Source organism: Pseudorca crassidens, chromosome 15 (assembly GCF_039906515.1).
Source record: "Pseudorca crassidens isolate mPseCra1 chromosome 15, mPseCra1.hap1, whole genome shotgun sequence".
NCBI lineage: Eukaryota > Metazoa > Chordata > Mammalia > Artiodactyla > Delphinidae > Pseudorca > Pseudorca crassidens.
In genome coordinates, this window is record NC_090310.1 from 73764025 (window position 1) to 73873349 (window position 109325).

General features: G+C 48.7%; 2 protein-coding genes, 1 long non-coding RNA gene and 1 pseudogene across 4 annotated transcripts; 3 read left to right on the forward strand and 1 right to left on the reverse strand.

The window, feature by feature from the left end:
- The first annotated feature begins 1013 nt into the window (after positions 1-1013).
- KCNK15 (potassium two pore domain channel subfamily K member 15) lies at positions 1014-10016 on the forward strand. Its single transcript, XM_067708222.1, has 2 exons — positions 1014-1388; positions 5896-10016. Exons 1-2 carry the CDS (start codon positions 1106-1108, stop codon positions 6603-6605), a joined length of 993 nt encoding a protein of 330 aa, XP_067564323.1. The 5' UTR covers positions 1014-1105; the 3' UTR covers positions 6606-10016.
- A 628-nt stretch (positions 10017-10644) lies between these two features.
- Positions 10645-73845, reverse strand: RIMS4 (regulating synaptic membrane exocytosis 4). 2 transcript variants are annotated; one of them, XM_067708235.1, is made up of 6 exons: positions 73678-73845; positions 32739-32880; positions 17827-17939; positions 17429-17530; positions 16685-16824; positions 10645-12394 (listed from the first exon to the last, which is right to left on the reverse strand). In XM_067708235.1, the coding sequence occupies exons 1-6, from the start codon at positions 73772-73774 to the stop codon at positions 12176-12178; spliced, it is 813 nt and encodes a 270-aa protein (XP_067564336.1). In that variant the 5' UTR covers positions 73775-73845; the 3' UTR covers positions 10645-12175. The 2 variants fall into 2 exon arrangements, with proteins under 2 accessions (XP_067564336.1, XP_067564337.1); XM_067708236.1 differs by having other exon boundaries at positions 32739-32877; positions 73678-73844.
- A 389-nt stretch (positions 73846-74234) lies between these two features.
- LOC137206456 (uncharacterized) lies at positions 74235-106788 on the forward strand. Its single transcript, XR_010934658.1, has 4 exons — positions 74235-74417; positions 103916-103984; positions 106216-106296; positions 106675-106788. It is a non-coding gene; the product is annotated as an uncharacterized lncRNA (long non-coding RNA).
- Positions 106789-107198: 410 nt separating this feature from the next.
- On the forward strand, positions 107199-108631 carry LOC137206458 (SWI/SNF-related matrix-associated actin-dependent regulator of chromatin subfamily D member 1 pseudogene; annotated as a pseudogene).
- The last annotated feature ends 694 nt before the right edge of the window (positions 108632-109325 follow it).

The following is a 109325-nucleotide window of genomic DNA, read 5'->3' on the forward strand; positions in this document are numbered from 1 at the left end:
GTTAAGACTCCGCGCTTCCACTGCAGGGGGCCCTAGTTCAGATCTCTGGCTCAGGAACTGAGGTCCCGTATGCCTGGCAGCGTGGCCAAAAAAAAAAAGTCTCCTAACTGACCTTCACTCTGGGCCACCATCCCTTTCCCACATGACAGCCAGAATGCTTTTGTTTCTAAATGTCAATCAGATTGTTGGTGTTTGTTTTCCTGCTTACAACCTTTCTAGGGTTTTCTTTTTCTTTTTTTTCTCCGCTGCGCCCCGTGGCACGCGGGATCTTAGTTCCCTGGCAGTGGAAGCGTGGAGTCTTAACCACTGGACCTCCAGGGAAGTCCCTCTAGGGTTTTCCATTGTACTGAAGAATAAACCTTCGGGAGGGCCTGTAAAACCCTGTGCGAAGTGGACTCTCTGTCTTCCTTCCAATCCCCACTCCCACCCTGACTCCCCCAGCACCCCAATTATTGTGGCTCCAGACACACTGGCTTCTCTGCTTAAAGGACCCGCACTTGCTGCCTGGACGCTTCCGCCCCAGTCCGTCCCCAGGGAGGCTTTCTCCCCTCAACCTTAGCTGGCGATCCCCCCCACCCCCGCAAGAAAAGAAGTTTTCCTTCTTTCTCACACTTTTCTTAAATTATCTCTTTGTGTGTTTGCTTTTTAGCCAACCCTCCATCCTAGGATATCAGGTCTATTTACACCAGGAATCTTGTTTGCACCAGTAGGTGCTTTGGTAAATATTTGTTGGATGACTGACCAAACGGAGAAATGAATGACTTGCCCAAGGTTACAGGACGAGATAGTGGTGGAGACAGGGCTCCTGCAGACCTGGGCTTTGGGCGCTTTGCTCCCACTGTCGCTATCTGCAGACACCTTAGCCCCGGGGCCCCACCGGGTAAACAAAGGCAGGTGTGCGGGAGGCGGCAGGGAAGGGGCAGCTGCAGGAGCCCTCTCGGCCCTCCTCGCCCCGCCCCGCCGAGGCCCCGCCCCTGGGTACCGCACCCCAGCCGCAAGCAGCCCTAGCTCCTGCCGCGTGGGGCGCGGGCCGGCCGTCGGGGCGAATGGACGGGGCGGCGGCGGGCAGGGTGCCGGGCCGGCGAGCGGGGCCCAGGGCTCAGCGATGAGGAAGCAGAGCGTGCGCACCGCCGCGCTCATCCTGTGCATCCTGTCCTACCTGCTGGTGGGCGCCGCCGTCTTCGACGCGCTCGAGTCCGAGGCGGAGAGCGGCCGCAAGCAGCTGCTGGCCCAGAAGCGGAGCGAGTTGCGGAGGAAGTACGGCTTCTCGACCGAGGATTACCGCGAGCTGGAGCGCCTGGCGCGGCAAGCCGAGCCGCACCGCGCCGGCCGCCAGTGGAAGTTCGCCGGCTCCTTCTACTTCGCCATCACCGTCATCACCACCATCGGTGAGCGGCCCCGGCGCCTCCCCTCAGCGCTCGCTCCATCCCCAGCTGCCCGCGGCGTCCCTGGGTTTGAATCCCACTTCTGCCCCTGTCCAGCTGGGTGACTTTGGACCAGTCATTTCAGCTCGCCGAGCCTCACTCGCCTCCCTCTGTCGAATGGGCTGTCTGTCGTTCCACGCAGGCAAGGCTGGGAGGAGCCAGTAGGTCCCGTTTGCCAAGAGGCTTGGCCCGCAGGAGTGTCAGAAAACGCCCCAGGGGCTGGCAGACGGATGGAATGGGGCCGGAAGCCCAAATGGCTGGAGTTGCTTCCTTGCCTGGCTGCATCACGCTGGCTGTGTGACCTCATACCACTTGCTTAACCTCTCTGAGCCTCAGTTTTCTCCTCTATAAAATAGGGGTGCTAATAGGCCCTATCTCAAGGCTGTAGTGAGACAGTTATCATTAAGGAGATACTATATGCAGAAAGTTTTAGCACAGAACCTGACACATAGAAAGCACTAAAAAAAAGATTGCTTTTTGTATTATGACACAAAAGAGAATGGGCATCTACTCTGTCTTAGTCCCTGCAGTATGGCCAGTGCCTAGCCGGTAGTAGACACTCAATAAATATTTGTTGAAGGAATGACTGATTACCACCAGCTTTGGACCTCACCCTCGGGGATCCAGAGCACTTTCTCTGCAGTATCTGGACAGCCAGCCGTTGCCATGGCTACTGTCTGGCTGGTACCTGCTGAGCCTAAGCCTGGGGAAGCAGAAAAGGAGAGCAGCAGGTTCTGCAGGGCTCCACGCTGGGTGCCAGCCGCTCCCCAGGCCCCAGCTATGGATGTCCAGGTGTCCCTTTGGGCTTAGACCACCACCCTGCAGTGCCGTGGAGAAAGTCCCTCCATAATGCTCTTGCAGGCCAATGTGAGTTTGTGGGTTTAGCAGTGGAGTTAGAAGCCTGAGTTCTGCAATTACATCGACCAGAGTTCTGTTCTCATCTCTGTTGCCTCCTGCCTTCTCTGACAATTGATTGTACCTTTCTGAGCCCTGGTTTCCTCAACTACAAAGTGCAATTGTTGCTACCTCACTGAGTGATTACCAGGTTTAAGTGAGATCAAGTGTGTAAAATGCATAGCACAGGCCTGAGGCTAGATAGCGACTATTAATCAGCAATAATAACAATTCATTATTTGCCAACTGTGGGCCCAGCTCCCGTTCAAAGTGGGCACCCCTGCTTGCCTATCTTGGCCTAGCCTAAGACCCTCCCTGTTACTCTGCCCAGTGGTGTGGGACCCTATCCACCTCCTCTGCCTTCCCCCACATTTTCTGGAGTCCTCCCAGCTGGATATGGCCTCTTCTTCTGACTGCTCCCCTCTGACCTGCATCTGGGAGGGTGGGGGGAAGGGACTGTGAAAACAGCAGTTTTGCCTCTTTTGGCCACCTGGGGGCGCCAGCACTGGCTGTGTGGTCCAGGTTGCATAAGCCAGCCTTGCAGAGAGAGCCAGGCGCCAGAATCTAGGAGCTGAACTCTGTAAGGACAGAAGAGAGGCACCGAGAAGCTATGGAGGATAGTGGTTAATAGCTCAGCCCTGTGACCTTTGGGCAGCTTCCTCCTTCTGAGCCTAGTTTCCTTATCTGTAAAATGGGGATAATATCATCTCATACAGTCACTGGACAATTAAATAAAATAATCCATGTAGAGTACCTAGCATGTTTAGTTACTACCATTATTCATTTTTCTTTCTGTCAAAACCTGACATACCCCCAAACAGCTCGAAACAGTACCGTCCGGCCTCTTATTCCTAAAGCGGCTCCTCTGTCTCACACTTAGCACCTCCTTCAATCTGGTCTGACTATTATTATTATCATTGATTATTTCTTTCATTTCTTTTTTTAAATAATTTTATTCATTTTTGTTTGCATTGGGTCTTCGTTGCTGCGGGCGGGCTTTCTCTAGTTGCGGCGAGCGGGGGCTACTCTTTGTTGCGGTGAGTGGGCTTCTCATTGCAGTGGCTTCTCTTGTTGCAGAGCACGGGCTCTAGGCGCGTGGGCTTCAGTAGTTGCCGCACGCAGGCTCTGTTGTTGCGGCATGCGGGCCCCAGAGTGCGTGGGCTTCAGTAGTTGTGGCGTGCAGGCTCAGTAGTTGTGGCTCGCGGGCTCTAGAGCTCAGGCTCAGTAGTTGTGGCGCACGGGCTTAGTTGCTCTGCGCCATGTGGGATCTTCCCGGACCAGGGCTCGAACTCGTGTCCCCTGCATTGGCAGGCAGATTCTTAACCATTGCACCACCAGGGAAGTCCCTATCATTGATGATTAAACTTTCATTGAGCCCTTAGTCTGTGTCAGGCTCTGTGCAGGGCATTCACTGGTGACCAGGGACACAGAGAAATGACCAGCATGGTCTCTCGCCTCACGGACCTCACTGTTGTCTAGTGGCAGCAGAGTCCCCCCCCACCCCCCCGCCGCCAAATAGATAGAGGCAGACTGATAGGGCCATAAAGTAAAAACATGGCAGTGGAGCCATAGATCTTTAAATATATATATATATATATATATATACACACACACACATATATATATGGTTGACATTTCCAATGTTATATATGCACACAGGGTACAAAAGGTATAGGATGAAAAGGAAGTCTCCCTCTCTCCCTGTCCCTCAACCCTTGGATCCCTTCCCTGGATCAAATGCAGTTATCAGTTTTTTGAGGATCCTTCCTAATATCTTCTCCATATATTCCTTTGACACACACACAAACATGTTATATTATATTATACATGCGGTTTTGCCTCTTGCTTTTCTCACTTCATATATTTTGGTGATGTTTTTATATCAGTCCCTGAAGAATTGTGTCCTCTTTTCCATGGCGGACTAGCAGGGACCCCCAGCCTCAGCACCGGCGACATTTTGGGCTGGCTATTCTTGTTGTGGGGACTGTCCTGTGCACCAAAGGATGCTAAGCGGGACCCTGGCCTGTACCCACTAGATGCCGGTAGCACACAGCCACCACCTCCCAGCTGTGACAACCAAAAATGTCTCCAGACATTGCCAGTTGTGCCCTCGGGGGGCAAAATTGCCCCCCGTGGGAACCACAGCCATCGTCTGAATGGCGCTGTGGCTTATTTAACCAGGCTGCTTTTGATGGGACACTTAGGCTGTTTCTCAGTTTTCACTGTGACCAACAGTGCTGCAACGACAACTCACATGCATACATCACTTTGCATGTGCATGTATTTTGGAGGATTACCTTCCTCAGTGTGGAACTGCACAGGCCAGAGGTGTATTTACATTTTGGCAGATAGAGCTAATTTGCTACAGGAGGCATATTCTGTTGGGGAAGGGCCACCTGACTTTTCCTGGGTTATGGGACCCTTTGAAAATACCATGAAAGCTTTCGCTTCTCAATCCTGGAAGACACACATATCCACTATTTCCATGGTGATAGCACGGTGTGCCAAGACTCAGGGAAGCCCACTCATGTTTACGTCCCCTACAACGGCTGAGGGGACTCAATGAGGAGCTCCACCCGACTGAAGAGGTGTTTTGTGAGAGCTGGCTTGGAGCAGGATCTGGGAGGGGAAACGTGGACTGGGACAGGGGGAGAAGATCGTGGTGGGGAGGGGACCCATAAGAAAAGGACATACTGGTTGGGGAAACAAAATGGGGCGAGGCTGGAGAGGTGAGGGGGGTCCTGATCATGAAGGAGCTTGGACATCACCTGAGAACTGGGACTTTACCCTGTGGGGACTGGGGAGACACAAAAGATTTTGCTTTTTTTTCTTTCAAGGCACAACTTACAGACATTAAAATTCACTATTTTTCAGCGTACACTTCTGCGGATTTTGCCAAATGAAAACCTGTCTTGTAACTGCAGCCACGATTAAGACATAGAACATTTCCATCATTCCCCAAAATTCTGTCATGCCTTTTTTTTTTTTTTTTTTGTCTGCACAGCATGTGGATCTTAGTCCCCTGACCAGGGATCAAACTTGCGCTGCCTGCATTGGAAGGGCAGAGTGTTAACCACTGGACCGCCAGGGAAGTCCCCTGTCATGCCCTTTTTTAGTTAGTTAACCCCACCTCCAACTCCGAGGACTGGCAACCACAGATCTGTTCTCTGTCCCTATAGTTTTACCACAATGTTTCCAGAATGTCATTTAAATGGAACCATGCAATAGGTAGCCTTCTGAGCTTGGCTCCTTTGATTCAGCAGAATACATTTGAAACCCATCCTTTGTTGCTGAGGAAACAGTAGTTCATTCCTTCGTATTGCTGAAAAGAATTCCACTGTATGGATGTACCACAGTTGTTTATGCATTCCCCAGCTGAGGGACGTTTGGATTGTTTACAATTTGGGTCGCTTATGAGTAACCATGCAAGGTTTTAAAGCCGGGGAACGACCTAGTTCGAACTAGCATTTCAAGATGCTCTGCCGGCTATGGGGGATGGGGAGAGAGACCCGGCAGCGGGCGAGAGTGTGAGATGGAGCTGGACCCTCATCAACCCTCCCCTCCTCTCTACCTTCAGGGTACGGTCACGCCGCGCCGGGCACGGACTCGGGCAAGGTCTTCTGCATGTTCTATGCGCTCCTGGGCATCCCCCTGACGCTGGTCACCTTCCAGAGCCTGGGTGAGCGGCTGAACGCGCTGATGCGGCGCCTCCTGCTGGCGGCCAAGCGCTGCCTGGGCCTGCGGCGGCCGCACGTGTCCACCGAGAATATGGTGGTGGCCGGGCTGCTGGTGTGCGCGGCCACCCTGGCCCTCGGGGCCGCCGCCTTCGCGCATTTCGAGGGCTGGACCTTCTTCCACGCCTACTACTACTGCTTCATCACCCTCACCACCATCGGCTTTGGCGACTTCGTCGCGCTGCAGAACGACGAGGCGCTACAGAGGAAGCCGCCCTACGTGGTCTTCAGCTTCCTCTACATCCTCCTGGGGCTCACGGTCATCGGCGCTTTCCTCAACCTGGTGGTCCTGCGCTTCCTGGCGGCCAGCGCGGACGCGCCCGAGCGTGCTGCCCGCCCGCTCCGCCGGGGGGCGCCCGAGAGCCGAGGCCCCGCCCTGCTCCGCCGCCCCGCCCACCCCGCCGGCTCCACCTCCATCTCCTACCGCATCCACCAGCTGGAGTTGCGGGCCCGCGACAATCTGGGCTTCTCGCCCCCCGCGAGCCCTGGGGCTGGAGGCGGCGGCGGCGGCTGCAGGGCAGGCAGGCCCCTGGCCCGGCGTAAGTCCATCTGACAGCCCTATCCTGGCTGGGGGTCGATCCTAGAGCCGGAGGGTCTGGATTCACCTGTCAGTAGACCCTCCCCAGACCTCGGAGAGGGGTGAGGGGCCGTAGCCTCAATGCCGTCCTCTGCCACGAGTAGCTTCTCATTTCCTTCTGTGGCAAGCCCCTCCCTCCTCTCCAAAAATGTATTAAAGTCGCATCATAAGCACAAGCATGACTCTAAACTCGCCCTGTAGGTGCAAACCACTTGTGATCCAAATTGTTTTAGAAGGCGTGGCCACACCCGCCACTGAGGAGAGGCTCGCCACAGGCCCATGTCCCTAGCTGGCCCTGCGGAACGGAAGCAGGTGCCCATTTTTCTGTTGTGTGCAGAGGTGGGCTTTCCGTGTTGTGGGGAAATGCATGACTTCCAACACTGGAATCCTACCAGTGCGGCCAGCTGCTCCCACTACGAGCAGCACAGGGATCGGACGGACTGAAGGGCAACACTTACGGTCCAGCGTGCACCAGTGCGCAAATCTCTGCACTATTTAAATGACTACCCATTCTCTTACTCGGCGCGCAGAGTGGAATTGGCCCCACCCCCAAATCTGATGCTCTTTGTCCTTGGCCAGCCCCACTTTGGGATAAGGGGGGGCCTTGCTGACACCCGTGTCACGGGGACACCTGGACCACAGCCTCTTCTGGGAACTGTGAGACCTGGGTACTGCCAATCACCCACAGTGTGACCTCGGGGAGTCTCATCCCCTCCCTGGGCCTCAGTTTCCACATCTGTAAAATGACTGGGTTCACCCAGTACCCTGTTCCCTCCTATGCATCTCTGGGAGGGTTCCTGGGCCAGGCCCCAGCCCCATAAGGAGACGTTAACAAAGCTGACATCCCGGAGCACTCAGATCCTTAAAACTAAGGGCCTTTAGTGTCCCAGAGAGAAGGGCGTCGACACACAGCAGAGCAAGCCACGTTAGAAAAGCCAAAAACTTTAATTTTCAACATGAGCTACATGGTCATGAACACAATGCAACGTGACCCGCTCCAACCCAGGGGCCCAGGAAACCCTCCCTCCCCAAAAGCCTGAGGGGCTCCTGCTGCCAAAGAGGGAAGGGGGGAAAGGTGAGTGAGTGGAGAGTGGGCCTGAGGACCAGGGGTCCTGCTTTCCTGCCACCCCTCAGGAGGCAGTGGTAGAGTGAAAGGGCTCCAGAGGTGATGCCTGAGGCCCCGTGTTCAAGTCTCCACTTTGCCCTCACAGAAGCTATGCGTCAAACGGGCACAGTCAGTGCCTCCCTGTCAGGGTTTGTGAGTCAGATGAGCTCATGGACATGAACGTTTCCCGTCCACTCAAGAGATGCTGCTATGCAGACAGAGCCTCCCCGAGCCCACAGGAGTCATTACAGGGCAACGAGGGATGGAGGTGGGGCACCCCAGTCCCCTGGGCCTGGCACAGGGCTGCTGCTCAATAAATAAATGCAGGTGGCCTTGCCTGACGCAACAGCCGTGCTCCAAGGGCAGCGGGGCTCAGAGGTGCCTCTGAACGCTGAGCTGTGCCCGTGAGCTCCTGATATAAGGAGCCGGATGGCGGATCAGCTTGTAAAGTGCATGACCTCAACTCTGCTTCACCCCACGTTGAAGAAAGAGCTCTGAACTGTTGGAGAACTGAGTTCTCATCCAGGCTCAGCCACCAGCTCACAGTGGGACCTTAGCAGGTGCCTCCCCCTCCCAGGGCCTCAGCTTCCTCGTCTGTAAAATGGGGCTGATAACACAGGTGCCCACCGACTGCCCAGGGGCTCTTGTGAGGTTACACGCAAGGTAAAAGCACTTTGAAAACAAAAAAAGTTTGAAAAGCACTACAGGAAGATCAGCTGTTATTATATCTGAAGGTCTGGTGAGGATTTCCCTAAGATGAGGTGTACCACAGCCAGCTCACTCCCGCACAGCCCCAGGGAGGAACCAGTGTCTTGCCTCCCTCAGGTTGGTCTCGGAGGGGTTGTGGCCCCTTGGCGGGAGTCCCCACTTAGACATCAAGGCCTGGACCAAATCCTGCACAGCCTCAGTTAGTCAGGCCAGAACCCCAGGAGAGCGAGGTCTCTATGGCAACCCTTTCCTCCAAACCCGGGTCCAGAAAAGTTATTGGCCCATCAAGATGGAACCAAGCAGGGCTGGGTGGCCCAGGGCTTCAAGGTCAAATATTTATCATGGCAGATGTGCCCTGGAGCGACGGTCTTCTGTCCCACAAAGGAGGGACAGTAGAGCCCTGGTTTTGGCTCACTTGCTGAGGGGTCTCATCTTGGGCAAGTCACTTACTGATTCTGAGCCTCAGTTTCCTCCCCTCTCAGATGGGCTACAGTTGGCCCTGCCCATCTCTCCAAGGCCCCTGGGAGAAGGACACAGAGAGAGCGGAGGAAATATTGTGGGAAATGGTGGCTCCAGCTCAGCCTCTGGTGGGAAGAGGAGGCCCCGGCTGGGGGTGTCATAAACTCACGGGTGACCCCAGAGGCCTGGGATCTCTTTGTAAAATGGAAATGATTTCACCAATGGTCCCAAAGCCCCTTTCGCTTTAGTGCGACAGGCAGATTCTGGAGAAGGAAAGTGGAGATGACTCCTTCCCACCATACCCCTGCATGTGACCTTTGGCCCAAGGATTGAAAAAAGAATTGTCCCCTGGAGACCCCAGCCCCCCGACTCCTAATCCCCCCAACTCCACCCTCTCTGCTCTTCTCCAAATGGGGGAGTTTGAGCTGGCAAAGGATCAGACAGGAGCAGGCTTGAAGGTTCCCCAAAGCTAATGATGAGAATAGTCACCCCTCCCCAAACCCCCATCCCCTGGTGAGGACAGACGGTGGTTCCCACGCCAAATGGTCGGGGCCCCTTGGAAGGTGGCCATGTGCTCACAACGATGATACAAAGAAAGAGGGCTCCAGCCCTCACCCCAGCCCACCCCTCCAGGAGGTGAGCTGAGAATTCACAGAACAAACAAGAAAGTCATTGAGGGGGGCCCTCGGTGACCACCCTCTGGATGTTATTGCTTTGGAGCACGCTCTCTCTCTTTATAAAGGCTGTGCAGACACCCGAGGGCAGGATCACGCTGGGGCGCACAGACCACACCCCCTCCCCTCTGGTTGAAACAGCCAGGCTCCGCCCCGTCTTTGAAAAGCTACCCCTGAACTACCAGAGCAGTGACAGCTGGAGAGAGAAGGCGCTCTCCTGGCTCAAAATATTACGAATGGTGAGTAATAAACGAACGGCAGAAAAATCACACTGGTTTAAAAAAAACACACGGGGGAGGCGCTGATTCTGGGCCTCCAGAGCCGGCTGCCTCCTGCCCCAGCCTTGGGATTCCAGCCACCACAATCCCAGGAAGGTCTGAAGGCCTCCTGGATCAAAGGGGACCTCCATCTCCCCTTCCCAGAGCATGGGGGCGCTATACCTCCTCCAGAATTTTAAAGGGTGCCCAGGGCTCAAACAGGCTGAGGGGAGGGGGGGCTCCAGGTGGAAGGAATCACCTGGTCAACAGCCTAGAGGGGGACTGGGAGGAAGGTGGGTCTCAACACAGCCGGGCAACCCCAGTGGGAAACGACCTCCTCTGATGGAGCCCAGGCCCCCTCTGCCAAGGCTCACAGCCTCAGGAGTGCTTCCTAAATAAAATCAGTACCAAGGGTAATAAATCAGAACGTCTGAGTATCATGGGCAGCTCTGGCTACAACCCTACATGGGGAGGGGGAGGAAGGAGGGGGAGAAGGGAGAGGGGAGGGGGAGAAGAGGGAGGGGGGAGAAGGGGGAGGGGAGGGGAGGGGGAGGGGAGGGGAGGGGGAGAAGGGGGAGGGGGAGAAGGGGGAGGGGGAGAAGGGGAGGGGGAGAAGGGGAGGGGAGGGGGAGAAGGGGGAGGGGAAGGGAGGGGAGGGGAGGGGAGGGGAGGGGAGGGGGAGAAGGGGGAGGGGAGGGGGAGAAGGGGGAGGGGAGGGGGGAGGGGAGGGGAGGGGAGGGGGAGGGGAGGGGAGGGGAGGGGAAGGGGAGGGGAGGGGAGGGGGAGGGGAGGGGAGGGGAGGGGAGGGGGAGGGGAGGGGAGGGGAGGGGGAAGGGGGGCAGCGGGGGCTGGGGGGCAGCCTCCCGTGTGAACCAGGCTCCAGATCGAGGCCCAGGCCAGGCCATCGAGGAGGGAAAGGCCGTCTCCTGGAATGCACTCCATCTCCTCTCGCCCCGTCTGGGGACTCTGTAAGGACTCTATGTGAGCTAAGAGCAGGCACAGGGCCTGGCACACTAACCCTACCCGGCTAACCAGGACTATGCCCTACACAGCAGGACTGGGTAATGAGGGGGGTATGGGGAGTGGGCGGCTGGGCAAAGGTGGCAGAAATGTGCTTCTAGAGAGGGGGGCCAGCCTGCGTCCTCCCCAGCATGCAAAAGGGCTTGTGAGGCCCCGGGGAGGGCCCCAGGCCTGCTCGAGAAGGAACCTCCCAATTCTCACACTCATGCCTCTCCTCACTCTCTTTCTCTCCTTGAGCCAAGGTCACTGAGGCCGGGGCAGTGGGTTCTGCCCTCAGTACAGGATGGTTTGTTTAAAAAGACTAAAATTGGGGAGCTCTGTTGCCTCCCCAGACCCTTAGCCTGGAGGCAGAGGGCCAGACAAGATAACCTTTGACCTCATCCAGCAAGGAGGGATTCTCCTACTTGGGAAGCCCTCGCCTGGGCACCACCAGTCCCAAGCCCAGCTTTCCTCAGACTCCCTCTCCAATCCCACATCCCCAAAATTCAGAGACGGTGAGCTCTCTGGAGCTGGGGTTCTCAAAAATCGGGGTCCCACAGCTCCTCTGCTAAAACACAGGCGACAAGAGTTCTGTCCAGTCCACTAACGGTTTGCAAACTAGGTTGTTGCAATCCCACAGAGGCAGGTACCCTGGGGGTCTGTGCCAGGCCCAGGGCACCCCTCCTATCCTCTGGTCCCTGAAGGACCCCAAGTCCTAGAGCCACCATAAGAGGGGCAGGCAGGGGACAGACAGATAGACTCGAACAGGCTGCGGCAAAGCTCCTTCCACGGGCAGGTGGAGGGAGGCCTGAGCTCCTCTTCAAGTCAGCGGCTTGGGGCCCCCCGGAGCTGGCTCCGGATCCTTGCAAAGCTGCCCCATAGGCTCTGGGGCAGGAGTAGCTGCCTGAACCCGGTGCCGCAGGAAAGACACTTGCTGGTAATTGGCACCATGGAGATGGCCGCTGGGTTCTGGACTTGGCTCCGGGCAGCGAGCTTCCAAGGAGGCAAAAAGGGGGAGCGGTCGGACAGTGTCTGGGGCAGGAGGATGGTTTGCTCTGCCACCTCGGTCTTTCCTTTCTCCGGATTGCAGCCACATCCACCAGGTCAAGAACCAGCCAAGTCAAAAGTGCAGCCAATCCCATCGGGAGAGGGAAGGTCTCAGGGGATAGGAGGAAAAGAAGGGGTGAGGAGGGGCCCTGAGGGGGCAGGTCTCCCCGTTCTGCTTCCCCGCTGTGGGGGGAGAACCCCATCCTCCTCTGTTCAATGTGCCCCTGGGCCTGGGGTCCCAGGTCGGGGCTGGGCGGTCTCCAGACCATCTTGGGGAGCCCCTCCCCCTCCCTGGCACTAAGATCGCTCGCCGCAGGGCCCCACGGTGCTCTCAAGGGACAGCTGGGATGCCTGCCGGAGCAGGGGGCCCGTAGCTGGGTCCACCATGGAGGAGGTGGGGAAGAGCTTGTACCAGCCCACGGCCAGGGTGGTCAAGTCCAGCTCCTCCAGCAGTACGCGGGCCACACCCATGAACTGCTTCCGCTCCATCCGCCCGTAGTTCCCCCACACGATCACCTGCGGGGCAAGAGACACAGTGGTTCAAATCCTGTCAGTGCTACTCACGGGCCCAGAAGCAGAACCTGGGGTCACCCCACGCCCCATTCGTCTCTGAGTCCAGGGAATTCTACTGCCTAAAATGGCTCGAGTCCCACCATATTCTCCTGGCTCCAGTGCCACCATTATTGGTCCCTGGATGACTGGCGTCCGGCCTCTGGTCTTGCCATTTCTTTCCATCCTCCACCCGCCCCGTCTCCGAGCCCAAGCCTTGAGGGCTGACCCTACATTATGAGTGTCCTACCTGCCACCCCACCCCCCAAAAGGCCCTCTGCTTCCAGATCCTCGGAAACAAAGTTTTAAAAAGTGGCTAGTAGGACAGCTGCATGTAAATCAATGAAATTAGAACGCTCTCTCACACCACAAACAAAAATAAACTCAAAATGGTTTAAAGACCTAAGTGTAAGACATGACACCACAAAACCCCTAGAAAAGAACTTAGGTAAAACGTTCTCTGACATAAATCGTAGCGATATTTTCTTAGATCAGTCTCTCAAGGTAAGAGAAATAAAAGAAAAAATAAACAAATGGGACCTAATCAAACTTAAAAGCTTTTGTACAGCAAAGGAAACCATCAAAAAAACAAAAAGGCAATCTACAGAAATCTAGAAAATACTTGCAAATGACATGACCGACAAGGAGTTAATATCCAAAATACATAAACAGCTCATACAACTCAATATTGAAAAAAACAACCCAATCAAAAAATGGGCAGAAGACCCAAATACACTTTTTTTTCTAAAGAAGACATACAGATGGCCAATAGGCACATGAAAAGATGCTCATCCCTAATTATTAGAAAAATTCAAAATTACAATTACCTACACTGGTCAGAGCTATTACCTTACACTGGTCAGAATGGCTATCATCAAAAAGTCTACAAATAATAAATGCGGGCTTCCCTGGTGGCACAATGGTTAAGAATCCGCCTGCCAATGCCGGGGACACGGGTTCGAGCCCTGGTCCGGGAAGATCCCACATGCCGCGGAGCAACTAAGCCTGTGCGCCACAACTACTAAGCCTGCGCTCTACAGCCTGTGAGCCACAACTACTGAAGCCCGCGCGCCTAGAGCCCGTGCTCTGCAACAAGAGAAGCCACCGCAATGAGGAGCCCATGCACCGCAACGAAGAGCAGCCTCCACTCGCCGCAACCAGAGAGAAGCCCACGTGCAGCAACGAAGACCCAATGCAGCCAAAAATAAATAAAATAAATTATATATATATAAAATAATAATAATAATAAATGCTGGAGAGGGTGTGGAGAAAAGGGAACCCTTCTACACTGTTGGTGGGAATGTAAATTGTTGCAGCCACTATGGAGAACAGTACCGAGGTTCCTTAAAAAACTAAAAATAGAGCTACCATATGATCTAGCAATCCCACTCTTGGGTGTATATATCCAGAAAAGATGAAAACTCTAATTTGAAAAGACACATGCACCCCCAATGTTCATAGAAGCTTTATTTACGATGGTCAAGACGTGGAAACAACCCAAGTGCCCATCAACAGACAATTGGCTTAAGAAGATGTGGTGCGCGCGCGCGCGCGCACACACACACACACACACACACACACACAATGGAATGTTACTCAGCCATAAAAAAGAATGAAATATTGCCATTTGCAGCAACATGGATGAACCTAGAGAATATTATACTTAGTGAAGTGAATCAAAGACAAATACTATATGATATCACTTATATGGGGAATCTAAAATATGACACAAATGAACTTATCTACAAAACAGAAATAGACTCACAGACATAGAAAACAAATTTATGGTTACCAAAGGGGAGAGGGAGGGAGGGAGGGAGGGATAAATTAGGAGTATGGGATTAACAGATACAAACTACTATATATAAAATAGATAAGCAACAAGAATACTCAATATCATATAATAACCTATAGTAGAATATAATCTGAAAAAAATAACTGAATCACTTTGCTATACACTTGAAATTGACACAATATTGTAAGTCAACTCTACTTCAATTTTAAAAAAAGTGGCTGCTACGTGTATCGTGTACATGGTAGCCTCCTTCCTTTTTTCCAACAGACTCTTTTCTGCACCGCCTTCCTCATTTCTTGGTCAACCTCCTCTCTTAGAGTGGCCAGGTGGATGGTCTGTGGCTACAGGACCCTCATTTGCTCTCCGGCACCTCAGGTTCTAACTCTGCCCCGCTCCAAAGGTGGGCTGGCTTATCACACATAGAGCCTGTTGTCTTAATGCACATGCTTTAGGGTCAGACACGCGCAGGTTCTAATCCCAGTGCTGGCTGGGTGGTTTGGGGCAAAGTCGTTTGTTTAACCTCACAGAGTCTCAGAGTTCTTGTTTGTAAATGGAATCACCCGCACTCAGCTCACCTGGCAAGCGAGGATCACAGGAGATAACGGATGTGAAAGCTCGCTGTAAGCTGTAAGACGTTCTTCAAGCATGCAGGGTAATATGCAAACAACATGGGCCACTGCTATTGGTTACCGCATGTCAGGAACCGTTCTAAGGCTAAACCAGCCTTAGAGTCAACCTTCCCAACAACCCTACAAAAAAGGATTCCGATTTCACAGCTGTTTAAACTGGGGCTCAGGGAGGTTGAATCATTTGTCCGAGGTCACTCAACTAAGTCTTCAACACCCCTTAGGCAGCTGATCAGAAGCTCATGTCTGGTGTGTGGATGGGTCTGTTTCCACTGGTGTTATGGGCTGAACTGTGTTCGCTCAAATTCATGTTGAAGCCCTAACCCCATAATGTGACTGTATTTGGAGACTGGTCCTTTAAGAAGGTGATTACATTAAAATGAGGCCGTTAGGGTGGTTGTGGTTTTAACTGGTGTTGTTATAAGAACAGGAGATTAGGACACACAGCTAGACACCAGGAATGTCCGCATGTAGAAAAAAGACCATGTGAGCACACAGCAAGAAGGTGGCCGTCTGCAGCCCAAGGAGGCCTCAGGAAACATAACCTGTGACACCTTGACCTTGGACTTCTGGCCTCCAGAGCTGTAAGAAATACATTTCTGTTGCTTAAGCCCCCCAGTCTATGGTACTTTGTTATGGCAGCCTTAGCAGACTAATACAACTGGCATTCCTCAATTGCAGTGGGCCTGTCCTGCTCTGACATTAGTCAGAAGGCTCAGTAGCAAGGATCCCATGTCAGATTTCTGTTTCCCCACTCCCTCCGCATCCCAGATAGGGATGTGCTCTGGAGCTTCTCCAAAGATGCTCAGGCCAAAATGCACAAACCTTTGTCCAGTGGACCAGATGTGGGCCCCAGATGGTCTTCTGGTTGTTTCAAATTGTCTCTGAATGTCTTTAGACCAGAAGGGTTTTTCCAAACTTTTTTGACCAGTATATACAGCAAGACAGACATTTATATCATCACCCAGTAAACACATGGGATTCATAACTGAAGCAAGGGCTCCACCAAATAAGACTTATCTTACTAAGACTTACCTTTCCTAGTCCTATTTCCTATTTCTTTCCTATTTCCTATTCCATTCCGTTAAAAAAAAGTACTTGTTGAGACCCACTAAATTGATTTCACAACTCACTGATGGGTCTCAACCCACAGGTTGAAAGACTAGGTCCTAGACAGGACCTGGGCTTCCCAGTTTGGCAAAAGTCCCACTGTCTTGGCGACTTGTAACACCTTGGCCCTACCCTTGTTTGCTCTGCCTGCCCAGGTTAGGAGCAAGAAATTGAGGTATAAGCTAGAGGCGTCCAAACAGCGGCCCTGAGAGAGCAGGCGTATGGCTCCTGCAGGCATCCAACCCGGGCCTTGCCGGCCCCGTGATGGGCAGCTTTTTCTAGCTCCCAGATTCTCCTAAAAGCCACGGAGCCGAAGACCTCTCTGGATCCTCCAAAGGCTCTCAGTCTATTGCCACTGTGCTCCATGCCAAGCCCCTGGCCTCCAGAGGTTGGTGGTGGTGGTGGTGGTGGTGATGGTGATGATGATGATGATGTTAATGGCAGCCACTTGTAGAGCCAAACTTGCAAATACTCTTCTTGCACAAAGCACACATTCCACTCTCACAGTAACATTATCAGTGGGTACTGTTAGTATCCGCATTTTACAGATGAAGAAGCTGAGGTTCAGAAAGGAACTTGTTCAAAGTCGCACACCAAGTTGCGGCACTCAGATTAGCCACAGTGCTCTACTTCCTCCAGATGAAGCCCTGCAGGGAGCCCCCACCCCCAAGAAGGGCCTCCTTCTCCCTCTGATACTGCACCCCGACCCACCCCCGAGCCCCTCACCTGCAAGACTTTGCCCTGGGGACTCTCTGGAAACAGCAGCACCTGGTTATACAGCGGGTCCAGTGACTTGCGAGCGACTTTGGTCTTCTTCTTGGCAATGCAGACGCCGTTCTCTAGCAGGTAGGCTTTGATGTAGGCCGCTGGGGACAGAGGCCAGCAGGATGAGTTCTAGCCTGAACCCCACATGGTGGGTGAAGGGCGCAGCAGAGGGACCCGCTGCTGGGGATCAGAGTCCCCCCAGGGGGTCTGCAGAAGAGGCAACAGGGGCAGGTGGGGGTAGGTGGTGGGGTGCAGCCAGGGTTAGCTGGGGCCTACTCGGCCCCCTCGGGTGGTCCTACCTGCCTCCCCTTTCCTTTGCTCACCCTTTCCCTCTCTCAGTCCCTGGCTTGCCCACCCTTCCCGGGCTTATATATTCATGGTTGACCCATTCACGCAGATGTTTGCTGAGCACCCACAGTATTCCATGAGCCCTACCAGGCGCTAGGGTAGAACCATAAACAGGAAAGACAGTCCCTGGCCCCCAGGAGCTCAGCCCAGTCGGGGAGGCTGACAAGGTCAATGGACAATTTCAACTGGGTCTCCAGAAAAATCCTAAATCTCCAGTTACACAAGAGTCACTCGCTTTGGGACTGAGGGACCCCTCAGAGCTGGACCCAGTTTTCTCTCTTCTAGACCCAGACAGCCCTCAGGACATCCCCCCGACCTCCACCCCCCACCCTGCAGACGAGAGGGCAGCCTCCACACCTGGCAGTGTCTTGGAGCCGGGCTTGGCCGTCAGTCCCCGAGCCTGGATGATGTCCACTTCAAGCTGACCGTTCCGCTCCTGCAAGCCGATCTCCACATCCCCTGCAACAGGCCCCAAGAGCTGAGACTGGGAAGTGGCTTGGGAGCTCCATCAAGGACTCAGCTCCTCCTCTCCGCTGAGGGATGAGATCCCTTCCCCCTGCTCCCAGCCCCAAACAAGACCAGAACAACTCCCACACCAAGCGCCCGGGCTCTGCGGAGCGCCTGGCAGGTGTGAACTGGGCTCCAGGCTGGGTGCTCATTAGATGGAGGCAAGGCAGAGGGGAAGGAGGGAGGGACACGGGGCTTCTGGTGGGGACCCCCCCCCCAACATTTGGAACAGGTCTTGGGACACTCACCCATCGGCGTGGTGGCCAGGGTCTGGCGGCCCACAAACTGTGCTGGCCCCATGCTGCCCAGGAAGTCACTGAACTGGGCGTCCGATGCCAGGCAAACTCCCCCATAGTTAAGGCTGCAAGAAGAAAGAATGAGACAAAAGCAGACGTTCCCAGGGGCCGACTGAGGACTCTGATGACTCAGGCAATCAGCTCCAGAATGGCCCTCATTCCACAGTGATTCTGTCCACATCCATCACCCAGCCTCAGGCAGACCGCTGTCCTATCTCTGCCTCCTTTCTACTTTAATAGCCCTGAAATCTCAGCTCTGACTCCAAAATTCCAGGGCTTAGCTTCTGTGTCCTGTACCTTTCCCTGTCCTACCTCTCCTGGCCGAGCCTCAGGTTCCCCCTCCATGAAATGGGTATGGTGACACCCGCCTCTCGGGGTGGCTGTAGGACTCACGGGAGATGATGTCTGTTGATGCCTGGCTCTATGGGTGAGAGCTGCGATACTCAAGGTGTGGTCCAGACACCAGCAGCGTCACCCGGGAGCTAATTAGAAAGGGAATTGAGGCCCACTCCACTCCCCTGCTGCTGAATCAGCGACTGGCTTTTAACACAAGCCCCAGAAGACTCGTTTGCACTGGACAGTTTGAGATGCACGGCGCCAGTGGCTCAGCCTCCAAGGTTCGCACTTGCTCTTGCCACAGAGCTGCCCAATGTCCCCTCGCCTTCCTTTGGGAAAAAGACCTCAAATCTCCTCTGGGGAGCCCCTTCCCCCAAGGCATTGATTCACATGGAGCAGAGCAGACCTGGTTCCAGAGGCTGGCGTAGGCTCAGCCTAGCCAATCAAGCCGTTCCTTCCTTAGCCAGTGACTGGCTCAGGGTTGGGCGTGTGGCCCAATGCAGCTCCCAAGAATCTGCCCAGGAAGATTTCTTCGAACTGTAGGAAGTGAGAAGCTCTCTCTTCCCATCAGATTTGAGCCCGAGACGGAAAACTGGAGCCTCTGGCAGCTCTCTTGCTGCCGTCTGGAGCCCATGAAGGAAGACATCACACAGGTGGCACTGCGTGACCTCCTGGATCAAACTCTGCCTGAAGCAAGAGATATTTTGTTGTTGTTGTTGTTGTTACATAAGTCAACAACAACAATTATTATTATATTATTTTGCTGAAACCAATTTTAGTTTTTTCTTTCCCATCTCCTAGGTCTGTTGTATGTAATGAGATCAGGCACTAAGTACCATGCCTGATGTGCCCCTATTACCTCTAGGAGCAAAGCATTCTCATAGGAACCTTGCCACAAACAAAGGAGGATGGTTTTGTTTTGTTTTGTTTTGATTTTATCAGCATTATTCAGATGAGGAAGCAGGTTCAGGCCAACCTAAAGCCAGAACTCACAGGGCAGACTCAACACTTGGATACAACACTTCTAAGGCCAACCGCAGGTGACTTTCCACCTGGGCATGTTCCAAGAGTAACAGCTAACTTTTAATAAGCACGTACCGCGAGCTGGGTTTCACAGCAGCAGCCAGGGGCTTTTTGAACAGGAAGGGGAGACTGCCTTGGGCCTCAAGGGCACTGTACACTTTGTTCCCCAGCCTGAGAGCAGCTGCCACCCTGCCCCCAGCTCCCTTCTCAGGGAACCTGCTGAGCTCTCGGCCTCTGGGGTCTCTGGTTCTACTCCGAGGGTGCCCCCTTCTGCTTCCAAACCACTCTGCTAGTCTACCTTTGCCCCAGTTCTTCAGAGAGAACAATTCACTCATGGTCTCCTCTGCCTGTACCCAGCTCTTCACACCCTAGACATGCTTGTTGGTGCCTGAACCACAGCTGCCCGCCTTTACACCTCCTTGCTAATTCACAAAACCTCACAGTTGGCAAAGGATATACCTGCTGGCTCTGCAAACAGTTACAGGAAGGTGTCCTCCAAGCCAGCAGACTCCCTATTTCATAGATTGGAAGACTGAGGCCAGGAGTGAGAAAGACACCTGTCCGAGGGCTATATGATGGCAGTGCCTGCTACCATACGAGGCCACTGCCCAACTCATGTCACCCAAGACTATTTGGCCTTTATGTATAAAATTCCAAGCAAGCTGGGGAAAGAAACAAGAGAAGACTCCGTGCACAAACAACTTACCATTCTGCTGAGCAAACAAACATATTGCCCCCCAAAGAAACAACTAAAAAAGACTACTGTCTTCTTATGAGGCACAACCGGTCCTCTACCCGCCCACCTCGGGTTGTGGGAGCCCAGGGGTCATCAGAAGAGAGGAAGCACTGCTGGCTGCAGTGGCCCAGAATGGACCAGGAGAGGAGAATTTGAACTGGGGGCCAAAGGATACACAGGGTCCAGCAACAAGGGGAGAGGAAGGAAGGCCACCTCCCACATACTATCTTCCCTCTATCCTGACCAGAGTCACCAGCACAGGGTCCTGAGGTCCTCAGGATGGTGAAACCACAAGAGTAAAGGAGCCTAGTGAAGAGCAGGAGAGAGTAAGTACTTTTCTCTCGCCCAGGAGGGTGACTGAGACAAGGCAGGGGCAAGAGAGTCTAGTTCTGGAACTTGGAGAAGGTCTATGTTGCAGGTGTATACAATGTCACAGAAGACGGGAAAGGACAGAGATCCGGGAAGAAAAGAGGGAAATCAACTGTTTTAAGCTTTTGGACATTGAGGAGAAAAGGACTGTATTTAGCCACGGATGACTTATAATAGTAAAAATGGAAACAATCTAAATATCTGACAGTAGAGGAATTATAAACACGTATTGGATTTAAAAAAAAAAAAAAAAAGACGAGAATAAAGGAGCTGGCTGGGAGCAATGACCAGAAACACCTGCACTGAAGTCTGCATGAGCAAAATACAAATGTCTGTATTAAGTCATTGTCATTAAGCCATAAGTCATTGATTGAAGAGGCTTGTTACAGCAACTGGTTTGACTAATGAATGCAGTGACCCTGTCCCCTGGCCAGAGCTGATGGACACAGGGTCAGACAGCTGACCCAAGCTCAGTCAAGCAAAGACTCTCTCTGGGAAATGAAAGAGAAGCCTGGAGACCAACAGTCATGAGAACTGAGCCGTGTGAATGGCCTGTCCTTGAAAAGAGCCCCAACTACTAGCCACCCAGTCCTGTCCACCCAGTTCTTTCCTCAAGCACGTGAGATGTCCCACAATCATTCCAACAAATTCTGTTTTGATTTAAGTTATTGGCAGAGTCAATGGAAGGATAATAATTTGAGATTTTAGCCTGAGTACTTTTTCATTTTCATGATTTCCTACTACCTGCTGCCACCCTTTCCCCATTCAGGCAGGAGCCACGGTATCCTAGGTCTACTGCCTCAGGGAAGGGATGACCCTGTAGGATGCAGAGAACAAGACAGTCAGATTCTTAGCTTTTGAGTTTCAAATCTAAGAAGCAGCAGTCTTGGAAGGAGAGGTGCAAAACCCAGCCGTCCTGCCCGTGAGTAAACAAACCAACCCCAAATCCCCAGCCAGGGAGAGCAGAGGGAGTCAGGCAGGGAGGGAAGAGAACTGAGGAAGGTCTGGGTCCCCAGGCTGGGCTGGCAGTGCTAAGGGATGATGGGAAACTCCACAGAGGTTTGGGGACTCTGAAAGCAGAGGGGACTCGTGCCCATGCTTCTTATTGGGTGGAGCTGAGAAAAGGGCGTGATGCTTTGCAGAAATGTTGTCTAGTGTCTTGTCAAATGACTCTGGAGCATCTCTGAGGCTCTGTGTGTCCCTCCACACCCTGGAGAGGAGCACATGTTCCCACTGCACCTTTGAGAGGGCCGAACTAAGAAATGGCAGAGTAGTATTGGAACCCAGGCAGCCAAGCTTCCGAATCTATTATCTCTACAATCATGCAACGGTGTTAAAGAGAAAGTATGGGAAAAATAACTTAATTACCTGGGGACAGAAATGGATACCCGCTCTGCTTGCAAACCCAAAGAACCTGAATTAACAGCATGAAAGCTAAGACCTAGACCTGCTCACAGCTGGTGACCTGGCCTTTCCTCCACACCCGTTTCTTTTCCACCCCAGCCTCCTGAGGGTCTGGAATCCATTCTCTTAGGAGGGTCTGGGCTCTAAAAGCTCGAGAAATAGCGGTACCTCGTGGGATCTAAGGCACTGAAGGGGCCCAGCCCCCCAAGGCAGAGCAAGGCCTTCTGCAGCCTGAAACTGAAAGTTTCCTCCAACATCGTCACTGTCTGCCCCTCAGTTCCTGGTGGGATTCTGAGCAGACAATGGGGAACTGGTAGGCCCGGTGCCCAGCGGTGACTGTTTATAATATCTGGGTGGCGGCCTGATTTCCCATCCCAGGGTGCCTCGCCAGCTGCCAAGGAACCAGGCTGACTCCCCAGAAACCCTGAACAGGTTGCCCCATCCTCCATGGGGCTGGAGGGAGGAAGAATAAAATGGAGGTAGGTCCCTGCTGGCCAGGGGACCAACTGCATCAGAGACCCCGCTCCACCTCGGGGACTCCCCTGGAGGACGGAAGGCAGAGGATACAAAGTCAGAGCTGATCTACTCCTTGCTGGTCAAGTGCCTGCTGTGTGACCTCTGGCCAGCGGCTGGTGGCTCTGCACTTGAATCTTCTTACCTGCAAATGAGCCCACACCTACCCTAGAGACAGAAGTGCAGCCCTCCCACTGCTGGGTGCCTGTGCTGTACCAGTTTTAAATGTTTTGAAAATCTCTGCTTATAGGATCCATTCCCAAAGGGGTAGGAAAGAGTGTGCTGAATTAGTAAATGCCACAAACTTGCTGCTACTTAGACCATGCCTTATTCAGTAGGAACTCAATAGATTTTTACTGCCAGACCCTTGGGCTGTCCCCAAACTGGGAAAATATACTGGTTGAGACTGAACTCGGCATAATACAGACCTTGGGTTCCAGGGCTGTGCAACCTGAGGTAAGTTTGGTAATCTCTCTGAGCTGCATGTATAAAATGGAAATAAATTATAGTCACCTGGCTGAGCTGTTGGGGAGAGTCAACAGGATGACGCAGGCAAGGTGCTTAGCAAAGGGCCTAGCACACAGCATCTGCTGAATGAGTAAAGGATTGAGATGCCGTGGCTAGCGGGTCCCTGCTGCCTGGCCTGGGAGAGCCTCTTCTCCCTCTCTGTGGTGTTTTCTTTTTTTTTTTTTTTTTTTTGCGGTACGCGGGCCTCTCACTGCTGCGGCACCTCCCGTTGCGGAGCACAGGCTCCGGACGTGCAGGCTCAGCGGCCATGGCTCACAGGACCAGCTGCTCTGTGGCATGTGGGATCCCCCCGGACCGGGGCACGAACCTGTGTCCCCTGCATCGGCAGGCGGACTCTCAACCAGTGTGCCACCAGGGAAGCCCTCTGTGGTGCTTTCAGAGCACTTCCAATTCCTGACCTATTAGGAAGTGCAGCACCTGGATGCCTGAGACAAAGAGGCCAGGTCATCTGCGGCGGGGTGGGAGGGGGAGCAGGGTGGCTACAGCAGCTGATTCTTCCAAGGGACACATGCCACCAGGCGGAGGCAGACCTGAAACAGGATTAAAACCTCTGTTCTGCTGGCCTTTTATTTTGTGTTACTGGTGAAATGAGATTTCCTGCCTTTCAAATCCTGTTAGTTTTGTTTGTGGCGCTGAAACCCATTTGTCTTTTATTATTAACCTTTGAGCTCAGTTTGGCCTCTGGTTTTCCCGTGTTCTCAATGGTTAAAGAAATAATTGGGTTATTCGGGGGTTTTGACTTCTACTCTTTTCCAGATGGATCGCCTGTCTCAACTCATCAGAAATTAAAAGGCGGCCCAGCCCTCGTGGTGAGTATGGGTTATGTGGTTCTGAAAGGTTCACGGGCTCTCTGTCCATCCATTCACCACCTGCCCCTACATGTCCATCGTCCATCCATCCACCCTCCCACAGCCTCGCTGAGCCTGCAATACAGTCGGTTCTGCTGTAACGCAAAACATACATTCCTAAAACCACAGTGCAGTGAAAAGTCCTGCAGTCAAACACAGAGCTTATGGGGAAAACACGGTTAGGGGCACAACACCCAAAAAGTGTATCAAAAAAAAAAAAAAAGGACAGGGATATAATAAAAACGGTAGCACAGTCTTATACGTGTAAAATGGTTAAGAAACGCACAGATACTACAATAAATATGGTGCTTTACCGTGAAGACAGCCTGATGCTTGCTTTTGGAAATGAGTGTCAGCAGGTCTGCAGTGTGAGTTGCTGCAATGTGGTGACGGAGGGCTGTCTGAAACGGACGGGTGGGAAGCTGTAACACCAGGTGTGGGGGGAGGGGGGTCAGGAGGAAGCGAGGAGTATGTTTTGTGCATTCCTACATGGGTGCAGTTTCCCGAGTTCACCTCGTGTTTCTCGTGGATGAAATCACACCTGAGCAAAGGCGAAGTTTATATTGTGCTCGAATTATTCCAGAATACTTCAATCGCGTTGGAACAAATGTGCGTTTGCAAAACAAGCACTGCAGCAGCACTGACTGTATGCCAGGAGACACAGCATCACACAGTCCTGACTCCAGCTTCTCAAGTATTCGAGACATTCCCAAACCTACCCCTCCCCCCACCCCGGCCACGAGAGCGTAGCTCCTAGGCGTGAAGCCAGGGATTTGATTTATTTTTTATTGATCAAAAGCTTGCCATGAGTCAAGCACTGATAGTACTAAGTTATCTGTATTAACTCATTTAAACCTCATTTAACAATGCTGTGCAAGCTAGGTACTTATTATTAATACCCACTTTCCAGAAGGGGAAACCAAGGCACAGAAAAGTTAAGTAACCCGACCAAGATCATGTTGCTGCTAAGTGGCAGACCTGGGATTTGAACCTGGGAGTCTGGTTCCTGGGTTCATCTACTCTATCTCTCTGCTACACTGTCTCTGTGTCCCGAGGGGACCTTAGCCTTGCCCAGGGCAGAGCACAGGGATCTGCAGTCCACGCTTTGGGGTCAGGCAGGCCTGGATTTGAATCCTGATTCCCCCCACTCACTGGTTGTACAGACACGTCCTTCACCACTCAGAGCCTGGGTTTCCTTTTCGGGGAAGTAGGAATGAACAGTGGTAGGCCACCCTTGGTGCTGCTGTAAGTATTAAATGAGATGAACGCCTTAGAACAGGCTTTGGTGCAGTCAAGTGCTCAACAAATCCTGATGCTTATAAAACAGAAGCAACCAAACCCCCATCTCCTAGCCCACGCCCACACCTGTCCTGCCTGTCCTTCAGGCACGATGACTGCTAAGTAGCCGAGGTGGGAAAAGGAAAGGGGGTTCTGACCACCCACCCATCCTCCTGGGCCTTCGGTGATGACTGAAACAGCCTTGACAGGAAGCCACCCTGAGGCTGGGTGCAGTGGCCCTGCCATCGGCTCACACTCTGCTCTCCAGAGCTGTGGGCACCGTGACCCAGACACCCGGGGAGCAGGATGCTGATGACCCAGACACCACAGGACAACAAGGGGCAGAGGGAAGGAGGAGGAGGGGCGCCAGCAGCCAGCCTGGACAGCTTCGGGTTTATGGGGAGGATGCTGAGACCCTGGGTCTGTGGTGAAGGAGGCTGGGGAGGGGCGGGAAGGAGAGGCAAATGTGTGTATGTACTTCTGTACGTAGTCTCCACCTATTACTCATCCAAATTTGTGGGGCATCTCCTGTGGGCCAGGCCCTGTGCTGAGCAGGCACCACACTCAGTGTCTAGTAGGACAGACGAGACACACACGTGAGAAGTAAGACAGACTGCTGGGTGCTATGGTGGGGGAAGAATAGGCTGTGGAAGCTGCCGATGCAGCCAGAGGAATGGCAGACCTGTGCCGTTCCACTTCCCCTGCCCACTCCCAGGACAGACATTGCCAATCAACCTCAACACTCCTGCCAAGCCCGGACCGCACTTCAGAATCCTCCTCAACACAGCGCTCCAGGGAGCCACTATCGATTAGCTGAAGTTGGCACACGAAATATAGCTTATGTTCTTAGCTGAGATCTGGAGGAAGAATGAGTCAGAGGGCAAAGAGGGAGCAGGGATAGGAAAGGGAGTGCCAGGTAGAGGGAGCAATGTATGCAAAGATCTGGAGGTGAGACGGAGGGAAGTGTAAGAGGTTCAGTGGTGGAGCAGGGGGCACACAGCTGCGGACTGGGGGAAGCTGGCAGAATCCAGAGGAAGTAAGTGCTGAGTGACAAACTGTGCAGTTTAGACCAAAAAGGAGACTTGCAGGTAACCAGGCAAGAGTGATGAGTGGCCTCCCGGCTGGGGGAGGGGAGGGGAGGGGAGTGGATGGAGTCAAAGACGATTAGGAGTGAAATAGTACAGCCCAATCATGGACTGGATACGGAGTGCGAAAGAGCAGGAGGTGTCTGCGAGAGTCGTCTGGTTCGGGCAGCTGGGAGATGGTGGCGCTGTGCACTCAGAAAGCACAGCAGACGCTGCTGCTGTCCCCCACGTGCCCTGACCCTCACCATGTCAGTGTTCAGCGACTTCTAACTGCTGGCACCCTCATTCCTCTGGCTATGTTTCTCTGGCCCCTAAGAAATTTCTCTGGTCTCCAGAGCCCTCACTGCCACAGGAAGGGCAGGAGAGTTAAACGTGAACATCCATCAACCAGTAACCAATGAGAGTGGGAGTATAAATACTCCAGCTCCCTGGCCTCCCAGGAAATGACTCTCAGGCACCTGTTCCACACAGACTCCTAGAGTCCCCATCAGGATTAAGCTCCGGATGCCCACAGTGGCAGCTGGCTTCTCAACACACGTTACTGGATGCCTCCCCTGCCCTCTCTCTCTCATGGGCCCCCCCCACCATGGTTTTCCAGAATCACCTTCCAAGTAAACTGCTTGCACTCAAATCCATGTCTTGGGTCTGGTTCTGGGGAACCCAAACTGAAACAGATGGTCACCAGGGAGTATCTCAGGATTGATGAGGGGTCTGGGGAGGTACTGTTCTCATCGTCCGTTCTCAGGGGGCTTGAATCCTTGCCCTTTATCTAGGGGAGATGCGCCTGCTTGGGGCAGGGGTGGGAGTGGGAGCTTGGATGGTTGCCCAAACCATAACTGTTCCCTTCCATCCTTAACATACAGAACCAAATTTTCAATCAGGCAGAAAGGGGCACTGGAAGAGAAAACCCTTCCCCAGTGCCAGGGGATAAACCAGGATCGGTCCACCATGCTGAGGCCTGCGGAGGGGAAAGACAGACTCGTTGAGCCACCAAACCATCCTGGAAGCATCCACCTCCAGAAATCTTGACAGACGCAGCCATGAAAGGAGGGAAAGAGTCGAGTAGAATGGGTAAGGGCAGACTTCAAATGCTAGATTTGAATCCCCAAAATTGAAGTCACTTACTGGCTGTGTGACCTTGGGCAAATTAATTAACCTCTTTTGGCTTTCATTTCCTCATCTGTAACATGAGGATATTAACAGTTCCAGGGTTATCAGGTTATTGGGAGAATTAAATGAGTCAATACGTGTAAAACGCTTAGCGCAGTGCCCACACGTAGCAAGTGCTCTGTATAGTGTTAGCGCTAGAACATTACTACCATTAAGCCAGAGCTTCTCAACCTTAACCCACAAACCACCTGGGGATCTTGTTAGAAGCCTGAGATGAAGCCAAAGCAATCTTGGAAAAAAAGAAAACAGAGTTGGAGGAATCAGGCTCCCTGACCTCAGACTATACTACAAAGCTACAATAATCAAGGCTACATGGTACTGGCACAAAAACAGAAATATAGATCAATGGAACAGGATAGAATGCCCAGAGGTAAACCCACGCACCTGTGGTCAACTAATCTAGGACAAAGGAGGCACGGATATACAATGGAGAAAAGACAGTCTCTTCAATAAGTGATGGTGGGAAAACTGGACAGCTACATGTAAAAGAATGAAATTAGAACACTCCCTAACACCATACACAAAAATAAACTCAAAATGGATTAGAGACCTAAATGTAAGACTGGACACTATAAAACTCTTAGAGGAAAACATAGGAAAAACACTCTTCGACATAAATCACAGCAAAATCTTTTATGACCCACCTCCTAGAGTAATGGAAATAAAAACAAAAATATACAAATGGGACCTAATGAAACTTAAAAGCTTTTGCACAGCAAAGGAAACCATAAACAAGACAAAAAGACAACCCTCAGAATGGGAGAAAACATTTGCAAACGAATCAATGGACAAAGGATTAATCTCCAAAATATATAAACAGCTCATGCAGCTCAATATCAAAAAAACAAACAACCCAATCAAAAAATGGGTGGAAGACCTAAATAGACATTTCTCAAAAAAAGAAACACAGATGGCCAAGAGGCACATGAAAAGCTGCTCAACATCACTAATTATTAGAGAAATGCAAATCAAAACTTCAATGAGGTATCACATCACACCGGTTAGCATGGGCATCATCAGAAAATCTACAAACCATAAATGCTGGAGAGGGTGTGGAGAAAAGGGAACCCTCTTGCACTGTTGGTGGGAATGTAAATTGATATAGCCACTATGGAGAACAGTATGGAGGTTCCTTAAAAAACTAAAAATAGAACTACCATACCACCCAGCCATCCCACTACTGGGCATATACCCTGAGAAAACCATAATTCAAAAAGACACATGCACCCCCATGTTCACTGCAGCACTATTTACAATAGCAAGGTCATGGAAGCAACCTAAATGCCCATTGAAAGACAACTGGATAAAGAAGATGTGGTACATGTATACAATGCAATATTACTCAGCCATAAAAAGGAACAAAATTGGGTCATTTGTAGTGACATGGATGGACCTAGAGACTGTCATAAGGAGTGAAGTCAGTCAGAAAGAGAAAAATAAATATCGTATATTAAGGCATATATGAGGAATCTAGAAAAATAGTACAGATGAACCTGTTTTCAAGGTAGAAATAGAGACACAGATGTAGGGAACAAACATATGGACACCAAGAGGGGAAAGTGGGGCGGGGGATGAACTGGGAGATTGGGATTGATATATATATATATATATATATATATATATATATATATATATATATATATACACACTAATGTGTATAAAATAGATAACTAGTAAGAACCTGCTGTACAGCACAGGGAACTCCGCTTCGCTGTACAGTAGAAACTAACACAACACTGTAAAACAACTATATCCCAATTGAAAAAAAAAATCTTTTGAAACTTGTTTAAAAATAAATAAATAAAAATACTACCTTGCTAAATAGCAGAAGAAAAAAAAAAGAAACCTGAGATGATGCATTTCTTTTTATTCTTTTTATTGGCCATGCCACGTGGCATGCAGGATCTTAGCTCCCCGACCAGGGATCGAACCTGTACCCCCTGCAGTGGAAGGGTGGATTCTTAACCACTGGACTGTCAGGGAAGTCCCAAGAGATGCTGCATTTCTAACAAGCTCCCGGGGGATGCTGCTGGGCCGTGGACCACACTTTGAATAGCAAGGGCTAAAGCCACTGTAACTGGTATCGTGTAGCCTGGAGCCCAAGCACTGTCAATGGCAGAATGGCCCAACCCTTGCAGGGAGCCCTTGTTCCCCAGCCCTGAGACCTGGCTGCATGCAGCATTTCCAAAGTTCTCTGTGCCTGCCCTTTGCATCTCTCACCACACTGCTAGTTGCGTGGTCAGTGGAAGGCAGGGTCTCCGAGATGCCCGGCCCAATTGTCTGGCACATTGTAGGTACTAAATGAAAGCCCCTGTGCCCACTTGCAGGAGTAAACACACCCGGCAGCACCAGGGGCTGCAGGCTGGCAGGGGCTCCTCAAACATGCCGGCTCCCTATAAGCCTCAGCTGGGCTGGCAGGAGCCCAGGGGGAGGATAGTCACACCCCCTCCTGTTTCAGAGCCTGGCATCTGGGTCCTGCCAGTGCCCAAAATACCTCCAGAACAAAGAGGAGGCTGACCACAGCTCAATGTCCCCACCTGTCCCTTCGACTTCCTTTCCTCACCCAGGTGTTGGAGGAAGGGGGTAGCACCTGGTTGGGCTCCACCAAGACGCAGCCCCTCTTGCGAGGGCAAGACTCTCCCGTCTCCTGGACAAATCACCCTCCAAACCACCTGATCCTTCCTCAACTGTCTCAAGACACCCACCGCAAACCTTTTAATAACCATAATCATCACAGCCAAAATTTATCCCGTGCTTATCCTGTGCTAAGCACATTCTAGACACAATTATAATGGGGGTGGCTCACTCTGTCTACTAGGATGCAACTGGCCACAAGGAGCAAAATACTCAACTTACAGTGGCTGAATCAACAAACAACAATAACAACAGCTAATAATAATAATGCTTGCTATGTAACAGCCACTGTTCTAAGTGTTTTACATATATTAACTCATTGAATCCTCACAACAACTCTATTAGTGGTCTGTACTATTATGGACCCCTTTCTATAGATGAAGAAACTGGGACCAGAGAGGTAAAGTAACTTCCGTAAAGCTACACAGCTCTTAAGAAGCAGAAATGAGGCTAAAACCAGGGTTGTCCGACTCCAGAGTCCTGGCTTTGAACACATCTGTAACATAGCATACTCTCTGGTCCCTTAAATCACATGACAGCAAATGACAACAGGAGGCACCTCCCAAGCACCTGTCATGTGCAGGCATCATCTCATTTCTTCTCCACGACACCCTCCTATGCTGCTCCCCTCGGACAGGTCATGTGGTCTCTCCGAGCCTTCAGCTCCTCTTCTGTAAAATGGGAATATGGGTTTGACCCCCTGCTCTTTTTCATTGCACCATGTTGCCGCCCCCGTGACCCGGTCTTCTGACCTGTCTGCGAGGCCAACAAATGAGATGTTTATCCGCCTCCCTAAAGCTTAGAGGACTACAGACATGCCCAAGGCCATTCAGGGGGTCAGTGGCCAACCCAGGACTGGTACCCAGATCTCCTGACCCCCTGAAACTCAGCAGGGACCTACTGCTACCCAGATTCCTAGAATATCCTCCTCCAAGTTTTGCTGCCTTGCCAAGTTTCTTAGGTTAAAGAAAACATTTGTTCCCTTCTTCTTCGTCCTCCTTCTCTCCCTCTCCCTCCCGCCTGTCCTCCTTCTCTTCTCGCCCTCTGGAAAGTCTCCCTAGGAGGTGGGTGGACCGGCAGAATCTGCCAAGGCAAGGCCATTCAGAGACCGGAGACGCCCCGTTTAGGAGGGGCTGAGGGGGAGAAGGCTTTCAGGCGGCAGAGCCCCTAGCTGCGAGGCAGGGCCAGAAGCAGGACGGGAGCAGAAGGTGGCAGCTGAGCCCCAGTCCCACCTCCCAGCGGCCTGGCTGGGTGTCTGGCCTTGGACAAGCCACTCAGCCAGGACTGTCCAATGGAACTTCCTATGATGACGGAAATGGTCGACGTCTGCACAGTCCCATACAGTTGGTGCTGGACACATGCTGCTACTGAGCACTTGAAATGTGGCGAATGCAACGGAGGAAAAGAATATTTAATCTTAATTCATTTACATTTAAATAGCCATATTCGTCCAGGGTCTATCATACTGGACAGCAGGGCACTTAACTTTTCCAAGCCCCAGTCTCCTCTTGTGCTTGACAAGGATGGTGATACCCCTGTCCTCCTTGGCCAAGGATGGCTGAGACAATGAAGCGATGGGGTGCTGTGGTACAAGCCCCGGCTGAGAGTCGGGACTCCTGGGTTCCAGACCTATTGACGTGCTGTGTGATCCAGGCCAAGCCCCACAACCTCTCTGAGTGCCCTGGTCATCTGTACAATTAAGAAGTCACTTTGGATCAAAGTTTCCTTGCCAGGGATGGGGTTTGGGAGAATGTAGGAACCCACTCCAGTTACACCAAGTGTGTCTGTACGACTGTGCGTGTGAGAATGCGTGTCTGTGGGCGCTTCCCTGGTGGCCCAGTGGTTGAGAATCCGCCTTCCTATGCGGGAGATGCAGGTTTGATCACTGGTCAGGGAACTAAGATCCCACATGCCTCAGGGGAACTAAACCCGCGCACCACAACTACTGAGCCCGAGCACCTCAACTAGAGAGCCCACGTGCCGCAAACTACAGAGTTCACGTGCAGCAGCAAAAGGCCCCGCACGCCGCGACGAAGATCCGCGTGCCACAACTAAGACCTGATGCAGCCAAAAAAATAAGTAAACGAAATTTTAAAAATTTTTTTAAAAAATGAGTGTTTGTTTGTGTTCGGGTGCGTATGTGTATATTTACCAGGGGAAAGCAGGCTCAAAGCTTTCCCAAAATTCTCAGAGGGGTCCATGACTGTTCCAACAATGAGAACCCCAGTCTAGACTGGTGTTCTCCCAGGGAGCCTTTAAAAATGGAATTCCCAGGCTCCACTGTCAAGGAGTGTGATTCAGCAGCTTGGACTTGGGGCCCTGAGATCTGTATTTGTAGCAAGTTCCCAGCGATTCTGATGTACAGCTGGGGGAGAGAAACACAGGCAAGGAGCCAGTTGGACCTAATGTTTTATGACTTGATGTGTGTGAAACTCCTCATCAAGCAGTAGTACACATTTTTAAAAACCAATTGGGATTTCAGGAACTAAGAGAGTAAAGAGGAAATAACAACGATCCTAACAAGACCCCTTCCAACCCCCTTCTTCATTTACTGACACTGCTTTGCCAGCCACGGTGCCGTGTGCTTTATAAATATTAACCCATCTAATCCTCATAACACCCACTATGAGGCTGGTAGTACTGTCCCCGTTTTACAGACGAGGAAACTGAGGCACAGAGAGGTGACCTGCCCAGGATCACACAGCCAGTAAGCGGTGGAGCCAGGACTGAGATCTAGACAGTTGGGTACCAGACTCCATGCTCCATCGCACTCCCTCAGAGCATCCTTGCTTCACCACCTCCTTCTGAGGATGAGGATGACCCAGGAGCCCTGAGTGAGCACCCCTCCCAGCCTGAGGCTGACCCAGGGATCCTGGAGGATGCTGCTCTGTCCCTCCCGCCCCACCCCACGCCCAAGACAACCGCGGGCCCCACACTCACTTGCCCTCAGAGCCGTAGCTGTTCATGCTGTCCTCGATGGACTCGTGGCTGGCCTGGCGCAGCGTCCTGCTGGGCATCTCCACCGCCAGGCCCGTCTCCGTGCTCCTCTGGATGGCCCCCTTCAACCTCCGGCTGTCCCCTTCTGGGCAGAGTGGCCAAGAGAGATGGGGGGAGAGACATGGGGTGGCAGGGGACAGAGAGACCAGTCCTCTGGTTAGTGTTTCAAAGGCTGGTGGCGGCCCAGCTTCGGCCTCTACCATCCCCATCCCCAGTCCCTCAACCTCCTCCCACCACCGGCCTCACCTGCACCCACCCTCCCTGCCCTTTACACCCACCCAACAAACAGAAATCACATGAGTTCTCTTAGCTGGCAGATTCATTTACATGTACTTTTTTTTTAAATTGAAGTATAATTGATTTAAAATACTGTGTTAGTTTCAGGTGTACAGCAAAGTGATTCAGTTTTTTTTTTTCAGATTATATTCCACTATAGATTGTTACAAGACACTGAATATAATTCCCTGTGCTCTACAGTAAATCTTTGTTGCTTATCTATTTTATGTACTGTAGCTTGTATCTATCTGTTAGTCCTATCCTCCTGATTTGTCTCTCCCTCCCTCCCTCTCCAATTTGGTAACCATAAGTCTATGTCTGTGAATCTGTTTCTGTTTTGTATGTAGATTCATTTATATTATTTCTAGATTCCACGTATAAGTGATACCATATAGTATTTGTCTTTCTGTCTGACTTACTTAAGTATAACATTCTCTAGGTCCATCCAACATGTACTGTTTCTTGAATTCATTTCTTCCCTGCAACCTTCTCCAGATCATTTCCCTCCTCCTCTTCAGCTCCTAGTTACCGAGCACCTACTATGTGGCATATTCTCTGCCAAGTGCTTTTCATGGATTTAGACCAGGGTTTCTCCACCTCAGCACAACTGGCCATGTGGATGCATTGTTGCTTAGCTGTCAGGCACTGTCCTGTGCACTGTAGAAGGTCCAACAGTATCCCTGGCCTCTACCCACTAGATGCTAGTAGCACCCTCCCTCCAGTTCAGTCATGGCAGTCAAAAATGTCTCCAGGCTTCGCTGGTGGCGCAGTGGTTGAGAGTCCGCCTGCCAATGCAGGGGACACGGGTTCGTGCCCCGGTGCGGGAAGATCCCACATGCCGCGGAGCGGCTGGGCCCGTGAGCCATGGCCGCTGAGCCTGTGCGTCCGGTGCCTGTGCTCCGCACGGGAGAGGCCACAACAGTGAGAGGCCCACGTACTGAAATTTAAAAAAAAAAAAAAAGTCTCCAGACACTGCCAAATATCCTCTGGATGGGAGGGGGGGCAAAAATCACCCCTGACTGAGGACCACCGATTTAGACCACTGGCACCCTGCCCAGGTTTAAACCCCGGATCTCTTTCTACTGGCTGTAAGACCTTGGGCAAATTACTAGTCTCCCTGTGCCTCCACTTCCTCGACTGTAAAATGGGAGAGCAGGGTTATTATGAGGACGGCCCTCTGCCCTTCTATTCCCTCTCCCGTCAGCAGCTCACACCTTCGCTTCCACTTCCACTCTGTGATCAGACGTTATCTTATCCAAGCTCTCCTTTATCATCTCCGGGCCCCTCCCACCCCAGGCCCTTCTCCACCCAGCGCCCTGCTTTGGCTTTCTTCCTGACACTTACCACCCCTGACATGTTCTGCACTACTGGTCTATTGACTAGCTTCCTCCACGCAGAAGGTAAACTCCGTGAGGACAATGCATTTCATTGTGTGGCGTGTTGAAGCCCCAGGGCTGAGAACACAGTCCAGCCATTGTAGGTGCTTAATTACTAACTGCTGGATGAATGGGTGTCTGCCCTGAGACTGGTCTTAATCCACAGCCCCCCAGGAAGCCGCGGCTCCTGCTCACGTGGGATTAAGGCACGAGGGCAAGGGACTGGCCTGCGCATAGAGCCGGAAGGCGGGGCTGGGGACGCTGGCACCGTTTGACCCTGGGGCGGCCTCTTGGCTCTGTGCTCCACATCCTTGAGATCACAGCAAGCTCTCCGTCTCCCACCGCCCTGGAGGGGCTGTGGGTTTGCTAGAGGTGGAGGCAGATCCTTAGTGGGACCTTCCCCATCTCCCCACAGAGTCCAGGATGAGCTGACAGACCCCAGGGCCTTCACCAGAGCTCACTGACTGACCCATCAGGGGACAGCAGTGCCACCCAAACCCCGCGATCCTACTCAGCAAGAAGATGGGGGCGGGGCCTGTGTGCCAGGAAACAGGGCGAGGCCAGGACACCTCCTACTGGTCTTCTCCTGGCTTCCCTCCTCCCAACTCAACGACGGTGTCCTCTTCCTCCCTGACTTGCCGGCAGACAGACAGACACGTGCACACACATGCAGAGGTACAGGTGCTCTGTGTGTGCTTCTCAGAGTGTGTGCCCACATGTTTCTCTCCTACATATATCTGCGTAATTCAGACACAGATGTCCACATACTCAGAAAATCACACACACACACACACACACACAGGAAAATGTGAAGACACAGTATGTTAATGTATGTCTAAGTGTCTATATTTGTGTGTTGCCATGGGTCTCCACACAGCTGTCATTCTGTGCTTCTGAGGCTAAATGGGCATGTGTGTCTGGGCATGTGCCAGCCACATGCAGACACGTGGCCGTAAGAAGTGTACACCAACCCACTCAAGAACGCACACAGAGAAACCGACACAGCGCGCGTGTATGTGTGTGTATATGTGTGTGTCACCCTGGGTTATTTGTGAACACGTGGGGGAATGTGTGTGTCCCTGTGTCTGTTTCCCGTCATTCCACACTTCGTTCTTACCCTACTTTGTATCTGAAGTCCCCCTCCCAACATTACTGTTTCTCTGTGTACAGCAGGGTCAGAGGCACAGAAAGACTCAGAGACACACACATGCTCACTCAGAAACACAGACTCACAGGCACAGAGAGACATCCCTCCAACACACACACACACACACACACAAGCACAGTCACCTCCAAGGACAACCCCCTCCTTACAGTGGGGATACAGACCCACAACCCGGTTACCCCGTAGGCAGGCTGCAGATACCTGGCCTGGGGTCTTCACTTCCCCACTGAGCCCTGTTCTGGAGCCCCACACTGGCTCATCCTCACTCAGCAAGGTCTGACACATTTCTCCAGGAAGAGGGCGGACCAAAGCATGACAAACAACTCAGTCCCTAAGGGGCCTGGGCTGGGGGAGGTTTGGAGAAGTATGGTTCACGTCTGTGTAGCACTCGACAGCCCCAAAGCATTTCACATCCAGTACCCGCCGTGGGCCTCAGAACAGCCCTAGCTCAGCACACAGGTAAGCCTGGCTTTGCAATCAGGTGGCCCAGGCAGAGTCCCAGCTCTGCAGCCGTAGCTGTGGGACCTCGGGCAAGTCAGGTGGCACCGTGACATGCCACCTTCCCCGCCTCGGGAGTCCCCAATCTGGAGACCACTGTTGTACCCAACCATACCACACAGTGCCACCACCTAACCTTGTCCATCCAACCCTTCCTTTTGTCATCTCTTGCTGACTCGGTCATGGTCCAATTCTTCACTTTGTCATCTCTTGCTGACTCAGTGATGTCCCCAGAGTGACTGTCCCAATGCTTTCCCACTCCCCATCTCATAATCCCATCCATCCTAACAAGTGACCTTTCTCCCACTTGGCTGAAAAGATGTCTCTTGGACTTACTCTTTCTTGCTTCCATCTTTCACCATCCTGAGACCTTTCCACCTGCCCCTTGACCCTCCCTCCCTCTCTGAGAGGAAGGAGCGATCCTTGACCTGGCCCACCCTGATCTGCCCTCTGTCCTCCCCATCCCACCTTCTCCCACCGTCACTGGGACCTCCTCCCACCATTTGTCCTCCCTGGGCCTTGAATCTACCACCTCTCCATCTTCTGGCTCCTTCCACCCCTCCTGCAAGCCTGCGCAAGGCTTCACTTCCTTCCCCACTCCCTTCAATAAACACACTCCTTCAGAGAACAGCCTCTGGCCACCATATGCCCAACCGCAGGACTGACTACACCAGTCTCCAATAGTGGCTCGTGACCACGCAAAAGGGCCTTATCTCGGCTTCCAACCCCAGAGTATGGCCCTTCTGCTTACTCAACAAGCATCTACTGAGTGCCTTCATGTCTGGTGGGGAGCTCTCCTGAAGATGTTAAACACACTCCCAAGTGCTGGTCTCCACTGACCATACACACATGGATGGGAGACCCTGCTTCGGTCCATAGGAGCCCAGAAATAGGTCCTGGTGGGACCCACTGCACTGGACAAAGTTGATGCTCCGCCCACATCCCCACACATCTCCCTTCTTCCCACTTTCATGAGGTCCCACCACACTGGCTTCTGAAAGCCACAACAAGCCAACTTTTTTAGGGTCTGTTTTTAGATCTTCCTTTGGGCTACTGAGCCCACTTTGTCCCCACACAGGCAGAGGCAGAAGTGCCTGGGAATTTGTGGCCCCCAAGCCCCTTAATCAAAGCCTAAATAGAACAAGAGAATGAACGCTCGGGTCCTTTGCCTCAGGTCAGACCAACTCTGGGGCATAACCCAGGCTCACGAGGAAGCCTGCAGGAGGGGCTGAAGCCGCCCTCTGTGGGATCTGCCCAACAGCACATCCCTGCTTGTTTCCTGGGTGCCCAGCCTCCTTGGGAAGCACTTCCTTTGTACGTCACCTGCACACGAATCTCATCTCTGGGCCCTTTTGGGGAAACTTGACCTAAGACACCTGGCTTAGCTGGCATCCTAAGGAAGTCAAGGTTCAAAAAAAGCTGCACAGGTGGGTTCCAGCATCACAGTGAAAATACCATTCCCTCCAGGAAGTGTGGTGATAACAAGATCAGCTGCACAACAGTGCAGGCATGGAAGGGGCCCCCTTTCTGAAGGGATAGTTAAGGATCAAGCAAGAGGCTCCTTTGTCCGTGGTTATCCTAAGGCTCCATTGGGGAGGCCTGGAGTTTGAGTCCTGTAAACTTTGGGTACCAATTGTGAGACTGCCCTCAAGGCTGGCCACTGTGATGTACAAGTAAATGGAGTGTGGATGACCTACTTTTGGCTACCCACTCCCACTTGCTGTACCCTGTGGGTTCTAAGTCCCTCCTCTCAACCTGTGCTGACAGAGAGAGAGAGAGAGAGAGAGAGAGAGAGAGAGAGAGAGAGAGAGAGGGAGAGTGTGTGTGTGGCAGGGGGTGGGTAGGCATCAGGCAAAAGGTGTGTGGACAACTGGAGTCCCACCAAAACACAGCAACAACTTGGGGTACCAACACCTGTGTGTGCCAAGCACACACCTGATGCGGAGTACAGCAGAGGGAGGAAGAGTGGGGTGATCCCTCCTCCATGGAGCTCACAGTTCAGAGGCGGAGGCAGACATTAAACAGATGATCACACTGATTAATCACACGTGTGTTAAGGGCTTTGAGGAGTAAGTAAAAGATGTGATGACAGCACCCACTGGCGGCCCAGTGGGAGGGACACTAATGTAGGCTACTGACTACTTCGTCCTTTGAATGACAGTCACTTCAGATCCCTCCCTTGGCCTCTGTGATAGTGAATTCTGGTAGATCCCCTCCCATCTACTGACCACAGCCGCCATCCCTACACATGGAGCCCTCGCTCTCCAGTCCTTCGGTTCTTCCTCTCTAGAGCCTTCCCATCGCTGATTTCATTCCCCTCCCACAACATGAGGACCACCCTAAGCAAAGGAATCCTATACCTCAATCTATAGCCCTTAACTCTGTCAAGACCCAATACTTCCTACTGCACTCTGGACGTTGCTACCTGGATGAGGAGCTGGCCAAAACTAAATCCGTCCCACTTTCCCCAGTCAAATCCTCTTGACTTACGTTCCCACTTTTCCCAGTCACAGACTCAGAACCCCCGAGGACCTCTCTGACCTTTCCCCCTTTCTCATTAGATGCCAGGTCGTATAAAGTCTTTGCCCTTAACATCTCTTATCTCTCTCCCTTTCTGTCCATTTTCACAGCCAACTACCCCAAGTCTAAACTATTTTAATAGCCTCCTAACTGGTCTCCCTGCTTCCAACCCACCCACTCAGCAAGTCATTAACAGATTAACTATCTTAAAATACCACTTCAGACCAAGATATTCCCTTCCTAGTAATTTATAAATTCACAAATAGTCAGAAAAGCACACCAAGCTATGCACGGAGAGGTTCCCCACAGCACCATTTACACCAATGAAATGCTGACATTAACTGTCTGTCAACAGGAGATGGGCTTACTAAGTGACACATCCCCAGAATAAGATACTGTGCAAGTGTTAAAACGAATCATCTAGACCTACAACTACAGTGATATAAAAGATGGCTTCAACATACTGTGAAGTTAAAAAAGCATGTTGCAGGACACCATGTAAAGCACAAGACCATTTTTGTAAAGCTATAGATAACGTAGCTTTCTCTTTCTCTTCATGCATAGACATAGAAAAATCTGGGAGGATATTACCGAAACCATTAATGGGGAATAACTGTAGGGGGAAAGACTGCTAGAGGGTGTGTGTGGAAGATTATTTTTGTAACTTTAAGTATAAGATATATACAGAAATGTGCACAACCTTTAGTGTACAGCTTGACGGATTTTCACAAGGTAAACACACCCATGTAACCAGCAGCCAGATGAAGAAACGGCATTACCAGGGTCCCCAAAGCCCACTCGTGCCCAGTCTTCCAGGCTCTATCTTGCTCCACAAGGGTAGCCACTATCCTGATCTCAAACATCAAATATTTTGCCTGTTTTTAAACTTTATATACAGAGCGTGGCCTTTGGCGGTGGCGGGGTGCTGGCTTCTTCTGCTCAGTGTCATGTTGACTGTATGAGATGCGTCCATATTGCTGTGTGTAGCTGCAGACTGCCTATTATCACTGCTATAAAGTATTCCACTGTAGGAATAGGCTGTTCCACAATCTACTTACCCACTGTACTGTTGACGGGCATTTCATTTTTTTTCCAGGTTGGGGCTATTAGGAATAATGCTGCTTTAGTGCATGGGCTTTGGTGAACATTTGTGCCTGTGTCTCTCGGAGGTATACCTAAGGGCGGAAATATACCTAACGGCTGGGTCATAGGGCAGGCATCTGTTCAGCTTTAGCAGATGCTACCAAATGATTTTCCGGAGTAGTTGTACCAATTTACACTCCAATCAGCCCATTGGGGAGATTTTATTTCTCTTTTGTAGGCTGCTGTGTCTTCTGAGTATTTTATAGCTAAATGTATTAATTCTAGAACGTAAATGAAGGTAAAATATAAATTTATAAATAAATCATGACTTCATGCCATGATCCTACTTAAAACCTTAGAATAGCTCTCCACTGCCCATCCAATGAGCTACCCGCTTCACGCTCAGGCATTCACGACTCTCCATTATCTGATTCCCTCCCCATCTGCTCCTGATTCCCCTCTCAGTCTCCGCACTCCAGCCCAGCCAGGCACCTCTTTGCTCCATGTACATCCTCAGTAACTGCCTCATCCCCATTTTCTCTCCTTTACTTTCCTGCCTTCCTAACCTTCCCTATCAAAATTCTGAGCATACTCCAGAGTTAAGTTTTAAATAACAGTTTATCAGAAACTCGCCAAACTCTTAGGGCTGTTATGAGGATTAAATATAATAAGGTAATGGAATAATATAATGACATTTAATCCTCAGGACATCCTAGGTGGGCTGTGGCACACAGTAAGCGCTCAATAAGGTGGCTATTATTAACAATATTACCACTGTGCCAGATGCTATGCCAAGTGTTTTACATAGGCATCTTCTCATTTTAATTCTCACAATAAGTTGTGAGACAGTTACTACCCCATTTTATAAGGTAAGAAAATGAGGATAAAGAAGGTTTAAGTAACTTTCCCAAGGACACACAAAACTACTAATGGCAGAACTAGAATTCAGGCCTATGTCTTTCTGACTCCAATAACCATGTTTTTAATGAACCACTAAACTAAACTCACTGCACTCTGTCACAGAATATAAATGCCATCTCTTCCACAAACCCTTCTCTGATCAGACTCCTTGAGTCCCAGGGGCACTTTACCTTCACCTTTATTAGGGTATCTATTCCACTGCACCTTGAAACACAGTCCTTGATCAACCTACTGATTTCCCTGTCTACTGTGTAAGCTCATTCAGCCGTCATTTCCCTTCCGCACCATGGACAGCACCCAGCATTGCCCATCCCACTAACAGTGTTTAATTGAATTGCTTTTATTTTTAGGATGTGTCTTCAAGAAAAGTGCGAATTCTCCAGTGAAGAAAACAAGTAAGTCTCATTCAGTTGTCCATAACTGAATACGAATGTGTTTAATGTACCTTCTCCCAAAAGCAAGTATTCATAAAGGAACAGGAATAAAATGCTAATAAATTATTAATGACATTACTTTTAGCACTTACCCTTTACCAGACACTATCATATACATATAATATTTTATATATAGTATTTCATATACATGATATATTAAATTAATATAAATTACATGTAAATTATAACTTTATAAATGTATATTTGTTTACATGTTTTATGTACGTTTATATAAAATTTAGCCATAACTCTGAGAGTCAAGTATCATTACCCTAATTTTACTAAAAGGAACCAGACTCAACGCAGTTCAGCAGCTTGCCCAAGGTTACACCAGACAAGAGAGTGCTACGTTTTAAATCCAGACCTTTGTAAAAACAGATCTTACACTCTTAACCACTAGAGATCTCAGTAATGTGGTGGTGGAAGGGAGAGGAGGGAAAGAACATTACCACTCTCCACTTCGACATTTCATCCAAAATGGGTCTTTACAGCTTTGTTTTCTAGATGAGGAGCCCAAAGCTGAGAGAGGTTATATGACTTGCTGCAGGTCCCCAGGCTCTAAAATCCCTAACCACGTCACCGGCCGGAGTATAATCTCGTTTCTGTGAGCGGCCTCCTCCAGGTCCATCTCACAGCCTGTGAAGCCCTCCAGACACAAGAGCTCTGGGTCAGTGGGCTACTTCAAACCAGGGTGATCCCCTGGGGCTCACTGCTTTCCCTTCCCACGGCCACTGCCCTTCTTGTCCCTCCAAGATAAATACCCTGGAGGCTACTGCCTCTTCTTCCTCCATGGTCAGCCTCTTCCTGGCCTAGCTATTCCCAATGACTTCAAGCGCCACATGTCTCCCCTGCCCAGGTCTTAAAACTCATCTGAAAACCAAGGGCTGAGTTGACATGCAGGCACTCAGGCCTCCATAGCCCTGATGATGCCTTTGGCTGTATCTCCAAGGACAGGCCAAGGAAGCACAAACCCTGAGTGAGAACCCTTTACCTTCCCCCTCTTTTCTCCAGAGCTGTCGATATCTGCCTTCCCTTAAAATCAGAGAAAATTCCTTTTGGAGGGAACTCAGGGGTCATCTAAACCAAGGCCTTCCTTGTATAGAATGGCAACTGAGACCCAAGAGGGACATGAGGTAATGACCATGTTGGCATTAGGATTCAGGTCTCCTCACTGCCAACCTCTCAGCTCCATTTCACAGTAAAGAGCCACTCATGACGATTTCTGAAGCATATGCAGGAAGCAGCAAGGCCTAGTGGTTACAAGCATGGATGATGGAGTCTGATGGCCTGGGTTGTAAAGCTGGCCCCAGTCACGTTATTAGTAGTGCTGTCTTGGGCAAGTTACTTAACCTCTCTGTGTCTCACTTTCCTCTTCTTCTTCTTCAAAAAAAAATGGAGAATGTAATTTATGTGCCTCATAGGATGTCTGTGAGGATTAAATTAGTTAATACTTTTTAAAAAAGTACTTAGAATAGGGCCTGGCACATAGTAAGCACTATTTAGTACATGACATATAAATATTTGTTAATTAAGTAAACTGTCTCCATGCCTCCTTTGGGGACACAAATTTGAGCCTGCTCTGCATCACCAAGTTCACAGCTCACATCCCCACATACTCTTGCCTGGATGACTGTAAGAGTCAATTAACTCAGAGGCTCCCAAGCACCTGCTCAGAGGCCAGTGCGAGTGTGACAGTTAGGAATATGCTGGGAACTCAGTTAAAATACAGATTCCTTGGTCTTCTCTCCTGGGGAGTCTAGTTCAGCAGGTCTAGGGCAGGGCTCATGAATCTGTAGTTTTAGAAAATCCCCTGGTAACTCAAGTACTCGGTCAGGTGGTCAGTCTCTACTCTAACTGGTATCCTCTTCTATGAGTTCTCCACTCTGTGGCCTGCATAAAACCTCCACTGTGGTACCCCATTACTCGCAGAATAAATTCCAATGGCCTTAACACACACTGCCTTTCTGACCTGGTCCCCAGTTACATTTCCAGTCTTGTTTTTTTTCCCCTATCCCCAATGTGCTCTACATTCCGTTCACACCGAATAATTCAGGTAATTCCAAATATTCCATGTGACTGGCTACTCCAAATGTCTTACCGATCATCCTGCATAGGAAATTCTCAGCATCCTCTTCTCTGGAGAAAGATGCTTTTAAAAACAACTGTTTGTTGAAGCATAATATACAAAGTGTACAATTACATAGTATACAACTCTTAAGTATATAGCTTGATGAATATTACAAACTGCACTCATTTACAGAACCGGCGCCCAGATCAAGAAACGGAGCGTTACCAACGTCCCCAGAAGTCAGCCCCTCATGAGTAGCAGTTACTTCCCCTCCAAGAGTAGCATTATCCTGGCTTCTAACAGCCCAGATTGGTTTTGCCTATTTCGTACTTCTATATACATAGAATCATCTAGCATTTACTCTTTAGTGTCTGACTTCTTTCACTCAACATTATGTTTGTGAGATTCACCCATGTTGATTGTTTCATTGCAGTTCATTCATTCTTGTGGCTTTATTGTCTTACATTGTGTGAATATATCAAAATTATTTTTATTCTTTCTACTGTTGATGAGCATTTGGGTAGTTTCCAGTTTGGAGACATTACACACAGCTCTGCCAGATACAATCTTGTGCACGTCTTTTGGTGACCACCTGTGTACATCTCTTCTGGGCACACACCTAGGAATGAAATTACTGGGCCACAGGACATGCATTTGACATGCTCTTTAAATGGGTTAAGCAAGATGTGGACTGGAAAGTAAGACTTAGATTATCCTTCGGCAGGAAGCAATACTCTGAAACAATGAGGCTCAGGACTGAGAAAACTGTTGTTTAACTGTCTATTTGGCTTACATTTATATTCCCCAAATGTAGTATTTGTTAAGTCAATGTATAGAGGGCAGACAGCACCCAGGACAGGAGAGAGAGGAGTGAAAAAGGCCTGGAGCACAGTAGGCATTCAGAAAGTGCTGGCGATTATAATTAACCTCTTCAAGGGTCAGGGGTCAACAGCTCACTGATACCATCTCTCACAAAATTGTCATTATTTCATGGATTCTAAGACACACTTTTCAACACCTCTGAAATCAAGATATGAATGACAGCTGATTAGCATGTCATAGTTAAATCCTGACATGTTTTTCTCTCTCTTGGTGGCATATAAAATAACGTTGCGACTTGCAATTAGCTGGACCTCCAGATGCAGCAGGAACTGTCCGTAGTGCTGAAACAGAGGTAGCACCTCACAGGGAGCAGAGATCTCAGAACAAAGCAACCCTATCCCGTTTGTTTTAAGACCACAGTTCTTTCCCATGGGCTTGCTGATGTCTCAAATTCCACCCTTCCATGTAAAAACAGGAACTCCCACTTACTGGGCTCAGCCAGAACCTATGATAGGTGCTCAGCAGACATTACTTCATCCAAGTCTCACAACCACGAGTGTCTCCATTTTCAGAAGAGAAAGCTGACTCATGGAGGTTAGTGAACCTGGCCAAGTTGGTAAAGCCTTAAATGGAAGCATGATCTTGGTTCAGTGCAGACCAGAGAGTAATTTTTACCCTTTAGGCCGCTGTTCACTGGGGGTGGCGGGGGGCAGGGTCCCGAGGACCTTTATCCAAGAGGATCTGAAGGGGGAAGAGGGAGAAATCGTGAAGACACCCAGATGAAACAGGTAGGCGCAAGGGAGGCAAAGAGCACATGATAGGGGTTTGAGAACACTAGACAGGGAGAATTTGAAGATTTGAGAGGATCAGCTGGGTGAGGTATATAAACGTGCTTTGCGACTCTAAAGGGTTCTGTTCCGGAAGGAAATGTTATTCTCACTTATTCAGTGAAGAATATATTTATTGAGCTCATTTCCTATACCATGCTTTTCTTGATCTTGCGGATTCTAATAAGACACAGTCCTTGTCCTTAAGGAACTTACAGTTAATAGATGGGGAGAGGAGATGAAACAGATAAATAATTATCATTTATTCAAAAAACTCTTACTAAGTGCCTGTTCAGAGCCAGGGCCTGTGCTGGAGACTCCTAACACAGATGAATTAAACCCAGACCTGGCTGAAACTCCCAATCTACCGGGAGTCAGCCAAGTAAAGGGACAATATTAACACAAGGTGTTATAATTACAAGATAGTATAGTTCAAGGGCAAAGATATACACAATATTATGAGAGCCGAAGAGAAGGTAATTAATACAGCACTGGAAGTAGAGGCAGGGTCTGGGTTGTAGGGAGAATTATTTCAATGCTGAGTTATACTTGACTACAAATAAAATCGTAAGATTTTATTGTAGATGGAAGTGCTACATTTTGGGTGACCACAACCAAAGGCTATACTGACAAATGGAAAACATGTAGAGAGAGGGCAAAAATGTGGAACCAAAATATAAACTGAGGACAAAGAGTTCTGAATGCAGAGTAAATGCACTTGGGGCAGGGGGAGGTCCTACACTTAGCAGGGATGGCCAGGGGAACGTCATTCACTCTATTCCAGCTCCCAGTCTACCTAGAGCATGGGAACACTCCAGAGTGGTAAGACTTTCTGGAGAAGGGGGCATCTCAGCAATCACTGGAAGGAAGACAATTTACAATTCCCACCAGTTTCCCCAGGAAGCCATTCCCACCAGCTCTTGGGACAAGCTGAGCAAGCGCTGGGAGAAGTTGGGTTGTGAGCAAAAGGTACAGTCTGTGGTCCCATCTGGCACCAGGAAGCTTCATAATCCACATAGCTTTCAAGGCTTCCAGGATCTGCCCCAAATCTACACTACAAGTCTGACATCATGCACATACCAGGTGTTCCATCCACACTGGATTACTCATCATTCACCAAACAGCCCATGTACTTCCATCTTCTTAAGAGCACAGGCTCTGGAGTCTGAATAACTGGGTTTGGGACTAGAAGCAGCCCTCTGAGACTATCTGAGCAAACTAAAGAAAGTTACTGAACTTCTCTGAGCCTCGGTTCCCTCAAAAAACAGAAATAGTAATAAAACCCACCTTACTTTGTTATAAGGATTAAATGTATTGGTTAGCTCTCGCTAGGTTGTGCTGCACTAACAAGTGACCCTCAAATCTCAGTGGCTTATAGAACCATGGTTTAGTTCTTGCTCATATTAAATGTCCCTTGTGAGTTAGCTATAGCTCTACTCCATGGATTCTTCTGGAATCCAGGATGAGGAGCAAGCCCTATCTAGGACGTGCTAGTCTCATGGCAGAGAGAAAATAGAAATGACAGAACCATGAGATAGCCTTCTAATTACTGCACTTTTCTCTATGTATATTTAAAAAAAAAAAAATTTTTTTAATATACAAAAGTAAAGATAAAAATATGCCCCTGGGCTTCCCTGGTGGGACAGTGGTTGAGAGTCCGCCTGCTGATGCAGGGGACACGGGTTCGTGCCCCAGTCCGGGAGGATCCCACATGCTGCGGAGCGGCTGGGCCCGTGAGCCATGGCCGCTGAGCCTGTGCGTCCAGAGCCTGTGCTCCACAACGGGAGAGGCCACAGCAGTGAGAGGCCCGCGTACCGCAAAAAAAAAAAAAAAATGCCCCTAATAATGTAAAAAGGCCAAAGGTGTAGGGGAGGTAAGGAAGTTCTCTCCCTAGGCACATACATTGGAAAGAGAATTCATCAAGCTACCAAAATGATTTGCTGGATCAAGGCAGCATGTCAGCCTATTATAGCACAAGTCCACATTAATGTGAAATAAATCTTCTCATGACCCTTGTGGGGCTGAACTCAAGAACACAGCATATGGACAGTGACTGTCATGATAAGATAAAGGCACTCAGGGTGCTTTTATCTTAACATGATAAAGGCGGTCCAGTGGTTAGGACTTGGCACTCTCACTGCCAGGAGCCCAGGTTTGATCCCTGGTCGGGGAACTATGATCCCGCAAGCCATGTGGCATGGCCAAAAAAAGAAAAAAAATTTTTAAAAAGATAAAGGCACTCAGTAAATTATAGCCACTATTATCAATAATACTCTGAGATAGACAGCAGCATCCCTAACTCCCAGAAATTCTCAGAAAACTGAGCCTCTGAGAACTGAAGCAGTTTGCCCAAGGTCCCACAGCAAGTGAGTGGTAGAGAGACAATGCAAAACAAACCCATCCTATCCACACAAAGAGGTGAACACATATGTTCACAGCAGCATTATTCATAACAGTCAAAAACTGGAAACAACCCAAATGTCCATCAACTGATGACTCCATAAGCAAAATGTAGTAGTATACCCATCTACTGGAATATTATTCAGCCATAAAAAAGGATGAACTACTGATAAACACTTCAACAGAGATGAACCTTGAAAATAAGCAAAATGAAAGAAACCAGTCATGAAATACCGCATATTCTATCTACGTGACTATTTATATGAAATACCCAGAAGAGGCAAATCCACAGAGGTAGAAAAAAACAGAGTAGTAGTTGCTAGGGGCTGGGGTGAGAGGGGACTGGAGTGTGACGACTAATGGGTACAGGTTTCTTTTGGCGGGTCTGGAGGGAGGAATGTTCTACAATTGATTGTGGTGATGACTGCATAACTCTGAGAATATAGTAAAACCCGCTGAACTGTACACTTTAAATAGGTGAATTGTATGGTGTGTGAATTATCTCAGTAAAGCTCTGCGTGTGCGCGCGCGCGTGTGCGTGTGTGTGTGTGTGCGCGCGTGTGTGTGTGTATCATTTCCCAGGCCCTGCTGTTAACCCTTATTCTACACTGACCCTCACAGAATCAAGGACCCAGTAGTGTCGGGTGAGTAGGCTTTTCAGGTCAGCACTGGCCTCTGCCAGGGGCCCCAAAGGGCTCCAGCTGAGCAAGGGGCCAGCGCACAAAGCCTGTTGCGAGGGCCAGATGAGGCCTGGGCTCGGCGGTTTGGATCCCAGGTGTGCTATCTTCAAAGCACCCACATGCACTCGGATCCCCACAATGGCACATGGATGAAATATGCGGTGGTTACACGGAGCACAGGGGTCGAATTCCTTAATGACAGTCCCACCAGGGCAAACTTTCCTCTGTGCCCCGGGGCACGCCCCCTACACCGCCCCACCCCCCCACCCCCGCTCCGGCAATACCACCTTCCCCGGTCGACAGGTGGTCAGCTTCCTTCAGAGCCTATCAGACCCAGAAGAACTAGCCAGGATCACCTGAGACCCACTGATTGGTACCAGCTGGAACCACCTGGGACCATTCCTCATGAGAGCAAGCCTACCTTAGATGAGTGGCTCTCGGCACCAGAGGCTGCTGGTGAAGCCGGCCTCAAGCAGCATACCTTCTCAGTTGCCACTCAACTCATCCAAATCCCATGACTGCTCAAAAACCAGTCCCTCTCAGCACCACTGCACAGGAGACCAGCTAGCCCAGCACCCACCTAACGCTTTCCAGGCGAGAACTTCCCCACACACTCGCTTAATGCACGCTGGGGTCTCATATTCGCTGGATGGAAGTTCCATCCTTTACCTTCGAACAGTTTAAACAAATCCCTCCTTTGATCTGGCCTTAGCTGAGCTGCAGAGCAGCTGGGCCCCATCTTGGCTAAGAAGCCTAGGTTTCTTTCTGCTCCCTCAAATGACAGCAAGGACCATGGTCCTCTTGTAGACTGGCAAGGGTGTCTGGCTCTCAGCAAGTACTCCATACATTTGCAGAAAACCAAACGCTACGCTTCCCAATTCCAGCCCTGTGCGCCTCAAACTTTAATATGCAAATGAATCACCTGGGGATCTGGTTAAAATGCAGATTCTGATTCAGTAGGTCTGGGTGGGGCCTGAGAGTCTGTATTTCTAACAACTCCTAGGTGAGGTTGATGCTGCTGGTCTGCAGCCCACACTCTGAGTAGCAAGACGCTAACCCACTCCACTCACCCTCTTTTCTGATTTCTTTGCCTTTCTTGGTTGTGCAAGGATACTCTTGGGAAGATGATGGAAGCTGTTCTCACTTTCCTTAGAAAAGTACCTGTCAGCACATACACACAGTACGTTGTATAAAAATTTGAGGCTTGCAGTCCATGGGTTAAAAAACCCTTCCTTTGGACAAACCTTAGTTCTCATGGAAAAGAGGATGCAGTAGGGGACAGCGGGAAAAAAGTCCCAGCAGAGTTAGGACTCCTGGGTCTGGTCCTAGCTCCACTATGGACCTGCAGTGCACCTCTCTGAGCTTCCGTTTCCCCACCATGAGGGGACTGGACTAGATTACGATGATAAACAGGTTTTCTCTTTTTATGCCAACTCTGGTAGCTGTTGCCTAAAATATCCCGTGTTAAGAATTCTTAGACTATGTCTGGATTTGGCAGAAAAGGATGCTGTGATTGACTGGTGATGCCTGCCATGGTCCCAGGAAAGGGGGGGGGGGGCTTAATTGATTGGTAATGTCTGCCAAGGTCCCAGGCCTGGAGGGCTATGGGCTTCCTGCCAGGTAACCAGCCTACCTGGAGGCTGGAGAGCCCTTCTAGCTGTGACATTCCATAACTCATTTAGAGTCATCCCAGATTGGGGAAAGTGAGGTCTGTGCTTGTCCTCAAGGGAGCAGGAAGGGATAATTCTTTAAGCTGCTGGCTTCTCAAACCGGCCACCCTGCAGCCCCCTTGGAGACGAGGTACAGAATCCCTGCTACACAGCAAAGCAGGACAGTGTGTCCTTGCGCTCTCATCTTTGGTTATTTTTAACTCCAAGGACAGAGGCGCAGGCAGAAGCTGAAATATAGAAGGGCTGCGGCAGGCCACCCAGCCTCCTGAGGGAGGGGAAGCCGCCACCCTCCCATCCCCCCAAGATGCTCCATCGTTGGCCAAGTGAAGGTCAAGGCAAACTGCCAAGGGACCGGGGAAAGTTCCTCACCTCCCATGTGAATCCTTCCACAGCTCCGCCCTTCCTTGGTACAACCACAGACCCTCTGCCTGTTCCTATCCCACCACACCCTATATCCTGTTCAGTCATGCATCCAGTCCACATACACGTGCCGGGCCTTGTACTAGTGCTGAGGACACGGCACTGAGCAAGGCAGATGGGGGTCCTTGTCCACTGAGCCTTTCCAGTCTAGGGTGGAAGACAGACCACACACAGGATGGCAAGACAATTTGGTAGTTACAACTGCAGTAAGCACTTGGAAGAGGACATGGCTGTGGTCACCCCCCCCCCCACCCCCAGGCCTACGAGTTCTTCTTCAAGACCTGGAGTGTTCTTCATCCTTCTATCCCTGACACAGAGATTAAGCTGGCACGGAGGAGGGTTCACACAGGGAATACTTATTGATTGGACATATTACACAGGAGACATCGCCTGGGGTTTGAGGATCCCACAGGAGCCTATCTCAGGCAGAATGAGATTCATTTGCTCATTCACTCATTCGCCAAGCATTTTTCTGAGCACCTTCTATATGTCAAGTACTGCTCTAGGCACTGGAGCGAAAGCAGGGAACAAAAATAAGGGAAACCATCTGTCCTCCTGAAGCTCCGATCCAGGGGAGGCAGGCAAACACCAAAGTGCACAAATACGTGAACACACAGCGGGTGTTAGAAGGTGATGGGTGCAGGGGTGGGTGTTTTGGTTTTAGACAGAGGTCAGGGAGGTGTCACCATGCTACGTGAAGGAGGTAAAGAAATGAGCCACCTGGATATCTGGGGGGAAAGTGCTCCCAGCACAGAGGACACAAACATACAGACCCCAAGTGGATTTACGTCTGTTATGTCTGACAAACAAGGAGGCCAGAGCCGCTGGAGCAGAATGAGAAAGGGGCGGTCTGAGATGACGCGGCAGGTAAGAAAGCACAGACCTGGGGAGACAAACACACTTTGCATCAAGCCTGGCACACAGTGGATGGAAATGATGGTGATGACGACGCTGCTGCTGCTGAAGCAGCTAGCGTGCACCGGGCACCGGCTGGGTGCTGCGCCACACAATTAACATGGACTCATTTATCTGATCCCCACAACAACCCATGAAATAGCTCCTATATTACCCCCATTTTACAGATGGAGAAGCTGAAGTTCAACAAGGTTTGTGCATCTTGGAGGTGGCAGGGCTCGAACCGGAATGCTTGGCAGTCTGGGGCCAGAGTCTGATGTCTTCTGACCTTACCAGCCCTGTTGCCCAGGCCCTGCGAGTGAGTGAGTACCAGTTTCCTTCCTTCCCTGAGTTTTTAAACCTTTTGGACCCTTTTATGAATCTTCTGAAAGCTGTTTATCTCTCTTTTTAAAAAATTCTGGTTTTCTCCAGAAAAAAAAAAAACACAGATGCACAATGACACAACTTGTACATAATTTCAAGAGGTCAAGGTGATGACTTCTGGTCCCAAAAGGAAGCACGTTATATACATTTGTAGCTAAAGCAAGAATTGTCAGAGTTGTCCAAAGAGGCAGGAGAGAGCATGTGTTCCTACTTCTACAATTTGTCAAGAGCCTACTGGGAGTGAGGCACTTAAGAGATTCATGGTATTTCATTTAACACTGTGAGGTGATTGTTACTATGCCCCATTTACAAATGGGGACGCTGAAGCACAGAGAGGTTAAGTGACTTGCCCAAGATCACATGTTGGTATCTGGCAGAACTGGAACCTACTCCAGTTGTAGCTGACCCCTGACCTCAGTCTTTATTCCAGACAGCCTCCTTCTGAATTCCCAAATTGCACCCCTCATCTTCCCAGAGGGGGGCAAGAAACGTGCTCAAGGTCTCAGAGCTCAATATATTTAGAGCAGGGTCTAGAGCTGTATTGCCCAATATAGTAGCCACGAGCCACATGTGACCACTTAAATTAATTACAATTTTTAAGAATTTGGTTCCACTGCTGCACTAACCACAGTTAATGTGCTGAACAGCCACATGTGGCTAGTGCCTGCCATTTTGGACAGCGCAGAAACAGAACATTCCATCGCAGAAATTGCTATCGGACAGCACTGCTCTTGAATTTGGTCTCTTGACCCTCAACCTAGCGTTTTCCTACCGTCAGAGGCTATTAGAAATTAGATTTGCCTGATTACTGAAGTGAATGGAAAGGGAGACGGAAATAGGGCAGCTGAAGTTGTGCAAGGGAGAGAGCAAGCTCAGAAAGGCTTGTGAGAGGGAAGCTTCAGTCGACATCTTGTACAGAATAAAAGACACGAGAGCCATTGGCTTGGGACCCACCTTGCCGGCAAGGAACCCGCCCATATGTCTGGTTACAGGGACCCTCTGCTAGCTACAATTCCCATTGCCTTGTTGAAGTCTGCAGTTTCTCTAACGGGGACGGGGCCTTCTATCCAGTGGGGAGAGATCCAGCTGAACGGCCAGCTCCCTGGGAGAGAGAACTCAGTGGCTGAAGCACCTGCTCACTTTCCTGGGGCAGGAAGGAGACTGAAAGCAGGGGGCATTCTGCAGCCAGCCAGGGCAAGCCCTGGACCCAACAAATCTGTCGGTGTGGGTACCGGGCAGTGACTCAGGGTGGAGTGGGGGCTGCAGACAGTGGACAAGGTGTCAAAGGCACCCGCAGCTGCCAGAGCAGATGAGAAGACCTAAACCGCACTCCGGCTGCAAAACCAGCCTGGGGTAAGCGTGCTGAGCTGCCTGGCCACACAGTGCTCCCCGAGGACTACTTTATGCCTGCAAGATGCTCAAACGCAACAAAGCTGGATCTCCCTGGTGGAACACTGTGGAGGGAGAGAAGAGAAAGGACCTTGCGGACCTGCCTGCCGTGGAGAAAACCACGGGGGCTAAGGCTGGAGCCCTTATATAACCCTGTAATATAATGGTCTCCCTCCTTCCCTTCCTTCCTTCCTTCCTTCACAACTGACTGTTCCAAAAGCCTACTGAAGGTGGGAGAAAAGAAGAGGATTAGACGGAAGACATGGATTAAATTCCCATCCCATCTCTTATCAGCTGAGGAGGTTTTCGAAACCCCTTAACCCTCTGAGCTTCATCTTCCTACCCGTAAAAGGTGGGTGATCTTACCACCTACTCCAACTCTGGAAGGCTCAAATCATCCTAATAATACTGACAATGATGACTGTCATTTAGTGAGAACTTTTTGACGATGTAGCTCACCACCTATAGTAGGGTACACATTCAGCGCTCGATAAAAACCTCTTGGATGTTGAATTTACCATGTAAATATTTTACGTAACAGTAGTAGCAGTAATCATGATAATAATAAACTATTATGGAGTAAGTGCTTTACTACTGTACTGAGCATGCACGTTACTCGATTCTCCCAGTGACCTGAGAGGTAAGTACTATTATTATTTCCACTTAAGACATAAGCACTGAGACACGGGGAAGTCATTTGTTTAAGGACACAGCCAACAGGGTAGGACCAAAAAAGGGGGGGCGGGCAGGGTTTAAATCCAGGTCTGGCTGAATTTAAAATCTATCGCCTCTCGAATCATATAAGTACTCTGTAGACGACAAAGGACTGTACACATTAGATCTTCCATATCATTGCTGTGTTAGGGTCAATGGTGATGGTGACTCGGCACAAGGGGAGAAGGCCTTTCTGCAGTCGAGCTCTCTGTCAATGGAAGGAACTGCCCTGAGAGGGCGTGAGCTCCCTTCACTGTCACCCGAGGGTGGACCCCCACTGGACTGGGGGTCTGAGGCATGGTCCCCAGATGGGAGCCTGGGTCCGCACCGCGAATCCCAAATGAGGTAGAACATCAGAATCAACTGGGGAGCTAGTGAAGAAGTAGATTTCCAGGTTCCAGCTGAGGTTTTCAGTTGAGTCGCTCAGGATCCTGGCTGCAGATGGAAGAGCATGGGCAGAGCAGGTGAAGAATCACTGGGCTACTGAAATGCTGAGTAGCCTCTGTCCTCAGCACTGCTGGATCCTAGAAGCCATGGGAGCCACCAAAGGACCCCAGGATGCGCCCTCAAGAAGCGTGTGATCGCTTACTAACCACAAAAACTTGCTCTGTGCCAAGCGTTACACCCACGGCCCCACAGACTCCTTCTCCCAGGCCACCCCTTCCCCGGGTTCCCTGTGTCCTCTTTCCCTTTTCCAGCTTCAGCATCCCCTCCTCTAGGAAGCCCCTCCTGACTCCCAGAACTAGGGACCCCTCTTTGGGCTTCTCCAATGACGAGATTTTCACTTGTGGACATGTGTGCCCATGTCCACCCCTGCTACCCCAGGCTGTGAGGGGGCTGGTGGTGGCTCGCTCGGGACCTAGGCCCAGTGTAGACGGTCACCAAGCATTTGCAGAGAGGGACTTGCTCTGCTCCACAAAGGATGGGCAGAGGAGACAGAGAGGAAAGCAACCGCTGCAGGAAGGAGGTAATCCAGGTCACCAGGTTCGGAGGAAACAGGACCTACAAATTCTCCCTGCCACTGTTCAGAAGCAGCCGGGTCTATTTATAGTTTGCAAGCCTTCTGCTTCTTGCATTTAAATGCCGGGCCAGGCATGGAATAAAATCCTGGGTAGGTCTGTCAGTTTTTAAATTTATTTTATTATTTTTTTTTACAAGAACAGGAGCGGAAAGCAGGGGGCAAAAATGAACCGTGGCTATTTGAGTGAGCTGCCTGGTGCTGTCCCTGGTCCTGCCTTGGCAAGTCTGATGCAGTTCTAGACCTGATCCTAGAAATCAGTGTCCCTGTAGAGACCAGGCCATGAAGGTCCTTTTAAGGTGATTCTTAAATAGTGGCTTTGGTTTACAAAACAGTATCACAGCGTGACCCTGCCTTGGTTTAAACACGCATTCCTGCACACATGCATTGTACACACACACAGACACACACACACACAACTGGAGAGAAACAGCCCCAATGGTTAAACATTCTGCTCTTGGATTATATAGAATTGGAGTCATTTTAATTTTCTTTCTGTGTGCTTTCTCTGCATTTTCCCAAAGTTTGGGTACACAGAGCATAGCCTGAGAAGGTTAGGCTCAAGGAAACTGGCTCTGCCATTTGCTGTGTGGGCGACCCTGGGAGAGGTCCTTCATTTCTTCATCTGTAAAATGGGAACAGCAACAACAGGACCCCCCCCTCAGGTTCCCTCTGAGGGCTATCCAAGGTAACACACATGAAATCTGAGCGCAGCACCAGGAACGCGGCGTATGCTCAGAAAATGCAAAGCCAGAATAACTCTACAAGCGTTTGAAACTTGTGAAAGCACAAGATTGTTTTAAGAAACTAAAATGAAAAGGAGTGACTCTCTGACTCTCCCACTCTCCCGGCTCGTGAAGGGACTAGACTACAGCCTGGGAGGGCTCAGAGGCCTGGGTTCCAAACCCAACCCGGCCAGAAATGCACCAAAGGACCCTTCACTCCCCTTGCAGTCTCGCCTTTCTGACTCTGAAAAGGATGGTGCTGGTGGGTAGACTGGTAAGTACCACTCGTCTCAGCAGATGCCTGAAGAGGATGACACAGCTCTGGTCTTCAAGAAGGGCCAGGTCCTGGACACAGCTCCAGAGCCTTTCCCAACCTGCCACCCCCCTTTCCTGACCCCTCCTCCTCCCCACACCCATCTGTTTTTTTTTTTAATTTTTATTGGAGGATAGTTGATTTACAGTGTTGTGTTAGTTTCAGGTGTACAGCAGAGTGAGTCAGTTATACACACACATATATGCACTCTTCTTTAGATTCTTCTCCCATACAGCCCATTACCACAGAGTATTGAGTAGAGGTCCCCATGCTACACAGTAGGTCCTTATTAGTTATCTATTTTATATGTAGTAGTATGTATAGGTCAATCCCAATCTTCCAATTTATCCTTCCCCCCCTTACCCCCTGGTAACCATAAATTTGTTTTCTACATCTGTAACTTTTTTTTTTTTTTTGCGGTACGCGGGCCTCTCACCGTTGTGGCCTCTCCCGCTGCGGAGCACAGGCTACGGACGCGCAGGCTCAGCGGCCATGGCTCACGGGCCCAGCCGCTCCGCGGCATGTGGGATCTTCCCGAACCAGGGCACGAACCCGCGTCCCCTGCATCGGCAGGCGGACTCTCAACCACTGCGCCACCAGGGAAGCCCTACATCTGTAACTCTTATTTCTGTTTTGTAGACCCCCACCCATCTCTTCATGCACCTACCCACAAGGCATCAATAACCTCAAGACACTCTTCCTTGACCACACAGAACCCCCAGGGGTCTGAAGCACCTCCCTCACCCCTTCCACTCCAGCCTCGTAAACAGCTTCTCACCCTTCAAGGCTGTCCTCAGCACCCCCGGCTCAATGGGGTCACCCAGTTATCTGCTCTGCTTGTCTCTCCTCCTTGGCTGCAGGAGGCCCCCGTCTTACTCCGCACCTACCTCAGCATCCAGCACATTGGAGTAGGGGGTCAGTAAATACGCTGACTGCATAAATAACACTTTAAAATGAGAAAGGGCAGTGCAGAGCAGTGGTTAGGCCCATAGATTCATGGGCTCAGGCAGACCTGCATTTGACCTTGCTGTTGAATGACCCTGAGCCAAAGACGAGCGTCTCTTCTCTGAGCCTCAGTTTCCTAATGTGTGCAATGGGCATGACAGTTGTACCCCCTTCGTATTCTGATGTTTTGATAGGATAATCCAGAGTTCAGAGTACTCAGCATGTGAGAAACACAAAATAAACATTTGCTGTCATGATAAGGATGATTATTGAAAATGTAAAATGACTTTAATGATTATCTTGGGACACCAGAGTGTCAGCACTTTCCCTGGCGGTCTTGCTCAGGGCCCCTCTCTGGTTCAGGTCCATGGGACCCTGTGAACTATCGGACAGGTTGCTACCTGCACAAAGGTGCCCGACTGAGCTGGGTGGACACACAGCCTGTTTTCACTGGCCAGGCGGTACACCCCACGGGCCTTTTTCTAATTCATCCTTTTACAGGAGGTACCATTTAAATTCAATCACCTGGGGTGGGGGTGAGGCTAGCACAAACATGCCATACGAGCCATGTGTGTGCACCAGAGCCCACATGTGGGATCACAAGGGGAAGAGCCATCCCTGCGCGGCTCTCACTCTGAGTTCAAAGGATGATGCAAAGGCCCCACCCAACAGTGGAGGGCCCAGGGCAAAAGTACAATGGAGGCCGTCATACTCATTCTAAATGTTTAAAAGATATAAATCAGGCTCTTACATAAAACATGCTCTATCCTTCCATTCTGACAAATATGCCTTCATAATGACCTTGAAGGCCAGGACAGTTCAAATTTAGAATCCTCTGAGTTCCATGGCTGAATATGGAGAGAGGAGCTGAATACAGGCCCTCTGCTGTAGCCCATCCCTTCCCTTCCTCCCCACCCCCGCATACCCAGGGGCCCACTCTGTACATGTGTGTTCTGTTCTCACCTCCACAAACAGCTACTTTGCGGCCATGTATCAGGACACCCGTGATGGAGGAGGGGCCTAGGGAAGGGGTCTGGACAGACCCCAGATGCTGACTCAGGGCCGTTTGGACAGGGAATTCCAGGGTCCCACGTACCCGGAACATGGCCTAGAAAGGGGGGTCCCGGTGGGCATGTCCCCATTGCCCCATAGATTCCTCACCCAGTGAGGAGGGCTGGAGATCAGCCCAGTAGTGCTGGTGACCCCAGATCAGGGCCCTTCTTGCTAAGTGTAAAGGCAGGAATAACACAGCCCATGGTTCCACCAGCAGCCAGGTCTACTGCCCCCAAATAGGTCATGAGAAAACTCATCACAGCCTGACACAGGGCAATTCTCCTAAAGACTGCGGTCTAATTTTTTACCAAACCCTTTCACAAATCAACAGATTCTGGACTTCCCTGGCAGTCCAGTGGTTAAGACTCTGCGCTTCCACTGCAGGGGGCACAGGTTTGATCCCTGTTCGGGGAATTAAAATCCCTCCTGCTGTCTGGCGCGGCCAAAAACGATAAAAAAAAACAACCTGCAAACCAACAGACTTGCGGGTGAGGTGGGCATGCGGCTTCTCCCACCATTCTTCCCTAGCGAGGCCCAGATTTAGGGGTTTAAATATCTTGGGAGGCGCAGGGCATCTGCAGGCCCAGCCCTACTTTGAGCCTTTTCTGGGGCTGGAGACATACACACCCCACTCTCAATTCTTGCCACAGTTGGGCTGCAGACAAACCTCCAGACCCAACCTTTAACTAAAGAGTGGTTTTATTATTTTAATTTTTTTTTTAAAGGATGTAGACATTCACCTCTGGAGAGAAATTATGGGTTTCAAGAGTTCCTGACAAAAGCTTCATTCCAGAAATGTAAAGTCACCATTTTAAATTTGGTTCTTATTCACTGCTGGGAAGTATTAGAAGGAAGATTACAAATTTAATAATGTAACACGACAGGAACTGGCCCGGCCTCATCTCCAGGAGAGTAATTTGCTCCTGCCTTCAGACTGGCACTTCCCAGCCTCGCCTCACCACCAGACCTGCCTGGTGACACACTCCTGACTTCCGTGTCTTGTGCTCTAGCCCACACAGCCAGACTAGACAGCAAAACACCGTCACTGCCAGGGTCTGAGGAGTCAACGCTGGGATGGTCCGACCCATTTGGGAAGAGTCACTGTAACAAAGGGAGCCATCCCTGGGCCTCCTGGCCCCATTCTTCTCATCCACAACCAGAGAGGTCTTTGTAAACCCCAGATCTGAGCCTGTTACCTCCCTGCTAAAAACCCAACAGGGTTCAACTCAACTGTTCTTAAGCTCAGATCCAAGATTCTTGACTTTAAAGACCTAGTATGACCCAGTCCTGCTGCTTCACTAACCACATGTGCCTTCAAAACACCATGTGCCTTTCCTACCCCAGGGCCTTTGCACAGCTGCTAATAATAACAAGAATTAATATCTACAGAGCACTAACTCTATGCCAGGCACCGTGCTAAGGGCTTGGCAGGTGTCTTCTTATTGATTATCATCCTGACCCTGGGAGGCAGGCAGTAGAGCCAAGTGGGTAAGCTCAGACTCTGGAGTCAGACATCTGGGTTTCAATCCTACTTGTCTCTTACTGTGTGATCTTGAGCAATGTACTTAACCTCTCCATGCCTGTTTCCCCATCTATAAAACAGGGATAGTGACAGCACCTGCCCCACGGAGTAGTTGTGAAGCTCTGGTGAGTTAAGGGAGGTGAAGTGCCAGGATGTGATGGGTACCGTGTGTTGACCAGCCCTGTCCTCATCTTACAGAGAGAGACAGAAGCAGGAGTGATTAAACAACGTGGTCAAGGTCACACAGCTACCAGTGGGAGTGTGGTCTCCGGATGCTGAAGACTTCAATTTTTGCCGTGATTTGTCCATTGTAGAAAATTTGGAAAATACCAAAGAAGTGCAAACTAGAAAACAAAAACTACCCATAATTCTGCCCCGTAGAAGTAATTATGGTCAATATTTCCATCCGTGTGCATGCGTGGATGTGTGTGTGTGCGAGAGAAAGAATGAGAGAGAGAGAGAGACAGGAAGAAGAGAGACAGATGAGGGGAGGGGGAGACAGCCACAAAGACTGAGAGAATCCAAGACTTGCACCCCCAACTCCCATAACTGACCCCAAGTCCGTGCTCTCAGAGTCATGGCATCCTGTCTCACTCTGCCACTCCCCCGCCTTCATTTGGCCAACTCCACTCATCCCTTAAGTCTCAGCTTCGCTGTCTCCTCCCCTCCTCTCCCCCAGCTCAGTTCTTCCAGCTCCAGCCTCCCCCGGCACCCTGCACTTGACTTGTGTGGCACTAAGCACAGTAATGATCAAATTATTAGTTGTTCCTTTGGGTTGTCTTATGTCTAACCCCCTCCCACCAGACTGTAAACTCCATGAAGGTAAAGACTGGGCTTGTCTCGGGTCATCAGCACCTACTGGAGAAGAAAGAGAGAGAGGGAGGGGAGAAGGGGGAGGGAGAGAGTCTGGGAAGGTTTGGGGTTCAGCTCCGCCTTTCCCAAATCAGGGTTCCCCTGGGTGGGATGCAGCAGAGAATCACACAGTCCCTGACCTGGAGGGGCTCTCAGTGTGGCAGTGAAAAGTGATGTCAGCCAGACTTTGCAACTGCTGGAGAGAGAGAAGAGAAGCTCAGAGTGCCATGTGAATGCCCAGGAGGAACAATCAACTCCGCCCGAGAGAAGAGAGGTGTGCTTCCTGGAGGAAGTGGCATCGGAGCCCTGAGGGGGAAGGTGGGGGCATCCCAGAAGACGAAATTGCCCAAGCAGAGGGACGGGAAGCAGAAAATTCGAACAAGCCTGCCAAGAATGGAGGACCCAGGTTTTGCCTGGAAGTAACAACTGGCTGAAAAGGCTAGAAATGCGAAGTTAGATCATCTGGCCCTACCCCAAACTCATTTTCCTGTTCATCCTGTCACTTTCTCTCAGGTACACTCTCCACACACAGTCAGGCCTCTGAACTGGCAGAAGCCATCCCCTGTCCCACATCCCTTTAGCATTTCAGTGACCGCTGGCCTGACCTCCTGCGGACAGCGCCTGTTTCTCTTGGCCAAGGGCAACAGACAACTCCCTGCCCCCACTCCATCCCCATCCCCACACTTGGCCTTCAACCAGTGACTGATGGGAGTTGGTGTATAAGCACCCCAGCTCCCTCACTCCTGGGTGGGATAACGGAGGTACATGTGCTCCTCCGGGGGTCTGCAAACTAGGGCCCATGGGCTAAATCCAGCTCACTGCCTATTTTTGTAAATAAAGTTTTGTTAGAACACAGCACCACCCATCCATTTATATATTGTCGGTGGCTGCCCTCCAACTGTGTAACCCAGCAGTTGGGAAAGTGACCTTATGACCCGTAAAGACTAAAACATCCAGGGTCTGGCCCTCTACAGAAGTTTGCCAAGCCCTGTTCTACAGTTTCCCAGAGCCCCCAGGAAGCCTCAACGCGGTTGCCCTCGGTCCGGGGTAACTTGGCTGATAACACGCTGTTTCCCCAAGTGACTTTCTCATTCCCCTCCTGGAGTTTCATCCATCACCTTCGGGAACCATATGAACCACGTACAACTGCTATCTGACTGCTTTGACTCCTAAAACTGGCAGTTTCCTGTGGTTCAACCTAATACTTGTACTTAAATCCTTGTTTCGTGGGAAGCCCAAGCTAGGACAGGAAGACAAGCGTCACTGTGCCCATTTCACAGATGGGCCCTGATCTGACACGGTTCCCGCGCACACGCTACAGAGGTCAGCTCTGGGGTTTTTTTTCTTTTGTTGTTGTTGTTTGCCATGCCACGCGGCTTGCAGGATCTTAGTTCCCTGACCAGGTATGGAACCCGGGCCCCCGGCAGTGGAAGCATGGAGTGCTGACCACTGGACCGCCAGGAAAGTCCCTCAGGTCTGGTTTTGGACTCCCCACCCCAACCCAGTCAAAGCCTTGCCAGGTCCTTGCTATATGCAGTATCATTAGCACACCTGCCAGGCTACCCGAGGCTTATAGCTGTGGACTTGTTCACCTAAAGAAGAAAGCAAGGCTCGAAGAGACCTGCCCAGGGTCACTCAGCTGACAAATGGGCAGAAATGGGGTCTCAAATCCAGGTTTTCTTATGACAAATTCAGGGCTCATTCCATGACAAAGCAGCTACCCCTTAACTTTTCACCTCAAGGAGCCTGTCAGTCAGGTCCCCTGCCCACCTCTCTGGAAACAAAGCCGATTTTCCATGAGGATCAGGTGATCTCAAATAGGCAAACACCTGTCAGGCCCAAAGGTCTTTATGTTTGCAAGGTACAAAACAGAAAACCAAGGTAGATACCTTCCAAAGGTACCTAGGGGATTTCCCTGGTGGTGCAGTGGTTAAGAATCCGCCTGCCAATGCAGGCGACACAGGTTCGAGCCCTGGTCCGGGAAGATCCCACATGCCGTGGAACAACTAAGCCTGTGCACCACAACTACTGAGCCTGCGCTCTAGAGCCCGTGCTCCACAACGAGAAGCCACCGCAACGAGAAGTAGCCCCCCGCAACGAAGAGTAGCCCCTGCTCGCCGCAACTAGAGAAAGCCCACGTGCAGCAACGAAGACCCAACGCAGCCAAAAATAAATTAAAAAAAAAAAAGAGGTACCTGGAAAGAAACCCACCAGGAAGCACAAAATACACACATATATTCATGAAAAGAATTAAATGCAGCACAGAATGCTGGAAAGACCACAAGTGTTGGAGGCAGGCCCGGGTTTGCAGCCCTGTCCTACCTTTCACCAACTTGACCTTGGCCAAGCCAGGAGTCCATCTGGACACTCGACTCCTCCAGCCCAACCTAACGTAATGACCACACACACCTTGTGGGACCATGGAGAGGGTGACCTGTAATAGGGGTGGGCACTACCCAGCACAGAGCTGGCCACACCTGCTCTCCTCACTCTGTCGTCAGAAGTTCCCAGACAGCTGGTGGTGGACCCAGCCCAGCCAGAGCCCCTTTACCAAGCAGGACACCCATCTCACAGCTGCTGTGAGTTTCTGCAATTCCAGCTCACAGCTGCCCCTCCTTTGGAGAGCTGCTCTTAGCTGATGGGAGCTGCCTTGCCCCAAAAGTTATGTCTCCACTCCCCCGCCGCCCCGGGGGGACTGTCCACAGCCCATGACTGACTGATACGCGAGTCCAGAAGGCCAGTCAACTCTGTGACGCCATCCGCCCTCTAGAGCTTCCCATGGGTCAGGCTGAGGCTAGCCTGTGGCTGAGTGCCCATCGTTAGCTGCTTCCTTTCCTGCCCATCCTGCATCCCGGTCTCACCTGACAGCACTGCATAGCATATCACCTGCACAAGAATCCACGTCTCAAACTAAGACAGTGGGAACAGGAGAGAATTCTCCCATCTTCTATATTCTTTTCAAGTTGAAGACCGCTGGGAGGAGTCTAAGAATACTACACATGTTAATTTCTCCCTCCCTCTTAGCACCCACCCAATTCCCATCAGGGCCAGGCATCCCAGTTTGGGGGTCCCTCTCCCAGGACCCAGCATACCCAACAGAAGCTAGAGAGAAGTGGCTGCAGTTTCCAGGGGCCAGATGGTTCGGGGGTGGGTTGGCCTGGGTCTGGGTGGGCCCCCAAGGCACCTGGTCCAGTGTTGGTGTTGGGCCCAGGCAGATGAGAGATGTTTCTCGACATTTGCTGAGGAACTAATTAATTTCCATTACAGGCCCCAATTAGTGACATATCCTCCCACCCACTCCCAAGGCGACTCCAAGCGGCATTTCTCAGGGACACCAAGTACCGGAAATGCAGGGTATGGACGTGAAGCCTCAGGCGCCAACAGGGTGCAAAGTAGCCACTTGGGTCACCTGGGAGAGGAAGAGGCCCTGACTGGGAGTCCAGAAACATCAGTTCTACTCCTGGTTTTACCAGAGACCTGCTGTGAGGCTTTGAACAAACCATGAGATCCCTCTCTGGGCCTCCGCTAAAGATGCTAGAGAACTTCAGAGAGACTTCTGGCTTGAGGGCTCTGAGACAGTAACAGCTAATACTCTTATCACACTCCTACTGTATTCCGGCTCTCTACAAAGCATGTCACAAATACCTACTCAATTAATCCTCCTGACACCTTCAAGGCAGGGAGGGGTTATTATGGGCCCATTTCGCAGTTGAGGAGACTGAGGCTCAGAGAAGTTAAGTCACTTGCTCAAGGTCACACAGCCAATGAGTGGCAAAGCCAGGATTCAAACCCAGGCCATCTAGCTGTGGAGTGTGTATCATAACCACCACTGTGCTATACTGCCTGGTATAATCTGACTACTCTTGAATCCTCACAGGACTGGGCACCACTATAAGTGCTTAATAAGAATTTACTAACTGGAAAATAAAGAAAAAACTGGTAGCCTAAAAGACCATACTGGTGGTTTGTGGGAGTGGGACTAGGTGGCTGAGGTGTGAGGGAGACTGATGTTTTCTTGGGTGTCCTTTGTGCTGTTTGGCTTTTCACCACATAACATGTTACTGTCAGTAACAGCAGCATAAAGGGTTGTGAGAGCTAGAAACAGTGTTTGTCCTAGGGAGGGGACAGGAGACCCAGAAGACGGAGGTGCCTGGGGCCCTTTTAACTGGATATTTTTTGTGCTTCTAAAATGTTGTACCAACTGCATATATTACTTAATCCAAATAATACTTATTCTTTTAAAAAGTATTGAATGACCAATCAGCCAAGGATCAGCTAGAAACTCTGGCAGGAGGGGATGCTCTGGGGATGAAAACGACCATAGAGGCAGAGGAGCAGGGGAGAAATCCAAAGGAGGAGATGGGGGCCTGGACAAGTGTCCCCTGTTTTCTGGGAGACTCTGGTTGTATCTAAACCAAGCCCACTAGACACCTCACTGTGTAAATGGGGATCCTGAGGCCCAAAAGACAAAGGGAAGCAGCCACAGGAGATGCTGAGATTTGGCGGCTGAACGGAGACCTCTTCTCCTGACTCCTAACGCAGCCTCTCAGGCCTCACTGGGCACAGAGTAAGCACCAGCTGTCCAGACCCGAGCCAGGAGTCCCAAACGCAGGCAATGCGCTCCCACCATCCCACACTTCCTGCATCCAGGAAGTCTACAATAGCAGGAGAGGCAGCGCTGCCATGTCCTGAATGCCTTCTATGCCTCACACATGCATTATCTCTAATTCTCACAGGGTAGAGTTATTCACTCCATTTTACAAAGCACAAGGCTGAGGCCCAGAATAGTTACGTATCATAATCAAGAGACACAGCTAGTAGGTGGCAGAGATTCAACCCAGGTTTGGGACCCTCCAAAGTCTGTGCTCTTTTGCTATCCTGAGCCAATCCTCTTGGAGAAGTGTCTCCCCTCAGTTGAGGACAAGTCCCACCGGGAATGTATTTGTAAATGCCTGTATCTTCAGACTCTGAGTTTTAAGGGACTGGATGGGAATCTTATCACATCATATGGTTTATCCCCCACGCCTCCAATCTAAGCAAAATCTCCACCTTCCCTAGAAAATTACCAGCGACCCCTTTCTTAGAAACATCTAAATAAACTGACTCAGTAAAGTCTCTTGGTAGCATTTCCCAGCATTTTGCCCCTTAACATTGATGGTCCCTTTGATTTACTTCTTCCCAGCAGAGACCTGTCCTCAAATGAACCTCCTGGTTTTAACACATAGCCCTGCCTTTCCCCAATGCAGGAAAGGGACCGTGTCCTGTTCCCTTCAGTAAAAGGTGCTAGACCTGAGCCCCTCAATATTCCACAAAAGGATATTATGGTCTGATGTGTTATTCATGTCGACTCATTTATCATTTATACAGATGACTTCCAAAAGGATTGATGGGGTCCTTCACATTAAACCCAGTGCAAAGCAGGGTAGCAGCTGAGGCTCATTTGATCCGAGACCATGTGATGGCAACATGAGTGCCTGAAGACTAAACCCGGGTCCTGAATTTGGTACTCAATGTCCCCAGCATCTAAGACACAGGTAGCCAGGAGACATCCCAAGTTGAGAAGAACCCTTCATTTCTCTCCAGCTTTTTCTCTAACCCAGTGATTCTCAAAGCAGGCTCCCTGGACCAGTATCAGCATCACCTGGGAACTTGTTAGAACTGAGATTTTTCAGGGAATTTCCTTGGTGGCGCAGTGGATAGGACTCCGTGCTCCCAACGCAGGGGGCCCGGGTTCAATCCCTGGTCAGGGAACTAGATCCCACACACATGCTGCAACTAAGAGTTCGCATGCCACAACTAAGGAGGCCATGTGCTTGCAACTAAGGAGCCAGTGAGCCACAACTAAGACTTGGTGCAACCAAATAAATAAATAAATATTTGGGAAAAAAAAAGAAATGAGATTTTCAGGCCCTGCCCCAGACTGAATGAGAAACTCTGGGGTGAGGCCCAGCAATTTATGTTTTAACAAGCCCCCTCGATGATTCTGACCCGTTAAAACCAACAGTAACAACCACAACTGCAGCAGTAACCTCTAACTGAGCATCTACTACGTGCCCAGCATTAAACCCGCGATCTCATTAGTCCTTTTAACTGAGGAAATCTTAGTTCCACATACCCGGCTCTGGGGTAGGTGTGTTTTGTGCATTATATCAACGTATTACTCACAATAACCCTTTGAAGAACTTGCTATTATTATGCCCCCCTTTTACAGATGAGGAAATTGAGCCCCAGAGAGTTGAAGCCACTTGCCCAAGGTCACACAATTTAGAAGCAGCAGAGGCAGGATAAAAATTCAGGTGTGTTGGATTCCAAAGCCATGTTCTTTCTGTCCCACCACGAAAGCTCCCCAGAGTTTCACAGCTACGTCACCCTGAGAAGCTATACAGCTGGGTGGGGTAAGAGTCGAGGAGGAGAGAGGGGCAGGCAGGGAGGGCAGAAAAAGCCCTTCCCAGACTCCACACTACCAGCTACAATGTGAAAGGAAGCCACGTGATGCACTTAAAGGCACAGCCACCTGTGTCTAAGGGACTAAAAAGACAGGGATTCGGGAGTTCTCGGCCTCTCTCTCTTTACCCAGCTGGGGGTCTTTTCCATTCCCAATCTGAACTTCAGTTTCCCCACCTGATACTCCTTATCATTGTCTACCAGGTTGAGTGATCTGCCCCCAGCTTACTTCTCTGACCTCGTTTCCCCTCATGCAGTCTAACCACGCTGGTCTGCTTTCTCTTCCCTAAACACCCAAACTCCACGCTGACCTCAGGGCCTTTGCACCAGCTGTTGCCTCTGCCTAGATCCCTCCATCCCCTCATATTCCCATTACTGGCTCTGTCATTCAGGTCACAATTCAAATGTCACCTCCTCAGTGAGCCTTTCCTGACTATCTTACTTAATGTTATCTCCCATCCCATCAACCTGTCTTATTTTCATTTCATTTAACACAATCTGAAATTATTTGTTTAATTGCTTTCCTGCTTATTGTCTGTCTCCTGCACCTCAGAACATAACTCCGTGAGTGCAGAAACTGTGTCTGCCTTGTTCCCCCGATATAGCCCCAGCACCTAGAATGCTGTTTGGCACTGAGCAGCTAATTAAATATTAGCTGAATGAATAATACCAAAGAAGAAAACCTAGACTCAAAGGCCAGAGCCCTGGATCCTTAACACGTGACCTTGGCAAGCTGCTTTGCCTCACTGAGCCTCAGTTTCCCTCTCTGCCTAATGAGGAGAGTGGACTAGATGCTCTCCCAGGGGCCTTCCAAGACTGCTAGTCTTGGAAAGCCAGGCCTGGAACCTGCCCAGCTGGTCCATTCAGAAGAGGCAGCTGGCCAGGGTCCCTGCAGCAGCTGCCCCCTCCCCACCCCCACCCGTGTCCCTGCCCAGCCACGCAGTCATCTCACTGCCCCCTCGCAGAAACTGTTAATGAAGTGCGCACTGCTAAATGCAGTTACAATTACGGGGGCTAAGAATAAGGCGCTGACATCAGCCTTGTCAGTTTCCGAGTGAATCAGAAGGGGAGGGGGGAGGAAGGAGAAAAGGGGAGGGGGGATGGCTCTCTGGAGCTGTCAAGTGGAAATAGCACAGCGTTAAATATAATCCAGCATTGGCCTACATCGGTCTGGAGAGGCAGGTGATGGCTCAGCCCCCAGGGCCAGGGCAGACAACTGGATTCTTCAAGGAGGCCAGGCAGCCCTCTGATGGGGATCATCCAGGAAGTGATGGCCAGGAAGGCACTCCAGTGGGCTGGGGTGCAATGCAGTGGGATGGCAGACCCTGGAGGGATGCATCTGGATGTGAACAGGCCCTCACACCCTGGCCTTTGTCAGTGGCTGTTTTGACAGCCCAAGCACAGCCCCTGGGGCTTACACTGCCCATTTCAGGCCAAGAGGCAGAGGGTGGTCTCTGGAGTCAAACACGCCTGGGTTTGAATCACCACCATGAAACCCAAAAAAGTCACTAAACTACACCAAGCTGCCTGGCTTTTCCTCATCTGCAAAATGGGTACATCTGCAACAGCTGATACCCCTTTTGGCTGCTATATGATTCAGTAAGATCATGGAAAGCACTGAGCACAGCCAAGCAAGCCTCTTGATCATTTTATTTTTACAACCCCAAGAGATGCTCAGACAAGGATAATTAACCCCTTTTTCAAGATGGGGAAACTGAGGCCCAGGACTTGCCTGAGGTCCTAGCACCAAAGTGGAGTCAAATCCGAGCCCCATGGAGTAAACTGGGTGGGAGAAGGAGAGAATTCCAGTCGGTCATTCCAAGGGACTGGGTGTGGGGTTTGGAACTGGAGCTCTGACAGTAAGACAGTGGGCTTGACTGGAAAACATCATGGGGTGGGGGGGAGGGCGGTACACAGATTACAGTGGGGGAGATGTCTGCACCCTTCTGAGCATGTCCTCCAAAACTGGTGCCTTTCCAACAATTCTTAAAAGAAATGCTGAAGCGATGGTTAAGGCCACAATGAAGAGATGTCAGAAGAGGCAGAGGAAAAGTAAGGCCCTGAGATGGGAGAGAGGGTCAGCTGGCTTGCAGTCTGCTCTCCTCCACACCTCCGCCCTGCCCTCACTCCGCCTTCAGTTAGTTAGAACAGGCTCGGCCTCTGGGATGGAGGTGGGTGGGGAGGAAGGCAGAGCCTAGTTCTCAAAGGGAGACAAGGGGAATGGGCCCCTCCTTTCCCCTTCCCACCAAACAGAACCAGGTGGGCCTCTGGCAGCTGCAAAAGCCAAGGAAGCTGAAGCCATCAGTCTGGCAGCTTGGGGACAAGGAAGAGAGGGTGCCAGAGAAAGAGAGAATTTTAGGAGAGAGCTCGAACTGCATCAGAGCAGATCCACAGGCCAGTGATCTGTGTAATGGGGGAAGGGATGACTCCCCATCACCCAATTTTTCTGAAATACTTCTTTCAGAGTAATTTACGATAAAGTAGTTTGGGTCCACACTCTCACACACCCACAACTTGAACGATGGGAACAACTGGTTCGATTCTTTACTATGCCTCAGTTATCTAAAACTAGAAGAGTTCTGCCCAATTCCCAGCCCATAAAGGAGATTACAGTGCTTGGTGGTAAATTAGGGAAAGGGGCAGAGGGGGGACAGGAAGTGGCCTGCCCTAGGGACGGGGGTGGGAATGGAGGCTTCAAAGCCTCCACCTCATGCCCTCAAGTGGCCCTAATCCTGAAGGGTACTTTAAGGCCTCCCCCCTCACCATTCTCCCTTATCCACCCAGCCCCAGCCCCGCTTTAGGGCTGAAGTACTCTGTTCCCACCATCTCAGGGGGAAGGGATGGGATAGCAGGACATTTTGTTTCCCAGAAAAAGCTCAGGTCAAATTTCAAGGACAAAAGTTAGCACTTGGTCTGGGAAAGAAAACCTTGCCAAAAGGAGTAAACTGGGGAAGGGAGGGGGGATTCCAGCAGGGTCATTCCAGGTGCCTGGGGTGCGGCGGGATTTGGAGCTCTCATTACCCCTGCTGAGATCTGTCTGGCAAGACCGGAGTATCTCCACCCCACGAGCCAGGAGAAGTCACTCAGACAGCCCCCTCCATTTCCCCTCCGTCCAAAAACAAGGGGAGTGGGCTTTAGCACTAGTTTGTGGGACCCATCCACCACGCCACCCCACCCACCAGATTTGGTCTGAGCGGAAGAAGGCAGTACCACGAAGGGCTTTCCAGCCCAGAAATGTGGCCCGAACTGCTAGGAGAGGGACCGGTAGCCGGCCTGTGTTGCCATGGCAACTTCCTCCTTGCGCTGGATAGAAGCATCCTATGGGCAAATCGGAGCTGGCTGCTCCAGCTTCTCCGCCCCTCTCCCGGGCGGGTGGGGGAGAACTGGACGCCAAAACCACTTGGTCAGACTCAGGGACACCAGCCTCAATTCCAGACCCTGATATAGCAACGCCCTTTGGCATTTGCTGGATACTGAAGACACTCTTGCTCCCCAGCTGTGCCCCAAGGCAGAGTGGCAGGGCTGGGACTGTAGATGTAATGAAAATTAACTGTTAAAGAGAACAGGGAAATGGGGAGCTAGTGCTCCCCACCCTCTTGTTCCACATGCAAGTCCCCCAAATCCCATCTTTAAACCCCCTCCAAGAAGAAGGGCCCAACTCTGCCTTAATAGCTATAACAGTGCAATAAAATTAGCTTATTAAAATTATAAAAGCTAACATTTTGAGAACCAGGCTACCCCCCCTCCTCAAACCCACAGATTCTTTTTTACAGTCATGCTCAGAAATAAGTCTTACTTGGTAATAAGAAAGATAAGAGCTAACAGGTATTGAGAGCCTATCTAGTGCCAGGTACTGTACTAAGCCCTTTTCGTAGCACAAAACAGCATAATAATCAACAGCACAGATGCCTGAGTCAGACTGCTCAAGTTCAAGTCCTACCACCCTCATTTCCCGGCTCAGTGACCTTGAAGAATATTCTCTCTGTGCCTCAGTTTTCTCATCTGAAAATGGGGACTGTTAAATGTTAATTTTATAGAATTGCTGTGAGGAAAGAAAACAATATTGAAAGTGCCTAGGAGGATACTTAGAGAAAGGTAATCATTTAAAAAATGTTGACCCTCTGTGGTCCATGCTATTATTTTCTTCCTCCAAGTCACCAGCAACCAACAATATAGATGTGAAAAAGCAGAGGTCACGTGTCTAACTCCTCCCTGCCCCACCCCTCCTCAATTATAAAACCAGTACCAGCAAGGCTGAGCCATGAAGACACAGACACAAAAAATGCCTCCCAAGAGCATGCCTCTCTAAAGCCTCAGCATCTTTGTGAAAAGGGGCAAACGCAGTGTAAGTAATGGGTTTGGAGTGCACGATGGAAGATGCTCCTTGGGAGGAATTCTAGGAATCTGCAATGACCAGCATCCTGAACCACAGGGTGGCTAGAAAGGGGTGGAAGGGGCAGCTTCCTTTGCTCACAAAATGTCCAAGGCTCCTAAGCCGGAGGCAGGAAAGTGCTCTGGCCCAGTTAAGGCTAATGAAAGTCTCCTCCTCATACAGTTTCTCAGGAAACCAGCTGAAGGGTGGCATGTAAGCCCTGAAGATGGCTCTGAGTCAATACGGTTGATGAAAAAGGTGCATTGGACAGGAGTCAGAAGCAGCAACAAAGGGGAGGCACCCAGATGAGCCAGAGGCCCATCAGGGACACTTCTGAGTCATCGGGGACAGAGGGGCAGGAAACTGGTGAGGGGACGGAGCAAAGAAGAGAAAGGTAAAGCAAAGCCAATTCTGACAGCCCTGCAACTGGAGCAGTCTCTGTACAGTATCTGAGAGATATTCAAACTGCTTTTCGAAATTAGTTCAGGGTGGTGCCGTTCTGAAAGAATAAATCCAAGGGGTTTTATTTTTTTAGGAGAAAATGAATGACTTTGAGAAGAACAAGAGAAATTAAGCACCAAGAAAACGTTCCCTACTTCCTATTTTCACCAGACACTCATTAGCCTTCCTGAAAGGAAACTTCACTTTCTCCCTCCCCCTCCCAAACTCGAAGCATCCCTTAAGATGAGCAGACAGTGAGCATGAGATGCCCAAACCCAACTCCTGGCTGCCAGCCGCTCCCTGGGACCTCTTCACCTGGGAACCATTTTCTACACAGTGAGATTTGACTTTTTAAAAAATCCTCTTTCAGAGGGAGGGCTAGTGTCTTACTGGAAAGAGAACCAGAAACCTGATTTTTGTCTTGGCTGTGTGCCTGCCTCACTGGGTGACCTTGTGTTACACACACACACACACACACACACACACTGGGGCTTCAATCTCACACACATGCATACATTCACACAAATACACACACACACCAATTTGGGGGCAAAAAAGGGTCGGACAAGATGATTTCTAGGTGCTCCAAGTGAAAAACTTAAGAATTTGAAGAAACCCACTGGAAAAAAAAAATAGGGACCTTTAAAAATCTCTAATATTCCATGAAGTTATCTACTCTGACTCACGTGAGACCAGAGCAAGTCACCAGCCACCAACAATAATAACCAAGGCATCTGAACCATGACACGGAGCATGACTTTGAAGAAAAACCCACCTGTCCCCACCACTCATGCACCTTGCCTCTTGAGACCCAAGTGGCCTGTTGGGATTTCAGGAGCGTCCTTGAACGTCAAGTGAGGCGTGGGGGAGCCAGCTCACCGAGGCAGGTGGGGCTCCCTCCCCAAGCCCCCATGCTAGCCGGGACTTCCTCTCCCGGATTTTGCTCCAGAGGAGGCCACCGGGTTAGGAGAGCTCCTCACTTTGCCTTGTCCAGAATAATAATACAACCGCCCTCAGCTGCATCACGGGGGAAGTTAAGCCTCTGAACCTCAGTTATTTTTTCTGTAAAATGTAGATTCTGTAAAATGGCTCTGCAGTAACCATCTTTACTCCACCCCCATCTCCAGGTCAACAGCAAGACAGGTCTGTCAGGGGTCAGCCTCACATTGCCCCATTCATTCACTCAGCCAACACTTTCTTCTGGAGAACCTTGTCCCTTTCTCCCCACCTGCCTCCTGCACCAGCAGAAAGACATGAGCACCCATCACCCACCGTTCCATCCAAGGCTTATCAGATAACGGGATGACCAGATAAGGGTCCCTGCAGGCAGAGAGCCTTAAGCAGGGCCCATGAACTCCCTAAAACTGTGGACAAAAATTTTTGGATGGTGCCTATGTGTATTTTTTGGAGAACTTGTCCATATTTTCATCAAGTTCTCAAAAGCGTCCATGAAACCATTTTACTACTCCCCACCACACACACCCCTCTCCCTTTCATCCCCTCATTGAATTAAAATACTCTCAGATTTTCACCTTACAAAACACTTTTAACTTTACCTTTATGTCTGAGGTACTGTCATCCCATTTTACAGATCGGGATGTGGAGGCTAGGGGTGGCATGACTTGCTCAAGGTCATGGCTAATACGGAGAGAAGCAAGACTGGAACCTCATTCCAACTCCCAATCTGGCACTCTTTGGGGAACTCTCACCCAAGCCCTCTAGGTACCCCACCTGTTGGTGGCTTCGCTTCCTCACCGCAGAACCAGATCTGAAGCCCTTCTGTTTCCTCTGCCTGGTCCCAGGGCCCCCAAGAGCTGTTTTCCCTACATTTCCCCGCCCCTTGGGCTCTGGCTGGGGTTGCGCGCAGGCCTGGGATCCTGAGGTTCGGGCCGCTGTATGGTGGCCCGGTTCAGCCCACCTAGAAGGGCTACTCCAGGCACAAGAGCACCCGGGGTCAGGGGCACACTCCGGAGGGCGCGCAGGTGTAGAGTCGGTGCCGCCCTACGCCTCCCTCGGGGAACCGCCGGGAAGAACCGAGAGGAAAGGCCGTCACCCGACCGGTCCCCTCGCGGTCCGCCCCAGTCCTTAAAGGACTGGGGGAAGAGGAGGAGAGACAAACAGGGGCGCTCAAGGCCTTGGGCGCAGGGCGGGGGTCTTGTGCAGGGAGTCAATGAATGCAGCCAAGACAAAGATGGAGCGGTAAGGTTGCGCGCCACCTCCAATGGCGGGGGGCGCGTCGGAGCCCCGGGGGTGAGGCGGCCAAAGCCCCGGGGTTTGAGGAGTAGGCACATACAAGAGGCCCGGGGAGGCTGGCGGGTCGGATCCAGGGACAAGACCGGGAGCATTCAGTAGGCGCAGGTGAGTAGGGAGAGCTAAGTCCAGGCGACCCAAAGGGCCCACTTGCGGAAAAGGGGTGAATGCAGATGATCTAGGGGTCCCTGGGGGGCGGCGGGAGGCGAGGAGACCCCACATCCTAGAGATCTGAGGTCCTGTGGGTGGGAAAGAAGACCCTGGGGGCGCATCCCCGAGCGTGCTTGGGATTGGGGGTGGGGAGGAAAGAGTGGCCACCTCTTAGGGAGCACTGGGTCGGGGAGGGGGCCTCGGGATCTGGCTCCCGGGACGCCCCCCGGGGATCGGGGGCGGGCCACGCGCTTACCCGCGTCCTCGTCGTCGAAGGAGTTCATGCACGGGAAGTAGATGGCGAGCGCCTCGAAGGAAGCGGACAGGCTGAGGCGGCTCTGCGAGCGCTCCATGCCCGCACCGGCGCCGGGCGCCTCCGCCGCGGCGGCGGCGGCGGCCGGCTTGGGCAGCTTGGCCGCCCCATTCTTGACGCGGAGTACGGCGCGCGGCGTGGTGGCGGCGGCCCGAGGCCGGGCCGGGGCTCCGCGGCGGGGCTGGCGGGCGCGGCTGGGCCGGAGAGCGGGCCGGGAGCTGGAGGCCCGCGGACCCGAGGCGCGCTGTGCTCCCGGCGGCGGCGGTAACGGTGGTGGCGGTGGCGGTGGCGGTGGCGGCGGCGGCGGCGGTGGCGGCGGCGGCGGCGGCGGCAGCTGTGGCGGCGCAGCTCGCTCTGGCCCGCGGCGCCCATCGCCGGACGCGAGGGGCGGGCTCTTGCCGCCGCCGCAGCCAATCGGCACCGCCCGAGGGAGGGGGCGCCGCGCGCGGGGCGTGGGAGCCGGAGGGCGCGGGCGGGGCCCCTGCTCGCCGCCCAGGCCGCCAGGTGTGCGCGCCCCAAGGGAGGAGCGCGCAGGGCTGCTGCGCTCCCAGTCCAGGGGCCGCGCCCCCCAAGTTTTCCCGTCCCCCACACTCAGCCCTCATACTCGCCCCGAATCCAGGCGACCAGTCCCCGACTGAGACCGGCCTCCCCCCGGGACGCAGCCGCGCTGGAAAGCGACACAGGTACAGTGACCGGCACTGGAGATCCTCAGATTCACACATGAACCCGCAGAGGAGCACAAACAGGCACCCACAAGAGTGCATTCACTCTGCAATGTACACCACGGACACCCTCAGACTCTTACACACCCAGAGAGATTCACCCAGACTCACTCACTCATAGAGACCCTTGGGGTAACCAATCCACAGACCCCCTTAGACTCCAGACCTCCGAGACCCACACAGGTAGGTACATCCACGGACACACACAGACTCACAACCAGAGACCTGCAGACACACTCAGAGCGACAAACAGGGACACCCTTAACCACACAGGGAGACCCTCTGATCCCACACGAACCCACAGAGAAGTTCAGGTGGGCACACACACCCCCATGAACCCACACTCCTCACAGAATTCACACACAGACACTCATACTCAGTGATACACTCTCAGACCTGCACACAGAGACACCAGTGGCCCTCCTAACGTTGACCACCCCCTCAGCACCCATTCACATACACCCAGAAATACCGTGACAAATCCTGTCAGACTCACACACAGCCACCCTCAGACCCAGACCCTCAAAGAGAGACACTCAGACACACCTCAGTGGGCACACACAGGTTCACACTCAGACACAGCCCCACAGCTTAGTCATTCCTGGTGATGGATACATTCTGATGCACAGACACCCTCAGACTCATACATGGACGCAGATACACTCCACCAGACTCACACATTCACCCAGACACTCCCACATATAAACCCCCAGGGACTCACACACACACACACACACACACACACACACACACACACAAACACACAGGCTCAGACATGCAGAGCCCTGTAGGTGAACACAATCACAATCGGAAACCCGCACTCCATTCCCTGGCCTTGACCCAAGACCTCAGTCCCCACCTAGTCAGGCCCAGATGTCTAATTTCTCCCAGCTGCTTCCACATCTGCTTCCTGAAGCAGCCTGCTGAGATGGCAAGAGCACAGAGTTTTGATCCAGACTGTGGCGCTATCCTTGCATGTGGTCTAAGGCAAAGTCCTTTGCCTCACCTGCCAGTTTCCTCATCTGTACAAGGGGGATGCAAACCCTCCCTTTTGGGTGGTTGTGAGGATTAAGATAACACGTGTGTTAGCTTTCAGTTGTCGTGTAACAAAGAGGCTTAAAAAAAAATTATTAGTTTACCATTCTCTAGGTCAGAAGTCTGAACAGGCTCAACTGGGTTCTTTGCTTGGGGCCTCACGAGATATCGGCCAGATTCCAAGCTCACTCAGGTTGTTGGCAGTATTCAGTTCCTTGTGGCTGTAGGATGGAGGCCTCTATTTCTTTTCTGGCCATTGGCCGGAAGTCACTCTCAGTTCCTAGAAGCGGCTCTCTGGTCCTTGCACATGGCCTCCTCCATCTTCGAGGTCATATATTAGGATGTCAGACACTTCTCATCCTTAGAATCCCTCTAACTTCCCTTCTGCTTACTGGACTGAGAAAACTCTCTGCTTTTCAAGTGCTCATGTGATTAGATTAAGTCTACATGAAAATATGCATACATACATATATATATATATAGCTTGACACTTATAAGAGATATATATGATACCTATATGACATATTATGTATATATCATATATATATCATTTGCAAGATATATATGTATACATACTTTATAATGCATGTGTGTTCATGTGTGTGCACCTACAAGTGTGTGTGTGTGTGTGTGTGTGTCTCTGTGTGTGTGTGTGTGTGTATCTTACCCAAACCGAGGGAATCTAGGAAGACTTCTTTGGAGAGGTGACATTTTAGCTGAAAATGGCACCTGCTATGTGCCTGGCACTGTTCTTTGCCCTGGGGATATACATATACCAGCAAATGAAATAAAGTCACTGCCCTCACATTTGCATTTTTAAATCATCTCTGGCGCTGCTCTGCGAGGAATGGATTGGAGTGATTTAGAGGGTTGCTTCCCTCCTTCTCTTCAGATAAATCCTGATCTGAACCAAAAAGACACTGATTGTTTTTAAAATGTGAATGGCAGGGGAGGCTGAGAAAGAATGTCCCGTGGGAAGGTGAAGTGGAGGAGGAGGGGAAGCAAGGCCAGATGGAAGGCTGTGGGCCTTGAGGGGAAGGCAACAAGGGCCAAGGCTGAGGAGAGGGCAGGAAGGGCTGAGCCTGAGAAAGTTCCTAAGATAACTTAGGCAGGATTAAGAGACAGGCTGGATGGGTGGGGATGGGGAAGGAAAGGGGAACAGAGGCACTGCCAAGGTTTGCCGCATCAAGAGAAAACAGCATGTATGGATGGAACTCCTCCTCTCCAGCATCTCTCCTCTAAGATGAAGCACGGAGGGAAGTGGCCCCAAAACTTTGCATGCATAGCAAGACCCGGGTGAGTACCTTTCTAGAAGTAAAAGGTGCTGGAATGTAGCTAAACCCAAGAGGGCCCTGGTTGCTGCTTTGTCAGCGAGAAAAAGACTGATCCTGTTCGTGTTCTGCCTGTTGGGGTAGGGGTGTGTGTGTGTGTGTGTGTGTGTGTGTGTGTAAAACATCTGTGTGTGTATGTCTCTGAATAGATGGGCACTTCTGCATATCTGTGTCCTTGTCTGTGAATGACCTTTTCTCTAAACATGTCCTTGCAAGATGCATATCCTTGTGTTAAGTGAATCCAGACTGGCTTTAAATACAACATGCCTCCTGGTCTTTGTATGCACTGGTGTGTGTGTGCGTGTGTGTGAGAGAGAGAGAGACAGAGACAGAGATAGAGAGACAGAGAAAGACGGAGACAGAGACACAAGAGAGCACTTATCCATCCTCTGTGTGCATGAGCCATGTGTCCCAATCTTTGTGTGGGTCTGTATCTGCTTGAGTGAGTATGTGCTGGTGTCTCCTATTAAAAGTGTGTCCTTCTCAGTGTCTGCCTTACCTCTTAGTGTATCAGTGTCTACATGTGTGTGTATGTAACTGGGCTGTGTTGGTTATATTTAGGTATCAATGTCAGATTTCTGTTCTTGTCCACGTGTGTGTGTATCTGGCTCCCTACATCCTGGTCAGTGTGAATTTATCCGTGACTGTGTGTGAATGCTGCTGTGTGTGGACTTCTCTATGTGGACTGACAGCTTGAGAGGGGACTCATATTTCCTTGGGTTAATTTTTGCCTTTAAGTAGCTAATACATGACTGAGCTGATGGGGATGGACAAATAAAGATCTTTTAGTAACTCCAAGTCCCCTAGCCTACTACCTAACCATCCTAACCATTACTTTATGCTTCCATCCATCCATTCAACCATCCATCCATTCAACCATTCATCCATCCATCCATCCAACTATCCACCCACCTGCCCATTCATCTCAATTGTACTAACATTTACTAGCTATATAGTTATCTCTCTTAGACAAATTACTTAATTTCTCTGTGTCTCTGTTCTCTCATCTATAAAATGCGGATGATACCTGATGGGGCTGGGAGTGGGGAAGTGGGGGAGTTAAGTGAGATACTGCATATAAAACACTTAGCACATTGCATAGTGCATAGTAAGTGCGTTCTATATTAACTATTATCATCATCATTGTGGCAGACAGTATATTTCAGCAAATTCTCATCAGCACTTTACTAAGGGTCAGGGCTCAGCTAGAAGCTGGGTGGGAGGGTCCTAGTACAGCAGAGGCCATTAAGTGCCTCTGCCACCACTTTCTTGTGTAACTTGGATAAAACCTATGCCTGCTCTGGACCCACAGAATGGATAAAGCACCCTTGCCCCACCTCCCTCATGGAGATTCTGAGTGTACCTGCCCTTTAAAAACTGCAAAGAGCTATGCACAGTTATGGAGCACGCCAGGGGATCCCCTAAAGCCTCAGAATGGCAGGGCCCAGTCCTGGGTCATCTCGAGGGTCAGGCAGAGCTGACACAAAGCCAGGACCCACTGTCACTGCAGGGCTCAATCCACTGCTTCCTGTCACTTCGTTCCTATCACTACCAGCCTCTGTTTTCCCTCTGGGGAAGAACCTGATGTGCTCTCACGGCAGGAAACAAGCATGTGAGGGAACAGGGAGCGAAGTGGGGCAGGAACATACCTTCCTCTTGTCCACCAAGAGCATCTTCACTTACTATTTGGTGAGGGAACTTATGCTTAAAAGAAAAAGAAAAAGAAATAAAGGAACTGGTTAAGGGAGGTGATTTCTGCCCCAATAAACCACCCCTTTGGACAAGAGACAGAGAAAGAAGGAAACAAAGGGTAGAAAGAGTCAGAGACTAGAAAAGAGGGACATAATAACAGAGAGACACAAGAGGCGGAGAACAAAAGAGAGGGAGAGAGATCGTTAGAGATAGGAAGACAGAAGGAATTAAGTTAGGCTTTATTGCACACCTGGTTTGGGCCGCCTCTGTTTCAAGGGCTGCTATACTTCCTGAGTCATCCTCAACCAACCAACACACACACACACACACACACACACACACACACACACACACACACACACAAAGCAGGGGGTGGAGGAGGAGGCAGGGTTCTTGAGGTAGGGGCAGATTCTTGCCATAAGAAACCTCCTGTGTGACCTTAGGCAAGGCTAAGACACAATTTGGGTCTCAGTTTTCTCATTTGGAAAATGAGCCCACAAACCTCATTCAGTGGCTTCAAGGCTAAATAAGATAAGCCTGTAAAAGAGTTTTAGAAATAATGGAGAAAAAAATGGAAAAGAACCTTTGGAACTAGACAAGCTGATTTTTACAGTTCATAAGGAAAAACAAACATGTAAAAATTGTCAGGAAATGTGGAGTTGGGGAGAGTAGGGAAGAATAATGAGAGACAATAAGCTCTATCAGATAATAAAACATTATAAAACTACAGTAAGTTTTCTAAAGGCTAAAAAAAAAAGATGAATTTCTTCAATACATAAAGAGCTCTTACAAAACAATATGGAAAGGCCATTGCTCCAATAGGAAGTGGAGAAAGGACTTGAACAGACTGTTCACAGACATATAAATATAATCTGTAAATGACATAAATAGCAAAATGTTATTCAGTATCTCTCACAATTAAGGGAATGTCAATTAAAATAAAAGTGAACCATCATTTTTGACCTATCAGTCTAACAAAGAAGAAATTGCTTGACAATAAACTGTATGGAAGTGGGAGCAGGGAAATAGACACAAACACACACTGTCAGTGGGCGTATATATTAATTGATGGAAAATCTTTGGAGATTAATTTGTTGGTATCTATCAAATATTCACATCTACAAATCATTTAATTTAGAAATTCACCATTTTACTCAGCAATTCCACTTCTATGAATTTATTCTACAGATTTACCTGCATATATGCACATGTATAATATGTACAAGAATGTTTGTTGCAGCATTGTTATAACAGCAAGAGACTGGAAACAAGCTATAGGCCCATTAAATAAATTATGGTACATCCATACAGGGAATTCTACAGTCATTTTAAAGAACAATGTAGGTCTCCATATGCACTGATACCCTAGATATACAATTAAATAAAAAAGCAAAATCTGAATAGTATATATAGTATGATCCCATCTGTGTGTATGTGTTTATATACATATGTGTATATATGCATATACATATATATTCATATTTAAATATCTTTGAATAGACATGCAAAGTTCAGGAGCAATATACAAGAAGCTATTAACTATGGTTTCCTCTGGGAAATAAGAAAACTTTCAGGTGGGAGTCAGTATATTTTGCTTTACGCCCTTCTCTATGGTGTAGGTTTTTTTTTACCATGAGCATGTATTTTTCTGAACAAAAAAATTTAAATACATTTTTCACCTAATAAGGTGTGAGTATCAACAATTCGTAAATAGTTGAAGTGTCAGTGTGTTACTTGGGCCAGGGCTACACGCTAACTCCCTGTTAACTCTGAGTCCAGCAACAGGGATTAAGTGGGAGCATGTGTCAATATCCAGTCTCCTGGGAGTGAGGAAGTAGCCTAAGCTTCCCAGAACAATCACCTGCCATTTCACAAGCCATCATCTGCTCTCCCAAGCCAAGGGAGGCCCTGTCTGGGTATAAACAGTGGACTCTTCTTTCCAGGACCCAGAACCTTTTCCTACTGTACCCCTTCTCCCACCAGGCAACCTTGACATCTGAAGCTCTCCTTTGATAGCACCCAGATCAAAAGGAGGAAGCAGCTGGGATCTAGCAGCCTAGAGCAAGGTTAAGATTTGCTCTTTCAAAAGTTCCTGGTGTGACCCTGGGGAAGCCAGTCTCTCTCTCCGGGCCTCAAGTGTCAAAAGGGGAGTGGCACAGGATGACCACTAAATGCCCTCCCTGCTCTGACATCTTTTTGAGTCCAAGCTGGTTTGGATGTTCTTTCCACTTCTGTGAGTAACTCCCTCGGGTTGGATAGTCAGGAGTTCGAAAATGAGCTCTGGAAGTAACTAGCCTCTGAAAGTCACTAGCTGTGTCATATTGAGCAAGTTGTTTCACCTCTATGAGCTTTAGTTTGCTCATCTGTAAATCAGGAAAACTAATAATATACCTCATAGGATAGTTGGCAAATAGTAGTAGCTCAATAAATATTAGCCATCATCTAAAAAAGATGTGGTAGTGGTACATATATATGATGGAATATTACTCAGCCATAAAAAAGAATGAGATAATGACATTTGCAGCAACATGGATGGACCTAGAGATTATCATACTAAGTGAAGTAAGTCAGAAGAAGAAAGACAAATACCATATGATATCACTTATATGTGGAATCTAAAATATGAGACAAATGAACTTATCTACGAAACAGAAACAGACTCACACAGAGACATGAAGAACAGACTTGTGGTTGCCAAGGGGGAGGAGGGGTGCAGGAGGGATGGACTGGGAGTTTGGGATTAGCAGATGCAAACTATTATATATAGAATGGTTAAACAACAAAGTCCTACTGTATAGCACAGGGAACTATATTCAATATCCTGTGATAAACCATAATGGAAAAGAATATGAAAAAGAATGTATGTATATGTATAACTGAATCACTTTGCTGTACAGCAGAAATTAACCCAACATTGTAAATCCACTTCACTTTAATAAAAAAATATTAGCCACCATCAATTTTCTTCTCCTTCTTCCCCTTCTTCTCCTTCTTCTTCACCAGTCTCACTTAGACCTGTCCCTCTCAGAAGTAGCCCCAGTTAAGGGCCTTTCCCACCTTGCCTCCCACTCTGCACCCAAAAGCTCTCCTGAGCCAGAAAGGAATCAGTCAGCATAAAACCTAGCACTTGCTGCTGAATTCATGTGATATCACGGGTTAATGCGTGGCCCCTGTCCAAATCACCCATGAGTATTATTATTAACTAACAAAGGCTGAGCATCCAAGATGGTCAGCAAAAGCAGGTGGACAGAAAAGATTTGGGGATGGGGCCTCTTGGAATTCATCTGAGCTTCATTTGCAATATATTTTCCAAGAGTGATCTCTTCCCTCAAGATGCTATAACAAGCTCTTAAGATTAAGGGAAAGTGGGCATAAAGAAAACTTTTGGTGCCAAACAAATTATGCTACGTGGGGCAGCTCTGATTTCACCTCCATGTCCAATGGTCCCTACTGAGAAGTAGCTGGATATTCCTCCATCGTCCCATACCCATCCTATCCTGATACCAGGAGAGTGGCCTCTCTCCCACTGTTGTGCCATGTGTCCTTCCTTAACCATGGCATTCATGTCCTCTTGGTCCTCTACTTCCCCATCTTCAAAAAAGGGGCAGTTTCCAAACTGCTTTCCCATCCATGATGTTACTTCATCCTTGTAGCAGTTATTACTGAATAAATAAGTACATAAGGGGGAATTCTCTGGTGGCACAGTGGTTAAGAATCTGCCTGCCAGTGCAGGGGACATAGGTTCGATCCCTGGTCCGGGAAGATCCCACATGCCACAGAGCAACTAAGCCCGTGTGCCACAACTACTGAGCTCACGCGCCACAGCTACTGAAGCCTGTGCGCCTAGAGCCCGTGCTCTGCAGCAAGAGAAGCCACCGCAATGAGAAGCCCGCGCACTACAACAAAGAGTAGCCCTGCTCGCGGCAACTAGAGAAAGCCCATGCACAGCAAAGAAGACCCAACACAGTCAAAAAATAAATTAAAAAAACACTTTATTAAAAAAAAAAAAAGTTCATGAGTCATAGCAGGAGTGAGAGTCCATTCACTTGGGATCAGAGTAACATGGTCTCCATAGCATGAGTTGGAAAGTGTTCTCTCCTCCTCTGTTTGCAACATTTTCCATGTTCTTGGACATTCGTGTTAATGGAATCATACATTATTTAATTTTCTTTCTAATTCATTTTTCTCATCATCGTGGATGTGAGATTCATCCATATTGTTGCACATAATTCTAATTCATTCTCTTTTATTGCTATATAGTACTCCATTATATGACTACACCACAATTTATTTGTTTATTCTACTAATTGATGGATATTTGGGTTGATTCCAGTTTATGACTACAGGCGGCCCTCTGTTTCCACAGTTTCTGCATCATTTGTGGCTGTTCTTCACGGAGTTGTTTATAATATTCTTGGTTAGATACAGCAGATTTCTACATTGTGTGGAACCCGCGGATATGGAGGAATGACTGTACTACATCGTTTAAATAAGAGACTAGAGCATCCATGGATTTTGGTATCCACAGGGGTCCAGGAACCAATCCCCCTTGAATACCAAGAAATGACTGTATTATAAATGAACAAATATATGAACTACTATGATGAACATTTTTTGATGAATAATATATGCACCCATCTCTCTTGGATATATACCTACAAGTCAAATTACTGAGATATAGTGTGGTCATGTGTTTATTTTATTTATTTATTTTGCAGTACGCGGGCCTCTCACTGTTGTGGCCTCTCCCATTGCGGAGCACAGGCTCCGGACGTGCAGGCTCAGCGGCCATGGCTCACGGGCCCAGCCGCTCTGCAGCATGTGGGGTCTTCCCGGACCAGGCCACGAACCCGTGTTCCCTGCATCGGCAGGCGGACTCTCAACCACTGCGCCCAGGGAAGCCCTCATGTGTTTATTTTTAATGGGTACTTCTAAACCGTTTCCAAAGTAGTTATACCAATTTACACTCTTATCAACAATAGATGAGTTCCAGTTGCTCTATATCCTTACCAACACTTTGTATTATTCATCTTTTTAAATTTTACTTATTCTTGTGGCTTTGTAGTGAGTTTTAGTTTTCATATTTACATCTATGATGCATTTTAAATTGTTTTAATGTATAATGCAAGGTAAAGAGTCAAGGTTTATTTTTTTTTCCACATGAAGATCCAACTGATCTAATACCATTTATTGAAAATACCATCTTTCCCCACTGTGGCCCCTTTGTCATCAATCACGGATTATATGGGTGCGTGTTTTGGATATAAATGACAAACATTTTGATGAACTTCTTCCCAGACCTCTCATCATGCAGAAAATTTCATTCGCTTTTACATAAACAAGATCAGGTTTTGTCACCTCTTATAAATTATTCATTATTACATGGATATATTTTAGTATCAACAAATATGTATAGTGTTCCATCATGGGGATGTCTCTATGTCCCTATAATTTAATCATTCCTTTGTTATTGACAATTAGGCTGTATCTAACTTAGAATATTATAAACAATTCTGTGAAGTGCATCCCCACATATATCTCATTGCGCTGTTGGCCTATCAATTCCTTAGAATCTATTTCTAGAAGTGGCAAAGTAAATTCAAGGAGTATATGCGTGTTACATATTGACACTAACTAAAACTGCCCATCTGAAATGTTGTATCCTCCACTAGCGTGTAAGATATCATGACAGGGACTTCCCCGGTGGTCCAGTGGCTAAGACTCTCCCCCAGTGCAGGGGGTCTGGGTTCAATCCCTGGTCAGGAAACTAGATCCCACATGCTGCAACTAACTGTTCTCATGCTGCAACTAAAAGATCCCACACGCCACAATGAAGATCCTGTGTGCCGCAACTAAGACCCTGCACAGCCAAATAAATAAATATTTTTTTAAAAAAGATTTAATGGTAGAAGTTGCAGTAACATGGATGGACCTAAAGACTATCATAATAAGTGAAGTAAATCAGAAATAGAAAGACAACTATCATATGATATCACTTATACGTGGAATCTAAAATATGATACAAATGAACTTACTTACAAAGTAGAACCAGACTCATAGACGTAGAAAACAAATTTATGGTTACCAAAGGGGAAGGGGTGGGGGAGGGATAAATTAGGAGTTTGGAATTAGCAGGTATAAATTACTATATATAAAATAGATAAACTACAAGGTCCTACTGTATAGCACAGGGAACTATATTCGATATCCTGTAATAAACCATGATGGAAAAGAATATGAAAAAGAATCTATCTATTTACCTATCTGAATGACTTTGCTGTACATGAGAAACAACACTGTAAATCAACTATACTTCAATTAAAAAAAAAAAGATTTCACGGCAGAATTAAAAAGTATCTCATCCCCCAGACGCTGACCTTCCCAAGACTACGTTTTCCCGCCTGTTAGCTCAGGTTACCATCTTGATAAAACAGAGTAACTAATTGAGGCAAAGTCTTCTCAGAGTTCATAGAGTCCATACGATTTCTGTAACTTTTTCTTATAGGCACTGCTAGACTGTGCTTCCCAGCCTCCTTTGTAATTAGAAGGAGCCCACGTGACAGATCTGAATAATGGAATATAGAAGTGATAGATGTCACTTACAAGCCTGTCCCATAAAACCCTGGAGCTTTCCCCATCTCCCAGCTGAATGGAGAGTGCTCCAAAACTTAGAGGACAGCAGAGCCAACAGAAGTTAACTGGGTGACTAAATGACTACAGAGAGCAGAGCACGCACACACCACATGCAAATTAGACTGCAATATCAGCAAGAAATAAAACTTTATTGTCTGAAGTCACTGAGATTTTAGACTTCTTTGTTGCAGCCATTAGTCTATCCTGCCTAATATATTCACTACTGAGTCTTGTACTTGAGTTGCGAGGAGAAATTAAGTTGGGGCCAAAGGAGCCTTGTCGGGGCCATGGGCCATGTGGGGCGAGGAAAGCCAGATTTCCCAGAGAAGCAAGAGGGTGAAAAAAAGCTCTGTAGAGATGAACAGAAAAAATCAAGCTGTGGAAATAGGGAAAGGACAAACTTGGTGCCTTGATTTTTTCAGTTCTCAATTTCATTTCTTCATGAGATTGTCTGAAACATACATGTTGGGTTGCCTACCCAAGTCCATCTTCCTGCCCCTTCCTCTGTTTTTATCTGGGTAATTCACCCTCCACTACACAGCCATTCCTCCTGCCAGTGTTTAGTTTATGCATATGACTCGATTCCGACCAGCGTGATGTGAGTGAAACTTTGGGGACAAGCAGCTCCTTGGAAAGCTTCCCTCACAGTTAAAAAATAAACACATTAGAGAGAAACACTGCCTTTTCCATTGCTGGGCATATAGTTATTGCAACCAGGAGGGAAGCTAAATTAGGACAAACCTGAAAAATTGGATGGCAGAGCAGGTAAAAGAAAGAACCCAGATCCTTAATGATGTCATTGAGCCACTGAATTAACCAACCTTGGAGCTGCCCTACTTAGGTGGCTTAGTGTAATTGTTAGCATGTACATTTCATTACTGTTTAATACATACTGCTTTGAGCTTTCTGATTTTGTTTCCAGTCACCAAAAAGCATCCCAGCGGATGCACTCACCTGACTATATCTCGTGCCAATGAGTCTTTGACATTGCCCGGCATCCCTTCAATAAAACCCACTCCTTGTCTTATTTCTTGAAACCAAGTAACCCCAGACTCAGCCAGAGCTTCTCCAGGACACCTCTAAATGTGGATTTTAATGGCAGGTGTCTTTGTTTCTGATTCAGGGAAGAAAGGTGCAGGAAGGAGGGAGGAAAGTGGATGCAGGTTTCTCCTGGACCATGGGAGAAACATGTGGGGGACGAGGAAGGTAATGGTAGCCATATCCCCAGCCCTGTACCTCTGAACCGGGATGACTCACTCACACATCACAGAGCCCTTGGATAGTAAATATTTACTGCACACTTCCTTTCAGTCAGGCACTGCTCTAGGTCCCAGGAAGAGCAGAAAATAATGCCCAAACAGACAAAAAATTTCTGTCCTCATGAAGATGATACTCTGGTGGAGAGAAACAGAAAATGAAGAAGAGCAATAAGTAAAAAACTGTGTATCGTGTTTAGATGGTCGGAAGTGATGTTGAAAAAAAATGTATATAAAGTAGAGAAGGAGAATTGAGAGTGTCTGGAGAAGGATTTATAACGTTATGCAGGATGGCCAGGGAAGCTTCAGGAGAAGGTGACATTTGAGCAAAGATCTGAAGGGGTAAATCATGCAGATAACCAGAGAGTGTTAGAGGCAGAGGAAACAGCAAGTGCAAAGGCCCTGAGGTGGGAGTATGCCCGGTGTGTTGGGAAAAAGGAAAGGAGGCCAGTGTGGCTGGTGTAGATGAATGAAGGGGGAAGGTGGTACAACATGCAATCAGAAAGGCAATAATGGAGAGGAGTGGGAAGGTGGTATAGGCCTTCTTGAGTTGTGCAGTAGTCATAAGCCACAAATGTTACTATTTTGTTACTATTCCTTAAATTGACTTCTTGTTTAGATACATTTATCTGAGATGAAAATTTTATGCTACTACTATAGATGAAGAACCAGTATCACTTACCATAAATAGAAGGTGACCGAGTAAATAAATAGGACAAAACTGAAACAATATTAAATTATAGGGAGATACTGCGGCTTGCAGAAGGCTTGATCTGAAGTCAGCAGTCTCTCTGATAAAAGACTGACTGACACTCTAGAGAAGTGATAAGACACAGTAGCACTGAATGAAGACTTTCTCAGTGAAATGGAGATGATCGAAAATCATCTGTTCCTCTAGGTAGGGTGACCAACACTTCTGGTTTCCCTAGGACTAAGGGGTTTCCCAGGATGTACTTTCATAATTGGGACAGTTCTGGATAAACCAGGATGACTGGTCATCCTACCACTGGGGGTCCCCATCCCACTCTTTAGCCTCAGACCATCTTGCTTAGGCTTGGTTTCTCTAGGTTGTCCTTTGTAGTGGGCTGACTCTAAGATGACCATTGCCTCCTGGATTCGTACCCAGACACAGGGCACCCACGAATACCCTTGAGAGAGGGTGCAACCTGTGACTTGCTTCTAACCAGGCAGATTCTTCCCCTTTCGAGCCTTCAGATGAGACCCCGGCCCTGGCTGACACCTTGATTGCAGCCTCGTAATGAAGCAGAGGATGCAGTGAGCCCTGTCCTGACTCCTGACCCACAGAAACTGTGAGACAAGAAATGTACGCATGCGCATTTTCAAGACTGTTTGTGGTAATTTGATACTTAACAATACAGAAGTTCCTCCCTTATCTGCAACTTCAGTTACCTGTAGTCAACTGTAGCTCCAAGAATATTAAAAGGAAAATTCCAGAAATAAACTATTCATACGTTTTTAATTGCATGCCATTCTGAGCAGTGTGATGAAATCTCACGCTGTCCCACTCTGGACATGAATCATCCCTTTGCCCAGTTTATGCCACCTGTCCTGGTTATCAGATTGACTGTCACAACGTTGTAGTACTTGTGTGCAAGCGACCCTTATTTTACTTAATAATGGCCCCAGAGCACAAGAGCAGTGATGCTGGCAATTCGGATATACCAAAGAGATGCCATAAGTGCTTCCTTTAATGGAAAGGTGAAAGGTCTTGGCTTTATAAGGAAAGGAAAAAAACATACTGAAGTTGCTAAGATCTACAGTAAGAATGAATCTTCTATCCATGAAATTGTGAAGAAGGAAAAAGAAATGTATGCTAGGGACTTCCCTGGCGGTCCAGTGGCTAAGACTCCATACTTCCACTGCCGGGGGAACAGGTTCGATCCCTGGTCGGGGAACTAAGATCCCACATGCCACAGGGAAGACATGTGTGCTAGTTTTGCTGTCACATCGCAAACTGCAGTTTGTGGCCACAGTGCATGATAAGTGCTTCATTATGATGGAAAAGACATGAAATTTGTACAATATTTTGAGAGAGAGAGAGACCACATTCACATAACTTTTATTACAGTATACTGTTTTAACTGTTCGACTTTATGATTAGTTATTGTTGTTAATCTCTTACTGTGCCTAATTTATAAATGAAACTTTATCATATGTATGTCGTATAGGAAAAATTATATACAGGGTTTGGTACTTGAGCAATTTCAGGCATCCATTGGGGGTCTTGGAATGTATCCCCCACGGATAAGGGGGAACTACTGTACATACTAAGACATTCTTTCCATCCCAGTGCTGACCATTTTCTTGGCTCATGTATGCACCCTGTAGACCTGAGGCTATGGCATCTGACCCTCAAGGAACCCTGCCCTACTTCCCTCTGTCTTCACCCAGCTGAGGCTGACAGTGGCTCAGGGTCCACTTGGTGGACAGAGTTCAATATCCACACTTGGGTGATCATTGCTTCCAGCCTGGCAAACAGGAGAGTGATGAGAAATCAAGGCCTGGAGTTGTTGGGGTCCAGCCACTGGGAGTCTGGAGCCTGCAGGAAGTAGTGTTCCAGCTGCTGGGCTGGAGTTGGGGACAAGACCCTGCATCTTGAACACCTCCCTTCCAGCCAAGCCCCCAAACTGCAGAGTCTGGATAAGTCACCACCGCAAGGCCCTCTGGTCTCTAGGCCTTTCTTCTCACCCTCCCTGCTTCTGACCTTCTTGCCCATCTCCGGGTGTCCCATCCTGAGAGTTTTGTGCCTGGTTCTCTTCTCGGACTAGTTCCTTCCATTTAACAAATCATCTGGATAGCCTGCTCACTTTTCAAATCAAAATAAGTAAATTTTCTTATGAAATAATTTTTGCACATTTTAGGAAATTTAGGGAAAAACTAAGCACAAAGGAAAAATGGAAAATCCTGTTAATTAAACCACCCAGAGATTGCCATTTTTAAACCTGACATGTTTTCTTCCGTTTTTTTTTTTTTTTCATGTAAGTGCATTTCAAAGGTCTCACACCCTAAGTAGTTTCATGGCCTGTGTTTTGTTTTTTTCCCACTTAGCTTTCTATCATAAACATTTTCCCACAGCAATAAATACCTCTATGTCACTATTTTAAATTATTGAATAACATTCCATATTATTTAACTCATCCTTACTGTTTTTTACGCTCATGTTAATATTTAAAGAAATACTCTCCCAGGAGTTCCCTGATGGTCCAGTAGTTAGGATTCTATGCCCTCACTGCCAGGGACCCGGGTTTGGGTTCGATCCCACAAGCTGCGCAGTGTGGCCAAAGAAAGAAAGAAAGAAAGAAATACTCTCCCAGTTAAATTGCTGACACACCCGTAATGGGTTCACTAGAAGTGAAACCACTGGGTCAAAAGGATGCATGTTTCCAAGGCCTTTAATAACTATTGACAAATCTCCCCTAACAATTTTGGAACACTCTTTACTCTCTCCAGGAGCCGATACACTATTCCCCATTCTCTAAAACTAGCTCATGTGATTTTTTTTGTTGTTTGCCATCACAATGCCATGATCTCACAGCTCCCACCAGACACCCACTCACTCGGATGTGTCACATGTATAAACTTAGACAATCCATCCTCAAAACATTTATTTACATGTATGTGTATCCACAAACAATATATGATATTGCTTTGGGAGGGCATTTTTAAAACCTCATGTAAATTCTATTGTGTTATGTATTTTATTCTATTGTCCCTTTTTGTTCAACCAATACTGGTTTTGAGATTACTGTTAACTCTATGTTATGTAACTACTGTTTAATTTTTGTCTTCTTCTTTTTTTTTTTTTTTTCTTTTTGCGGTACGTGGGTCTCTCCCCGCTGTGGCCTCTCCCGTTGCGGAGCACAGGCTCCGGACGCGCAGGCTCAGCGGCCATGGCTCACGGGCCCAGCCGCTCCGCGGCATGTGGGATCTTCCCGGACCGGGGCACGAACCCGTGTCCCCTGCATTGGCAGGCGGACTCTCAACCACTACGCCACCAGGGAAGCCCCTGTCTTCATTTTTTATAAATACGTTTTCAGACTGATGTGGCTGCCTTCACTTTGCTATTATAAGCAATGCTGTGGTGGATATCTTTATGCTATCTCTTTGTTTTTGCTAGAGTGCCTAAGCAGAGGAGGGATTGCTGGATGGTAGGGCTGGCAGTGTCTTTCAAATTTACTTGACTGTGAGCCATGATAAGAAATACATTTTATATCATAATCTGGTAAGGTTCCCCACACACACATACAAGTAAAACAAAAATTTCATGAAATAATACTTATCCATATCATGACAAAAGCATTCTGATGTGTTTTATTCTATTTAAGTCAACTTTCCTTTTTTAATGTTGATCACGACCTACTAAACAGATTATTTAACATATTAATGGGCCATGACTCACAATTTGAAAAATAATAGATTAAAATGGATTTGGTTCCACTACATACTTTGAAATTACTCTTCAGAATGGCTGTGCTAACTTACAAGGCATTAGGTTCTTTATTCTCTACATCCTACTCAACACTTGAAATTATCTATTTTGGGGGCGGGAGGGGCCAGTCTGATGAATGTAAAGCAGTGTGTCATTGTTGTTTTAATTTTTCTTCCTCTGGTTACTAATAAATTGAGTTTCTCTTCATATGTTTATTTACTACGTAACTTCCTCAGAAAGTGAGTTTGCCTATTTTTTTCTTGGGTTGCTAGATTTTTTTTTGTTTTTGGCTGCGTTGGGTCTTCGTTGCTGTGAGCAGGCTTTCTCTAGTTGGGGCGAGCGGGGGCTACTCTTGTTGCAGAGCACGGGCTCTAGGCGCACAGGCTTCAGTAGTTGCAGCATGTGGGCTCAGTAGTTGTGGCACACAGGCTTAGTTGCCCTGGAGCATGTGGGATCTTCCCAGACCAGGGATTGAACCCATGTCCCCTGCACCTCTATCACATACCAAATATCCATATACATGAGTCTGTTTCTGGATTCTTTTCTTCTGTTCCATTGGTCTAGCATTTATAGCACACTTTGAAAAATTAAACTTTATGTTTTAATGTCTGGTAGAGTAAGTTTCCCACCTTTGCTTTTATTTTTGAGATGACTTGTCTTAGCTACTTGTGGAAACTTATTCTTCCACGCAAATTTTCGAATTGGCTTATCCAATTCCTCTCCCCCAAATATTAGTGAGAATTACATAAATTGACACCATTACAATGCTATGCCTTTCCTTCCACAAACATAGTATATTTCTCCATTTATCCAGGAGGTAAAAATCTCCTTTAGTACATTCTCTCTGGCATGCTTGGCCCAGTTAATTTCTAGATAATTCATTTTCTTTTTTTCTCTTTTTTCTTTTTCTAAAAAAATTTCTCCAGTTTAATAGATGGGAATGGTATCTTCTTTCAGGACAGCCAAGTTTTTCTATATACTTGCCCTTATGACTGTGTTTCCTGGATCACCTCATTGGCAAGGTGAAAGATCTCAGAAACCCAGGGCCCTGCGAGAACCAAGCAAAACCAGTAACGCACTAGTGAAATGGGAAGTTGCCAAGAGTATCAATCTACAGAAGGTGCCGAGCATCCTTGGGGCTCTAAAACAACTCTAGATGTGAAATGAGACAGAGAGAATGATAATGACCTGAATTCCTCTCGGGGGTATCACTATACCTATTTGAAGGTGATACTTTCAAAAACGACTTGGGTGTTGGGAGAGAGAGGAGATGCTTTGGACTATTAAACTGCCTTCTAAGGAAGATGGGTCTGCTTAACTGCAGGGAGCCAGTTTCATTAAGCAGATGTGCAAGTTCCGGGACAGAGCGGACTTGCTTGTTGCCACAAGGAGTCTTCCTTCTCAGCTCTTCCTTCATGCATCACCCAGCCTCTCTTCTAAACAAACATTGAGCAAACATTTTAAAGGAAAAAACAGACACTGTATTATTAGTTGCTCTGGGCACCTACACATTGCAGGCTGGCAAGGGGTGGGGAAAAAGAATAGTCAGATATCCTGGGATCCTAGCAAGCACGAAACAGAAGCCTAAGCAGAGAAGAACTAGGAGATTAGGTAGACCACCCAGATGGAAACTTAGGAACAGGGACCAAGGCCAAAGCCCTCTTACAGGGACTGCAGCCCGTGCAGGATGGAACAGAGACCTCTTGAATTGAATAGTGGCCCTGCTGTTGAAACACCAGCATATTCCCAGAGAGAAAAAAATGGCAAAACACCCGACCAGGCAGATTTCCAAATGAAGAAAAACAAATGGCTAATATAAAAAAAGAAAATGTTCAACTTCACTAGAAAGCAAAACAATAAGGGATTCCCCCCCCCATCTGATTGGCAAGGTTTCTGTTTTCTTTTTCCTTCTTCTTGCTTTTTGTTCTTTCTTACTCTCTTTTTTTTTTTTAATGATGATACTCACTGTTGAGAGAGTAGGGAAAGGGCACTCTCACACACAGCTGGTAGCTCTGTGAATTGGCCCAGCTTATCTGGAGGGCAATTTGGCAGACTGTATTAAAAACCCTACAGACAGCACTCTTTTTGATCCATCACTTCTATTTCTAGGAAGTTTTCCTACGGAAGTAATTAGAAATGAACACAAAGATGAATAATAGCAGCTTAGCATTTACTGGTTGTTCACTCTGTGCCAAACAATATGCTAAGAACTTGACACTTTACTCATTTAGTCTTTGCAGCAACATACGATGAGTACTATTGTGTCCATTTTCAGGTGGGGAAACTGAGGCTCAAAGAGCTGTAGTAAGTTGCACAAGTTCAAGCAACTGGTAAGTGACAGGCTGGGGGCTCGAACCCTGATTTCTAACTCCAAAAGCCATGCACTGAGCCACCTCTCTATACCACCCTCTGGAAAAGTGTGTATAAAAACGATGCTCTGCAGGCTTGCCTGGTGGTGCAGTGGTAGAGAGTCCGCCTGCCGATGCAGGGGACACGGGTTTGTGCCCCGGTCCGGGAGAATCCCGCATGCCACGGAGCGGCTGGGCCCGTGAGCCATGGCCGCTGAGCCTGTGCGTCCGGAGCCTGTGCTCTGCAACGGAAGAGGCCACAGCAGTGAGAGGCCTGCGTACCGCAAAAAAAAAAAAAAAAAAAAAATGATGCTCTGCATGGTACTCCTTAAAATAGCAAAAATTCAGAAATCATTTCATTGTGTAAGAATTGAAGGATAAAAAAAAAAAAAAAGAATTAAAGGATACTTAAATAAATCATGTAGACTCATATGATAAAATACATAGCCATTAAAAATAAGTTGTGAAAAAATAAGGATATGGGGAAACAGTCATAGTATATACTAAATGAAAAAAAAAGGATGTCACATTTTCATTTTTAAGATGCATATATGCCATTTTTATGAAATTCAAAAATAGGAAAGACAAGCCTATGGTGATCAAGATTTGGGGTGGGGGGTGGTCATTGGTTGGGAAGCATGCTGGGGCTCTGGAAATATTCTAGATCTTGAGCTGGGTTGTGGTCAACTTGGTGTACCCAGTTGTATAGTTAAAATGTGTGCTTTATGAAAGTTTATATGTCACTAAACTTTATATCTCACTAAAAAAGGAAAAAAACTCATAAATGCATAGAAAAAATCCTGGAGGAAAAGAACAGAAAAATGTTAGCAGTGATGGTTGCTAAGTATAATTTTCATTTTATTCTTTTTTTTTTTTTTTCTTGGCCATGCCACGCGACTCGCAGGATCTTAGTTCCCTAACCAGAGATTGAACCCAGGCCCCAGCAGTGAAAGCACGGAGTCCTACCCACTGCACCACCAGGGTAGTCCCTCATTTTATTCTTTAGATTATTCTTTCCTTTCTTTTTTTTAATAATAAGACTGTATTACGTTTACAATCAGAAAAAAAAATGCCCAGTTTATTATTGGAGGGGAGTAGGGGAGACGGACATGCACATGAGAACCATCTGTGGTCCAGCCCTGGGACTCTGGGGGTGGACAGAGCTTCTCAAGGGTCTCCAGTCCTGGGCACCCTCCTAAAGTCTGGTCTTGCAGGCAGGATGCCATGGTTCCAAGGACAGAAAGAAGGGAGGAGAGAAGCCCAGTGCCCAGCCCTATTTGAAAAGTGAAGCTGAGCGACAGGCCCTGAAGAGCTGGGATGGACTAAAAGCAATGCCCTTGAGACAAATCCCTCCAACTTTAAAATCTTGCTAGGTGGGTACTGCACTCTCACTCCCATTCCAGTCACAGCAATAACTCCTTATTCCGCTGCCAGTTGGGTGCCTTGCTGCTCACTGGCGATGACATCAGGCCTCCAGGGAGCACACTGGCTGTCAGTCAAGTCTTTCTGGCATCAGTGAGACACCTCTGCTGCCTGTTTTAAAGGGACAGCTTCTGCCTGAATAAGGGAGCCAGGTTTGGGCCATTTAACTCTTTCTTTCCATTTAGCGTCTTGATTCCAGGGCCGTAGAGAAATTAGGGTGGGCACTTCCTGAGATCACCACTGACAATGAAATCCTGCCAACCAAGAGGTGAATCAAAATAATGAATTTAAGTATAAAGAAGCTTTGGTATATCATATTATAATATTTAATATTATAAATATTAAATATGCTTAAATATAAAATAAGAAAAAATAACTGAGAAATAGCAGTTCTTCCTTTCTTCCTTCCTAAGAAACATCGATTTTATTAGGGCCATCAAATGTTCCTAGTAAAACAAATCCAAAAAAAAAAAAAAAACCAAATCCAACATTTCCTAGCCTCTGTTGAAGCTAGAGGTGGCATTTAACACAGTGATGTCCAATGAGGTATAGACTGGGAAATTGTAGAAAGCCTTCCTTTCTTGTTAGAGTCTTTTCTCCTTCCTTAGTGGAACAAAAACATGATGGCTGGAGCTGCAGCAGCTGTTTTGCAATCGTGAGGAAAATCCTTGGAGAATTGCAGAGAACCCAGTCCTGACATCCTTGAGGCACTGAATCAGTAACAGCAACTGCCTAGCTCTTCACTATTTGTTTATTTAAGCTGCTGTCTGCTCAGCGGGTTTTCTGCTCAGGTTTCATTACTAAAAGCAATCTTTAACTGATTCACCCAACAATGTAAAAATAATAACATAACTAATACAAAACAGGACGTTTGGGGAAAAGTGTAACAGTGCCAATGTTTCACTGCAGGTAGTCACCATCTATAATTGAAATATATGGTTAAAAATGATGATGGCTGCAACCTCTTGATGTTTTCCAGAGGGTCATTTGGGGAGCTAATATCTCTTTTGGTGTAGAAAAACAGCTATCTAAAGTTCAGAAATTCTTTCATCTTTAAAATACTGTTAAACCCAAGTAAAATAAATAAAATATATTTCAAAATTTAAGAAGAGTATTATAATGTGAAACAATTTTTATACAATTATTTCTGATGATCTGTCTGTATACATGCATTGAAAAATGTTTGGCATGATATTCATCTCATTTGAATTATGCAAATTTCAGGCTTGTTTGGGTTTTTTTTTAACTTTTAGTTTTGAAATGATTGTAGATTTATGGCAGAGTTGCAAAGATAGTACAGAAAGTATTTTCCCATTTGCTCTTCACCCAGCTTCCTTTAATGTTAACATCTTACATAAGCATGGTACATTTATCAAAATTAAGAAGTTAACTTGGTAATTGGTATGACACTATTAGCTACACTAAAGACTTCATTCAGATTTTTCCACTGATGTCCTTTTTCTGTCCCAGTTTCCAAACCAGGATACCATTTTGCATTTAGATGTCATGTCTCCTTGTCTCCACTGGCCTATGACAGTTTCTCCATCTTTCCTTGTCTTTCACAGCCTTGACACTTTTAGAGAGTAGTGGTCAGATACTTGGTAGACTATCCCTCAATTTTAGCTTGTCTGATGTTTTCTCATGATTCGACTGGGGTTATAGGTTTTGGGGAAGAAGACCACAGAAGTGACATGTCCTTCTCATTACATCTTATCAGTGGCACACGACTGCGACATGACTCACCATTGGCAATGTTGAAATTGATCACCTTACTTCTTTAAACTTTCTTATTTGTACTTTTCCATATTGCTTTAGTTCCTATAATAAGTATGTGAAAACAGTGAATCTGCAAGTGCTCATAAACCGAAGACCTCCACAAATGTGAGGGTTAAATTTTTTATTTGATCAAGAGAATTGATGTCCAAGGCTGGAAGAGGGAAGAGGAGACAAGTATAGCTACAGCATCAATGTTTAATTGCTCTGGAGGCTAGCCAGGGCAGAGAAAGATGGAGATGACTTTGGGATTTATGTAACTGCTAGCAAAGAATTAGGGCCTCATCCAGATATTTTTAATATAATATATTTCCCTTTACCCTACAGCCCTGGGTAAGGATGGAGGCCACCCCACTAGCCCAGTTGGAAATGGCAGAACAGAGGAGAGCTGATTCCACTGGAAAAGAGAGTGGGTATGGAAATGAACGTTGACTGAGCACCATCTGTGTTCCTGGTGCTTCACCTCATTCGCTGAATCTTCACAAGTCTTCTAGTTAAGTACCACGGTCCTCTCCATTTTATGGATGGGGAAATTGAGACTCAGAGAAGGGAAGTGACTTACCCAAAGCCAGTTAACCATCACATATCGCTCAGGCAGTGCCCTGGGTGTGCATGGGAAAGCCACTGTCTGAATCTAGGACTCTGTGACATCAAACCTACGCTATGTCCCTTCCACCCCACAGCACCTGCTGCCCAGGAAGAACTGTGGGTGAAAGAGTTTCAATCGTGGGAAAGACGATGAACTTTGGCAACCGTTCCCAATCCATAAGATTGTTCAGACTCTTCAGGATCTCTCTGTCTCTTCATTGATCAGAGAATCGCCTGGGCGTGAATCCCTGGGATCAGGATCCCACTACCCTCTGGGTGCCCTGAACAACTCTTGTCTGCAATCAGATGGGGCTGAGGGCCCGGGGTGGCTGGGATAGGCTTCTCTCAGCCCCTCCTAGGGGCAGAGAGAAACAAAGAGATGGAGAAAAGGGAGAGGGAAAAAGAGAGGTGGGGTGGGGGGCTTCCCTGGTGGCGCAGTGGTTGAGAGTCCGCCTGCCGATGCTAGGGGACATGGGTTCGTGCCCCGGTCCAGGAAGATCCCACATGCCGCGGAGTGGCTGGGCCCGTGAGCCATGGCCACTGAGCCTGCGCGTCCGGAGCCTGTGCTCCGCGACGGGAGAGGCCACAACAGTGAGAGGCCAGCGTACCGCAAAAGAAAAAGAGAGAGGTGGGGAAAGGAAAATGGTTGATTTTGGATTCCAGACTCTTCTCTGAGTCAGTGCTAAGGCCAGCCTCAGCTGTACCTCGGCCTCCGATTTGAACCAATGAAGAACTCTTTCACTGAATCTAGTTCAAGATTGGTTCCTGCAACTTGAAGCCAAGTATCCTGATGAGTACATTCTACTTCCTCTAGTTTCTACTCCCTCATAACATCACCGTGTCTGTGCTTTTTGCCTGTCTGAGACCCCAGCTCTGCTTCATGAGTGGTTATGAATACAGGCTCTGAAGGCAGAAAGACAGGGGATTGAATTCCAGTTCCTCCACCAAGCTATGGGGTCTTGGGCAAGGAATTTACCTCCTTGAACTTGTGCAATCTGATAAAAGGGGATGATAATATTCCTGTAAGGGGTGTTATAAGAATTACAGGGAATTCCCTGGCAGCCAGTGGTTAGGACTCTGCGCTTTCACTGCCGAGGACTCAGGTTCAATCCCTAGTTGGGGAACAAAGATCCCGCAAGCCGCGTGGCATAGCTAAAAAAAAAGAATAACACAGTCAATGTGCTTAGTGCATCACAACTTTAGCTTAGCCTGCAATAAATAGTAGCTATGATGATTATCTTTATTCAACTCTAATTGCCACAGTTTATTGATTTCCCAATTCCATTAGACATCTGCTGGCCTAAGCCATTTTTTCTCACCAGGCCACATAATTCGTACGTCACTGGCAGCTTATGGGTAAGTCTCCCCAGGGGTAGGAGTCTATCTCAGCCCCTTAAGTTACAACTTAGGGTTGGAATTCCAACCAGGGTTTGCAATTGTATGGCCAACCTGTGCCGAGTGGTATGCTGGTAAATATTTAACAACCAGCACTCCAAAGCAAACAAACAATAACAGCAAGATGTTTCTGCCAATTTCCATGGTGTAAGTACTGCCACCATGGCTGATTTCAAGCTACCAGTGTGATTTCCCTGAACACAGAGTTGGGAAGAATGTGGGCGATTGGCCCTCATGAGCTAGAGCTGGCCAGCTCCAGCACAGCCCTGTCCGTGCAGGTGGACTTCCCTCCAGGAGGGGTATGGGCAGGGAAAGCAATCCAAAATGTGTCCACTAGAACAGTCACCAAAGTGGTAGTAGTGTATATTACGTGGGGTTTATCAAAGTCTGAAGTGGGATTCTTGTACAAGTGATTGATCAAGGGACTTCTCAGGTGAACCCTGTTAGTAAATGAAGGAAGCAGAATAGGACAGGGCCAAGCTAGGCCAAAAATGTGGACTCATTTGAAGTCTAGCCTCAGCCTGATCCCACAGAGAGCTTTGGAGCACGAATATTGTCAGTTCTGACTTACAATGGTTGGACTTATGATTTTTCAACTTGATGGTGGTGTGAAAGTGACATTCATTCGGTAGAAACTGTACTTTGAATTTTGATCTTTTCCCAGGCTAGTGATATGTTGGGCAGTGGCAGTGAGCCTCAGCTCCAGTCAGCCATGAGATCGTGGGGGTAAAAAAACAATACACTTACAACCATTTTGTACCCAGACAACCATTCTGTTCTCTTTCAGTTCAGTGTTCAATAAATCACATGAGATATTCAACACTTTCCTATAAAATAGTTTTTGTGTTAGATAATTTTACCCAGCTGTAGGTTAATGTAAGTGTTCTGAACACGTTGAAGGTGGGCTAGGCTAAATGGTAAATGGTGGTGGTAATAACGGTGGAGTAACAGTGGTGGGAAGTGGTGGTGATGGCGGTGGCGGTAATAATGGTGGAGTAACAGTGGTGGAAAAGGGTAGTGGTGGTGGTAATTGGGGGCTTGGCGATGGTGATGCTTCTGAGGGTGGTGAACAATATGGCAAAGGTCCTGGTTATTAGAGGGATCAAAGAGACCCAAATCTTGATTTCTTCAAGGTTTGCCTCTTTTGTTTATGCTTTGTATTTCTGCCATGGCCCTGGGGAACCAAACAGCTTAGAATTTCACCTTGTCAAGCTATGGATGAAAAACATGACTGAGAGTCGACGTCAGGTCACCAGGGAAGTCCTGCAGTGTGTGCTTTTTGAAATAAGCCACACATTCCACAGGGCTGTTATTTATTCTGTTTGCCACAGTTCACTGTGAAATGTAGCGGGTGGTGACTTTCAGACGTCTTAACCTGTCAGACCTGTGAGCCGAGTTGAATATGCCAACATTGTGCTGGAGCCCTGGAGATAGCTGGACCGGATCCCTCCTGCCCTCAACATGGGGTTGTTGTTTTCAGCTGAAGAGCCTTGCTTGTGAGGATGAGGGCAGGTGACTGATGGGAGCACACAGGTCACCAGGCTGGTGGGGAGCCTGTCAGGAAGAGTCTACAGAGTGGACGTCTCCTTACTCCATCAGTGTCTGCCTCGATCTCCTCCCTCCCTCTCTTTCTCCCTCCCCGGAGTGAGGCAATGAGGCAGCAGGGGCTGCTCACTTTCCACTCCGAGTCCCTCTATCAAATTAGATTTCCAACAAAATAGTTCACTACCTAAGAGGTATTCTGGGACAAATGTAAATTTCATTCACTCATTCAACAAACATGCATTGAACATCAACTACAAGCCATGCTCTAGTCTGGGCGCTGGGGATATAAGAGCGGGGGCAAAAGACAAAAATCTCTACCCTCAAGAGCTTATATCCTATTGGGTTTAAACATGTCTCACTCCCATCACGCACAGGTGAGGAAATTGATGCTTAAAGAGGTTAATTGACTTGACCAAAGGCAGATAGTAAAGGGCAGAGCTAAGATTTTAACTAAGGTCAGCTAGCTCCCCAAACCCATGCCCTTGACCGATTCTATACTACTTGCAGGGGACATTTTGTTTGTTTGTTTGTTTGTACCACCCAACTTCCTCTTGCCAATCTTCTGGTACTTGAACCCTCAGGATGCTTCAGGAAAACCACTCTTCCCTACATATATACAATGGAATATTACTCAGCCATAAAAAAGAATGAGATAATGCCACTTGCAGCAACATAGATGGACCTAGAGATTATCATACTAAGTGAAGTCAGTCAAAGAAAGACAAATACCATATGATATCACTTATATGTGGAATCTAAAATATGACACAAATGAACTTACCTATGAAACAGAAACAGTCACAGACATAGAGAACAGACTTGTGGTTGCCAAGGGGGCGGGGAAGGGGAGAGGGATGGATTGGGAGTTTTGGATTAGCGGATGCAAACTATTATATATAGAATGGGTAAACAACAAGGTCCTACTGTAGAGCACAGGAAACTATATTCAATATCCTGTGATAAACCATAATGGAAAAGAATATGAAAAAGAATGTAGATATATGTATAACTGAATCACTTTGCTGTACAGCAGAAATTAACACAGCATTGTAAATCAACTGTACTTCAACAAATCTTTTAAAAAATCACTCTTCCCAATACCATTTAGAAAGACTGTCAGTCAAGGTGTCCAGCCCTCCTTTAACCGTGGAATAGACTCATGACCCAAGCTGTCACCCAGTGCTTGCTTCTGCCACCCAGACCCCCTGGAATTCTGTCTGCCTTTGTGTCCAAGTTGGTTTTTTATCCTCTTATGCAATTCTGTGAGCCATATTATGTTCGTCCCCCAAATTACTATTATTATTTTAAATTTTATTTATTTATTTATTTTTGGCTGCATTGGGTCTTTGTTGCTGCACGCGGGCTTTCTCTAGTTGCAGCGAGCGGAGGCTACTCTTCGTTGCGGTGCACGGGCTTCTCATTGCGGTGGTTTTTCTTGTTGTGGAGCACGGGCTCTAGGCGCGTGGGCTTCAGTAGTTGTGGCTCATGGGCTCTAGAGTGTAGGCACAGTAGTTGTGGCACACGGGCTTAGTTGCTCCGCAGCATGTGGGATCTTCCCGGACCAGGGCTCGAACCCGTGTCCCCTGCATTGGCAGGCGGATTCTTAACCACTGTGCCACCAGGGAGGGCCCCAAATTATTTTTTTCCCCAGTTATAGAGTCCAGTTGGTTGCATGCAACCAAATAATGTAACATATGGTCACTCCACCCTCTGGACCTCAAGCGAGTTTTGTCACCTGCTAACTAGGAAGTTAGCAGGTGGCAGTATGGTACCCACCTCGCAGGAGGCAGTAGGAATAGAGATCTTGTTTCCTTGAGCCGGGCCTTGCCGACATCCCTGGTTTTAGTGCCTTTTCAGACCCTAACCTCCCAGGAGAAGCTTCCCCATTCTTCACTGGGGCTGCTAGACGTGAAGATGCTGCACACTCAGCAAAAGAAGTGGAGGAGCCTGAGCTATATTTGAGCTTCCCTGAGAACACACAGACGCAGCCTCCTGTGCCCGGCTGGCCGGGGAGAGTATAATTAATAGCACTCTTCTCCAGAGCATGGCTGGAACAGGTGATGACTCAGCAAGTTCAGAATCACACCCATGGCCAATCCCTCCTCCCCACCCAGGTTTATTTTTGGGCCACCACAGATGCTTATTAAGGCCACATGTAAGGATTGCAAGGCAGAGGAGACACTTTTCTTGGAGAACTTGTCAGTTAGGATTGCATGGATTTGCATGTAACAGGAATCTGCCCACATAAAGCTTTCTTTTTCTCATGTAACAAGAAGGCTAGAGGTAGGCAGTCCAGGCTGGTACAGAGGCTCAAAGAAACCATTAAGGACTGAAGTTCCTTCTATCTTCCTGCTCTGTTATCCTTAGCAGGTGGCTCTCACCCTCATAGTCACAAGATGGCTGCTTTACTTCCAGAAATCTCACCTACATTCCTGGCAGAAATGAAAGCAAAAGCAAGGAGGTGGTTGGGATTTGTTGAGCACACTAACCACATGTCTGACAGAATACCAAAGGCCATACCTCATGGAAAGAGCTAACATTTATTGAGAACTGTGTCAGTTTCCTATCACTGTTGTAACAAATTAACACAAACTTAACACTTGAAACACAAAGGTATTCCCTTAGTGTCCTGGAGGTTAGAAGTCCTAAAATATGCTCATTTTGGAGAATTCAGGGGAGAATCCCTTTCCTTACCTTTCCCAACTTCTAAAGGCTGCCCACATTCCTGGGATCCGAGCCCCTTCCTCCATCTTCAAACCCAGCAGCACAGCATCTTCAAATCTCTCTGTCTCTCTGCCCTCTGCTTTCATTGTCACATCTCCTTTTCAGACTCTAAGCCTCTTCCCTCCCTCTTTCACTTGCAAGCCCCTTGTGCTTACATTGAGCCCACCTGGAAAATCCAGACTAATCTCCCCATCTCAAGATCCTTAATTTACTCACATGTGCAAAGTCCCTTTTGCCACGTAAGGTAACATTCACAGGGACTTCCCTGGAGGTCCAGTGGCTAGGGCTCGGTGCTTCTCCTGCAGGGGAACTGGTTTAATGCCTGGTCGGAGAACTAAGATCCTGCTTTCCGTGCAGGGTCGGGGGGAAGGTAACATTCACAGGTTCTGGGGATTAGAATGCAGACATCCTCAGTGGGCCATTCGTTATTCCACCTACCACAAGAATTTGTGATATTCCTGGCACTGCTGTGAATTCACGTAACTCTCCCAACAAACCTATGAGGCAGATACTATTATTTTGTTGATTTCCAGATGACAAGGTGTATTAGTTTCCTATTGCTGCTATATCAAATTACCACAAACTTAGGGGCTTAAGCAATACAAATGTATTATCTTACAGTTCTGAAGGTTAGAAGTCCTACACAGACCTTACTAAAAATCAAGGTATCAGCAGGGCTGCATTCCTCTCTCTCAGTCCAGGGGGAAACCCATTTCCTTGATTTTTCCAGGTTTTAGGGACCCCCCGCATTCCTTGGCTTGTGGCCTCCTTCAGCTACAAAGCCAGCATCGATGAGCCAAGTCCTTCTCACATCACATCATTCTGACAGTTCTTCTGTGGTCACATCCCTCTGCACCTTCTCTTCTGCCTCCTTCTTCCAATTTTAAGGGCCCTTGTGATTAAACTGGGCTCACCTGGAAAACACAGATTATTCTCACTATCTGAAAGCCAGCTGATTAGCAACCTGAATTCCATCTTCAACCTAATTCCCTTTTGCCATATAACTTGGCATATTCACACATTTGGGATTAGGATGTGGATATGTTGGGGGGAGTCAATGTGCCCACCACACAAACCAAAAGCCCAGAGAGGCTAAGTAATTTGCCCATGGTTATATAGCTATACATAGTCTGGTTATATAGGCAGACTCCAAACGCAGGTTGTTTGGCTGCAGTGGCCATGCTGTTAAGCACTGCACTGTGCTTCCCTATCTCGGCAACCCTACAGTGAGGTGGGTATGATTATGGTTATGATGTGTATTTTACAGATGAAGACACTATGACTCTTAGGGATGATGTGGCTTGCCTGAAATCCACATGGCTGGTGGAAAGCAGAGGTAAGTAAGACTCAGCTAAGAGACGCACCCAAAACAAAAGAAAGAAACTGGCTGATGGGAGGCTGTGACTATTATCCTTAAACCAAGATTTCATAGATTTCTGTTCAACTGACAGCACTTCTCCAGACATTCTCTAGCACCAAGCTCACTCCCTCATTTCTTCCAGGCCACTTCTCAAATGTCACTATGACCACTCCATCCAAAATAGCTGCTCTCATCCCCCGCTATCCTCTTGTCTCACTTTAATTCTCTTATTGCTTGACACACATATAACTTTTTTTTTTTTTTTTTTGGCGGTACGCGGGCCTCTCACTGCTGTGGCCTCTCCCGTTGCGGAGCACAGTTATTTAGTTCCTTTTTTATCACATCTCTCTCTCTCTCTTTTTTGGCCACACCACGCAGCTTGTGGGATCTTAGTTCCCCAGCCAGGGATCGAACCCCAGCCCACAGCAGTGAAAGCATGGAGTCTTAACAACTGGACGGCAAGGGAATTCTCCATGTCTCTTTTGATAGAATATTGATATTCACATTTTGTTCATACATTGTTTTTCTGAGTTCTGTTAGTTCTTTGTCCATGGTTTCCTTCAGTCCTTTGAGCATTTTTAAGGCAGTTGGTTTCAAGTCTTTGACTCATCTGTTCAACGTCAGGGCATTCTCAGGGATAGTTTCTGTCAATTAATTTTGTTTCTTTGACTGGACCATACTTCCCTGTTTCTTTGGATGCTTTGTGATTGTTTTTTTCTGAGATTGGGCATTTGAATATTGTAATATGGTAACTGAAAATCAGATTCTCCCCCTTCCCCAGGGGTTGCTGATCTAGATTGATGAAGGCTGCAGTCATCCATTTGCTTAGTGATTTTTCCCAAACTATTTTACATAGGCTGTATTTCACGTCGTATGTAGTCGCTGAAATCTGTTCCTTCAGCTCATGTTCAACTAGTACCTTGACAGAGATTTCTTGGCACACCTGGAACTTAAAACAAAACATACCTCTCAGGCTTTGCAGATGGGCTCTGTGTTGTGGAGGCTGTTTGCAGCTCTGCTTTAGCCCATACTCCCTGCTTGCACTGAGCCATCTTTTTTTGTTTTGTTTTGTTTTTAATTAATTAATTTATTTATTTTTGGCTGTGTTGGGTTTTCATTGCTGCATCGGAGCTACTCTTCGTAGTGGTGCGTGGGCTTCTCATTGCGGTGGCTTCTCTTTCTGCGGTGCACGGGCTCTAGGCACGCAGGCTCAACAGTTGTGGCACGTGGGCTCAGCAGTTGTGGCGCACGGGCTTAGTTGCTCTGCGGCATGTGGGATCTTCCTGGACCAGGGCTCAAACCCATGTTCCCTGCATTGGTAGGCGGGTTCTTAACCACTGAACCACCAGAGAAGTCCCCTGAGCCATTCTTAAGTTGCCTTTTTTTTTTTTTATTCAGCGTTCAGTTGGTTGCTGTAAACCTTGATGGTTTTCCAAAGTTCTTACAAAGTTGATTCTGACAGTATCTGCTTGTTTTCTCAGTGTTTCTATGGGGGAGCTTGGAGCCCCTTGTCTCAGCAGCAGTTTGGGGCGCTAATAACAGAAATACTATACACTAGGCGGCTTATAAACAACAGAAATTTATTGCTCACAGTTCTTGGAAGTCCAAGATCAGGGTGCCAGTGTGGTCGGGTTCTGGTGAGAGTCCTCTTCTGGGTTGCAGACTGCCGACTTCTTGGCTTCTCAGTTGTATCCTCACATGGCAGAAAGCAGAAAGAGGAAGCAAGCTCTCTCATGGCTCATAAGGGCACTAATCCCACTGATGAGAGCTTCACCCTCATGATTGCATCTAATCCTAATTACCTCCCCAAATCTCACTTCTTAATACCATCACATGTTGGGAGAGAGGAGTAAGGTTTCAACATATGAATTTGGGGAGGACATAAACATTCAGTCCCTAACACGCTCCAACATTTTGTTTTTTAAAAGCTTCCCTGGTCACCTTTGTAAAGCAATTATACTCCAATAAAGATGTTAAAAAAAAAAAAGCTTCCCTGGTGATTCTAATGGGTAGGCAAGGTTGACATCCACTACTCTGGGAGCAAAACCTTGGCATCCCTGCTTTCAGCCAGCTCCTTAGGTGACTCTGATGCAGCCATTCTGAGCTTTGGGATCCTGAAGATTAAATAAACCTAAGATTAAATAAACCCTGGGACCAAGCTCAGGAAGTCTACCCTCTCTCACTTTCCTCCCGTTCCTGGAAGCCAGACAGGATGAAGAAATCAACCTTTGTGGGCGTGGCTCTCTATCCACGGACTACAGCACATGGTGCCATGGAGACACCTAGTGGTGAGTTGCTGCACTGAGGGTTACGGAGACAACTGGCTCCTTGCTCCCGTTTGTTTCACAGAAGAATCAGAACCAAGATAAAGAAAGGGGCCCAGGATGCGCCAGATTCCTGCCTCCAAAGTGTGACAGTTGAGTTGAAGTTTTTCAGCAATAGATCTCTGTTGGGACTCAGCATATGGGACCTGCACCGGAGCTAGCATCCCCTGAAATCTCTAAGATTTCCAGTTACATAAGTTACAAGCTTTTAAGTAAATGCAGCTGAGAGGGTGAAAGCTTCCCAGTTCAGCTGAACTCCAGGGTTTACCCCCTCACAGACATGAGGTCCTTGAAGAATAAGTAGTTCTGGGATGACCAAGAGATTTCTTCCTCTCTCAACAGGTGTGATCATGGACAAGTCTCAGCTTCCTGGTATGGTGAAGACAATTACCTGCCTCAATTCTTATTGCTATGGAAGATAAATGCAATGTATTACTTAGTAAAAGAATAAAAATAAAATAGTAAGTGTGTAGTTTGATCCTGTTTTTGTTTAAAACTATGTATATATCTTTATACCAATACATATATTTATCTTTATGTAAGTTTGTATGGGTGTGTATGTATATTTATGTATATCTGCATGAAGTGCTGTCTAAAACAATGTTCGCCAAACAGGTAGTGAGGTTGGAGGTGATTTTTGCTGTCCTCTTTGTACTTCTCTAACTTGTTTATGATGTGCATGTACTATGGGTTTTTTTGGCCTCACCACTCAGCATGTGGGATCTTAGTTCCCCGACCAGGGATCAATCCCACACCCCCTACATTGGAAGCGCAGAGTCTTAACCACTGGACCCCCAGGGAAGTCCCCTTGCTCGTACAATTTTTACAATAGAAAACTGAACTTTTGGGTTCTGGCTCCGGGAAAGATGGAGGCCGGGGCAGGTTTCCAGCCTGTGGCTCCGAGCGGCAGCGCTGGAGCCTCAGGACTCAGGAGGGGTGGGCGCGGAGGCTGCCCTGGGCCCAGGTGGGACTCCGGGGCCACCGGTACGAATGGGCCCGGCACCGGGTCAAGGGCTGTACCGCTCCCCGATGCCCGGAGCGGCCTATCCGAGACCAGGTATGCTACCAGGCAGGCGAACGACACCTCAGGGACCTTCCATGGGACCCCCTGGCTCTGAGGGGAGCCTTTCAGTCCGACCTGGCCTGGCCCAGTCAGGGATGGACCAGTCCCGCAGGAGACCTGTTCCTCAGCAGATCCAGCAGGTCCAACAGAAGGCGGTCCAGAATCGGAACCACAGTGCAAAGAAAAAGAAGATGGCTGACAAAATTCTACCTCAAAGTATTCGTGAACTGGTACCAGAATCCCAGGCCTATACGGGTCTCTTGGCTTTTGAAAGGAAACTGGACCAGACTATCATGAGGAAATGGCTAGATATCCAGGAGGCCTTGAAACATCCCATCAAGTCAGCCTTGTCCAAATATGATGCCACCAAACAAAAGAGGAAGTTCTCTTCTTTTTTTAAGTCCTTGGTGCTCGAACTGGACAAGGACCTGTATGGGCCAGACAACCATCTGGTAGAATGGTATAGGACCGCCACTACCCAGGAGACAGATGGCTTCGAAGTGAAGAGGCCAGAAGATGTGAATGTACGGTGTACTGTCCTGCTGATGCTGGGTTACCAGCCTCCTCAGTTTAAATTGGACCCTCCTCTGGCTCGGCCGCTGGGCACCCACACCCAGACCCGTCCAGTGACCATTCAAGCACTGTGGTGATATATTAAGACGCGTAAGCTCCAGGACCCACCTGAGCGGGAGTTTGTCATCTGTGACAAGTACATCCAGCAGATCTTTGAGTCTCAACGTATGAAGTTTTTCAGAGATCCCGCAACGGCTCCATGCCTTGCTTATGCCACCAGAGCCCATCATCGTTAATCATATCATTAGTGTTGACCCGAATGATCAGGAAAAGACAGCTTGTTATGACATTGATGTGGAAGCAGATGATACCTTGAAGACCCAGATGAATTCTTTTCTGTTGTCTACTGCCAGCCAGCAGGAGGTTGCTACTCTAGACAGCAAGATCCATGAGACAATAGAAACTATCCATCAGCTGAAGACCCAGCGAGAGTTCATGCTGAGCTTTGCCAGAGACCCTCAGGGTTTCATCAATGACTGGCCTCAGTCCCAGTGCTGGGACCTCAAGACCATGACTGATGTGGTGGGTAACCCAGAGGAAGAGCGCTGAGCTGAGCTCTACTTCCAGCCTTGGGCACAGGAGGCCATGTGCCAATACTTCTACTCCAAGGTGCAGCAGAGATGACAAGAATTAGAGCAAGCCCTGAGAATCCGAAATACATAGGGCTTCTCCCCCAGCCCTGATTTAGCTGCACCGATTTCTTTATTTGGGCCCTGTGCTGCCTGCCTCATAGCACCTTCCCTGGTCTTGCTTGGGGCCTTCCAGGGGGTGCTGTTGGCTCTAGGACAACACCAGAATGAATATCACGTGATACCTGTTACCCTCTTCTCCCACTCCATCCCTTCCTACCCGCAGCTTCCCTTTGCCCCACAAAGTTCCCATGTGCCTGTACCCTCCCCTGGTCTGCAGAGGACCTCTAGATAGGATTAGAGAGAGAACCCGTAGTGGTAATCAGTGCATTGAATGGATTGGGCCTAAGGCCAAGTGGTCTTCAAGGGATCAGCTACACTGATCCTGCCCTTCAGAGACCCAGGAGTTGGGAGTTTTAGCCCCTTCTCCAAGACTTAAGCCTGGGGGCCCTCTATAAGCTAGTTGATCTCGGCTTTCCTGATAACAGAATCCAGTTTCCTTCCTTCCCTCCACAGGTTTGGAGCATACTCGCCCTTCACTTGCTGCCCTCTAGCACCAAAGGAATCCTGGTTCTGGGCTCCACTGAGCCCCAGGTCAGTCCGCAGCCCTCTGGACTGGGCTGCTGTCTCAGTGCTTCTCTTACTTCCTCGTAGGGGGTCCGCATCAGTATTGGAGTTTGTTCTTTTAGTATTGCTCCCTCTCACCACACTCCCCGTAGCTGCATTTT

Coding starts and splice junctions, on each gene's coding strand:
- RIMS4 (XM_067708235.1), bottom strand. CDS start 73,774: ATGGAGCGCTCGCAGAGCCGCCTCAGCCTGTCCGCTTCCTTCGAGGCG. Junction 32,881..73,677: donor CTTCGACGACGAGGACGCGG/GTAAGCGCGTGG, acceptor CACTCTGCCCAG/AAGGGGACAGCCGGAGGTTG. Junction 16,825..17,428: donor CGGCTCCAAGACACTGCCAG/GTGTGGAGGCTG, acceptor CTCTGTCCCCAG/CGGCCTACATCAAAGCCTAC.
- KCNK15 (XM_067708222.1), top strand. CDS start 1,106: ATGAGGAAGCAGAGCGTGCGCACCGCCGCGCTCATCCTGTGCATCCTG. Junction 1,389..5,895: donor CACCGTCATCACCACCATCG/GTGAGCGGCCCC, acceptor CTCTACCTTCAG/GGTACGGTCACGCCGCGCCG.